Here is a 144,179-nt window from a genome sequence, read left to right as displayed (position 1 = left end):
TAATAAATCCAATAGCAAATTCAGGAGAAACCTCTTTACCCAGAAAGTGGTGAGAATGTGGAACTCACTACCACATGGAGTGGTTGAGGCAAATTTAAGGGGAATCTGGATAAACACATGAGGGAGAAAAGAATAATATAAAATATGTTGATGGAGTGAGATGAAGTAAGGCAAGAGATGGCTCTTGTGGAGCATAAACACCAGCATCGACCAGTTGGGCTGAATTGCCTGTTTCCGTAGTGTAAAATTCGATGTCTTTTTCTTCTTTGGCCCCCTTGTCTTGAGAGACAATGGGTAAGCGCCTGGAGGTGGTCAGTGGCTATAAAGGCCAATTCTAGAGTGACAGACTCTTCCACAGGTGCTGCAGATAAAATTGGTTGTCGGGGCTGTTACACAGTTGGCTCTCTCCTTGGGCTTCTGTCTTTTTTCCTGCCAACTGCTAAGTCTCTTCGACTCTCCACACTTTAGCCCCGCCTTTATGGCTGCCCGCCAGCTCTGGCGATCACTGGCAACTGACTCCCACGACTTGTGATCAATGTCACAGGACTTCATTCCGTGTTTGCAGACTTCTTTAAAGCGGAGACATGGACGGCCGGTGGGTCTGATACCAGTGACGAGCTCGCTGTACAATGTGTCCTTGGGGATCCTGCCATCTTCCATGCGGCTCACATGGCCAAGCCATCTCAAGCGCCGCTGGCTCAGTAGGGTGTATAAGCTGGGGATGTTGGCCGCCTCGAGGACTTCTGCGTTGGAGATACGGTTCTGCCACCTGATGCCAAGGATTCTCCTTAGGCAGCGAAGATGGAATGAATTGAGATGTCGCTCTTGGCTGACATATGTTGTCCAGGCCTCGCTGCCGTATAGCAAGGTACTGAGGACACAGGCTTGATACACTCGGACTTTTGTGTTCCGTGTCAGTGCGCCATTTTCCCACACTCTCTTGGCCAGTCTGGACATAGCAGTGGAAGCCTTTCCCATGCGCTTGTTGATTTCTGCATCGAGAGACTGGTTACTGGTGATAGTTGAGCCTAGGTAGGTGAACTCTTGAACCACTTCCAGAGCGTGGTCGCCGATATTGATGGATGGAGCATTGCTGACGTCCTGTCCCATGATGTTCGTTTTCTTGAGGCTGATGGTTAGGCCAAATTCTATGTAAAAGAACAGTTACCATGTTGAGGTATCAGGCAGATGGCAACATTTTGTTTACCCACCGAAAGAGTTTAAAAAGTCATTAGGAGAGATTCTACATTCTTTGGGGTGAATTGCCCATGCTTCATGTGTTCCTTTATTAGGGACATCAGAATGAACTTACACAAGGAGGAACATTGGTTCCTCGTTACAAACTGAAACTCAAAGACTAAAGCCTAATTCAGCTAATTTTTTTACAGCCATGAAAGACTGCTTCCAGTACAAGCGTGATTCATTTTCCATGCAGTAAAAATGTAGGTACATTTTAGCAGGATATTTCCAGGTTCCCAACAGGGAAAGTTTCCAGTCTCAACAGCTGAGTAGCACAAAGCTCCTCACACCAGCATCCTGGCCATGCTCTCCCACACAACAAAGGAAAAAAAATAAAGGACAGAAACAAAAATAAAGAGCGGTGAAGCTTCTTGCACTTCACTGTTACTTGAAATCACCAAAAAATCCACAGGGGAGGCATTAGAGACAATAAGTATAAACATCAAGTTCAAAGAGAATGCTGTCTCAGCAACTTTGAAATCACCCATAGGCAATCCAACATTGAAAAAAAATTGCACTAGAAAAGCACTCAACAGGACCAAATGTCTGTGGAGTAGTCTTTCCTTGTACAACAGAACATCACAAACAAAACCAAGGGTTGTTAATGACAGAAAACAAATAACTAAAGATGGTGGTTATGGGTGCAAAAAGAGCTCGTATAGCGCTGGAAGCAATCATCATCCTGAAAGGAGATAACAATGCCATGATTATTCATGGCTGGACTGGTAACCTTACCAATGGCACCCAGAGTATAAAATCATAGTAGATGGCTCACGGAAGTAAGTTCTTTAATAATCACTTTCTTAAGCTCAATTATAGAAAAATAATTATCCTTCAACAACTGTCAGGGACGGTAACACATATAGGACACTAATTCTTTGTTCTCCAGAAATGAAGTTTCACTATAATTTCCATTCAGTTCAAATCTTAATTGGCGAAATCAGAGATTATTCTAATTGAGAGCTTCAGTCAATTTACTCTAATTGGCATTGTATAAGATTAATTGTATGCCAGGACAAGAGACCTGTCAATCATAATTATCAAGGCAGCTGTGACAAGCCTCATGAGGAGTATCTAGTTCCTAACTGGGCAAAACCATTCCCAGCTGAAGAGAGGGATTTCCATAAATCAAACACTTATTGAATCTGATCTCCCAAAAATGTATCTTTAAATGAAAACAAAGGAAACTAATCTGTTGTGCTGTAAAACTGGTTGCTTATTCTTAAGATTGGAAAACAATAAACTGAAAGCTACATTGACGAGCAAGTAGTTACTTTTATTTAGTGATTTTTAAAAAGCAGCTATTTGAATGAAAAAATTCATATACTCATTTAGAATTTATACAATGAAAAAAAAATTCAGGGGGAGACAATGCAACATTTACATTCGCATATACACAACCTCCCAAAGCTCCACTGTTAAAACCTACCATTTGCATAACATGATCAATATAAAATTTGAATCAGGAGGTCTGAAAACATTTAATTCCTTCCTTTTTTTTTTTAAGTACTTGGTCTCCCTCCGCTTAACACCAAAATTCTCACCTTGATATTGAATGCCATTCAAATGTATTTTTTGTTTTTTTTCCCTCCTGTCGACTGTTGCTGCACTGTTCCATTGCTATGATATTGAGATGGCAACTCTTCTTCTTCAGTCTCATCTCCCATTGCTGAATGGCCTGTCTTTGTGCTGTAAATTATATGCAATTCTACATGCATTTAAGGGGAAGTCTGATGTCTACATGAGGTAGAAGGGAATAGAGGGGGCAAGGTGGGAAGGAATAATTGGAGTGAGAAGAGGCTCACATAGTGTTTAAACCCTGACAAGTAACAGTTGGGCTGAATGGCCAGTTTCTGTGCTGTAAATTCGATGTAATTTTAAGTCTACTGTCCCTTCACCAGTTTCTTCTTCCCAGCAACATAGCAGCTGGAAGTGTGGCAACTCTGGTTTTCTGGCTGTCCTACTGACTCGGTGCTCACCCTGGCAAATACTCCAGGATACAGCTAATGATGCACATCAACAGCTTTTAGCATTACCTTTGTAAGTGATTACTTACTTAGATATCCTTGCCTCTGGCGCATACTTGGAAAATTTAAACATGTCTGTATTATCTCGCAAAAAAGCAGCAAATTGAATGTTGCTGATTTTATACGATTGTTTCACCTGAATGGATTTGTAAAGGGTAGGTCATGTCTGACTAATCTAGCTGTCTTTTTTGAGGACGTCCCTAGCATGGTGGGTAGGGAAGACAGAATTTCCTGCTATTCTCCAAATAGCACCAAAGGATCTTTAATGTGCACCTGAATAGGCTGACGAGACTTTCCTTAGTGCTACATTGGAATGTCAGCCTAGATTAGAAGTCTAAATCATGATATGGGTTTGAACACACAACCACCTAGAGGCAAAATTCTACCAGATGATACAGGTTGACAGTTACTGGACTATTAATATTATTTTGAGGGAGAAGGGAAGAAACATGAGAACTACAACATCAAGGGAAAGACTATCAAGTTTCATATTGATTGGACAAGTCTACAGCACAAAATATAGTCTGATAATCTTATTTGCATGATGCCTTCAGCTTTAACCATTAGCCTCAAGAGGTAAGCAAGTTGCCTTATAAAATAAATTTGAAGATTCAAGAGGATCTCAGGTTGACACTCATTCACTCATTCTTCTGAAAATACAGGTATTGATTTCCTCCTTCAAGAAATACATACTCACATTTGATACAAAGTACCCTGACAGACTTAGCTAGCTGTGGTGAGAAGTGGATTCCTTTGGTTTCATCATTCTTACCTTTCGAAAAAAGACACCTATAAACGGAACAGAATAAAAATAATTATTCATGATATTCAACAGGGACCACAGCTGCAATGCATATATTGAGAAACTGTTTCCCAGATTGAGTAGTCCAAGGCAGTCAGAAGATAAGGATTTGGATACAAATAAAGATTCTGCTCAAGCCCTGAGGTGAGCTGGCCCCTTGGGCAGTAAGGTCACTGCAACACTCTAGATACTGAGTTTCTGGTACTTGTTGCCTCTTCCACATCACGAGTTGAGAACACTCCATGTGGAATGGTGGGTGACTTTTATCTTATTATGTTCAATGTTTGCAGTGTTCAATATCACTAATTAAAAATGGACACCATCCCAAAATACTTGCTGAGATGTTTCTTTAAACATATTGCAGTGATTCTTGTTCTGTCTCTTGCATTGCTTTGTTACTTCCATCACATCAGTAAATACATTCACAAATAAGTTTTTAATTTTAAAAAATTGTCTTCGGCCTCTAATTTTAATTGTTTCCCCATCAACAAGGCTAGGCTTGACATATACATTAAGCAGAAATTCAATGACTTTTGAAATTACACTATGCACAGTATTTGCCTACAAATGTTTAACAGACGTCATTTTAACAGAGACATCAACCAGTTTATTCTAGACAAATTAATACCTCTGCTAAAGGAACTTGATAATTAACACAATGAGTCCAGTACTGTTAGTTAAGCGAGCGGTGGGTAAAGTTATCACACTGCCCACCCGATAAAGCTTGCTGGAGAGCCAAAATATTTATTTTGTGGTCAGAGCTCAAAAGAATAAGACAGAGATGAGGAGAGATTTTTTCTCTCAGAGGGTCTTTGAATATTATTAAGGCAGAGGTCGATAGATTCTTAGTAAGCAAGCGGGTGAAAGGTTATTGGGGGTAGGTGGGAATGTGGAGTTGAGGATACAATCAGATCAGCCATGATCTTGTTGAATGGTGGAGCGGGCTTGAGGGGTTGAGTGGCCTACTCCTGCTCCTAATTCTAGTATGTTTGTATTTATTGTATTTTTGTTTACCATCTCCCATGTTTCTCAGCATGAACGGGATGGCAGGCAGGCAGGCAGGCAAATAATTTTTTTTTTAATACCCACCTTGTTTCCCGAGGCCACTCTGACTTGATTTTCGACCTGGCATCAAATTAGGCAGCTAATTCTCCCACTGAGAACAGGTGGGAGTCTCATTGAAATTAGGGTCAAATGCTGTATTTAGGACCCTGATGTAATTTTGGTCTTCCATTGGGCAGAGTATGCACTCTGTCCAGTGGCGTTGAGTGTTGAACAGCAGAACTAACTGCCCTTAAAGAGACCCTGCTGCATGCCACTTAGATTAACTTTCCTAATCAGCTTTGCCAATAATTTTTGTTGGGCCAACGGGAAGCATGAATGCTCAGTGTCAAGTAACCACTACTTCCTCATGTAGCTTTCTTTCCCTTCCCCCGACCAGGTAAAAATATTTTCTCTTGCTGCCGGTCCCTCCGTAACCTACCCAGGGATGCCTCCCGTCATTCAACCACCCACTTCTTACTCAACTCCACAGAGGATCTGCTGGATTTCCCACTCCACCCTGCTCCCAGCCCTCATTCAGCAGTAGCTGCTCGCCAATGTTATTCTTTAAAACATATGAATATACAAATTAGGAGCCGGAGTAGGCCACTCGAGCCTGCTCTGCCATTCAATAAGATCATGGCTGATCTGATTGTAACCTCGACTGCACATTACCGCCTACCCCAATAACCATTCACCACCTTGCTTATCAAGAATCTATCTACCGCTGCCTTAAAAATATTTAAAGACTCTGCTTCCACTGCCTTTTGAGGAAGCGAGTTCCAAAGACTCACGACCCTCTGAGAGAAAAAAATTCTCCTCATCTCTGTCTTAAACGGGCGACCCCTTATTTGTAAACAGTGACCCCTAGTTCTAGATTCTCCCACAAGAGGAAACATCCTTTCCATATCCACCCTGTCAAGACCCCTCAGAATCTTATACGTTTCAATCAAGTCACGTCTTACTCTTCTAAACTCCAGCGGATACAAGCCTAGCCTGTCCAACCTTTCCTCATAAGGCAACCCAGGAATTAGTCTAGTAAACCTCCTCTGAACTGCTTCCAACGCATTTACATCCTTCCTTAAATAAAGAGACCAATACTGCACACAGTACTCCAGGTGTGGTCTCACCAATCCCTGTATAACTGAAGCCCAACTTCCCTACTTTGGTATTCAATTCCCCTTGCAATAAAGAATAACATTCTATTAGCTTTCCTAATTACTTGCTGTACCTGCATACTATCTTTTTGCGATTCATGCACTAGGACACCCAGATCCCTCTGCATCTCAGAGCTCTGCAATCTCTCACCATTTAGATCATATGCTTTTTTATTCTTCCTGCCAAAATGGACAATTTCACATTTTCCCACATTATACTCCATTTGCCAGATCTTTGCCCATTTACTTAATCTATCTATATCCCTCTGCATCCTCCACTCATTACATCTTGCCAACCAGAAAATGACCCATTTATGTCTACTCTGTTTCCTGTTAGCTAGCCAACCTTTTACCCATGCCAATATGTTACCCCTACGCCATGAGCTTTTTTCTGCAATAACCTTTGATGTGGCACCTTATTAAATGCCTTCTGGAAATCTAAGCACAGTTCATCCAACGGTTCCCCTTTATCCACAGCACATGTTACTTCTTCAAAGAACTCTAATAAATTGATTAAACATGATTTCCCTTTCACAAAACCATGTTGACTCTACCTGACTCCCTTGAATTTTTCGAAGCGCCCTGCTATAACGTCTTTAATAATAGCTTCTAACATTTTCCCTATGACGGATGTTAAGCTAACTGGCCTGTAGTTTCCTGCTTTATGTCTCCCTCCTTTTTTGAATAAAGGAGCTGCATTTGCTATTTTCCAATCTAACGGAATCTTCCCTGAATCTTGGGAATTTTGGAAAATTAAAACCACGCATCAACTACCTCATTAGACACTTCTTTTAAGATCCTAGGATGAAGCCCATCAGGACACAGGGACTTGTCAGCTCACAGCTCCAACCATTAGCTCAGTACCACTTCCCTGGTGATTGTAATTTTGAGTTCCTCCTTCCGTTCCATTTCCTGACTTAGAGCTATTTCTGGGATGTTACTTGTATCCTCTATGGTGAAGACAGATGCAAAATTCCTGTTCAGTTAATCTGCCATCTCCTTATTTTCCATTGTTAATTCTCCACACTCATTTCTCTAGGACCAATGCTCACTGTTAACTTTTCTTTTTTTAAGTATCTATAGAAACTCTTACTATCTGTTTTTATATTTCTTGCTAGCTTTCTCTCGTACTCTAATTTTTCCCTCCTTATTAATCTTTTAGTCATTCTTTGCTTCTTCTGACCTACTACCTATCTTTGTGCAATTAAACGCTTTTTCTTTAACTTTGTTACTATCTTTAACTTTTTTAGTTAACCACAGATGGTGGGTCCTCCCCTTGGAATTTTTCTTTCTCGTTGGAATGTATCTATTCTGTATATTCTGCAGTATCTCTCTCTGTCTCTAAATGTCTGCCACTGCATCTCTATTGACCTATCTCTTAACCTACGTTGCCAGTTCACTTTTGCTAGCTCTGCTTTCATGCCCTCATAAGTGCCCTTTTAAAAGTTTAAAATACTAGTTTTAGACCCACTCTTCTCTCCCTCAAACTGAATGTAAAATTCAATCATATTATGATCGCTGCTGCCTAAGGGTACCTTCACTATGAGATCATTAATTACTCCTATCTTGTTGCTCAATACCAAGTCTAGCATAGCCTGCTCTCTGATATAATAAAATAGCCTCCTGTAAGCCTTGATGCATAAGATGACAGCACAATTCCAGCATTTTTCGCATCTTACATTGTATTCTAAACCTGGAGAATTTACATGATCACTTTTTGTAGACTGACCTTTGTCCTCATCTCTTTCTTTTTTCTTTAGATTATAATTTTTACCAGAACTAAAGTTTGTGTCAGGGACCAGTCATATGTATTTATTGTTAAATGAACAAGAAACAAATTGCAATGCAGAGCAATCTAGTTGAAATGGAGGTCTTAGTTATGAAATAGAGGTTATTCTCCTATCACCAGCTAGAACAAATCAGATTAATTTTAGATGCTATGAATCCATCTGCTCTGTGGCTAGAATAGGAATGATCTGCTTGGATGATGGTGCTTGTTGATTGAAGATGAGTGTTCGTTATTGTCAACTGTTGAGGCACTTCATAGACTCTGCTCAGATCTACATCAAGAAAGATGCTTTGATCTTCATGGGTCAGGGTGATATAATTGTTTTTAAGTTTAATACTACTGAAGAGTTCTAGACTCATTATAACCAGCAGCATGAAACACTGCTTGTTCTAAATTCACACGAATAATCATGCAGTCACTGTTGTAGAGGTTTTAAGTTCAGCAGCAATTATTAAGAGGCCTACATTATGTAGGTTATATAACCAGTCTGGGGGTCAGTTAGCTCAGTTTTATTATTTTTATTTAGAGATACAGCACTGAAACAGGCCCTTCAGCCCACCAAGTCTGTGCCGACCAACAACCACGCATTTATACTAATCCTACATTAATCCCATATTCGCTACCACATCCCCACCATTCCCCTACCTACCTACACTAGGGGAAATTTACAATGGCCAATTTACCTAACAACCTGCAAGTCTTTGGCTGTGGGAGGAAACCGGAGCACCCGCAGCAACAGCACAGGTTCAATCCCCATACCGGTATTCAAGGAGGCCTGCCTCCTCACCATGCCCCATGCTTTTGGAGAGGTGACCCTCAAGCTATACATCACCAGTTGTCTCCTCCTAATGGAGAGAAATGCCTATGGTCTGACTATGGTTAGAACACGATAACCAGTCTGCATTTCAGATATACAGCTGGTAGCACCACCTACAGGATGAAATTGTACAATTTACAAATCCAATGCACTTGCAATCTTTTCCCAAACATGAACAGCCAAAAGATTAAAAAAAGGCAGTGAGACTCAGCAACATAATTGAAACTCCGTTCCTTTTTTACTGATACATACTGCAACCAATGAAAAAGAACTGAAGTGTATGAACAAATACTCCCCACAATCAAATATGAAGCTGCAGTTCGCAAGGCCATTCAATCTATCTCACCCATACAAAACATCCCTACAGCTTCCTCACCACAATCCCCAAATTGTTTCTTAAATGCTTAGATTGTTTTTGTCTCTACCAACCTAACTAAAGAGCACTGCAACTCTTAATCCCAATTTGTGAAGAGCTTTCTGATATTCCTGATTTGATCATTTTCTTCAATCTCATTATTTATGGTTAGCTCTTATGATCATGTTTATTTTTGCAGTGTGCCACAGACAAGAAACTCGGATACAAATTCCCATCCAAATGATATTCCCATATCTGGTCTACTCCCAAATGATAAATTCCCAATCTTGGCTAGATCAGATGAAAGCACCCACCCTTGACAAGGTGCTTTGCTACTGGGTATAAGAGAAACACTCGGGCATGATCCCGTTAACAATTTAGTTTAAAAATTGATTTATTTTTTAATTCATTCTTGGAATGAGGGCATCACTGGCAAAGCCTGTATTTATTGCCTGTCCCTAAATTCCCTTGAAAAAGTTGTGCTGGTCTGCCTTCTTTAACAGCTATAGTCCATGTGGTGAAGCTACAAAATTATAAGATTTTGACCCAACGACAATGAAGGAATGACACATATATCCAAGTCAGGAGGAAAACTTGGGAACTAGTGGTATTTCCATGCACCTGCTGCCCTTGTCCTTCTAGGTGGTGGAGGTCACTGGTTTGTTTGAAAGGTCTGCCAAAGGAGCCACTGCAGAACAACAGGCTTGGAGCTACTCAGTGCAAGGATACTGAACTGGCATCAAATAAAGCCAATCATTAGCAATAGTATGAAGAAGTTGAACTAATATTAAATGGAGGCATTCATTAACCAAGTGTGCTCAGTGATTGCATCAATTCAAGCAATGTGCATTAATTCTGCTCCTTCACAATCACAACAGTGATTACTTCTTCCAAGGCAGGTCCCAGATAGTGCCATCAACATTCACTATCTAAATAAAATTATCGACAGAAAAGCACAAGACCATTTTATTTTCTCCTGAAAGCCCTTTGCGAACTTTCCTAAGAGGTTTTCTTCACACAAGCCTCGAGTATCTGACACAGGGATAGTGGTATCACAGCTGAGCCTGATCTTACTCTCACCCAGATGGTGAGGAACAAATGCTCAATTCACTATGTGTAGTGAAATTGTAATTCTCCTTGAATGTGTTTTTGATGGTGTCCATTCTTCATTAACAGATCTAACTCAGTTGTAACTGATTTAGAACTGATGTCAAAAGGTCAACTGCAAATAACTTGTATTTATATAACTTCTTTAACATTGAAAAATGTCCCTTAGTGCTGCACAAAGATAGAATCAAAAAATGTGTGCCAAACCAAAGCAGATATTAGGAGAGGTGACTAAAGCTTAGCAAAAGACATGGGCTTTAAGGAGTGGGAGTAGTGAGGCAGAAAGGTTGAGGGAAGAATTCTGGGACTTAGGACGCAGTAGAGACAGTCATCAATGGTGGGGTAACAGAAAGGGTGATGTACAAGAGGCCAGACTCAGAGGAAATAAAAGTCTGGAGAAGGAAGAATTATTGGGCTGAAGGGGTTACAGATTTAGAGAGATGAGGACATCGAGGTATTTTTAAAAACATTATGTGAATTTTACATTTGAGGTGTTGGGGGACCAGGAGCTTATGTCAGTCAGCAAGGACAGGGGTGATAGGCAAGTGCAACTTTTGCGTTTTGGATGAACTGAAGTTTACAGAGGGTGGAGGAAGGAAGATGACCAGCCAAAGGCACATTGGAACAGTCAAGTCAGGAGATAACAAAGGCATAAATGAGGATTTCAACAGCAAGTGGGTTGGAACAGATGGAAGTAGAAGGAAACAGCCTTTGTGGAGAAAAGGTGGTGTCACGAGCTCAGTTCTGAGTCAAATAGGGCACTAAAGGTTATGAAGGGTCTGATTCAGCCTGAGGCAATAGACAGGAGGGATAGAGAGTCGGTAGCAAAAAAAGAAATCAAAGACTTGCCTTTCATGATCTCAGGATGTCGCCAAGCACATTATAGCTAATGGAATACTTCTTGAAGTGTAGTCACTGTTGTATGAAATGTGCCGGCCAATTTGCGCACAGCAAGCTCCCACAAAAAAGCAATGTGATAATGACCAGATAATCTGTCTTTTAGTGATGTCGTTTGAAGGATAAATATTGGTCAGGATACTGGGGAGAACTCTGCTGCTGCTCATCGAAATAGTGCCGCGGAATCTTTTATGTCTACCTAAGTGAGCAGACACAGCCTCAGTTTAACATCTGATCTGAAAGACGACAGCTCCGACAGTGCAGCCCTCCCTGGAGTGTCAGCCTAGCCTATGTACTCAGATTTCTGGTATGGGACTTGAACCCACAACCTTCCAACTCAGTGTTGTCCACTGAGCCACGGCTGATTCTGCAAGTGCCAAAGATACTAGTTACCCAATGTTTACCTGGAGAAAATTGCAATTCATCCAAGACCAGAGCCTACTGAGTTGGACAATGGGAGAGAGGTGCTGAAGGCAGATGGTGTGACAAACCTTATCATAGGCTGCAGAGATATTGAGGAGGATAACAAGATATAACGCACCACAGGCACAGTGACAATGTCATTTGTAATTTTGGTTAGAACCACGTTATTGCCTTGGGAGGAACATAAACCTAATTTGAGAGATTCAAATAGGGAGCTATGGGAACATATTCATGGACTTTGGAGTAGAAAGGGCCTAGAAATGGCCAAAGAAACTTAGCTGAACAACTGTAGGCCTTTTTAAGGTCCTCCAGCCTGGAAGGTCTACCCAAGGAACCCTTCTGCAAGATTTTCTGGGTGTACTGGGAACGTGGCATTCAGCAGACCTACCATCTACAAAATGAAGTGGCACCCTTCTCCATACCCACTTGGCTATCCTAGTGAAGCTCCTGCCTGCTTCGGCTACCCCTGGCCTGATCAGAAATTGTTATGGGGCCAAAATTAGATAGCAATGCAACAAAACTGTTAGTTGATTTCATATGGCATACCAGCCACAAAAAATCCCAATGCCACCACACAGTAACCACATCAATTCTCTCCTCTCACACCACACCTCCCCCATGCAGAATGGATGATTTTACCTTCCCCTAATCCAGGGACACCATGGCCAACTTTAGCACCTCAATTGCTGCCCCAGCTTACATGCCCAAACTCAGCATAGACTGCAATTCGAATATAGGACCTACTTCTGTGGCTTAGTGCGACATAGGTACCTTTATCCACTAGGCCATTGCTGTAGCTTAGGGATCATTCATTCAGAACAATTTGTTTTTTTTTAAAATGGTGAAACACACTCGGCGCAATGAATGTAACTCATTTTTTTAAAATATTGTAGCACAGCACAACTAAAGAATCTCTGAAATGCAAGGGGAAATTGCACCTTTATTTTCTACATAAATCGTCAACGTCTAACTCCTTTAATTAAAAGTTATCAGTCACTCTCAGTGAAATGTAAGAGATATATAGGATTTTCTAAATTACCAGCATCTCCTTGGCATTTGCTGCTTTTGATGGCAGCTGGCTTTTGCAGCTGTGCTATTTTCAGCAGACACACCACCACCGCCCCCCACCCCCTCCACTCAGTCTAGGCAGAGAAAGGAGATGAAATAAAATTGAAAAGAATGTGTAAGAAAGGAGTCCTGTCCTACATTATACCAACCCTGCACTTCCCCGAAGATCTCGTAATCCACGGATTTCAACCCTGTTCTGGAGGAGCTCATCTCTGAAGCCGGCAAACTGGAGAGTGCTGCAATCTGATAGCTGAGCCACTGCTTCTGGCTGCGGTTGCTACAGGATCCTAATGGGAACAAAATCCTATCAGCGAGAGAGAGAGAGGAGGAAATGAATGAACAAGCAAGAGAATAAAGAAGATAGACTGAATTTCTATATTATATTGTGTGGGTTTGCACTGCCTTACGTTGTGCTAGACCTATTTCATTAAAGAAACTTGGATTATTTATAATTCATTCGGGCTTTAATTTGCTCTAATTTATGAGTTTGTGTAACATTAAACACATTGTTTTGTTCACCCATTTAAACGAGTTAACAACTGAGATAAAAGCACATACAAAGGAATTTTACATGAGTACATTAATCAGCATGCTACCAGAGTATACGGAATCCTTTATGGCTTTTTATTTTCAGTTTTTACTATGTGTTCTAAGTACTGAGATTTTGAAATTGTAGTATTCTTCATCTTATTACATACAGATGTTCACCCAAAAGTCCACAGTCTTGCCAATGTGCTGCATTTTCTCAAATTTGCCATGGTACCCAGCTGTTCCCTGTAAGAACTGAGCTGTCTTTGACTTCTTAGAACCTACCTCCTATCTCTCACAAACTCTTTATATCTCATTTGAGAAATAAGGGGATTTAGGGTATCAATTATTTCTGAACAGTTTTGAATAATACAATGTCACAACCCTTATTTTTTTTGGGAAATATTGATATGCAGAACAAAAATACAACATAAAAATAAAACAGCATGCAAGTCAAGTAACATTTCAGATAGCGACTCCAGGTTTGTAATCAAACCCTGTGGTTTAGGTAATTGTTATAAATGACCATATGAAACCTTGATTAGAATACTGCCTTGTAACTTATTTCCGATAGACAGCATTCTGCAGTGTATATTTAGCACAGAAAGCAGTCAATTCATCAACAAAATTCATTCAGAAACAAACATACTTATTAAAAGTCCTATAACTTTTGCTTAGAATATCCCTTTGCCATACATTTTCCATTGCATTTGTTCAGATAAAATACTTAGCGTTGCAAGTATTTTCTAAATGTTTTTTTTACATATGAGCAGTTGGATGCTTTTTATGCCTATTCAATCAATTAGTTTAGCCTGCTTCTAGTTCTCCATCAAACTCCAATCCAGACTAAGATTGGGAGCTCAAGATTTTGGCAATTGCAAGCACACTGCTTCACTGTTACATTAAGGGCCACCCAAAGTGTTCATAAAGTTTTTTTCCAACATTTTCCACTTCAAAGATATCAGTATTTATTCCCTTTCTATCTTTTGCAAGTCACAAACATTACTGGGGAAAAAATCCAAATTTATATTGGTCTGTTGCTATAAACACTCGTAATGTTTCCCAAGGACCTGGAGAAAACGTGCCAGGCCAATGAAAATCCCAGGATAACCTCTGAAGCTTACAGACCGGTAGGATTGTTCAAGACTACCTACTCTGTCAAAATATACTCTTTATAATAATATGAGCTTTCCAAACCCACTGTAGCTCTGCCATGAGCTCCAGGTGCAGTCGCAAAGACATACGGCTACTGCCAGCAACACAGTACTTGCATATTGTTCCATTCCCAAACATCACTCGGAATGGTGTATGCCCCTTGCATAAGTAGTACACAGATTCCACATCTTAAGCGCATCAGTGTAATTTTGACTTGCATTTGTAGGTACCTAGTGTACAGGCATAGATATGGGATTATGCAAAGCTGAGAGACTTATAGACCCCAAGAACATTGAGTGAATAATTCATGCAGAATCAGAGATTGGGTTAAATATTATTTATTTTAATAAAGGGTTTCAAATGATAATTATACATACGTCTAATTGTATTTATCACATAAGTAAACATCTGTCCATGGGCAAGTTTATCAATCTGGACTGATCAGTCCATAAAAGCATAAGGGCAATGGCTTGGAAGCTAAACACATTTCTAATTCGTACGTACTTGTAGTTTCCATGGAAACACTCCTTAGAAACGGAGATTGCTCCAGAGTGCTGCATCAGATGAAAAAAAACTTGTTTAACAATGAGACTGCAATGTATGTCAGTGCATTGAATGGACTGAATGGTCTGTATTTGGTTTTGCATTTTTTGGCAGGGTGGATGGGTTTCTAGTCACTGTTTGATGCAACTTGGTATGCTTTTGTCGAGCATGAGAATTTTTGATCTCCTCAGTCGTCAATGTCAAAACCTGCAGTCTGAATGCCAAATTGCTTCTCTCGACTCAGAGATTTAGCACGCTATCCATCATAGTCAAGATGTGACCCTACGATCAAAAACAAACTGACTGGTATGTATTAAGTACTTAATTCATTTCTCAATAAATGATCATCTAACTAAGAAACTGTCTTTTTATTGCAAAATGTACTGAATTGTAACTACCTATTGAAGTACCAATAGTATATGTTTTTCTTTAATTTTCAGGCATCCATGCTAAAAATGTAGTACTTCATGTTTAAAAAACCTTTTGTTGCAAATGCCTGACTGAATGTTTTTCCTTTAGTACTGTTGTCACAGAAATGTTATAGGCTTACAATGCAGTGCAATGTTGAACTGATTATGGGTGCCATTATGCATTATTTGTTTGAAAATAAATACAGGTGATGAAGTATTTAGGTTCACAACATGCAAATTTTATAGGTTATATTCATAGCTGTATATGTATATATATATATATCAACCTGCAGTACACAACAAGAGCACTGAGAGGGAAATGTACAAGGATAGCATTTAAAAACCATAGAAGAGAATTGCTCTGGTTGCAATGTGCAAAGGCAATGTAAACGTCTTGATGAAATTTTCCTCTCCACCATTTCTAGCAAAATTAATAAATGCATTCTTTGAGAGCAGACTATGTAAATATTTACAGTACTTTCCCATGAAAAGGATGGAAGTGCTGGTCTATTGCTTAATGCAGGAGAGTTCCATTTGATGAATGAAGACTACAAGACTGGTCATTTAACTTTCATATTATAGATAAAACAGCTGGCCAGAACAGATATGCCAAATTATAATTTGATAGGTCAAAGCAATAATGTTTAGTATAGGTATGGATGGAGGATGCTTCCAGTAGCAGCCCTGTAGATGTCTAAAGTGATTCGCTGTTTTAAGATTAGGTTGCAAAGTGGATTCAGATCTAAATGAATTTTCGTTAATCATGCCCAGAGGTTTCTTATCCATTTAAAGAGTGCACCTCACACTACTTTTAGCAGAGTGATATAAGGATATCATGATATGTTTGAATGACAGCTGATGCAGCTAAGAACAGGAGAAGGAAGAGAAGCAGAACATCAAGAATCCTATGCCCTCCTATTTCCTCATCTATGAGACCCTCAACAACCAAACCCCCTTAGAATTTGGATGCTCCTTTTTCATAGGGAGCAACAGGGTGACAGTCTGAGAGTCCACTACCTGTTACCAATCTCTCTCACCTGTAATGGACTTTCTTGTCCTTGAAAAAAGGAAACAAAAAAAGGGCTGTTAGCAAGACATAGTTATATCCAGTTATCAATGTGCCGGTAATTATGGGTGTGCTGACACGTGCAAGCTATAGGCAGCTACTTACCGTGCAAAGCTTTTTATGAGTTGACAGCAGGCGAGGGTGTGCATGAAGAACACTTGGAGGTGACGGGTGTGGATGTTCCATCATGGACAATAGTAGGTAGTTTAGAAGATATCGTCGACTGCTCTTACCTTGACTCACCTGGTACATTAGTAAGCTTTTTCCAGAATTGACAGTTACTGCCTTGGTCACTCATTCCAGTATCCCTTAAGCAGCTCTCCTTGATAAACTACTCCATTCCAAACAAGACCTCCTGCTTTACCTCCTGCAGTGGCCACTTCCATGGATCTATCTGCCCTCTGGCTGATGTCACATTGTTTTGACTAAGAACTTCCTTCGGTGCTCGAAAACCAATGCTGATGATGCTTAGCCTTTTAACTTGCGAAGGATCTTTAAATCTGCAGTAGGCAGCTATTTGCTGTCTCCCATAGGCAAGGTCTCCATCGGTTGCATTTCTCACAACTGAAACTGATCTTAAATATTAAAAAGACGCTGATCCCAGAAATTGCAGTGTGGTCAGCATTCATGAATTCAAGTGGATGAGATTTGCATTCCATCCTATTTCCAGTTGGCAATTTAACTGATCACAAAATTTGGCCTAAAATAAAAGCAAAATACTGCAGATGCTGGAAATCTGAAATAAAAACAGAAAATGCTGGAAAAACTCAGCAGGTCTGGCAGCATCTGTTTAAGGGATACTGGAATGAGTGGCCAAGGCAGTAACTGTCAATTCCGGAAAAAGCTTACTAATGTACCAGGTGAGTCAACCTGTCAGGCCAAATTTTGTAATAAAAACAGGAAGTGCTGGAAAAACTCAGCAAGTCTGGCAGCATCTGTGCAGAGAGAAGCAGAGTTAACGTTTTAGGTCAGTGACCCTTCTTCAGATGAGTTTTTCCAGCACTGTCTGTTTTTATTACAAAATTTGGCCTGACAGTTTCATACCAGGGCAACTATGGCTAAACATTCATTGTTTAAACATTGTTTCCCGTGGCTATGTATTAGGACACTCTGTTTCCAACACACTTTTTCCGAATGGCAGGCAATGACTGGTGGGGTACCGCAGGGGTCGGTGCTAGGACCCCAGCTAGTCACAATATATATTAATGATTTTGATGAGGGAACTAAATGTAATATTTCCAAATTTGCAGATGACACAAAACTGGATGGCAGGGTGAGTTGTGAGGAGGATGCAGAGAGGTTTCAGGGTGATTTGAACAAGTTGAGTGAGTGGGCTAATGCATGGCAGATGCAGTATAATGTGGATAAATGTGAGGTTATCCACTTTGGTAGCAAAAACAGGAAGGCAGACTATTATCTGAACAGCTAAAAACTGAGAGAGGAGAATATGCAGTGAGACCTGGGTGTTCTCGTACACCAGTCACTGAAGGTAAGCATGCAGGTGCAACAGGCAGTAAAAAAGGCAAATGGTATGTTAGCCTTCATAGCGACAGGATTAGAGTACAGGAGCAGGGATATCTTGCTGCAATTATACAGGGCCTTGGTGAGGCCACACCTGGAATATTGTGTGCCGTTTTGGTCTCATTATCTGAGGAAGGATGTTCTTGCTACAGAGGGAGTGCAGCAAAGGTTTACCAGACTGATTCCTGGGATGGCAGGACTGACGTATGAGGAGAGATTGAGTCGGTTGGGATTATATTCGCTGGAGTTCAGAAGAGTGAGGGTGGATCTCATAGAAACCTATAAAATTCTAACAGGACTTGACAGGACAGATGCAGGAAGGATGTTCCCGATGGTGGGGGAGTCCAGAACCAGCGGTCATAGTCTAAGGATACGGGGTAAATCTTTCAGGACTGAGATGAGGAGAAATTTCTTCACCCAGACAGTGGTGAGGCTGTGGAATTCGCTACCACAGAAAGCAGTTGAGGCCAAAACATTGTATGTTTTCAAGAAGGAGTTAGATATAGCTCTTGGGTATAAAGGGATCAAAGGGTATGGGGCGAAAGTGGAAAGAAGTTACTGAGTTGGATGATCAGCCATGGTCATAATGAATGGCGGAGCAGGCTCAAAGGGCCGAATGGCCTACTCCTGCTCCCATTTTCTATGTTGCTAAATATGATTGTTGAAATGATTTAAATTGTTCTATTGAATATTAAATAGTTACAAAGTTGTTAACCTCCTGTCCCTTCCTAATTCACAGAACCGCTGTAGTTCTTTTTCCTGCCTATTCCAGTAGCACTCTTATCCCCCTACCTCATTTCACACTGGTACTTTTGCCACAACTCCCTTCCCTCTTCTTGTTTATAGAGGATTTACTCTTCAGCACTACTCCTGGCTCCCGTTCAATTCAGCAAAGACTCAGTTCTGATGAAAGGTTACAGACCTGAAACGTTAACTCTGCTTCTCTCTCCACAAATGCTGCTGACCTACTGAGTATTTCCAGCACTTCCTGCTTTTATTTTTTGGTTCTGCGCTCTCCTGATCTGGTATATCTATTGCAGCAGAATAGGCAGCAGCCAAGAACAGTAACAAGGTTAAGTTGGGAAGCAGAGCAGGACAATTTTTTTTTACATTGGGTGGTGGGAGGATGGAATTTCTTACCAAGGTGGTATAATACTTATAGATTGTTTTTATCACATTATCATGATTTTCTAGTAGCCCTGGTCAAACCTCATTTAAAATCTAATTTACAAAATCCACTATAAATTCTGATTTACATCATCATTGAAAAGGTTGAATGAAGATTTCCTGGTACAAATGACATTCCAAGATCACCTTAAACAAGGATTTGAGTTGATGCCCGAGAACAGCTCATCATCTGTTTGAATACTCATGCCTGGAGCTTATTGACTTCTTGGTTGAAAAAAGACATTTTAAACTAATTTTCACTCCATTTTAGAGTATGATTTCATTTTCCCAGGAATCTCTGGTACCATGTCCAAGAGGCCCCTATTATTCACCTGAGTTTTGACAGGAAAGGTAGGCAGGCTACTTGACTGTACTTGGATAAACATAGGGGTGATGCTCGATTTGAGTACACTTACAGCATAGGTCATGGCAATCGGGAGCGGGGAATCTTGTGTCTACACTAAATCAAAGGCACTGAGACAAAATGCAATGCCCTAAATGCTGCCTGCCTGACATTAGTTTACTCAGCCTTTAAAGTTACCAAATATTAAACCTGGATCTGTGTGATTGCTGAGGTCTCACAAGAAGAGTAGATCTTTGTGGCACTAGCAGTAAGTGGAGGACTTGTGCTGTGGAAGAAAACTGTGAGATAAGTAAAGGCCTGAATAGTTATTTTATCAAGGTCAACATTGCATTTGTGTAAGCAACCACAGAAAATCTGTGGTACCACTGCCCAATTAAGTTAACTTTGTACAGTTAAGTTAATTCAGAATGAGATATCGTCCACAATGGAAAATTTCCCATAGTAAGAGCTGTAATAGTACAGATATTTTGCTCAGCTACAGAATTTACATTAATGGTCTAAACGTTTTGTGAAAAGGTAAAAGTATAAAGGACAATGGGAGATATTCTTCAGTTAGTTTCTTTACCTCATTACCCTAATGAACATTGAAGGAGATGTATAACATCAAATTAATATACCATATGTTAACTTGCTGTTCAATGCATAATTTCTCAGTAAAATCCTCTGTCCTTGCCATACAGGTAACAAATTCTACACTTTGTATTTCTCTCATGTTATTCCCAAGTGCAATGGTCTCAAAACATATCGTAGTTTATACTATGAAAATATACCTTTGGCCCATCTAGAATTAGAAGGGGCTTGACAAATTGATGCAGGCAAATAATTCTCAATGGAAAAGCCTCAAATACCAGGGGGCGCAAGTTAAAAATTCAGAAGTCAGAAGGCAAATCAAACTGGACTTTTCACCCAAAGGGTAAGAAGTTGTGGACAAGTCATCAAGGAAGGATACTGAAGTAAACAGAATAAATTGCTTCAACAGGTGTTTCTGAACAATTAAGAGATTCAGAAATATTAACAGTTCAGTAAAATAATTTTCTTTACCTATATACACAGGCCTTAAAAAGAAGGCTGTGTGAATATTAACAGTCAAATGCTTAACCTGCTCAGAATTCCTTTTGCTATTTTAACAAAGGCTTCATTTAAAATTTAATATTTGGACAGGTCTAGAGGTAAATTTGGTAACTGGCAGTCAGAAATGAGGATACATTATCAGTTATCATATTTATCTCTACTGCTCTCCTCAAAATATATTTGACTAATAGATATCAATATAAGACTAAATGTCTTGTAATGCTCACAGTGGGAACAATGATAAAATATGAAATGAACTGGAGGAATTATAAAAGATAACTGCTGAACTGGGCAGCACAGTGGCGCAGTGGTTAGCACCGCAGCCTCAGAGCTCCAGCGACCCGGGTTCAATTCTGGGTACTGCCTGTGTGGAGTTTGCAAGTTCTCCCTGTGTCTGCGTGGGTTTTCTCTGGGTGCTCCGGTTTCCTCCCACAAGCCAAAAGACTTGCACGTTGGTAGGTAAATTGGCCATTATAAATTGCCCCTTGTATAGGTAGGTGATAGGGAAATATCGGGACAGGTGGGGATGTGGTAGGAATATGGGATTAGTGTAGGATTAGTATAAATGGGTGGTTGATGGTCGGCACAGACTCGGTGGGCCGAAGGGCCTGTTTCAGTGCTGTATCTCTAAACTAAACTGAACTACAAAAAAGGGAACATTTGTGCTACAGGCAAGATGGAGTAGAGGCCTGGTGATCCCTCCCGTACTGTCAATAAACATGTCTGTCGAAGACAAAACCCATTATCCACATGTGAATTAGCTTTGGGGGAAACATATTGAAATGGAAAACAGCCCATTCCATGCTAAAAACTCCTACCCACAGAAATGGAGCTAACAAAGACTTTTGCAGACAGACTGACTTTGAAGCCAAGGCCGAAATAATAGGTGTGAAATAACACCTATTTATCAAAATAGACCACATTTAGACGCCATCATGTAACAATGCTTTCCAGATTCTGGAACATTGTATATATCACCCCAGGAGAGACAGCCTTTAGTCACCTGGCCGACACCACAACCTGACAAGTTTCTACCTTAAAAGGTATCTTTCTGGAGGGACAGAGAGATGCAGATCAGGCAGAGTAGGTCTTTTCTAGCCAGAACAGCTCTGAGACAGTTCCTGCAAAGCAGCAGCCCTGCTGATAACATCTTTTAACTACTACTGTAGAGAAATTGCAAGGTGACTTTGGAATTCCCCATCTGAGGAAGTGAACCAGTAATTCCACCATTGACTTCGAATTGATGCTTAACCACATGGAGCCTGCGACACTTCATCCCTTTCAAGACAAAGAACATTCAGGCTTGCACCGCTGAAAGATTTCCTCCTGAAAAGCTTCAAAAGGTTTTCTTAAAACAATTAACTCTTTTATAACAATTGGACTCTAATTGCATGCTACCACTCGACTCTCCATCTTTTCTTGTGCTTGTGTGTATGGGTGTGAATGGTGAATGGGTGAAGTCACGAATATTTTTTGGTTACTGGATCAAAATATATATTTATCTTTCTTTTTAACCTGCAAGAAAACATGTAGTTTAGCTATTTATTTGACCCTTAAAACACTCAGGGACTAAAATACTATTTTTTAAAACACTATCTGCGTTTATGGCCTTTATAGCCACTCCAGGCGCTGCTTCACAAACCACTGACCACCTCCAGGCGCGTATCCATTGTCTCTCGAGATAAGGAGGCCCAAAGATCTGCGTTCAGTTGAGAGGTGAAAAGAGGAAAACACCCACACCACTTCCCACTTGTCCGTAATAGTATGTATGAGAACAGAGCACAGAAGAAACTTTTCAAAAAAATAAACAGGATTGTGAAGCTGCGAAATGCACTACCAAAGTTAGTGATAGATAGGTTGGATAGGTGCTTAAAGGAAAGGCAGGTAAAGGGATATGGGATCTGGATAGGCAATGGGATTAGGACTGCTGTTCATGTGGAGAAAAAACATCAATGCAGTGTTTGCCTAATGGCCTACTTTCAAGTTGTATTTTTGACGTGATGGAAAACATGGGATTGATAAAGATTACAAAGAGAAATTACCTACTTTAGATAGGATTTTAAAGAGGTGAATGTGCACCAAGTTGAAGAAGAATGCCAATTTGCACTATAAATTCACAACATGGTAAATATTTGCTCTAACTCATGCCATTGTGGGCAGAGGCTCAGTGAAGCACAGAGAGACTATAATGAAGGGTCAATCATCCTAGGGGTGCTTGTGCAGAGTCAGGAATTCAGAGCAAAAATTAAAACAGAAAATTCTGGAAATACACAGCAAGTTTGCCAGCATCTCAAATGTACACTTCAGATGTACACCTACTGATAGGATTTTGTACACTTAAAACATTAACCCTTTCTTTTTTAAAGTGATAACAGCCCAGCAATTTCTATTTTTAATCTCACATCTGCAGCATTTTCAGATTTTAAAATAAAATCTCTGCCAGAGGCTGTAAAGTGATTTCCAATCAGTTCTTCAGTGGCGATATTATTTATGAGGTGCAAAGAGCTGTTGGACGGGAAAAAAATCAATGAAATGATTGTTAAAAAATGTACAAAACTCAAGATAGAATAACTGCAGGAATAGGTGATGCGTTGTGCAGCAATATCAGGATCCACCATTTTTATTTATGGATTAGTTGTCATGGGTTTTTAACTGCAGGGATTGATTTTATTGGTTAGCTTAGGTTTCCTGCCCTCAGCATGTTGCTTGGTGATATTGGAGTTTCTAAGAACATTTTTATCACTAGTTGCATAATATTCAGTAGTGGGTAGATGAAAAATAAAGCTTTTTCAGTTTCAAGTTATGGCACCTTCTGCGAGAGCCAATAACATTTATGGAGCGAATTTAACATAGTAAAATGTCCCAATACACTTCACGAAAGCATTATCAGACAAAATTCAACACCAAGCCACATAAGGAGATATTGGGAAAGGTGACCAAAAAATTGGTCAAAAAGGTAGGTTTTAAGGAATATCTTAAAAAAGAGATGGAGGGGTGGAAACATTTAGGCATGGAATTCCAGAGCTTAGGGTTTAGACCGCAAGGGCGGCACAGTGGCTAGCACCGCAGCCTCAGAGCTCCAGCGACCCGGGTTCAATTCTGGGTACTGCCTGTGTGGAGTTTGCAAGTTCTCCCTGTGTCTGCGTGGGTTTCCTCCGGGTGCTCCGATTTCCTCCCACAGCCAAAAAGACTTGCAGGTTGATAGGTAAATTGGCCATTATAAATTGCCCCTAGTATAGGTAGGTGGTAGGGGAATATAGGGACAGGTGGGGATGTGGTAAGAATATGGGATTAGTGTAGGATTAGTATAAATGGGTGGTTAATGGTCGGCACAGACTCGGTGGGCCGAAGGGCCTGTTTCAGTGCTGTATCTCTAAATCTAAAATCTAAATCTAGACAACTTAAGGCAAAGCAGACAATGGATGGGTGAAGGAAATCAGGGAGCATAAGAGGCCAGAGGGAGAACAAAAGTTGTTCCATGAAGATTGCACATGATGAGCTATATTTCATGGTACAATTACAGTTTGGGGGAAAAAAAAGACAAGACGCATAACAGTATATATTTTCTGACCGGTACTGTTCCCATGTAAAGATTTAACAGAGTCATATTAAATTCTTCTGTTTGCTCTTTTAATGCAAACATTAACCCTTTTACTTTAAATTGACTTGAGCAGGCACTAACAAGACACACACAGGGGCCTGGTACAAATATATTATGTATTATACCAGAGAATGCTCATCATGAGCTTAATTACTGGAAAATTCAATTCAATAAATGAAAATATAAATTATCAACCGACAAGATTACAATTCTTTACTTAATTCACACTGCGAATGAAAAATTGACTTGCAGACCTGAACATCATTCTAATTTTACTTTAGTTAGTACTGAATACGTACATAACTTTGCTCTGTTTCCTGATACACAATTTGAAAACAAAAAAGCACATCTGTGTGATAATGTATTCAAAATACTAAAGGCTATTCTTCCAAACAGAATTTTGAAACTTCTATTAATAAGAGAAATTTCAATATGAAACGGACAAAAATCTTCAGTACTTGCACTAATAATCCAGTGTGCCAGTATTTTAACTATTACGGGTATTTTAATTACTTGGTGACATCAATAAGTTAATATATTAAAAAACAGCAGACTGTAGAGGAAAAATGTGTAGTGCAATAGGTTAACCCATAATACATAATTGTTTACAATATGGAAAGTTGGCACAGGCTTGATAGAAAGATACAGCGCAAGAGGCAGTCATTCGGCCTATGATGCTATTTAGCTGTCTCACTCAGAACTAATTCGGCATGCTGACCATGGATTGGGTGCTGTGGGAAAATATGGAAAAACTGACATAGGTGTTCTATTCCAGAAAGCTTGTTCTTAAATGATGAAACTGGGTCCATTCTTTACTCAGTCTTATTTTACGGAGTAAAAAGATTACAAACATGTAGCTCCTTACTCAAAAACCTCCACTCAGTTTCAGTAAGTGCCTCCTTATATCTGGTCAAGTAAGACCCTAATTAAATGCAATTGATGTACAATTAACATAGGTGCAGTGTTTAATCCCGACAGGTCGGGGATGCCTTCTGTGTACTTCCAACAAGAATCTTGTTTACTAGGTCTATGGTCAGGAAATCGTGGGCAATGTGCGTACAATTTCCTGATATGTGCAGCTGACAGGCAAGGCTCCCTAATGACCGCACACAGGTGGGTGACTCAGTGAATAAAATACTAGCCTTTCACCTCAAGCACCTAGCCATGGAAAATCAGCATTTAGGTACCCAAGATACAAAACATTCCATTACACCAACACTAAAGTCCCTTACCTTAAGTACACATTTACAGTGTTGCGCTACTGCCTATGATTCATCACACGTTGAGTTCCTACACCTTACGACTGCTGAGCTGCCATAGGTGTCAAGCAGAGATAAGTTGCTTCTTTACAGAAAGGTGAAGAAAAGGATACAGGCTCTGTCACCCTGCCCCGCCTTGACTTGACTCCAAGCAATTGTTCATGGAGCAGCAATAGGAGAGCTCTCAGACCATGCTGCAGTTCATCTCAGTACAAGAATAGCATGCAACATTTGGGAGGGGAAGGAGATTTATGCCGTAAGGTGCAAAAATGTATTTATACAAAAAAAACGATTTGCATCAAAACTTGTAGCTTTACAGTATCCTCAATCCACATAATAAAAGCTGTAATATACTCTTCTCTGATTTCAGGTACCATAATAAATCCGCCAAAAACGCTTTCAGAAACTGCTACCGTTATAAGTAAACTATCTACATTAATGGATATCCAACCATCTTCTATAAAGGAAAAACTCTTCTTCAGTATGAACACAACTCCAGAATGTATTTTTCCTGTGCTCACCAACTGCTCTCCAGGCAAGAATCAAACAGACGTCCAAACAGCAATCCACAGAGCTACGCTGACCACCTGCACCTTGCTGCTCATGCTGGTGTTCTGTCTAGGGTCCTATGGAAATTTAATTGTCTTTTCCTCATTCTTCAATTCAGCTTTCAGAAAATTTAGGACGCATTTTGATTTCATGATCCTGAATCTATCTTTTTGTGACCTCTTCATCTGCCTCATCACAGTCCCCATGTTTGGCTTTGTGATGTTTTTTGACAACGGGAACAGCATGTCAGACACTTTCTGTTTCACATTCCACCTCACTAACACTGGGTTTGTCATAATGTCTTTGAAAACAGTGGCTGTGATTGCTGTCCATCGTCTGCGAATGGTGCTCGGACAGCAAACTAACCACTCCTCCTCATTTGTCTGTACTCTCCTTCTTACTATCGTCTTGTGGATCATCAGTTTCACCCTGGCCACCTTGTCAGCCATTACTAAATACCACAGCTCCAAGATCTGTGTCCCGCTACTCGGGCTCATCAATGAAGATGGCAAGGCCATTTTATATACATATGTAGCGGATTTTACCCTCTGTGTGGGTATTGTTGCAATTTCTTACGCTATGATTGCTCAAACTCTGCACAAGAATGCACAGGTAAGGCGCTGCCCTGTGATTACAGTGGTTGACCCCAAAAAGCCCGACTGCTTTGTCCCTCCAGATGGATCAGGGCCCTCTTTATACAGAAAACAGAATCGGAGCAAAGCACCCCATGTGCAGACACACCTATATACATACAACCAAAGCAAAAATGCTGTCACTTCCAACAAGAAGCTAGAACAGACCGTGAACCTTTCAGCTGTTAAGGACTCCAAAGCAGTAGTGACCTGTATTATGATACTACTATCAGTGGTCTGCTGTCTGCCATTGGGCATAGCTCTGGTGCACGATGTCTTATCATCTGAGAGTAGTTTTATCATCTATCAATTTGAGCTTTGTGGATTAACCTTGGTGTTTTTTAGGTCAGGTCTCAACCCATTTATCTATTCCCGTAACAACTCTGGTCTTCGCAAGAAGGTGGCTTGGTGCATGCAGCTCATAGCCCTGCTGCTCTGCTGCAAGCAGAAAACCAGGTTGAAAGCAGTTGGGGATGGCAGCCTGGTTGTGAACAGGAACAAGTCTTCTCACCATGATACCAATTCGGCCTACATCCTCTCCCCCAAATCACAGAAAAAGCTTGCAGACCAAGCCTGCGGGCCAAGCAATTCAAAGGATGTCTTCACCTCTGTTGAGTACCAGCAAAAAGCACAGAGTGCCTCCACAACTATCAACACCAGGATAGAGCCATACTACAGTATCTACAACAGCAGCATCTCCCAGGAAGACAGCACTCCTACAGGTTTGCAGCCCAAGAGGTATACTCTTGGCTCTGCTCAGTCCTACAGTGGAATGTACTACCACATCTCAAAAACATCAGATTTTATGCAGGACTGTGACAGCACTTCTGCCAAACATATCCCCATTCCATCTGTCTAGACCAATCAGCGAATGGTACTGGACAAAACCTAAAACATCTTCATTACAGTCAGTGGTGTCAAGAATTTCTTGCTTGGAAGCAAACATCCCTTTTGGCAAATATCAGTAATGTAAGGACATTGCTAATTAGAGGGCAACTTACCGGATGTACTGTTAAAGTATCAAATATAACAATGAACACTGGTTAATAGCTAACAATCTGTAAAAGTCTGGTGCAGCATGGCTTATGTATGTGTCCCTTCAGAATCATGTATCCTCCAAATTGTATAATTGTTCACCCAGAAGGTCAAATAACTTGATATTTGAGAGCAGGATGAGATATGACGTGGCACAGAGACTGGTATTCATTAAACTGGCTTACTGAACAGCTGGAAACCACTTAAACAGTTCAATCTCCTATACAACAGTTGTTCAACACTTGCTGTCAGCCTGGTCGTCAACAGGAGAAGCAAAACTGTAATAGCTGGATCTTTTCTTATGCTGCTCAATCGCATCCTTCAACAGGTCAAGCATAAAGCAGTATTAATAATCACTGTTTGGACCAGTCCCTGCCTAACAGAGTAGACATGTGTGCACCCAGGAATGTAATGAACAGCAATAGCGCACTATACGTAATGTTCCACAGGGAGTTTGCACAAAATTTCATCTTTTAGACTGCAACTGTCCATAATATATAAATAAGTCAACACAAGTGAGAGATACCAAAATTATTGTGTTATATCATTTAGGGAAGGAAATAATTTAGCAGATTATGGATTGAGTACATAGCCCAAGTAGTACAGTGCCAGAAACATTACACCTCAGGTGGTACATACAGGGCGAGAGGCCTGTGTAATCACACCAAGCAGTTTTGTTTTCAGCACCACTCCCATCCCTTAACAGAAGACATTCTGAGGGCACCTCATGATTGGGAGAAAGTGGAGGTGGTGGTAGGTTATCCATTTCAGCTGCTGTTGCCTTTGCTACTGGCTGTGGCTGTTTTGCCGGAGATTTGTCAAAAATGGATGAAGGCAGAATGGTATCATTTAATTAGCTGTAAGAGGTCCCGCAATGAAAGGGGGCTCTGTGCAAAGGAAGGGGCCACCCTGCAATGAAGAGCAGAGCAAGAGCCACATGGGAGATGACAAGAATAAGTAAATGCTGTTTCACTTGTGACCTGAACTTAGGAGCAGGCAAGGTGAAACTTGGTGATTTTAACAAGGTGAGTGTGTACTGGAGGGAGTAGGAGAAGAGGGTTGGAACTCTTGCCCCTCCCTCCCAAAGCTCATAACAATCATCCAGTTCTCTTTCACCCTTACTCATACACTCCCTCTCATACAACAGCATGGCCCAGTCGAATGCACTGTCACATGCAACTGTTTCAGAGATGTCTTACTGTTTACAAAGATCTTCTGCCCTTCAGGTTCCCAAATGAAGGCTCCGTTATTGCCCATCGAGACAGAGGCACACAGATAGTGATTGAAGCAAACAGCATGTCAAACATTTAAGAATAGGTTGGGTTGGTAGCTGAAGGAAGTGGATAGCGATTTGGGAACAGAGCACAGGCACATGATACCAGGACTACTTTGATGGGGAAAATGAACAGCAACCAGACTCTACCCCCATTGTAATTTGATAATTGGAAAAAGAGCAAAAGGGGGGAAATTTGCTTTGAACACAGCGAGTTATGATGTAGAATGCACTGCCCGAGAGGGCAGATTCAACAGTAATTTTCAAAAGGAAATTAGATATAGACATGAAAAGGAAAAATGTGTAGGTTGTATGGAAAGGGGGAGAGGAATGGGTCCAACTGAATAGCTTTCAAACGGCCAGTACAGGCACGATGGGACAAATGGCCTCTTGCGCCGGATTATTCTATAATTCTACACACTGACGATGCACTAAAGAAGCTCTGCGACTTCGAGCATTTATCCTTCATCACCACTGGGTCTGTGGCCTGACATTCCCTATCCCAGTGTATCGCCCGCGTCCCAAGAATATCAAAGTACATTAAAACGTCTTGCTATTTTACAGATTTCTTGCCTCCCCGCACAAACCTTCCAACCGTCTCCCTCCAACTCCTGCATCTGGGAGACACTGAGGAGGACATTGGCTGGCGGGGGGGCAGCGCATGCGCGGCAAACGGCCGGCGCGCGCGCCGAAGTTCGTTTTTTTTTAATTGAAATTCTGTTGGCCGCGCGCGGGAATTTCTCAGAAAGAAGTAACTGGGGGAAGGGGGAGTAGGAAAAAGCCCAAAATTAAACTCATGTTTAATGGAGCCAGCAGTCCGTCAGGTAATGGAAGCAGAGTACACGCGTGCTCTGTTCCACAGCCAACTTGGGAAAAGAAAAACATTGAAAGAAAGTGCGTGGAGTTGTAGGGGTCGCCATCCAATAATTCGGATTGTTGAGGGTTTGTCTTTACTCCAAAGCTGAATTGCCAAAAAAGAAATGCTGTGCCGTGTGCTTGGGTTGAAAGCTAAATGAGTCCATTTGCACACATAGTCTTTCAAAGTGAAATGAAAACGTCCACATCCACAGCCTTTACATTTTTTTTCTGACTTTGGAAAAACCTCACCTGTGCTGGTTGCTTCCGACCCCATTTCCCATTATTATCATTGAGGAGACATATAGCAAATTCAACAGGATATATTGGGTGCAATTTTATTAAAGGATTTGAACTGTTCAAACCAGCTCAGCAAGTTTTTCCAATGAATGGTTGAGTCTTGTTGATTTGGAAGATGTCAGGTTTGTCTTCCCTTTGTGCAGAGCAGGCAGTCAGTGTACTATAACTGGATTTTCTTCCTCTAGATAGAGGAGGATGTGCCAGGGTTTCTGCTCATGCACACTGTCTACTGACTCCAAATATATATGGAGGTTGTGTGAGGCTTGCTTGTAGGGCCATTGTGGTTGAATTGCCTGGTAATGCCTCTTGTGTAGGTTTAATACACATGAGGAACAGTCATATTGTGGAAGCACCAAAGGGCAATTACTGCCTGTGAAGTTATAAGGAGACACCAGACTGACCCAGTAACAAAAGTAGTACCAACTGAGCCAAACTGATACCTTAAATTGATTTTGTTTGTTGTATAATACCACCAGGGCCAAGCTAAAGAGAGGGAGAAATTATGTTTTTCTATTACATGCATCTGCTGATCTCCATCAATTGTGCCATTTAAAAAAAACTGCATTGCTTGGCTAGTCTAGATGTGAATCAAAGTTACATGTGTTAAAGACAAAGTGTTCAGCATAAGTCAGTCTTTAATGTTAGTTAATACTCATAGTATCAGTTGGACACGATATATTTTCTTTTCAGATTATACAGTATCTTATTATTCATATTAAAAATGACAACAGAAGATTTAGAAGATCAGCTGAGCTGGAAGGAGATCTGTTTGTATTGGTTAATGCAGTAAACCCCACCTTACGCTTCCACAGAGAATGTCTCTTCTGTGTTATAACAGGTAGCTGCACAATAACATATAAACAGTCACTCAGATGAGTTATAGATTTGTCTTTTAGTCAATATATTAATTTTCTAATGATTCCGATTTAACCAGTTGCTGCTGCTGGACAGTGGATCACCAACAATCAAACAGATAATTTTTACAAAGGTAAGGACTTTGATCAATAAATTTAATTTCTCCCAAACCTCCTTAGTTCCACTGCTGTCCACATTACTTTTAAGGCCCCAGGTTTCTGCTGGTATGGATGCAAAACTGCCCCAAAGTGACTGGGTGCTCCAATTTTCTCTCCTCTTCATGGAAAAATGTTCTTCCCTTTGTGATAGGTGTAGTAGAATTGTAAATAAGTTATTTATAAACCGACTTGCAATTTCCATACACCTTGTACACAGAGAAAATCTCGCCCCCGCCCCCCAAGTAAAAAGCAGCTGGCCTTGACTCAGTGCTTCCCAAAAACAGGTCAATATAGATTAGTAATTCTTAATGGGAGGGGGAGGGTGGTGGGGGGGCTTTCTTCTGGTCAACATCCAACTTACTGCAAAGTATTGGACCTCAGACATTATACCAATGTGTTTTTTTTTCTGGCAACGTTGCCCTTGTGCTTGATTCAAAGTGAAAACCCCTCCAGATCCTTAAACTGTTGGACCTTATATGTACAATTGTAATTTTATCTTATGTTTGTTCAGTAATTTTAATTTCTTTCATCAGTAATAGAAAAACTGTTACTCCAGCTATCCTTAAGTATGGTGCAACCAGACTCACAGAGTGCTGATTTAAATGAGAAGTTCATCTCTTCAAAACTCAAGCTGACATTTGAGGTACAAACAGTGCAGTCAACCCCCACTAGATACCACAACTGTTGGTTTATTATTTGTATTTGTTATGTTTTTAGGAGGAGGAGGAAGGGCAAGTAGCAAAATGTATTGTCATTCTTATAATTATGTATGGGCTGAATATAAATGGATATATATAATATATATGTAAAATAAAGGCTCTGGATGAATGGCTTAGCTAATTAATGCAGTGAATAGCCGAAACTTTCCTGGTCTGTGTGGCTGAACAATTTTCGTCTTCAACTTGCCAAGCCATTGGGTGAGTTCAATTCTGTTAATTTATGACTGAACCTGAAATATCTGCAGATTATATATAACACTCCTTTATGTCATGGGCCAAATATGTATTTTTGATGCATTTTACATCGTGTTTATTTGTGACTTTACAAAGTATCATAGTAATATTTTTCACTTGAGTCTCAAGAATGTTAGGAAAAGTCTAGATCATGATCTAGGAGCACTGTGCTTAAAAACTTGAGGTTCCATCTACTATGGAACTTGAATTATGAATTATTAGTTAACCCCTTCATCACTGTTTTTTCCTTCCCCCAAATCAATCTTTTTTTCTGTGTTAATTAGATTTCTGAGAGGAGCTGCATTGTGATGACAGATTGCTTAACTATCAAGCATTTCTTACACAGGATCAGTATTGTCCATCCACAGGTATTGAATATGAAGGACATACCGTAGCAACTGGGTGACCTCAGAAAAATAAAACATTAAACCCCTTTTCTATTTTAAAAGCAAAATACTGCAGATGCTGGAAATCTGAATTAAAAACAAGAAATGCTGGAAACACTCAGCAGGTCAGGCAGCATCTGTGGAGAGAGAAGTAGAGTTAACGTTTCAGGTCAGTGTCCTGAAACGTTGACTCTGCTTCCCTTTTCTATTTTTTTTCTTTACACTGAGGCAAATACATTGAGCCTTCAAATAGAAACTATCAGCTGGGTATCAGGAAAGTAGGAACAGGAATAGGTCATTCATCCCCTCAAGCCTGTCACACCATTTAGTGAGATCATAGCTAATCTGTATCTTGACTCCATCCATGTGCCTTGACTCCGTGTGCTGTTTATCCTTGTCTAGCAAAAATCTAACGATCTCAAATTTAAAATTATTAATTATGCTAACATCTACTGCATTTTGTGGGAGAAAGTTTCACACTTCTACCACCCTTATATGAAGAAATGTTGTCTAACTTCTCTCCTGAATGGCCTGACTCTGAATTTAAGGTTATGTTCCTTTGTCCTAACTCCTCCACCAGCAGAAAAAGATTCTCTCTATCTACTCTATTGATTCATTTCAAATTCCTAAAAACCTCAATTAAATCATCCCATAACCTTCTAAATTCCAGGGAATACAATGTTAATGTAATCTCCCCTCATAACATAACCCTTGGAACGCTGGTAACATTCTGGTAAATATGAGCTGAACTCCTAGGCCATTTATTCCTTTCTAAGGTGCAGTACTGTACACAGTACTCCAGGTGCGGTTGTAACCAGGGCTTTGTATAGCTGATGCAAAATATCCTCCCTGTTATATTTTGGCCCTCGAGTTATAAAGGCTAACATTCCTTTAGCTTCTTTGATTATTTTTTATACCTGACTGCTACATTTTAGTGATCCATGTACATGGAATCCTAAATCTTTTTGAACCTCCACTGTTCCTAGCTTTTTACCATTTAAATAATACAGGAGTGGATATATCTGGGGTCCGGGAGGTTCAGAGCACAAGTAGGGTGTGTCTTAGTTTGTAGAAGGGTAGGGAGGAAAGCTGTTGAAGCCAAGTTGAAGGGTGAGCTACTTTTTGTAAATTTTATATATTTGCAATGTGATAAAAATGTAGGTCTATATAAGGAAAGGGTGAGAACCATAGTTGCTGTATCTCAAATAATTTGTTTTTTGCTGGAATATAGTTGTTAGAAGGTGTTTGGGGGCAAATTAAAAATTGAAGGAAGAAGTTTTGAATAATATGATTGGTAAATAAGAAAAATAGAAAGTAACAACCAATTGGAAAGCAGAGAAGTGCAAGAGACTTAACCAATGAAAAAGAAAATATATTAGTCAGTGGGGAGGTTGAAAATTGACATTACAATGGAAAAAAACCGTTTTATTTTAAAAATATACTTTCAAATATAAGTGCTGTGCTTTAAGTTGTATTGGCTTTGCACATTATTCTTAAACATAAATCTCAAGAATGAGTAAGAAAAAAGCTTTCTCTTTTAGGTAAAAATCCAGTTTTATGTCAAAGTAAATGGTGCTCTATCAACTCACATCTTTGGGTAAGAAAATTCACTTACTATCACATCACTAGAGCAGTGTCTGGAATATCACTTTATATTTTTGTTACTATTATCAAATAACTCTTCAAGAGATTGCAGTCTCGCCCTTCCCAAACCTCTCCTAATCCAGAACGCCATGATTCATATCCTCTTCTGCATATAAGCCTAAGCACACTCACCCCATGCTTGTCAGTTCCGCTGGTTCCCTATGCAATGGCTGAAAGATTGGCCTTAGACAATGGAGTGGATGGGGTGCAGGGCCAATAGTAATCTGGAGTTAGAAGAATGGCGAATGTGGACAGGGATATGTGACCAGAGAAGATTCCCTTAAACAGCGTGGGAAACTGAATGATTTGAACGTGAGATGAGGATGTTGATTTGCTGGAACATAGGGAGCTGCAACAGCATTGAGTGATAGGTGTTCAGAACTTAATTGTTGGCATCCTTCCATCTATGTAACAGGATGGCCATGCATCAAATCCATTGGCAATGGGATAGTTTCGCATGGTGCACTTTTTCTGATGGCTGAAGCAACCAATCCATAAGGGGCAGGTTCTGTCACAAGTGCTGCATATAGGGCGGTTATCAGGTGTCATTGTGGGGTGCCAATTTTAGTATTGGCGCCTGCTGTCAAGCTGCTGTAGCCACTGATCGTCATGGTGGCACACACAGGTAATGTTGCCATTTTTCTCTGTTGTTGGCTAGTGTCTCCCACATGTGAAAATCGATGTTTAGGGCCTTCGTATCACTCTTGCAAGCATCCTTAAAGTGGAGCTATTGGTCTTCTGGCTCCAGTTACCTCCCCATACAGAAGATCCCTGGGAATGCAATTTCCATCCTGTGAACATGCCCGAGCCAGCAAAGTCGCCTCTGCTTGATGAGTGCTAGCATACTTGGGAGATTTTCCCTTGAGAGGCTGACACATTTGTGATTTTGTCCTGAGATGCTGAGAACGCACTACAGACATTGAAGATGAAAACTGTTGAGCTTCCTTTCTTGTAAGTCATCCATTCCACACAGCCGTACAACAAGGTGCTAGAACACAGCCCTCACAAACCAGCATCTCGGTCCTAAGGGTCAGCTTGTTTTTCCTTGCACATTTCATGTGTCAGCCAAAAGTGGTAGCTGCTTTCCCTATGCATGTGTCGGGTTCTGCATCAAAAATCAGATTGTCTGTCACCATGGACTCAAGGTAGCAAAATTTGCTAACCACTTCCAATGGAGTGTTGTTTAGTGTGATCGAGGGCGAAGATGTGACATCCTGTCCCATAACCACAGTTTTCTTGATGTTTATAGTAAGGGAAAACAAGTTACAAGCATGGGAGAGACAATCCATGAGTCTTTATAGCTGACTTTCTGTGTGGGTGACTAGCACAACATTATTAAAATACAAGAATTCTCTGATCAAGATGTGCTGTATTTTTGACTTTGTTTTCAATGTGGACAGATTATAGAGCTTGCTGTCTGACGTGTAATCAGGTAAACTCCTTCCTTATCTGCAGGGAAGGCAAAAGTCAGGAGCATGGAGAATAAAATACCAAACAAAGTGGGGGCTAGGACACAGCCCTGTTTCATTCCATTCTTCACCCTGAAACTGTCGGAAGTGGAGCCGACAAACTGTACAGTACTGTGCATGTTGTCATGAAAGGAACAGATAAGACTTTAAAAAAAATTGTTTGTGGGATGTGGGCATCGGTGACTAGGCCAGCATTTATTGCCCATCCCTAATTGCCCCTGAACTGAGTGGCTTGCTAGAGAGCATTTAAGAGTCAACCATATTGCTGTGGGTCTGGAGTCACATGTAGGCCAGACCAGGTAAGGTCAGCAGATTTCCTTCCCTAAAGGACATTAGTGAACTGGATGGGTTTTTACAACAATCGACAATGGTTTCATGGTCGATTTATTACTTGAATTCAAATTTTACCATCTGCCGTGGTGGGATTTGAACCCATGTCCTCAGAGCATTAGCCTGGGCTCTGGATTACTAGTCCAGTGACATTCGCACTACGCCACCGCCTCCCCTTGTCCAAGTGGCTTAGTGGGCAGCCAATTTTCTCCAGAATCATCTTGTGCCCTTCCCTGCTGGTGATGTCGAATGCTTTCATGAGATCTATGAAAGCAAGTTAGAGAAGTATGTCTTGTTCCCTACACTTCTCATAGCTGGCATATGGAGAACATCATATCCACTGTAGATCTGCCAGCACGGAAACAGCACTGCTTCTGAGTACACTCGATCTGCAAAATCTTCATATGGAAGAGGATATGGATATTGCAGTTCTGGATTAGTAGATGCTTGTGAATGGTGAAGACTAATGAGAAATCTAATTCAATAAAAATCATATTTGAAACAGACTGGGATGGGAAATTGGAAAATTTTTGGACGCCATTCATTTTGTTGTGCAATCATTTCCCCTGCTCCACCCCCACCCTCCCCCCACCCCCTGCCACACCCTGCATAGTTTTGCATTCCAAGGTACACAGTCCACCCAGACGTGGAAAGTTAATGCTATTGAGGAAAATAATGCATGATCCTTCTTTTGCAAGAAGTATGGGAAGTAACTTGGTGTCCCTTAAATTAAGTGATCGTCAAGTGGGGAGAGAAGGTCCATGTTAGAATAGCCATACAGACACTGGACGATGTGTATTTGAATGACCAGGTGTCCTTTTTAGGAATGATGTGGGATTGCTAAGTCAACTGGTCAGATTTATGAAAGTAGAAATTCTAATTAAGGAATTCCACATATGAATACTTAATATACACTTGTTGCATTGCTATGTGCTTTAACCGATTTAATTTAAATGGGTTAGTATCTGCATAAAGATAGCACACAAACGAAAGTGATAAAACTATGTTAAGCATTGTACATGAACTTTGCTGATCTAATTTCTAACTTGTGTTCTTGAAAAGAATGGTAGATACTTAGAAGCATTTGAGTATTTAAGCGTGAAATATCAACCACAGTATTACCCAAACAGGCTGCATAAATTAAACAATGTGTATCTTGTGCACAGCATTGGTATTTTTTATGTACTAGATATCGCTGCTGAACAGAACTGAATGGTATTTGCAGTCAAAATCAGCAACTGAATGAAATGAAAATACATAACCTTGATTCAACAGTAACTAAAATACTTTTTTTTAGGGATGAGAAACTGGACAAATCTTGCATTAGCGGACACACTATACTTTCTGACAACACGCACTACATGACGTAAGTGTTAAAATGACGTTTGGAAAAAATCTTTTGTTCTTGAGCTGTGCACAACACTAGCAAGGCCTATCTCTGCTATAGTTGCCCTGAGAAGCTGGTGGTGGGCCCAGTGATTGTTTTATAAGTTAGTGGATAAAAGTTAGAGGGCAAAAATTTCTTCACCCAGAGAGTGGTGAGCCTGTGGAATTTGCTACCACAGAAAGCAGTTGAGGTCAAAACATTGTATGTTTTCAAGAAGGAGTTAGATATAGCTCTTGAGTCTAAAGGGATCAAAGGGTATGGGGCGAAAGCGGGAACAGGCTACTGAGTTGGATGATCAGCCATGATAATGAATGGCAGAGCAGGCTCAAAGGGCCGAATGGCCTACTCCTGCTTCTATTTTCCATGTTTCTATGTTTCTAAAAGAGTCAACCATGTAGTGAAGACCTGGAATCACTTAGATCAGATCGGCTTGGGGTGGCAAATTCCCTTTCCTGAAGGAACTAGTGAACCAGTTGTGTTTTTATGACAATCTGGCAGTTTTCAGATTCATTTTTTTCTCCAGAACCAACCTACAACTTAACCAGATTTGTTGAATTCAACTTCACAAGTTGTCATTGTGGGAACACTGAGGCATGAGTCCACTGTGCGTGTGCTAGTAATTGCTATGCGAACAGATATCCAAATTGTGAATGCAGAGATCAGGACACAATCTGGAGGCCACACGATGATACATCTATTAATCTTAATGAATGAAAAATTGTGTGGGCCATAATCTGGCACAATTAACCTGCCAGCCCAAATTCCTGATGATCACTTGTTTCAAGCAATGTTCTATGCCAGGAATGTTCAATCACAAAATTTACCTTCATTATCCTTCAAGCTCTTCACACTCCAGATATTTACTCCTTGAATATTGTATACCATTCACTTTAATGGCCTTCTCACAATTTCACCAGCACAGTTTTATTTTGATTAAGGAAATTTATCTTTGTAAATATATATTAGTAACTGTTAATTCTTTAACTATATTTTACATTTACTTTATCTTTTTTCTGAGCAGAGACTTTGAGTGTGCAGCTGATTCATGTTGCTGCAGACTCCATCCTATTGCTGGGAAGTCTTTCCGTCTTTCCATTCCTAACAAACTAGCAGAAGATGGAGTGTGTGGAATGCTTGAGATATTATCAATAGCAGCTATTTGCCCTTGCCTTAAGAACTACCCCAACAAACCTACAAGACTTTCCAACGTATCTGTATCCTTAACTGAAAGGGTATACAACATGTGTGGATGTAAACAGGAGATGATTTTTTCTCCGCTAAAGTGCTTGCGTCTTGTGTCATGCTTTCATTGTTGTACAATGTTCACCATATGTTAGGATGGCTATGAGGGTAGATATGATCGAGCATGAGCTTTTGCCCCAGCACTAGGGAATGTTGAAACAATGTTTATTTTCCCTTAATCACTAACCAGAAGATTGCTTTTTTTGAACAGTTTTGACATTCTGGCACTTGAAATGTGCCTTCCTTGTGAGCTTCCACAAAAATATTACTTTCACGCTCTCGCTGAATTGCAAAGGCATGTAAATGAGTACCGTATTAATAAGAAAATTAGGACAGAATGCTGTGAATACCACTGGAGCTATCATTTGTGTGTGTTTTTTTTTATTCGTTCATGGAATGTGGACATTACTGACAAGGCCAAAATTTATTGCTCAATCCCAATTGCCCTTGAGAAGGTGGTGGTGAGCTGCCTTCTTGAGCCACTGTAGTCCATGTGGTGAAGGTACGTCCACAATGCTGTTTGGTAGGAAGTTCCAGCATATTTACCCAGCGACAGTGAAGGAATGGCTGAAGAATATCCAAGTAAGGATGGAGTGTGACTTGGAGGGTAACTTGCAGGTAGTGGGGTTACTATGCGCTTGCTGCCCTTGTCCTTCTAGGCAGTAGAGGTCGCGGGTTTAGAAGGTGCTGTCAAAGGAGGCTTGGCGAGTTGCTGCAGTGCGCTGGTGGTGGAAGAAGTGAATGCTTGTTATGGTGGTGGATGGGGTGCCGATCAAGTGGACTGCTTTGTCCTAGATAATGCCGAGCTTCTTGAGTGTTGTTGGAGCTGCACTCATCCAGACATCAGAGTTTGAACATTTTTACAACTAAGTATGTTTATGGCAGTTAAGGGGCAGGTGAATACCATGTTTGTGATTTAGCCACAATAATGGAGTAGAGGTGGTAAAGGACTATAACCTACTTTTTGGTTCTAGCAAGTAGCTTAAACAGGTCAATGAGAGAGGGAGGTGTATAGACAGATTTGATACTTGCTAATAACAAAACAGCACTCCTTGACTTGACACATATATTTATATATGGACCAGATGATTTACCTATATTGTTCAAGAATAGTAAAAATTCTTTGTCATTCTTCATGGATCCATCCCATTTAGCAGACTGGAAGCAATATGAACAATATCTGACTCAAAATACAGAGCAAAAGATAGTAGAAGGAAAGTTTATATTGTTTACTTGTTTGTTTATCAAAAAGCAATATCTTATGGTGGTTACAGTTTATGAGCTGTGTGATTCTGTGTAATTTCTTTATTTGAGTTATGGTGACTTCCTGTCACAAAACATGCAAAGTGAATAACATGGGTATGAAATCTTTCCCTTCTTCCTGGGTCAGCCGAGGCATTGGGACATGGACACAAACACTAATATTACAGTAATGGGGAGAAGGCAGGGAATGGAACTGAGGGAATTGCTCTTTTGGAGAGCCGGTGTGGATACAATGGGCCAAATGGCCACCTTCTGCACTGTAACGATTCTGTGATTCTGTTATAAAGCTACTTAGAGAACACTTTAAGGGAAGTCTCAAGGTTCATATAGTTGGTTATAAGTACTTATGGACAAAGCAGCTGCCTAGTCATTATATGTTTCCAACTTTATTTTCTATGCCCATCTTTCCACCAGTTTCTCCTCTACCCCTCAAGTCCCCTGAAGGTGGTTTTCCCTAGCTAGGAAATGGCTCCATGGGCACCCCAATCTTGCCTAAGTGGCTATTCATCATCTATAAACTTACAGTGAATGTTGAAGTATTTAACTGTAGGGCTATCAAGTCATAGAATGATCCTGTATGTAGCTACTCTACACATGTTCTCTTCCAGCAGGGAGTGATTAGAGGCAGAAATATGGGTAATCCTCCTCCTTTCCCCAGGAGCACTGAGAGCAATTGTAGCACCTCAATTGTTGCCATGGCTTATATCAACTGACTGTGCAGACCAGGCATCAAACTTGGGATCTGCCTGTTTTGTATAGCTCAGCTAGTCAACTAGCTAAGACAGTGAGGGTGTTTTAAGAAAAAATCTATGGAGTTTTAAACATAAGGCATGCATCATGTCACTTTTTTAAAATTCATTCATGGAATATGGGTGTCGCTGACTAGGCCAGCATTTATTGCCCATCTCTAATTGCCCTTGAGAAGGTGGTGGTGAGATGCCTTCTTGAACCACTGCAGTCCATCTGAGTTAGGTACACCCACAGTGCTGTTAGGAAGGGAGTTCCAGGATTTTAACCCAGTGACAGTGAAGGAACGGCGATATAGTTCCAAGTCAGGATGGTGTGTGACTTGGAGGGGAACTTGCAGTCAGTGGTGTTCCCATGCACTTGCTGTCCTTGTCCTTCTAGCTGGTAGAGGGTTTGGAAGGTGCTATCTAAGGAGCCTTGTTGCGTTGCTGCGGTACATCTTGTAGACGGTATACACTGCTGCCACTGTGCATCGGTGGTGGAGGGGGTGAATGTTTGTGGATGGAGTGCCAATCAAGAGGGCTGCTTTATCCTGGATGGTGTCGAGCTTCTTGAGTGTTGTTGGAGCTGCACCCATCCAGGCAAGTGGAGAGTATTCCATCACACTCCTGACTTGTGCCTTGTAGATGGTGGACAGGCTTTGGGGAGTCAGAAGGTGAGTTTCCTAGCCTCTAACCTGCTTTTGTAGCCATGGTATTTATATGGCTACTCCAGTTCAGTTTCTGGTCAATGGTAGCCCCGAGGATGTTGATAGTGGGGGATTCAGTGATGGGAATGCCATTAAATGTCAAGGGGAGATGGTTAGATTCTCTCTTGTTGGAGATGGTCATTGCTGGGCACTTGTGTGGCGTGAATGTTACTTGCCACTTATCAGCCCAAGCCTGGATATTGTCCAGGTCTTGCTGCATTTCTACACTGACTGCTTCAGTATCTGAGGAGTCACAAATGGTGCTGATGGTGCAGTCATCAGCGAACATCTCCACTTCTGACCTTATGATTGAAGGAAGATCATTGATGAACATGCATTGCACTGAGAATTTATGGTTTATCTGGGGTGTAATTGTGAGTAAGATGTTGTTTTTCTCAGTCTTCACTGAACTTTTGCAAATACTTAGGGACAAGTAAAAACTCACGAGGAGGCGCTATGAGTATTTGACAATAACAGTGGTCATTCATTGCGTTACCTCCATTAATATCAGCAAAGTAGTAAAAAGTCCAGTAAATCTGTCTTAGCTATAAATTGCATTTGTGACTCTTTTTTCTCATTGTATAAAGTCCTTGAAATACCAGCCTCATTTTGTAGGGACAGAAGTAATTTACAGTGTAAAATACACCAGGCTTAATTATAATTACTGTTTTTAGTATTAAAGCCTTTGCCCTGCAGCTACATTCATGGCCTCTTAATGGGCTTGTTGTTCAGCTCTATAATTAAAGATTTCAATTGGTAGTTTAAAACAAAAGTCACTGGTAATCCAACACAGACAAAACTTCCTGAACTTCTTAAAAAAATTAAACAAACACCACAAGAAGTAAAAATATTGACTACAGATGCCAAAGAAAGTAACCTTTTCAAATACCTTATGCTCCTTCAAGAGATTTTCACCTTGAATACTCAGTGGATTAATTAATAATAGACAAGGGTGTATCAGTATGAGTTTCAACCCAAAGGTCATGATTATTTGAACACTTTAGACAGAAAAGCCACAACGATTGTAACTCCATGTGATTTAGACTACATTAGTGCTAATTTTTGGTTCAACATTTACAGGAAGAATTTTTAAACCCCTTTTTAAATAAAAGTTTTGCTAAAAAAGATAAAGACCAAATTTGGCCACAATGCAAAAGAAAAATTGTAACACATGCTTGAAAGGTCAAGGTGGTATCAAGTTTGAACCCCAGTATTTTATATTTTGCTGCAATAGCTATCCCATATTTTATACAGGAAATCTCTCGTATTGTTGCTCATAATTAGTGAGGGTAAGAAGAGGCTAGTGGATGGATGATGACAAATGTAGGGGTTGGCAATGGGATACAGGAGAGATTCGAGAGTAGGTGAGTAGCACAATAGGTGGCACGCAGGAGAGGCTGACAAAACAGCCCTAAGACCTCTGGAGCAAGTAAGAATGACTGTTACCAATATAGGGTTCGCCATTGATTTCAAAGTACTGGGGGAATTACAGTGTTAATTCAAAGATTTTAATTATATACCCTGGGTTTATTCAAATCTGGTTGCAGTTCATGTCATACTTATTTTAATACAGATTCCAATCATGCTGTGTTATATTAGAGTGTTAGCCATGGTTCAGTTGCCTCTGAGTTAGAAGATTGTGGTTTCAAGTCAAACTGCGGGATTTGAGCACAGAAATTGAGGCTGATAATCCAGTGCAATACTGAGGGAGTGCTGCACTGTTGGAGGTACTTTTTTTTGGATGAGACATAAAAACCAAAACCTTCTACTCTCTCGATACCATGGCACTTTTTTAACGAAGTGCAGGGGACCTCTCCCCAGTGTCCTGCCCAATATTTATCCCTCAATCAACATCACTAAATCAGATTATTATCAGGTCATTATCACATTGCTGTTTGTTGGAGCTTGCTATGCACAAATTGGCTGCCGCGTTTCCTGCATTACAACAGTACTACATTTCAAAAGTACTTCATTGGCTATAAAGCACTTTGGGATGTCCTGAGGTTATGAAAAGCAAGTCTTTTTATACATATTATGATGCGGTGTTATGCTGTCTGAACTAGAGGCCTGCTACCCGACCCGAACCCGATGGGACCCGACGACATGTTTCAGGTTCGGGTCAGGTTGGGCCCATTTTCCGGGGCCGGCTTTCAGGCTCAGGTTGGGTCAGGCCAGACACACACGGTAAGTGCTCTGCCAGTAAGTATTGAAATTTTAAAAACTTACCTGAGCTGGGAGTCTGGGACGAAACTGCGTCTGCACAGTGAGCGAGTGACGTCACTTTGACATCGCGCATGCGCTGCAGCTCGGTGGAGCTTCCCAGTGGGAAGGTAAGTAAAGTGATGGTCGGGTCGGGTTGAGTAGTGGCGGGTTCGGGTCGGGTAGGGTCGGGCTCGGGGCAAAATTGGAGGGACTTGGGCCGGGTCAGGCTCGGGTCCGCTGTGATTCGGTCGGGTTCGGGTTGGGTTCTTTTTCCTGACCTAAAGCAGGCCTCTAGTCTGAAGCATATTGTGTGCATATGTATAAGTTTACCTTGTCTGTATGAACTGGATAGATTTGTATACTCTTGCAAGTAAAGAGTTTCCCTGATGGCTTACTGGATAAGTTTGCCACATGTATGGTGTTAAGCCACAGGATAGAAGGTCCAAGATTCAATTCCAGACTGCGTTGGCATACCAAAATTGCTGTCAATGCCCCTGGTCAATGGAGGAGAACACACAGCCAAGATTCCCACTCCTAATTGCTACCTAATAACTTATGCTGGCATGTGTGTGATTTGTGAGGATAGGGTCCAGCTCAAGTGTGATGTGCTGTTTGGTCAAAATTGTGCTGATGGTCACGGGACCACACATGAAAAATGGCCACTTCAGTGACATATGAAGGGCTGGTGGCACCACTGGAACTGTAGCTAAATAAAAGTCAACACCTGCTGGAGAGGGGAAAGAAATCTGAAAACAAATTTTAAAAGCCAATTACACTGTGTATATATGATTTGTGTTACAGGATTAGCTTGCCCGGATATCAGTTACACTCTTCAATCAACACTGGAAGACGACTTGTCTGAATTTGGTGAAGTCCAAGAGCAGATGGTGCTTCTCTTCCTTTTTATTAAATACTGGGATGATTTTCACTTGGAGCTGTTGGATGTCATAGGTACTTTCACAAAGTCTAGTCTTTGAGCGTCTTTTGGGTTCAGATGTATATATTTATATTATTGCCATGCTTGTTTGTCAGGATACACAATTGGATCCTTTCTGTATTGCAATTGAGAGCTGATTATCCCATTGGTTCTCTTAATACTGTGACTAAAATCCCTGATTGGGTGTACTTATAGAAGTGCAGGTCCTAGTTTTGGAGGGGACGGACGTTTGGAGTTCTATTTCTAAGTGGACCGTTGCCTGGGGGCTCAATTATCCCTTTTTAATATGCCTTATGGCTTTTTGAGGTTATTAGTCAAGCCAGCTTTGTACTTCAATTTTCTTTCTTGTGCAATTTTGTTGATTCTTTTCCTTACATTTGAAAATATAAAAAAAGGAAGTCATATTGATAGTGAAACTCTGGCTTCGGTTTTGCATTCATAATACTGATGGCATCCCATTTGGATTGTCAGTGGCATAATAATCATGAAACCTAGGCCTCTTTAAAAGAGCTGCTCATGATGAGACTCTTTAATGTACTTCTTTTGTTGATAGGAGGACAACAAAATGTTGTTGAACATCTGGACCAGATTCTTCATTATAACCATGATGTTGTTACGAAATCGATTCAGCCTGTACTTCACCAAGTCCTGGATGAATACTTGCATTTCAAAAAGGTATCAGTGGCTAACTATAAACATATAGGACAAGTGATGAGCAGTAGAATATGATTTATATTCTAATAGTGGGTTAACCTGATACTTTACAAACAATATGGACGATGGGATGTAGATCTCATCTCAAAGTTCCGAGTAATGCACTCTGTCAATATCACATTACATTAGAAATAATAATGGTTGAATAGCCGAACCATTAATACCAGGAAGATCTGAGATATAGTTTTCAATCAGTGCTGAGTTAGTTGCTCTCAGACAGGTAAGCAATCCTTCCAGGTTAGGGAGGGGAAAGTCACACAGAGATCCCTGTTGCTAATTGCTTTGCAATGGCCTCTGCTGTAAAGTGTATTTGTGTAGATATCTGGTAAGCACAGGATTAGGCTCAGTTGTGATGCCCCCCCCCCCCCCCAGTGGTTAATTAGCCTGTCATAGAGTTATACAACACAGAAACAGGCCCTTCGGCCCATCATATCTGTGCTAGCCTTCAAGCACCTATCTATTCTAATCCCATTTTCCAGCACTTGGCCCGTAGCCTTGTATGCTTATGTTATTATATTTAAATATGCTTATATTTCCTTCTATGTCAATGTTCACTGTCTAAATTGTCATGTGAATCATGGCCACTTGGGTAGGTACAGCTTAGAACTGTGACCCATTAAAAATCAGCATCTTTAGGAGAAGAGGGAAGAAAATAGAATTTGTTAAAAATACCTGAATTTTATCTGGAACACTCAGGAAATGTACCTGCTCCTTATGGACATTAATTAAATAAACCTGGTCATTCATGGGCTAGCACCAGAAAAATAACCATGAAAGCTGTTGAATTGTTATAGAGACCGAATTGATTCACTGATATCCTGAAGAGAACTTAAGATTCTATTTGATTTAGCCTGCATGTGACTCCAGTCCTACGCCAGGTGGATGATTCTTAATGCCATCAGGCTTATTAGGGATGGCCATTAAATACAGCTTGTGTCATCCCACTATCCCAAAAAATTGTAAAATAATTGAGACACCTCCTTGCAAGTTAAAATGATTTTACTGATGTGATTGAGAGCAGGATGGCATTTTGTAGTTACTGTGAACCAGTGTTGACTGAGCTTCTTTCTCTGTAGAATCAAAGAAGAATGCAGACTGCAACTGTTGTCATCTGTGATGCCATACAAAGTATATTGTCAAGCAGCACAAACCATGATTTTAGAACCAAGTCTCTACAACTCTTGAAGGTATGCATAGAATGCTGTCCTGTGGTTGGCAAACAACACGTGGAATTTTAAGCAGACAAAGGTGGTACTGGGACAGACACAAACTGCACTGTATCAAATCTGAAGGTATCAAAGCATCATACCATTTTCTACAAAACATAGTATCCCAGTGGTTGGCAGGAAAAGACACTGCTCATTACAGCAGTAGACACACAGACAGTTTTAATTCTTGGCACAGTCCTGATGGGCCACATATGCTGTTTCTGTTCTGTAATCTAATATTCTGTCATCTGTGTTGAGTAAACTGATCTCAATCAAGGCAGCAGTGAGGTGCTGCAACTATTGCAAGGCATTGCAGTTTCAATATACTGCTCCATTTCACTGCTTGTTTTCACTATTTCTTTTCACTACCAAGTTTGCTTAGAAAATTGAAAACCTAAATTATTACTGATGTAATTTAATTTACAAGATACTTGCTATTGACTTTCTAGGTCTCAAACTCCCAAGAAATGAAGACATCACTTCAGAATACTCTACAAAATGTAATCCAGAATAGGTTTCTCCTGAGCAGAGTCTGTGACACAAAGCGAGTATGTTCTTAAATAACGCAAGTGTAATTCTGAAGACTTGCTTTGCTGGTTTGCTTCCTAGATATGGTTAACTTCAATGTGGTGAATTTTCAGTATTTCATGATTCTTGATGATCTGGTTATACTATTCTAAAGTGATATTATGTAACATTTTGTGTATTATGTGAATAAACTGAAGGGACAATGCATGATCCTGAGAAAACCAACAGCTTCTGTAACATTATTTGTATATTCTATTCAATGTTCACACTTTATATCCTTCAAGAAAAAGTGCTTGAGACACCCATTATTCCCCACAAGGTAAATGCTCAATCTGGCTTGGGCCATTAGGATTGATATTGTGATTGAAGTCAAGTAAGTGAGTTTAGCTGCACAGAATTAACATTGGTTGTCTTTTGATTGAAGGTTCATTCAGCAGATGGTGGCCATGTGCAGTCTAACACTGAATCAGCTACCCCAGAGACCAGCCAAGAGAATCTGTATGACATAGACGACTTCCAGAGAATCCATTCTGGGCTTGACAGTTCTAAGTCAGGTACAAGAAAATCTAGAATAAACAGTTTGATCCACTATGTGCCCACCCCACCTCCCTACACCATCTTTGTGTCTCCAAATACTCCTAGTCTCTGTTTCAGATCTTCCATATGTCTTATGTTTCTCAGATATCTCCATTTCCGCGTCTCTGAGTCAGCCCCAGTAACATGTAGACTCTGAGCTTAAATATACAGCCTATCGATGCATTATCCAGATATATAATATACCTTCAGGAAGTCTATAGTTTTTCTTTTTGTGTCCTATTACCTACCTCTCCTACAATGGCTTCTCTTTCTATCCCTGGACCATTAGCTCTGGAGGTCCCTGAGGATCTATCCTTGGCCTATTTTTTATCTACATGCTGCCTCTCGGTGAAATCACCCAAAAACATGTCAGGTTTCACATGTATGTTGGTGACACTTAGCTCTATGGCCTCACCACTGCCTTTGTGTTGTCAGACATCCAGCCCTGGATAAACCAAAATATCCTGCAACTAAACTCCCAGACAACAATTCCCTCTCTCTCCCTGGCCATTGTCTCAGGCAAAACCAAAGATTTTGCAACTTCGCTGGCTTATTTGACCCTGAGCCTGAGCTTCTGATGCCATATCCTATCCATCACCAAGATCACCTACTTCTCCCTCTGTAGTATCACCTGTCTCCACCCCTGCCTCAGCCTACCTGTTGCTGAAACCCTCATCCATGCTATTGCTGCCTCCAAACTTGACTATTCCAATACTCCCCTGTCCAGCTTCCCATCTACTACCCACCATAAACTTAGGCTCAACCAAAACTTCACTGACTGTATCCTATGTAACTGGGATGTGGGCATAAACAGGGTGGCAAGTAATCCAACACTGTTTTCAGGCTGCAACTGCCTCATTTATACTAAGCAGAGGCCTTAAAATCGGCTCTACTGTGTGGAATATCACAGTGCCAGATCGTTCCTACCAGCAGGAGAGCAGGGTTGAACAGTGGAGAGGTGAAAATGAATCAATGTTTTGGAGATTTGCTTTCTAACCTTTCAATAACTTAGGCTCAGGAGATTATATAGGTGAGATAAATAAGTACAACATGGGGAATGTAATTGATATGCTTTGCAGGGCTTATGGGAGACTTGATAAGTTGCTATTGGAATGCAAGTTAATTTTTATATGTAATATCGTATTTTGCAGACCAATCATTCACATCCGTAGATTCAGACAGTCTTCGTTGGAGTGATGAATCAGCACAAGTAATGCCAAAAATTGATTCCCGTTACAGCAGTGTTGAACAAACAATAGGCACGAGGAAAAGACGGCTGGAAGCATGCAGCATGAAGCCCTGTACAGATCTGTACAATAGACCTTTCAAAAAACCAATAAATGGAACATACAACCGGCCAAGGATGGAATATGGTAGCGCAGACCATGTCTCCTTGCTGAAAGAAGATGCACAGGTCACAGCACCCATCCCTACAAAATTAACATCTGAGGCAACTGGCTACCTTGGGGTGCAGTGCAGTATAATGAGCACTAAGCAAACAATCAGTGGAAAACCAACTGAAGATCAGGTTTGTGACTGTATCTAGCATTGGTACCCTAGTTTATTTTTGTAGAAATTCTTTTTTTTTGCTCAATCAAGTGTTGATAAACTAGACTAGTAACCCAGGGATGGGCTCAAATTCCATCATAGCCTGTTGTAAAATTGAATTCAATATACTGGTAATTTGTGGGTCAACACCAGAAAAACAAAGACTATGAAAGTTGTCACATTGTTATAAAAGTACAATTGATTCATTAACATTCTGCAGAGAAAGGAACTTGTCATCCCTGCGTGTGAGGTGCCTATCGTTGTCTCTTAATAATGACCTCTAAAATGGCCTAGTTGTAACAATAGTTGCTATGAAGGCCCAATACCTTCTTGAGACAACTAGGAATGGACAATAAAGGTGGCTCTACCAGCGTCACCCGTATTTTGCAAACAAGCAACAAAGACGTAACCACAGATTTTAGGCACAAGGTTGATGAGCCAAGATTTAGAAACCCTGCTGAAATTTAATTGGCAAATCTTGCACAGCTAACAAGCAAAGACCACCTTACCCATTGAGGCACCAGTTTATTGAATTATCTGAACTCAAACGGGAAAGCTCCCCACCACCCCAGTAACAGGTTTATGAAAGTAATCTTACAATGTTTTATGAACTGTTCCACTGGTGGTGATATGGCTTGAACAACTAATAGAATGAGCATGGCCTAACTTTATTCTATAGCATCATCAGGGAAGCAAAATAGTAAATATTTGCTGTTGGTTATTTGTAGAGTGTGGATTGGCCTCTTTGATAACAGGAATATTTTCATGTTCCATTCTGTGCAGGAGGAATACTTGTGGCTTCAGGAAGTTTCCAACTTGTCTGATTGGACACACTGATCTCTACCTGATGAGGATGGGCTGAATGCATCCCCAAAGCCATCAGCTCAAATAAGATAGAAACAATGAATTTTACCAAATGTATAATAAAGCAAATGGGAAAATTATAAAATAAAGTTGATTCTGTGTAACTGGATTTTTTTTTAACTTTTAGAATGTGTGAGACATTCCCAGGGAGCTCGGGGTGATGTGAACAGCATTCATAGCACACTGTTTCTCTCCAACATGCACTGATCTAATATCAAATCTGACTGCAGTTTAGGTCAAGCGTCACAGTGGCGGTTGAGTCTGGATATTTTTTTTTATTCTTTCATGGGATGTGGGCGTCGCTGGCAACACCAGCATTTGTTACCCATCCCTAATTGCCCTTGACAACTGAATGGCTTGCTAGGCCATTTCAGAGGGCAGTTAAGAGTCAAACACATTGCTGTGGGTCTGGAGTCACATGTAGGCCAGACCAGGTAAGGACAGTAGCTTTTTCCTAAAGGACATTAGTGAACCAGATGGGTTTTAATCATATGGTACAAAAACCAGTACAGATTACATCATTTAGTTACAGAGACTGCTGTCATTTGGCATGCCATGCCATCACAAAAAAGCTATCTGAATAGGGAATAAAACTCCCCATAAAAGCCAAAATAAAAGCAAAATACTGCGGATGCTGGAAATCTGAAATAAAAACAAGAAATGCTGGAACCACTCAGCAGGTCTGGCAGCATCTGTGGAAAGAGAAGCAGAGTTCAACACCTCCATGCCCCACCAGGATGGTTTGAGGGCTCTCCGCTTCTTCCTTGAACAGAGGCCCAACCAGTCCCCATCCACCACCACCCTCCTCTGCCTGGCTGAACTTTGTTCTCACATTGAACAACTTCTCCTTCAACTCTGCTCACTTCCTTCAAGTAAAAGGTGTCGCTATGGGTACCTGCATGGGTGCTAGTTATGCCTGTCTTTTTGTGGGATATGTTGAGCATTCTTTGTTCCAGTCCTACTCAGGCCCCCTCCCCCAACTCTTTTTCCGGTACATTGATGACTGTATCGGTGCCGTTTCCTGCTCCCGCCCTGAACTGGAAAACTTTATCAACTTTGCTTCCAATTTCCACCCTTCTCTCACCTTTACATGGTCCATCTCTGACACTTCCCTTCCCTTCCTCGCCTTCTCTGTCTCCATCTCTGGGGATAGGTTGTCTACTAATATCCATTATAAGCCCACCGACTCCCACAGCGACCTGGACTACACTTCTTCACACCCTACCTCCTGTAAGGACTCCATTCCATTCTCCCAGTTTCTCCGTCTCCGACACATCTGCTCTGATGATGCCACCTTCCATGATGGTGCTTCTGATATGACCTTTTTCCTCAACCGATGATTCCCCCCCACTGTTGTTGACAGGGCCCTCAACCGTGTCCGGCCCATTTCCCACGCCTCTACCCTCATCCCTTCCCCTCCTTCCCAGAACCGTGACAGGGTTCCCCTTGTCCTCACTTTCCACCCCATCAGCCTCCATATCCAAAGGATCATCCTCCGCCATTTCCGCCACCTCCAGCGTGATGCCACTACCAAACGCATCTTCCCCTCCCTTCCCCTGTCAGCATTCCGCAGGGATCACCCCCTTCGCGACACCCTGGTCCACTTCTCCATTACCCCCACCACCCCGTCCCCGTCCCATGGCACCTTCCCCTCCAATCGCAGGAGGTGTAATACCTGCCCATTTACCTCCTCTCTCCTCACTATCCCAGGCTCCAAACACACCTTTCAGGTGAAGCAGCGATTTACTTGTACTTTCAATGTAGTATACTGTATTCGCTGCTCACAATGTGGTCTCCTCTACATTGGGGAGACCAAACGCAGACTGGGTGACCGCTTTGTGGAACACCTCCGCTCAGTCCGCAAGCAGGACCCTGAGCTTCCGGTTGCTTGCCATTTCAACACTCCCCCCTGCTCTCATGCTCACATCTCTATCCTGGGCTTGCTGCAGTGTTCCAGTGAACATCAATGCAAGCCCGAGGAACAGCATCTCATTTTCCGATTAGGCACACTACAGCCTGCCGGACTGAACATTGAGTTCAATAATTTCAGAGCATGACAGGCCCCCCATTTTACTTTTATTTTTAGTTATTTTTTCTTTTTTACATTTTTTACAATTTTTTTTCTTTTGTTTATTTCATTTCATTGTAGTTTGTTCAGTTTGCTTACCCACTGTTTTTTTTCATGTTTGTACTTGCTGCTGTTCAATCTTCAGTTCGTTAACACCCTATCTGTATTAGTGCTTTGTCTTTCAACACTCCATTAACATATTGTTTGCCTTTACTCCATGACCTCTTGGTCAGCTATGTGGCCTTGTCCAATCTACACCTTCTCCTTTGTTATCTCTTGCCCCACCCCCGGCTCACTTGCTTATAACCTTTGACATTTCTAATATTTGCTCGTTCCGAAGAAAGGTCACTGATCCGAAACGTTGTAAAGAATAACATAGGCTGCAGCTTGTTTCAAAGATATACTGTATTGAAGGGCTGCGCAGAACTTTAGCTCTGTTGCCATCTTACACATTCCAGCTTATACCTCTTGCAGGTTCGTTGCTGTTGTTTTCACAATCTCGCTCATTGTTAATCAAAATATAATCACTAACATGCAATTGGAATCTACCCCACAATGTGATACCATCAGAAGTTCCTTCTCAATAAAGAAGTTCCTGAATTGTGATCCACACCTAATCCTGGCAAACCCACTGAAACCTGAACCATTCTTGTGGGGAAATCATGGCTGTGAATCTGCATCTTAGCAGTTCCCAGCACACTGTAGGTAAAGATTTCCTCCATGCATTAAGTGCAATGGAATCAAAAGCCCATTATTTATACATGTGTTTAATTCTGCTACACCTGGGCGGCGCAGTGGTTAGCACCGCAGCCTCACAGCTCCAGCGACCCGGGTTCAATTCTGGGTACTGCCTGTGTGGAGTTTGCAAGTTCTCTCTGTGTCTGCGTGGGTTTCCTCCGGGTGCTCCGGTTTCTTCCCACAGCCAAAAGACTTGCAGGTTGATAGGTAAATTGGCCATTATAAATTTCCCCTAGTATAGGTAGGTGGTAGGGGAATATAGGGACAGGTGAGGATGTGGTAGGAATATGGGATTAGTGTAAGATTAGTATAAATGGGTGTTTAATGGTCGGCACAGACTCGGTGGGCCGAAGGGCCTGTTTCAGTGCTGTATATCTAAATCTAAAATCTAAAAACCTCATGCAGGGAGGAATTTTTTTCTCAGGTGGGTTATTAACCTGGCAGCTTGTTGACCCTGCACTAAGAATCTTAGTTTTAAAAATGTGGAACAAGTCCTCTCATTTGGGCAGCGCAGTGGTTAGCACCGCAACCTCACAGCTCCAGGGACCTGGGTTCATTTCTGGGTACTGCCTGTGTGGAGTTTGCAAGTTCTCCCTGTGACCGCGTGGGTTTTCGCCGGGTGCTCCGGTTTCCTCCCACAGCCAAAGACTTGCAGGTGATAGGTAAATTGGCCATTGTAAATTGCCCCTAGTGTAGGTAGGTGGTAGTGAATATGGAATTACTGTAGGGTTAGTATAAAATGGTTGGTTGTTGGTCGGCACAGACTTGAAGGGCCTGTTTCAGTGCTGTATCTCTAAATAAATAAATTTCGTATGTAATGCAAGCTCATTTCTCATGCATTGCTTTTTGTTTCTCTTTAGAGGTGTTTTGGTACCAGCTTGGAATTCCCACAGCTGGGATTTATTTCTAAGCTATGTTCTTGAGTGTGAAGGCTTGTGTTTTATTCATATTTTTGATATTTTGGTTACGCTAATAAAGATGATTACAAACATGTAAAAAGAGAAGCAAGACTACTCACTTGTGAATTATGCCCCATCTGGTCAACAATACAACCATTCATTTGGCCCCAAGCATCACTACCTCCCAGGAGAGACAAAAAAAACTATCAATTTAGGGGGAACTCTGCAGACTCCCCAAGACAAACTAGTAAGCTCCAGAAGATCTCAGTTGCTCACCACAACTCATGATCACAGTTAACTAGTAACTCATCCACTATAATTGGAAAATGTGAGATTCTGTTTTAGAAGACTGTAGCAGCTCTGTACTTACCACATACTTGCATTTTTCTAAATATATGTGTTGATTATTTTGACATACTTCTTTTGAATCTCTACAAAAGTAAGTCAGGATCACTTACTGATAGAAATTACTCAGCAAATTGGAGAAGTTGTCCTATATCAGCATAGTGTGTCACTGCTTTAATCAAGCAGCTTAACACCTTTATTGAAATAAAATCCATTTGGGCAGTTTCACTCCATAGCTTTGCTGTTTGAACTTTTTGTGTGTCAGAATGAGGAGTTTGGTGTTGCTTTTCTTGAGCAACTCATCTATATATGTCCTTAAAAGTTCTACATAGTGCAAGCATTTCCCGACCTCAAACCTTACTTCCCTTGTCACAATTTTTGGTCACGCTTTTCTGCCAACGTTTACCAGTGTCAATTGTTGTGTTAACACCATGTTGTTATGCCAACAGTCACATGATAGTTTCAGGATATGGCCATTAGGTTACTCCATAGACTGAGTCCCAATTCCATTACCATGTATAAATAAAAAGGGACTTTTTTATGATCTCACATCATACAATATCACAGCAATTTGTCGTGGAAATTAATTTCCTGAACTTGTTGACTTTGGATTAGTTTGTCTTCCTTCCGCAACCATGTTATTGTAATGCCTGGAAAACATAGTGGATGAGCTGTTTGTTCACCATTGTGAAACAACCCTCAAGATTTTGCTCTTCTTGGGTGAGACACGTTCATTTTGGATATAAAAATCTAAAGGGCTTTATAATCTTTTCTACTTTAAGTAATCTTGCCCCACTCTGTGCAATCTTTTCAAGTCATTCATCTCTACATGCACCCTCCATTACCTCTGCTCTTCCATCAGAGGCCAATCCGTCAGTCCTCCAACTTTTTAATTGCACCCTCAAGAAAGCATTGAGTTGCTGCAGTGTCATCAACCCAAAGAAAAGAAACAAAAATGCTCTCATACTCTGCCCTCTAAGGTTTCCTCTGAACCACTTTCCATTTCTTTTTCAAAGTGAAGTGTTTTTATTCGCCATTATCACAGAATTTCTTTCTTTGGGCCTCCTTATCTCGAGAGACAATGGATATGCGCCTGGAGGTGGTCAGTGGTTTGTGAAGCAGTGCCCGGAGTGGCTATAAAGGCCAATTCTGGAGTGACAGGCTCTTCCACAGGTGCTGCAGAGAAATTTGTTTGTCGGGGCTGTTGCACAGTTGGCTCTCCCCTTGCGCCTCTGTCTTTTTTCCTGCCAACTACTAAGTCTCTTCGACTCGCCACAATTTAGCCCTGTCTTTATGGCTGCCCGCCAGCTCTGGCGAATGCTGGCAACTGACTCCCACGACTTGTGATCAATGTCACACGATTTCATGTCGCGTTTGCAGACGTCTTTATAGCGGAGACATGGACGGCCGGTGGGTCTGATACCAGTGGCGAGCTCGCTGTACAATGTGTCTTTGGGGATCCTGCCATCTTCCATGCGGCTCACATGGCCATCACAGAATTTAAATAACTAATATCATGCAAGCTAATCACAATTTCTGAATTACATAACTCCACTACAGCTAACCATGCCTGTAATTTCCACCCCTCCCTCTAGTAGCCCTTCTCTTTGACTATCTTTGATATCCTCTTCACCAAATTAATCCTTTTCCTGTGATTGTTCTCATTCAGCCTTCAACAAAAATTTAAGTACAATTTTAGAGCACAGAAACAGGCCATTCATTCAGCCCAATTGGTTTGTGCTTGTATTTATGTTCCACAGGACCCTACTTCATTCATCTCACCCTGTCAGCACATCTTTCTACTTTCATCCTCATGTATTTATCTAGCTTCCCCTTAAATGTATCTATGCTATTTGCCTCAATCACTCCCTATGCTAGCAAGTTCTACATTCTCACCACAGAAACATTTCTGTTACGTGAGGACCTCCACATAGATGTGCATGTTGCTATTTTAAAACTCACTCCTAAAATTTCTCTGTTGTTGATGGCTCTGCAGAAAAGCTGCTACTATTATCACTACCCACGGAGATGTCGATAGCAGGAAGTGAGATTTATGAAACCTGACAGATCACAAATACAGTTAAGCTGGTTTTGAATCAGGCAATCTGGTTTCAGAGATAGCCCCGGTAACCCTGAGAATGGAAAATTGGACAATAAGTCAAGTTTTCTTATATTGGAATCATAGAATGATGCACAGGAGGCCATTCAACCCATCATGCCTGTGTCAGCTCTTTGGTACATCTATCTAATCAGTCGCACTCACACCTTGCTCTTTCCCCAATCAACTGTAATTTTTTTCCCTTCAAGTATTTTTCCAATTCCCTTTTGAAAGTTACCACTGAATCAGTTTCCTCCACCCTTTCAGGCAGTGGACTCCAGATCATAACTTGTCTTTTTTTTTGTCAATCACCTTAAATTTGTGTCCTCTGGTTACCAACTGTTCTGCCACCAGAAACAGTTTCTCTTTCTTTACTCTTTCATTTGATGTCACTTGTACGGGAGCGCAACAGAAGTGTCTCCTTAGGCTTTAAAATCTGATTGGATTGGTAGAACGGATGTGCAGATACACAAAAACAGTTTGGAAGCTTCATGTGAATCTGGTCCATTCCCAGTATTCACTGATTTTTTTTTTTGGAAGAAATATCATATCTGCTTATAACTCCAGACTGAAGAGGAGGTATCACTCTGAATTAGATGGAGCTTTATGCATGAGTGACTGGTTGCTTCAGATCAAAGCAATCACTTCTGATGTGAAATTTTGTGAATGAGCCCCAAACGGGGGCTTTAAACTGCCCTCTAAGCTTCCACTCTCATGCAGAAGTGCATGGGCAGATATGCCATCCTTGGTTTGAGGTGCCAAACAGGAGTCCATTTGCCTGTTACATAGAACTAACAGTACAGAAATGCTCCACTCAAGCTTCCTCTCACCCTACTTCATTCATCTCATCCTATCAACATATCCTTCTTTTCGGGTCACTGACCCGAAACGTTAACTCTGCTTCTCTTTCCACAGATGCTGCCAGACCTGCTGAGTGAATCCAGCATTTCTTGTTTTTGTTCCTTCTTTTCCTTTCTCCCTTATGTACTTAACTAGCTCCCCCTTAAATGCGTCAACCACACCATGTGGTAGTGAGTTCCACTTCTAACCATTATCTGTTTCTAAGATAATTCCTTATTGGGTTTATTGGTATCTTAGCATAGAAATAGCCCATACGCCAGTGTTTATGCTTCACATGAAATTCCTCCCACTCTATTAATCTTACCCTATCCATATCCTTCCTTTCCGCATTGGGGTGAACGCTAAAGATGCTAATAAGTGAAGAAGCACAGGGAGTTTTCCAGGAATCCTGGGCAACATTCCTCCCTCTCAACCATCCCCTCCAAAACAGTTCAATTGTTTTTTCTCATCCCAAATTGCTGATGTTCAATAAAAGCAAAATACTGTGGATGCTGGAAATCTGAAATAAAAACAAGAAATGCTGGAAATACTCAGCAGGTCTGGCAGCATCTGTGGTGAGAGAAACAGAGTCAACGTTTCAGGTCAGTGACCCTTCTTCAGAACTGGCAAATATTAGAAATGTACAAGGTTATAAGCAAGTAAAGCGGGGGTGGGGCAAGAGATAACAAAGGAGGTGTAGATAGGACAAGGTCACTGAATAGCTGACCAGAAGGTCAGGAGGTGGAATACCTGCCCATTTACCTCCTCTCTCCTCACTATCCCAGGCTCCAAACACTCCTTTCAGGTGAAGCAGCGATTTACTTGTACTTCTTTCAATGTAGTATACTGTATTCGCTGCTCACAATGTGGTCTCCTCTACATTGGGGAGACCAAACGCAGACTGGGTGACCACTTTGCGGAACACCTCTGCTCAGTCCGCAAGCAGGACCCCGAGCTTCCGGTTGCTTGCCATTTCAACACTCCCCCCTGCTCACATCTCTGTCCTGGGATTGCTGCAGTGTTCCAGTGAACATCAACGCAAGCTCGAGGAACAGCATCTCATTTTCCGATTAGCACACTACAGCCTGCTGGACTGAACATTGAGTTCAATAATTTCAGAGCATGACGGGCCCCCCAGTTTACTTTTATTTTTAGTTATTTTTTTCTTTTTCCTTTTTTTTGGTGTTTAGTTTATTTTATTTCATGTTAGTTTGTTCAGTTTGCTTACCCACTGTTTTTTACATGTTTGTACTTGCTGCTGTTCAATTTTCAGTCCATTAACACCCTATCTGTACCAATGCTTTGTCTCTCAACACACTATTAACATATTGTTTGCCTTTGCTCCACGACCTTCTGGTCAGCTATTTTGTGACCTTGTCCTATTTACACCTTCTCCTTTGTTATCTCTTGCCCACCCCCACTTTACTTGCTTATAACCTTTTACATTTCTAATATTTGCCAGTTCTGAACAAGGGTCACTGACCCGAAACGTTACCTCTGCTTCTCTCTCCACAGATGCTGCCAGACCTGCTGAGTATTTCCAGCATTTCTTGTTTTTAATTCAGATTTCCAGCATCCGCAGTATTTTGCTTTTAATTAAGTTTGTTTATAATTTGGTGTCGATGACACTGGGGAGGGTGGGACGGGAAGGGGGCAGCCCAAGATCTCCTCACTAATTCCAATAAACTGCACAGTGACTGTAAATCAAGATGCGCCGCTGTGCTGCATGGAATTTGTGAATGGAGCGGTTTCGCTTGTGTGGGCGGGTCGCCGATGACGTATTATACCTGCGCCAGGGGTCTGGTGGTTCCTTGAGGGCTCCACCTGCGCCGGAAGTGCTGGCATGTCGATGATGGCGGATCACAGCGGCGGTGGTGGCGCCGAGCTCTGCTCCATCTCCGTGGTCTCCTGCCTGCTGCTGGCTTGCGGCTACGTGGGGAGCCTGTACGTGTGGAGGAGCCAGTTGCACAGGTAACGCCACTGTTTAAAAGCGTCGCCGTGGCAACAGTCTGGGCTGGTCAAAGGGGGACGCTGTGCGAAGGGGACTTGTTGCCAGGACAACGCCGGGTCTCCCCACTGCAGTGCTGTGCAGAGCAGAGCAACATCTGTGCCAACCCTCCTGAGGCAGTTACAGTTAGCTCCTGTTGGTGAAGCAATCCATTAACATCAATGCAAAAGTTGCAAAGTGTTTCAAGTACTCTCCTGATGAAAATTTTGTCAAACTATATGCAAAGAAATGATGGAAAATTGGAATAACCAAATTCCGCAAGTTCACAGCTGATCTGGCAGCATCTGAAGTAACACGTTCCCCGTGACACTCCGTGTGTCAATGGGCCTCAAGAGAATCGCAAGCAACTTCTGGACCAAATTGTGATATCTGTATCTTTATTGAAGCAAGCACTTTTGATGAACACAGAGAAAAAAAGGACTATAAAATGACAGGCAGGACACTGCAATACCTGCAGTGGCTCATGGAATTAATTACTGTTATAGCAGCCCAAATTTAACAACAACTTGCATTTATATATCGAGCTGAATGGTTAATCTATTCCTTCCCAACCACCCTCCTGGTTAGGAAGGCAAATGGGATACTTGCCTTTATTAGTCGAGGCATAGAATATAAGAGCAGGGAGGTTATGATGGAGCTGTATAAAACGCTGGTTAAGCCACAGCTGGAGTACTGTGTACAGTTCTGGGCACCACACTATAGGAAGGATGTGATTACACTGGAGAGGGTGCAGCGAAGATTCACCAGGATGTTGCCTGGGCTGGAGCATTTCAGCTATGAGGAGAGACAGGATCGGCTAGGGTTGTTTTCCTTAGAGTAGAGAAGGCTGAGGGGGGACCTGATTGAGGTATACAAAATTATGAGGGGCATTGATAGGATAGATAGGAAGAAACTTTTTCCCTTAGCAGAGGGATCAATATCCATGGAGGCATGGATTTAAGGTAAGGGCAGGAGGTTTAGTGGGGATTTGAGGAAAAAATGTTTTCATCCAGAGGGTGGTTGGAATCTGGAACATGCTACCTGAAGGGGTTGTAGAGGCAGAAACCCTTACAACATTTAAGAAATATTTAGATGTGCACTTGAAATGCCATAGCATAGAAAGCTATGGGCCAAGTGCTGGTAAATGGGATTAGGATAGGTGCTTGATGGCTAGCACAAATACGATGGGCCGAAGGGACTGTTTGTGTTCTGTATGACGCTATGACTCCCCCCCCCACCCCTTTTCAGACGTTATTACTTCTACTGTTTTATTTTATGTTGCTTTTGTCTGTATTTTCAATCTTCCAGTTCCTCCAAGTTCATTGTGTTGTAAAAAGTTTTGGAGTTTGTCTCTGACTTATAAACGGTGACTGGATACTGAGAGTTGGATTGCTCACAAGTTTGTTAGAATGTCAAGGCGTGGTTCATTTTCAAAGGATGGTGCAAAGAGGGGTTGTTCCCCCACCCCGAACAATTATGAATTGCAAGCCCTGTTGCAATACAAAGCAGAGCACAAAGGCATGTGGTGGTTAAGTTAGTTCATGTGAAAATGAATTAATTATCCAAATAGCACCAATGTAGACTTGCAAAGTGAGTTCCACCCTCTTTCTGCCAGAGTTTTGCAAAACAAAAACTCTGTCTGTCGATGTTCCTGGCTTTTGTAATTGAGACAGAAATATCTAGACAATGCAAAGATTTTGCAATCTGCCTCTGACCTTCAAACCTGTCAATGTAATTGACATTTGGTTTATCACAGATCTGCCTGCGATATAGTGGAATCTTCCATTTTCAGTGTGGGATATAGAAGCTGGGTTATTTTCCTCTATTCAAAAATGTGAAACTTTATAGATATGCATTTGTGATGTTGGCGCCTTCCTCTTTTTTCAACGTGTGCTATTTTGAGTCCATGTCTGTGTCATCACTAAGACCATATAATGGTGACAGTACACTATAAATTTGCACATGCCAGTATATTTCACGCATTGACATTTTGTGCACAGCTAGATCTCTCAAAAAAAACAATGAAATTAATGACTGACCGTTTTGGTTGGTTGAGGGCAAAATGTTGGTCAGGCCACTAGGGAAGTTCCTGCTCTTTTTGGTATAGTTTAAAACTTTAATTGAAATTGATCTCCCAAATCCTTTGGCTTGGAAACCCTCGTCACCCAGCGTTGGATGCTCACACCCAGCTTAATTTTGTAGATTAAGTCTGACGTTGGTTATCACTTTTATCCATTTTAAGATGAAGTTTAAACTGTCTTCTCTTCCCCTCCCATCTATCGTATCCACTATTGTACTCCACCTCCGCTCTCCTTTTAAGATGCTTCTTTAAACCTAACTCCGTAACCAAGCTTCTTGTCCTAATATCTCCTTATGTGCCTGATAACATTTCTGTGAAGCACCTTGGGCTGTTTCACTACATTATAGGTGTTATATAAATGCAAGCTGTTGTTAAATTTGGGCTGCTATAACAGTAATTAGTTCCATGAGCCACTGCAGGTATTGCACTGTCCTGCTTGTCATTTTATAGTCCTTATTTTTTTCTCTCTGTGTTTGTAAAAAGTGCTTGCTTCAGTAAAGATCAGATATCTCAATTTGGTCCAGAAGTTGCTTGTGATTCTCTCAAGGCCCATTGACCCATCGAGCATGATTTACAACTCTTTCGGTTACAGCATGTTGCCAGAGCTGGAAATCTAGCATTGATTTTTCTCCCCTCATCTTGCTGCCAGTGAGAGAGACAAAAGAATGCGAATGGATGGTGGGGTGCGGGGCGGGTGCGGAGTGGAGAGCAAGGCTATCCCAGCATTCATCGGGCAGGTGGAAGTGCTCCATAAGAACTATAGGGCCCTGCAGTTTCAATAGAACCATAAGTTCCATTTTTTTTTTATTCTCCCCTTTCCTCGGAGAGAGGCTCCAGCCTCCATGTGGCAAATTTGAAATGTGGAATTTTCCATCTTTGATTTAACAGAATCAGGCTCACATTAGATTACTTTGTTGTGCAGTGTCTTGGCGCATTCCAGAGAGTGCTCTGTGATTTAAGGAGTTAGTAAGTGTCACTGGTGCATTGCGCACATTTCGAAACTTTCTGCCCTAAGGAATTGTGAGGCATCAAGCAAGTAACCCCATAGTGTGGGTGCAGAAATGGAGACCCCACGCTGGACGCAGAGAGATGAGAGCTGTCAATTAGCAGAATGGAATCCATTTCAAATCAGTAATCCAGTCAAGGAGAGTTGGGAGGGATGACTTGAGGATCAAGTGTTCATTAACAATTTTTCCCCTCTGAAGGCTTTGATGCCTTCGTTAGGGTACAGTTCCATTCATGCCAGATGCCACCCTCCACCTCACCCAAATGGGTACATATAGTGAAGGGCATCATAGCTGAATGGAGTTCTCCTCTGATGTTCATAGATAAGCATGGCACAGCAAATTTATTTTCAAAGTGACTCCCGACAATGCAGCCCAACGCTGACGTCATCAGAGCACTCCCAGCTTCGCACATGCTTCTGCTCCCTGCACCCAGAATGGACTCTTGATGTCAGTATGGTGCTGCGCATGCGCAGCCTACGTCAGCACCTGGCTTGCCAGGACTAATTCGCGCATGCGCGCGAAAACATCATCCCATTCAACAATATCTGCTTGCCGCTCGCTCCCCGCCCTGCCACTTCTCCCCCACGCCCCCCCCCCCCCCCCGCTCTGCCTCTGATCCCCGCTCCCTCCCAAGATTGCTGTCTCTCTTCCCCGCACGGAGGAAGCAGGGGAGAGGGAGAGTGACAAGATAGGGAGGGGAGGGAGACTGGTTGCAGGGAGCAGAAGCAGGCGGGAGGGTGTGGGGAGCAGAGGGGAAGAAGTGGCAAGGCAAGTGGCCGAGAGGAGGAGAGAAGTGGTGAGGCGGGGAGCAAGCGGCAAGCAGATGGGCGTGGGAGACGGCAGCGAAGAGAAGCGCGGGAGCAGGGTAATGTTGAGGGTGGGATGGAGGCGACGTTCGCAGCCACTGGGGATTTGAGTTTCATTTGTTTTTGTGTTAAATTGAGCAATGCCATCTTTACCACTGGCAGCTGCCAAAAACGTTGCAGACAGTGACGATTCAGTGCATGAGGCTATATTTGCACATGTGCAAGTACTGCGCCACCTAGTGGTTGCATTGTCAGCAAACACAGCCTTTAATTTTCCCCCCTTCCTTCACTAGCCCAGGTGCAGTTGCTGAGATTAGCTAACTCAGTATTGATCAAACCCGGCAGGTTTTGGTCTGCATGGAGTGGCAATATGTCTGGCATTGCCTCCTCCCACTTCCCCTTTTTAAAAGAAAATCAAGCCATTTGCACGATTTGTTTGTTGACCTTTAGTGTTCTTTGGAATATTTTTGAGTACTGGGTAGGGGGCTGGAGAAATTCATGCTTCCTGTTTGAATCTCTCGTTGAGTTTCCACCCCTGCCCTGACACCAAAACGGCCATAACCAAGGTCACAAATGACATCCTCTGTGATTGTGCTGTATCATCCCTCCTGGATCTCTTCAGCCTTTGACGTGGTCGGCCACAGCTTCCTTATCCAGCATCTCTCCTCCAATGTCCAGATCAGTAAGGTTATCCTCGCTTGGTTCCACTATTAACCATTCAATCATAGCCAGAACATCTCCAGCAATGGCTTCTCTTCCTGCCTCTGCACCTCCAAAATCCCCCAAGATCTAATGTCAGTCCCTCTCCTTTTCCTCATCTACATGCTGCTCCTTGTCAAAAGAATCCACAGACATGGGGTCAATATTCCATAAGTACATGGACAATCCCCAACTCTAATTCTCCACCTCTCGTGACCCCTTTACTGTCTCTGTGTTGTCAGCCTGCTTGTCCAACACAAGTCTTGGATGAGTCGCAGTTTCCTTCATTTAATTCTGGGGAAGTAACCTACTCCGTCCTCCAACTTGGAGTCCAGTGGTCGTCAAACTCCAGGAACAGAGACAGAGAGAGACAGACCACCTAATTGGAGGCTTACAGTTACTGCTTCAGTGCACTTTTGAGGGAATGCTGTACTGTTGGAGGTGCCATCTTTTGGATGAGATGTTGAACCGAGGTCCCACTTGCCTCCTCAGGTGAGAGGCAGAAGATCATGTGCTTTCATTACCTAACTGCTATGTACCTTGTCTTTGGTAACTGCAATGTAGGGCCCTCCACAAAGCTTCTGTTTGAAAGAATTACTCTTATTTTTTTTGTGTGAAACAGGGATCACCCCACTGTGATCAAACGTCGGTTCACCAGCGTCCTGATCGTCTCAATGCTTTCTCCATTATGGCTCTGGATGTGGCGGCAATACACAGGTTTCAAGGTACGTCAGCGCACTTGTCAACCTCTGTGGGTCTGTACTGCAACAACAGGCTACTGTGAGTGATTTGGAATTGGGCCTGGTGGATCAAATGCTGTTGAGATATCTGCGGCTCTTCCAATTCCAGCTTCTTAAGCATCCCTGATTTCCATCGCTCCACCACTGTTGGCTGTGCCTTCAGCTGCCTGGACACCTAAGCTCTGGAATCCCCTCACTAAACCTCTCTACCTCACTCTCTTCCATTCCAACACTTCTTAATACCTACTTCTTTGACCAAGCTTTTGGTCACCTGCCCCAGTATCTCCTTATGTGGCTTAGTTTCAAATTTTGTTTGATAATGCTTCTGTGAAGCAACTTGAGACTTTTTTTTAACGTTAAAGCCACTATATAAATCCAAATAGTTGTTGATACTGTATAGTTACTGATTTGAATTGAGCACCTTACAAGACTTGAACCAAAAACCAGACGTGGTGACTCTGGTTGTTCAATTTGGATCGCTGACTTTTATTTGCAGTTGCCGGGTTCTCAGTAATGACGAAGGTAATTTAGTGATCCTGCTCTTACAAGGAATATGGGTCAGAGAGAATCAGAGCTAGAAGTTTTGTGGGCCAATGTGCAACATGCTGTTTTTCATTGAGAGTGTTTGAACAGGGAGTTGCCCTTAAATACCCAACATTACTGTTAAATCCAAATTATTATCAAGGAGACCGTACAGACGTCAAAAGTCCAGATTTTATCAGTCCAATATTTAGATTCTAAAGAGGCAAAGTTAACATGGTATTATTGTTGATGTTTGTAGATAGATGACACCTAGTGCTCCACCAACCTTTGTGCTATTACACTTGCTTTATCCTGCCTGGTTGGCTTGCCAAACATCTATAGACAGTTAAAGATACACTTAACATTCAGTGCTGTGACTTGGCATCAATAAAGATCCAGGAGAAAACGCACTTGAATTAATACTCTCTTTTTTTTAATGTTGTGCATTATCTCAGAATTATACTTTACCCAGTTCAAAATGCTGTATCCAGACACACAACCCAGTTTGAACGGCTGCTTTTCACTGATCAAGCGAATGTGCCCACCTGCTTTATTGCAAATCCTAGTGACGGCACAGCACTGTTACCATTGAAGTGCAGAGCTGACGGATCCGCCCCTGGAACTGTGTTTCAGTATCCCCTCGAGCAGGGCGCTGGTTGGAATGGTGCTGACTTTGAACACTAGGTTAGTGAATAACGTGGCATTAGTTGAAACCACGGTGCTTTGTACGTTCCAGACAAAACCGGCAGATCTGACTTCTTGCGTGTTTTGATTAGACAGGTCCATCGTTGCTGATGCTAATGGGGGTCCATTTGGAGGGGATCTTTGCTGCTGCCTGCCTTCCACTCTTACTGACTATGGTGAGTGCGCAGACGGAGTAAGTAAATTCTGAATGGGATGCAAGTCGACAGGCTTCTCTGCAAAACTAGGAACTAAAAAATGTCTTTTTGAGCACCTTTTGTTCTGCAGAGAAGTTATGTTAAACTTGTATAGAACTTTGGATAGACCACACTTGAGTACTGTGCACAGTTCTCGTCTCCATAGTATAACAAGGATAAAGAGTCACTGGAGAAGGTGCAACAAAAATTTACAAGGACGATAACCAGAACTGAGAGGTTATACTTATCAGGAAAGGTTGAACAGGCTGGGACTCTTTTCTCTAGGAGTGAGCAGGCTGAGGGGGTGACTTGATAGAGGTCTTTAAAATTATGAAGGGGGTTTGATAGGCCAGAGGTAGAGATGTTTCCACTTGTGGGGGAGTCCAAATGAGGGGCTATCGATATAAAATAGTCACTAATCAATCCAACAGGGAATTCAAGAGAAACATCTTAGAATCATAGAAACATTACAGCACAGAAAGAGGCCATTCAGTCCATCGTGTCTGCGCTGGCTGATAAAACTAGCCGCCCAATCTACTCCCACCTTCCAGCACCTGGTCTGTAGCCTTGCAGGTTACAGCACTTCAGGTGCAGGTCCAGGTACTTTTAAATGAGTTGAGGGTTTCTGTCTCCACCACCGATCTTGGCTGTGAATTCCAGACACCCACCACCCTCTGGTTGAAAAGTTTTTTCCTCATGTCCCCTCTAATCTTTCTGCTAATCACCTTAAATCTGTGCTCCCTGGTAATTTACCTCTACACAAGGGGAAACAGCTCCTTCCCATCTACTCTATCTAGGCCTATACAATCTTTCCTCAGAGCTGCAACTTTCAAGCCTGGCAACATTCTTGTAAATCTGCTCTACTCTCTCCAGAGCAATCATATCCTTCCTGTAAAGTGGTAACCAGAGTGTGGTGAGAATGTGGAACTCTCTACTGCAGGGAGTGGTTGAGGCTCATGTGGAGCATAGTGTACCCTCATAGAATTAAAAATATTTCTCTCTGGCAGGTGCTGTTCCTCGGGCCACTGATTCAGCTGGTCATGGACTATCCGTGGGATCTCCTCGATGGCATAAAGATGTTTCTAGGTGAGCCTGTGCCTTTGGTGCCTGGCTAAGGCAAGATTGTAGGAGCTTAGAGCATTGTAATAGGAATGAATCTGGTTTAAAGCACAATAACTAGTGTTGTATAGATTTTCAGCTTTGGGTTGCTGAATGCCTGCCTGAACCACAGGCAAAAGCAGGTGGAAGGGTGTGTGATTGGTTTATGCTCCTCTGACAGTGCAGCGTTCCTCCCCATCCCCTTGTACTGTACTAGGTGCTATAGTCCTGTAGTGGGACGCAAATACAAACTATTTTGACAATTCAGAAGAAGCACTGACAGAAACCCAAGAGTAAAGTGACTTTTCATTTCTCTGCTGAGGGCTAGTGGACAGAATCATAGAGGCTGGAAGAGAAATATAGACTCTAAATAAAGGCAAATGGTTGATTTTTATTTGTTAGATTATGGCTTTTTATTTCTAGAACCTGCTATCAAATCCATCTCAGACTGATTGGATGGAAGTCTCCTCTGTCAGCTAATGGCCTGATCAACATTCCTCCCTCAACCAACCCCAGCAAAAACAAAATCAACTACTCATTTGCCTTATTGTTGTATGAGGGAATCTTGCTGTGCGTAAAATGGTTGTTTTTTTTACAAACAGGACAAGTGGACTTGGGGTTGCTAACTGTGGTGGACATATTCCACATTCAGATCATGTCATGCTGCCTCCATCCACCCATCATTGGTCGTTCCACCTTCCCACAGCCAATCGGGAAACAAACAAACTCTTTGTTACTTGACTCACTCAAGCAGACTTCTTTTTCTCATCTCCAATGTTTTTATTATTAATTGACATAAATATTCAAATAAATTTTTTTTTAAACTTTTTTTTTTTACTGGCCCTGTGGTTTTCTCCTGGGTTTTGGTCACAGCAATATCCTGGAGGTGAATCTTGAATTCTTGAGGACTGCAGGATAATCCTGGAGGGTTGACTACCCTCAGTATGTCAAAGCATTTCATGTGCACTAGGTTCCATAACATTCATGTAGATGTGTTAAGATACTATATAAATTCAGGTCCTACTTTCACCTACCTGCTGCTTCTAGGTTTACCTTGTCTCCTCCTCTACTTTTCTCCAGCTTAATGATGTCCTGGACTGTAGGTCAACTCTTCTCTTCATGTTACTTTTTCAATATTGGAATAAAAAAGTGTAAAATTAGTCTGGGTTGGCTGACCCTTTCATCCTAGAGCAAGGAGGTGCCATGGTTGTGCTCATTTACTTGCACAGGATTCCAGTTGAGGAAGGCCATGGGGCACCTGCAGCATCCAAGCATTCCCTAAATGATAGGCATGGATAAAGGGCTGGGAAAAAGGATTAAGCTCTTTCAGACAGTCGACACGGTCACCATAAGCCATCTGGCCTCCTTCTGTGCTATTAAACTTCTGTGATTCTAAGGTTTTCCCTCTACTTTCCTAACATGGGTCCATTCAAGTTATGAATCGTCTGTATGTAAAGAACATCTGCAGTCACAAATTTGCCTTTTGCTAGACACACCCTGTGTCCACTTTTCTACTCTTACTGTTTAACATCTTACATGGAAGATCTAAAACCCCAACCAACACCTAAAACACAATCACATTGCTGTTTGTTGGATCTTGGTGTGCACAAATTGACTGCTGCGTTTCCTACATTGCAACAATGACTACACTTCAAAAATAGTTACTTGACTGTAAAGCACTTTGGGATGTCCTAAGGTAATGAAGGGTGTGATTATAAATGCAAGTTTTTTTTTTTTGCATGCCTTGGGTGGCGTCCTGTTCATCACCTTCATTCAAGGATGAAAAGTTTAAGTTTCTTCAGACTTTTGTCCTACCCCATCTGTCTTCCAGAGCGCTTCTCTGCACTTCCTCCAGGGCACAAATGTCTCCCTTGTGTTTCAACAGCTACGGCAGTCAAGGGCACCCTTCCAGGATAAAGTAGCTCACCTGTTTAGGCAGCACATCCACCACCTTAAACATTCACTCCCTCTGCCACCTGCGTAGAGTGGCAGCAGTCTGCACCATTTACAGGATGCACTGGCGCAACTCACCAAGACATCTTCAACAACGCCTCCTAAATCTGCATCTTCTACCATCTAGAAAGACAAGGGCAGCAGACACATGGGAGCACCACCACCTGAAAGTTTCCCTCCAAGTCACACACCATCCTGACTTGAAAATGTATCAGATGTTCCTTCATCATCACAGGGTCTGCTCCTGTTCAAGAAGGCAGCTCACCATTACCTTCTCAAGGGCAATTGGGTATGGGCAATAAATGCTGGGCATGCCAGTGATGCCACAGCCCGTGAATGAATACTTAAAGTTGTACCTTATCTAGTGCTTTGCGGACCTTTCACCCATTGAATGAAAGAATCTGAAAAGGGGAATGTGCTCATCCGTCCCTGGCAATTGAACATATTTCTTCTGTCCAAGTTCGCTGTGTGAGATGAACCTCGAGTAATCCTGCTGTTGTCTCTTTCTCAGACCCACAATTTTGGGTGCAGTGCCTGGCGGACATGCGTTGGATGAGGAATCAGGTAGTGGCTCCCCTGACAGAAGAGCTGGTGTTCCGGGCTTGTATGCTACCTATGCTGGTACCCTGCACTGGCCTTAGCCGTGCCATCGTAACCTGCCCACTTTTCTTTGGAGTTGGTGAGTGCGGTGTTACGTACGGGGTTGGGAAGGATTGTATAAAATGCACATGTCCACACTTGAAGATTTCTGAAATGTTGTGCTTGCTAATTCTTGGATTAAACCTCCAGTCAAAAGGTAGTACAGTTTGCTCTTTGTTCTTTCCCCAGTCTCCTGTTGTTTACGACTGGAGGGATGTAAACATCGATTGAGACTGTATCGGAACAACCATCGGTCACTTTCTTCATGTTGGGTACCTCTTAGCTTCTGACAGCTCTGCAGGTTGTATTTTGAAACAAATGGTTCTGTTATGCAGAGGAATGTTGTAGCATTGCCTGAGGAAGTAGTTGAGGTGGAGACCGCTTAAGAGAAAAAAAAGTGAACAAATATCTGAAGGAGGAAGATCGTGGAAGTGGGATAGGAATTGGTCTGGTAAAATGGCCTGGACTGAATGGACCAAATGGCTGCCTCCGTACTGTAAATACCTATGCTTCTATTACTTGGAGCTTGCTGTGCAGGATGTTAGATGTACAGCCTTAGGTCTGCATTGCTTTTTAACTTTTTGCATGACTTGTCACTTCACTGGACAAGAAAACATTTGATTATTTAGAATACAACAACCTGCATTTGTATAGTGTATTTAATGTAGGAAACATCCCAAGGTGCTTCACAGGATCATTATCGGACGATAATTGACCAAGCTAAAGAAGGAAATATTGGGGAGGGTGATTAAAGGTTTGGAGGCATGTTTTAAGGAGCCTCTTAAATGAGGAGAGAGAGAGAGATGGAGGGGTTCAGGGAGGAAATTCCAGAGCTTGGCACCTAGACAGCTAAAGGCACGGTGCAAACAGTATGATGAAGGGTGTGGGGATGCACAAGAGGCCCGAGCTGGAGGAATGCAGAATTTTTGGAGGGTTGTAGAGCTGGAGGAGGTTACAGGGATTTTAACTTGGATGAGAATTTTAAAATTGGATCAGGAACCACTGTAGGTCAGCAAGCATAGGAGTGATAGGTGAACGGGACTTGGTGGAGGTTAGAATAAAATGGAAAGCCCAGCTTCAAATCACCCTCCACCACACAACAGCTCAGCTGGTTAAGGTAGTGAATAGCTGAGTCATATAGAGCAAGAAAATCCCAGGTTCAACTAACCAGTCTGAGTTTGCAGTTCTCAGTCAGAGAAGCAATCAGGGTCTCAATGCCTCTGGGGAGGAGTAAACTAGCCCTCCAGCAGGGTGCCTACTCCTGATCATTATCCAGTAGCTACTGCTGGAAAGGGCTTTGGTGTGAACACTGACCTGTAATGTCTTCATCCTTCCAAACTCCCTAATTGAATGGCCTGCCAACACTCACTAAATAGACTGGCATGAGAAGAATAGCCCTTTGGTCAAAGGTCTTGGACAGCGACTATGGAACTGTAGCCCAGCAAGATTCACTCTTGTCAAGAGGGGAGGAGAGAACATTTCTTGACATTTTCTGGCTCCTTTCTCCCCCAGCTCATTTTCACCATGTGATCGAGCTCCTGAAGTTCAGGCAAGGAACAGTCGCAGGGATCTTCCTCTCTGCAGGTATGAAGCATGTGGCACAGTAAGTGGGAGGGAGAAGGATTTGGATCAAAAATTGGATAAGAGTGGGCTGGGAGTGTGTACATATCGCCAGTATGTACAATGGGGGTGGGCATGCATTGGGGGTAACCATTACTTTAGACAATCGTGTAATGCGGGTGATACTGAATCAGTCACCCATTATACAACTCTCCCGCTGAGGTTTGCTGTTGATGAAAATTCATTGGAAGCCTCACTGGATAAAATCACAGTGTGTGAAATTCCATTGGGTTATTTTTTAATGGATGCCAGCCCACTATTTTAAATTGATTAACAGATCGAACAAATTGTGGGAAAAGTGAGTTTCATGTGAACGAACAATAATATTGCCAAACAATTTCAGCCCAATTAATAATTAACATATTCACATCTTGAGAGACTAATCATTTGGGGTGGAAAAACTGGCTTTAATTTTAAAAAACAGAATTTTGATGTCTGGTTCTAAATTTCCATTTAACAATTACACTGCTTCGAAGCAGTATGGCTCCCTTCCCTATGTCATTGAACTGCTAGTTTCTGCCATCCTGCTGCTGGGAGGTGCCAAGCAGGAACCTATTTACCAGCAAGGGATGGACCTGGAGAGAAAGCTAGTCCTGGGTTGTACTTTGTTTCATGGCAGCAACTGTGATTAGCATTTTGTTGGGTGATGCTGAGAGCAGGCTACCTGTCTGTAGCATGTGCTTGACTGGGGGAAGGAGGGGCTGAGTGAAAACAGAGGTCATACCCTGCCCTCCAACCCCACCTGACAGCTGGTGCATTCACCCACTTATACTGGGTGGAACTAAGCCATACAGAGCAGGAAGGTGCCGGGTCTGAGCCCCAGTTTGTGCAAAGTTAGCTGCAAGAAGCAATGCTACTTGTAGATGGTCCGGTATCTATGTGTGTGGTACATTTGCATTTGTGTACACGTCATATAATTGGTGTTCATCCCCAGGCTGAGGAGGGAAAATTCAGTCGGCCTGGGTTCCGGTTGCTGATTGCTGAAAACAGCAGGTATGTAGACATTGAGTAAGAACTGGTTCGGCACCGACACCACACCACAACTCACGCCCCCCCCACTGCCCCCAACCCCTGTTCATGGTGAAACAGTCTGCTGACATGTCACGGGAAGAACAGTCACTTGGATGAGGGATCTGTCACACCAAAGCCCAGTATGAGTTGGGAAGAAGATTAGATCACAAAATGTTCTGCAGAGCAATGAGAATTCCCTCCATAATCTTAGATCCTTGTGATCCCTTCGGACCAGATTTGATGCTCGATAAATTTGCAACATGGATAAGGCAGTTATAGTAAGATCTGGCTTTAATGTTTGTTGTACTTGGGTTAATCCAGTTCTCTTTCTTCCCAGTTTTCCAGTTTTCCTACACTGCAGTGTTCGGAGCATACACAGCATTTATTTTCATCAGGACAGGTCAGTGTGTGTTTACTGTTGCACCTTTCACATGCCACTGCCTCCTCACCTTGTGTTTGAAACAAACTCATCCCACTGCCTCCAACACCAACTCACTCCTTCTTAGGGTCTCAGAATTGTGGAGCTCCTCACTTCCCTCAGTTTCCTTTTCTTCCTGCAAACATCAGTCTAGGTGTTTCCTCAAGGTTATTTTCCACCTGCATTTTTCTCTCCGTGGGATTAATGTATATGTTTTTTTTTAAAGAAATTGAACAGCAGGATTCAGTACAAGCAGCTTCTTACAGAATCTGCACTGCCAGAGAAAGATACCCCACAATCACTGCTGCTCAATTTTTATTTTGCCTTTTTACCATCCTGTACTTTGATGAAAGGAAAGAATTTGCATTTCTATAGCGTCTTTGATGACCTTTGAATATCACAAAGCGCTTTACAGTCAATTAATTACTTCTGAAGTGTCACTGTTGTAATCTAGGGAAGTGCAGCAATCAGATTGTGCACTGCAAACTCACAGCAATGAGATTATCTATTTTAGTGATTTTATTTTTGGTGGAGAGAAGTATTGGCCAAGACACTTGGGAGAACTCCTTCTGCTCTTCTTCCAATAGTGGTCTTGGACCTTTTACACCCACCTGAGAGGGCAGATGGAGCTTTGATTTGACGCCTCACCCAAAAGGCGACACCTCAGGACTGCAATTGGAGTGTCAGCCTGGATTACATGTCACCCCAATCCCACAATCTTTTACCTTTGCCCCTTAAGTAATTTTTTTTTCCTGATTCAGCATATTGTTTGCAGAGTTTCAGACTTCACATGTTGATAGATATTTGTAGGGGCGAATATAAATTGGAAACAAAAGTGAAAGAATATTCAGTGGGTCTATCAGCACCTTAAAAAGTGCAAAGATGGGTAAATATTTCAGGTGGAGAGGTATTCTCGCTGAAAAGTGAATCCACCATTCCTCCTTTACTTGTAGCCCCTTTCTGCCTGCTATTCTAATGGCACTTTTGACCTTTCAGCATGGGGAAATCTCCAGTTCATTTCAACATCCACAGAAGAGAAGAGGATGTGATGTACGCAGATGGGTCAGGGACAAGTGAGGAATAACTATAGGGTAAATTCAACCAGGAACAGTTCCTGGCATGGAGCTAGCACTGTTCATTGGGAGGTTAGGACAGAGGTTTCCTGGGGGTAATGGGATTGTCAGCAGGAGATCCTGGGAGTATGTCAGTATTTGCATGGGATCTCTGGGAGTGTCAGTATTTACAGAGAGAACTCGGGAGTGTCGGTGTTTTCTTGTGGCCCCTGTGAGTGTCGGTGTTTCTGGGGGTTCCTGAGAAGTGTTAATAATTGTTAGTTGGATAGTTTGAGAACTACTTGCTTGGTAATGTTGAGGCTCCTTGGTGAACAAGTCACTTTTCTGTCATGTGACATGCTGTTTATTTTCTAGGTCACTTGATTGGTCCAGTGCTGTGCCACTCATTTTGCAACTACATGGGATTCCCAGCGATTGGGGCTGCCTTGGATCACCCTCAGAAACTCACCATTTTCTTCTTCTATCTACTGGGAGTCATCCTCTTCTTCCTGCTTCTGTTTCCCATGTCGGATCCCACTTTCTACGGGAGTCTGGCCATTTGCCACTTGACCAAGCCAGACACCAGCACTTCAGTCTGTACCTGACCCCAGTCGCAGATTTGCTTGTTATGTTCTCTCTAATATTCAGGGAACTCTCCATCTGGGAATTGCCGATTGGATTGGGAAACGTCTCAGGAATTGGGAGTCTTGTTTGCGAATCTGTGATGGCGCAGAGGAAAAAATAATCCCAATCAGGATCGGTACGTGAAACTTGAGGAATTTCCTTTTTTTGGCTGTAAGAAGGAAGAACAGAAAAGTCCTCCATTTGCAACACTTAATCCCACTCCACCCCCATGGGACAAACTGTTTATATAGAGGCTTGACCGCCCCTCCTTGAAATCACCCCCATCCTCACCAGGGCCACATCACAGCTAAGAACTCCAAGCTTCCAACCAGCGTTGTGTGTGCATTCTTGTTTCTAAATCATGTTTGTTTTCCAGCCATTTCTTGATGCACCATTGACAAAAGCCCCACTGCGATGCTTAATTTGCTCCTGCCCTTCTCCCACCCCCATCCCTATAACTCTACAAGGCCAAGACACAAGGCATCAAGATTCTTCCTTGCTCCCTCCTCTCCCCCCACTGTATATATCATATAGAAAGTTACAATGTTCCGGAATCTGGGACTGCTTCCTATACGGAGTCCAAACCCTGGATTCTGACGAATGGGTTGTGATGTACAGTGGCAGGCCTGTTTTTGGCACTGTGTCCCCCACCCAACATCCATTTTTGCAGTGTGGTTTGTGCTGGGTTTTTGCCCAACTGTTACCCTGAGGCCTGCAGTCTGGCCTGATTGGCAGGATGTTGCCTCCCCATCTGCCCCTTGAGGCAGATGGAGTGCAAGAGGGGACTCTTTTCAATGGAGTGGTTACAAAAAACATTGGAATTGCATTCAGATATACTGAATCAATACCCACACCCGCCCCTCCCAAATGTTGAAGAGTTTGGGATATCACTGAGCGTGCCTCTCTGAATTCTATCTATCATCATATCCCCTTGTTCATTCTCTCCAGTTGTCAAGAGTGCAACAGCTTTTGTTTTTGTCTCTGGGCCATGTAGGTTTGTACCAGGGAGCCTCAGTGATGGTGGGGCAGGGGGGAGGGGGCCTCATAACATTTAAATTCATGTTCCTATTAATTTGTGAGTTGGTGACATTAACCAATCATGTTCTGATTTGAATTTAGCCATCAGTCAGACAGCAGGGCTGAGAACAGCCCTTTCTCAAACTTCCTGGTCAAGGGAAATTTAAACAGGTCAAACCAGGCTGCAGGAAATACAAGTGCAACTAGAGACTGTGTTGGCTGGATTTTGAGGGCCACAAGTGACCCACAGGGCTGCAGGTTAGGCACCTCAGGTTAGTTCACACAGCAATTCCAACCCCTCCTCCTCCAATTGACTTTGGCTGCTACAAAGCTTTGGAGAACTGAGCGTTGATTTTTTTCAAAAACCACCACACCTGCAGCTTTGTATCCAAACTGAAAACTTGTGCACATGCTCACAGTCACGAACCTACCCATAAGGTGACTGTTCAGCAGCCGAGATCCATGTGCGAGAGAGGGGGAGGAATTGTTGCACAAGGGTGCAGAGCAGCCAGGTGGGAGAGTGGCCTGTGTTTCCTTCCCTGAAAACTGCCTGAAGAGTGTGAGCTAGTTTCCAGAATCAGCAAGTACATAAGAAGTAGGAGTAGGCCATTCAACCCCTCGAGCCTGCTCTGGTGATGAAAGACAAATTAAAAGAGCGATTCTTACGCGACTAAATCAATTCCTGAACCGGTGGCGCTTATACTGGTATTACCATAGTCTGATAAGCTCATTGACTGATTTGTTCCTTTGGAATGGCAGACCGTTAGCAAGCACATGGGGCCTGATGCAGTGAAACATCACTTCAGTTATATGTTTTTTTAGTCACTTCTGGGATGTTGACTGTGTGTGAAGGGGGTGGAATTGTCTGTTACAGCTTTACAGTTTATTTGTTAAACACTTTTTTGATTGAGTCACAAAGGCATATGGGATGAGGAAGGCCTTTTGGCCCATCCTAATTCCAGTGGAGGAAAGTCTAAACACCCCACCACTGTCATAGTATTCAGCTGTTTCTTAAATAACTCCAGGGTTTATGTGCATATATAAAAGACTCACTGCCTCGCTAAGCTAAATTTCAATATAGTGGGACTGTTCCAGTTACCTGCATTGTTTTCTTTTTGTGGTTCACTTTTTTGGGCCGCTGATCAGCCCATTCAAATTTGCCAGGACTAGTGGTCTGGGGCGCACAGTTCCCAGCTGTTCCTCCCTCGCTGGTCAGCTTAGGATCTTTCCCCACCACTGAGGGAGCAGCGATGTGAAATGTGCCATTCCAAACCATGAAAGAGGAAGGAATCAGCTGGCACGGAAAATGTCCGGGTGCAGCGCTCTGTAGGAGGGGTGAGACACGAGGTCTCGCAGGCAGGCAGGCCACAGTTTGTGATTTAAAGCAAGTTGCAGCAGTGCTTTCTTCCTGGGTGTTGCCCTAAAGCCTGACTACATGTGTCGGATTCGGGTCGGTTGGGCTAGACACTGCTTCCGGGAAGTCATGGGATCAGGCTTACCTATGATTCCCCACAACTCCAGCTGCAGGAATCGCCTGCTGCCCGAACGGATGAAGCATATTCATGTCGGTTCGGGTCGGGTCAGGCACAAAAAAATATTAAAGTGCTCGGGTTTGGGTTGGCTGTGGTCGGGTTGGGCCCAGGTCGGGTTTTAATTTTATATTAGAGCCAGGCTTTATATTACCCCACTTCCCCCACCCCATAGTTTTCCTCCAAGCATCGTTGAATGGCAAACATGAGCAGTAAGTGTATTGCCTGCTTTGAACTGAGCAGAGCCCATCTGTAATGCCCTGCACAGCCGCACCAACTCAAGCCGAGTATCTCAGCACGGGACAGGAATGAATCTTGAAATAAGAACCACTGGAGATGCTGTCCGACCTACTGAGTGTTTCCAGTACTTTCTGTTCTCATTTCAGAGTTCCAGCATCTGCATTTTCTGCATTTTGTTCTTATTAACAGGAATGAACCTTGACCTGTACAGTTTATTGCCCCACCACAAAGATGGAGGGGAGGGGAGGGGCTAGCATTTCATCCAGTGAACCGAGAGCAGGCTGATCACTGGAGTTTTCTCCATAGTTAAAGGTGACAAGTGAACATCACTTTGATTCTCTCACAGAAAATTGTACGATTGGGGGGGTGGGGGGGGGTTGGGGGAAGAAAATATAATGTTTATTTCTATCTGTAGCCTAAGTCACTAAAGTAAGTGCACTGAAAGCATTCCCTGTTTTAACTTGGGAGAATAGAGCAGAATGGCTGACCACTGGTCATCCTACTGGGCAGAAAGTTTTACTCCACATCGCTCCCAGTTCTGCATTTGAAGTTCCTCCCTTTTCTATTTTTGAATGTTTGGAGGCATTTCTCAAACATTCTGTCGACAGTGACCTCTCAGATTCATTTTAACTTGTGTACTTGTCACCTTTTGAATACAAAGAAAGTTGCAAAAAAGACTGGCCTACCCACAGCTCACTGGATAAAATGCCCTGTGTGGTGTGGCACTGAGCCACGTGAACCAGTGTCGTCCTCATGTCAATGCCAAGTTTCCAAGGAAAAGGCTGCGCAGCTCAATAATCTCTGTCCCCAAAGTTATATATCCAAGGTATAGTACTGGAACCTTGATGGTGCTCAATTTGTCACCAGCGAGTTAACATTTAGAATTCTGTTGACAGTGACCTCTCTTTGACTCCTTTTTCAGTAATGAGGTCAATCTCCTGTTGACAAGGAATCAGTCCTCTCATCTATCCAGAAGTAAATATTTTTTCTAACATAAAACCACAGAAATGTTTGTAAATCAAGCAATATATATTTTCTAAAAGTAACTATTTTCCTGACGAGAGATTGTATTACAAGAAACCGAGGTTTTAAGAGTTTTACTTGAAATGCAAAATGGAACTGACAATCTTGTACTGTATTATGTAGAATTTAAATTTCTGATTTTAAAGAAAACAGTAAAATAAAATAGAGACCGTGTTCACCGAGCCAAGCCTCAGCTTTACCATGGGAATAAGTAAGTCTGGATTTGTATGGGTGAGTTCTCATGAAGCTACATAAGAACAGGAGGAGCCCCCTTGAGCCTGTTCTGCCCTTCACTGAGTTCATGACTGATCTGTATCTTAACTCTATCCACTCATCTTTGCTCTGTATCCCTTTAATACTATTCGCTATCAAAAATCTTATCAATCACAGATCTAAAATGATTAATTGAGCTAGCATCTGCTACTTTTTGTGAGAGAGTTCCACAATACGACCATACTTTGCATGAAGAAGTGTTTCCCAGCTTCTCTCCGAGATGGCCTGACTCTGAATTTGAAGCTTTGTCCCCTTGTTCTTGACTCCCCAGTTAGTGGAAAATGTTTTTCTCTACCCTGCCAATTTCTTTCAAAATTCTAAAAAATCTCAATCAAATCACTTTCTGTATTCCCTGGAATACAAGTTTAGTTTATGTAATCTTGCCTGATAATTTAACCCTTGAAAGCCTGGTAACATCCTGGTGAATCTGTACTACACGCCTTCATTTCTAAAGTGTGGTGCCCAGAACTGTACAGTTGCTGCAGATGCGGTCTAACCGGGGCTATGTACCTGTGACATGGGCTTTGTTGCCTGACAAATCCAGGAAAAATGTCGAGAACAACACCAGGAACTCGTCATTGCATTTATCGACCTGGCCGAAGCATTTGACTTAGCAAATCACAAAGCCCTGTGCATTGCGCTTCAAAGATTTGGATGTCCAAGAAACTTCTTCGTAACCCTGCAATTGCTCCATGATGATATGACTGCAACGGTCTTGAGCGGGAGATCTGAAACAGACACCTTCAAAATCCGGACTGGGGTCAAGCAAGGCCGTATAATAGCCCCCATACTATTTACAATCTACCTGACAGTGGCTATTCACCTCATGAAAGATTAGATGCTCTCCAGTGTATTAAATACCGCCTAAATGGAAAACTGCTTAACCTCAGTCGCCTTTGTGCTAAAACTAAACTGACCACCATAGGCATACATGATCTACAGTTTGCGGATGACTGCAGTGTTGCCCATTCTGCAGCAGATTTGCAAGCCACTCTCGATCTCTTCAATTCAGCCTGTCCTCTTGAATGTTGCCAAAACAAAACTCATATCAACCCCCACCTGGTCAGCCAAATATTCCACCTCCCAGTTCTGATGAAAGATCACTGACCTGAAACGTTAACATTGCTTCTCTCCCCACAGATGCTGCCAGACCTACTGAGTATTTTCCAGCACTTTTTGTTTTTATTCCACCTCCCATGCATGTTGTAGGAGAGACTTTGAAATATGTTGAGCACGTCCCATGTCTTGGCAGCCAGCTCTCTCAAAAGGCCACCATTGACGAGGAGATCCAACACCGGATCAGATAAGCTAGCTCAGTCTTCTACAAACTACGGCAGCAAGTGTTTGACAACAAAGACCTCCAAGTCAACAAAAGTCCCACTGTACAGAGCAGTTGTTGTCACCACACTCCTGTACTGCAGAGAGACCTGGGCTGTGTATCAGTGATATATAAGAGCGCTAGAGAAATTCCATCAGCAATGCTTTGCCGAATCCTCCTGATTCAATGGGAGGACCGTCGAACAAACGCTAGTGTCCTTCTTGAAGCCAGTTCCACAAGCCTTCAGGCAAATCTCCTGCAAAACCAACTCGATGGATACTGTGTCCGGGTGGCCGAAAACTGTTTCCCCCGCCAGGTTCTGTTTTCTCAGCTCTCAAATGGCCAGTGTTCCAGGGGAGGACAAAGAAAACGCTTCAAAGACACTCTGAAGCTCTCTCTGAAGTGCAGCAGCATTGACGTTGATGACTGGGAGAAGCTTGCTCCCAATTGTTCAAAATGGCGACTATTTGTCCATCAAGCTGCATCATGCTTTGAGTCCATCGCCTTAATAATGAGGCAGAGCAGCGGTAGAGAAGGAAGCAAATCTTGCACTCCGGATCCCACTACCTCATGGGATGTCCTGCCCCATGTGCTCAAAAGATCTGCGGGTCGAGAATCGGCCTGTTCAGTCATCTGAAATCCATGGCAGAAACTAGCGACCTTGAGTGGACGTCATCCTCGAACCAAGGGACAGCCGACGACAGCTAGAGCTGCAGCAAAGCATCCTTTTATATTCGAAAATCCTCTGGTTATAAGGGCTAAATTTCTGTTAACCTTTTTGATTTTTTTTTGGTCTCTGACTACATTTTTGTGATTGGTATACGTGGACTCAAATCTCTTTGGACTTTAAAAAAAATATTTGGATCTATCTGTTTTTGGTCCAAAAGTCACCAGCTGATTGATGCACACGCTTTCTCTTCCAGTTATCTCCCCTCTTCTGGAGGTGCTAATGACCTTGGCTCCAGTATGTACTAGCTACACTGTGCACTCCAGCAACACATGAAGGCTTCCTCAACAGTACTTCCAAACACGCGACTGCCACCAGCTGAAAGGACAGGGCAGCAGATGCATGGTAAAGCCATCAACTCAGTTTCTCCTTCAAGTGGCACACCATCCAAACTTGGACATACATCAACATTACTCTTTCATCGCTGGGTCAATCTAACATCAGTGGTTGGGAAAATATTGGAAAAAAATTCTGAGGGACAGGATGAATCTCCACTTGGAGAGGCAGGGATTAATCAGGGATAGTCAGCATAGCTTTGTCAGGGGAGATCATGTCTAACTAACTTGACTGAATTTTTCAAGGTGGTGACTAGCTGTGCAGATGAGGGTAAAGAAGTTGATGTAGTCTACATAGACTTCAGTAAGGCTTTTGATAAGGTCCCGCATGGGAGATTGCTTAAGAAGGTAACAGCCCATGGATCCAGGGCAATTTGGATCCAAAATTGGCTTAGTGGTAGGAGGCAGAGGGTGATGGTCGAGGGTTGTTTTTGTGAGTGGAAACCTGTGACCAGTGGTGTACTGCAGGGATCGGTGCTGGGACCCTTGCTGTTTGTAGTGTACATTAATGAATGTAGGAGGTATGATAAGTAAGTTCGCAGATGACACGAAAATTGGTGGTGTCGTAAATAGTGAGGAGGAAAGCCTTAGATTACAGGACGATATAGAGGGGCTGGTAAGATGGGCGGAGCAGTGGCAAATAGAATTTAATCCTGAGAAGTGTGAGGTGATGCATTTTGGCAGGACTAACAAGGCAAGGGAATATACAATGGACGGTAGGACCCTAGGAAGTACAGAAGGTCTGAGGGATCTTGGTGTACTTGTCCATAGATCACTGAAGGCAACAGCACGGGTAGATAAGGTGGTTAGGAAGGCATGTAGGATACTTGCCTTTATCAGCCAAGGCATAGAATATAAGAGCAGGGATGTTATGATGGAGCTGTATAAAATGCTAGTTAAGCCACAGCTGGAGTACTGTGTACGGTTCTGGGCACCACATTATGGGAAGGATGTGATTGCACTGGAGAGGGTACAGAGGGGATTCACCAGGATGTTGCCTGGGCTGGAGCATTTCAGCTATGAAGAGAGACTGAAAAGGCTAGGGTTGTTTTCCTTAGAGCAGAGAAGGCTGAGGGGGGACATGATTGAGGTATGCACAATTATGAGGAGCATTGATAGGTTAGATAGGAAGAAACATTTTCCCTTAGCGGAGGTGTCAATAACCAGGGGGCATAGATTTAAGGTAAGGGGCAGGAGGTTTAGAGGGGATTTGAGGAAAAATTCTTTCACCCAGAGGGTGGTTGGAATCTGGAACACACTGCCTGAAGAGGTGGTAGAGGCAGGAACCCTCACAACATTTAAGAAGTATTTAGATGAGCACTTGAAACGCCATAGCATACAAGGCTACGGGCCAAATGCTGGAAAATGGGATTAGAATAGTTAGGTGCTTGATGGCTGGCACGGACACGAAGGGCCTGTTTCTGTGCTGTATAACTCTATGACTCTAATATCCTGGAATTCCCTATCTAATAATATTGTGGATGCAACACCACATAGAATTACAGCATAATACAGCACAGAAGGAGGCCATTCATCCCATCAAGCCTGTGCTGGCTTTTTGGTAGAGCTATCCAATTACTTCCATTCCCCTACTCTTTCCCCAGAGCTCTTATCTTTTTTTTCACCTTTGAGTAATTACCCACTAGCCTTTTGAAAGTTACTATTAAAAGTGCTTCCACCACCCTATCATACTGCATTCCAGATCGTAACAACTCCGTAAACAAATGTTTCACCATGTCACCTCATAGACTGTGGTGGTTCAAGAAGAAGGCGCGTTGCCATCTTCTCAAGGGAAACTAAGGTTGGGCAATAAATGATGACCTTGTGACACCCATATCCCAGGATTGAATGGAAAAAAGTTGAGTGCACAACTGCAAACATGCTGATGAATGTAAAATGCTTTACAGATATTAGATGCTTCCTGCAGCAGGATTGAAATTTGATGCTTGACTCTTGTTATACAGTGGTATAGTCCACTCCTGATAACTCAAAAGAAGGTTTGGAGCTAAAAGAAATAATTTGAATAGGGATTGCATCACGAGTAACACAGCAAAATACAGATTTAATGGTAAAAGGAAATAGAATTATCTGATGATATGAATTAAAGAACTGTAGATGCCTGGCAATGTGGCTGAAGGGTTCCAGTTCCACTCCAGAGACTTTGTCACAAAACCTATGCTGATCCTCCAAGCGCAATACTGAGGGAGTGTTGCACTATCAGAGGTGCTGTCTTTTGAATGAGACATGAATCTGAGGCCCTCAGATGGATGTAAAAGATCCAATGCACTATTTTGAAGAAGTGCAGGGGAGGTTCCACTGGTGTCCTGACCAATATTTTTTCCATCAACACATCACTGAAGCAGATTATCTGATTATTATCTCATTGCTGTTTGTAGGACTTTGCTGAGCGCAAATGGGCTACTGCCTTTCCTACCTTTCATTTGTGACTACACTTCAAAAGCATTTCATTGGCTGTAAAGAGCTTTGGGACATCCTGAGATTATGAAAGGCACTGTCTAAATTTGTGTTTATTTAATGGCTCCCCTCAGCAAGGGAATGGGGTATGATGTGGGGGCATGTTCCGTGCGGAGAACAACTCAGCACGCTGTCTGGAAGATGAGGGTGAGTATGATGGGGAAGTGAAAGGATTGAATCAACATCCTTTTGGCTCAATAGATGGAAAGAAAAGCAAACGCATGCATCTAGAATAGATTGCAGCAATCTTCTTCCTTAAATAGGTGACAGGTCAGCATTACATGCTTAGTTTATTTTAAGAAAGCTACTCTTTAGTTCCCTATCCTCATCATTGATCCTTCTGTGCAGTCAAGGGCTATGCCTGTTGAAAAATAGGTCTCAGGCAGCACTTCCTGCTTTGCATCAATGATTCAGACAAAACTGTTGAAAACATCGTCCACCGTTGTTCCTGTTTCGCTAGTCCAAGACATAAGAAGCAATCAGCAGAATTATGGACACACCTGCCCACAGTCCTGAGACTACCAGCCAGGGGCTGTGAATGGCTCAGTAACTCCTGAGCTGGCAGGTGAAGGAAGAAAGAAAGGAGAGCATGACGCCAATTACAGTAGCCTACGTACTCTGCTTGACTGAGATCAGCTAACTTGATGAGAATCAAACCTGGGACCCTCTAGTCCAAGTGGCTCAGTAGCAGGAGGTGCATTTCTATTCCAATGCTTCCACCTTCCATAAACTTGAACTGATCCAAAACACTGCTGCCGATATCCAACGCACCAAGTCCCATTCACATCATGCCCCCATGTTCTTGCTGACCTATGTGACTCCAGTCCAGAAATGCCTTGATTTTAAATTCTCATGCTTGTTTTCAAATCCCTCCATGGAGCACCACCCCACCCCCCCAAACCATTCTTAATTGTATTTACTTGTATGCAGGATATGATAACCAGATCATGACGGAAAAGGTGAAAAATTATGACGTGGGAACGTAACCAGGGTCAACAAAACAATAACAGAAACTTGTATTTATATAGCACCTTTAACATAGTAAAACAACCCAAGGCACATCAAGGGGGGGTGGGCATTATAAAACAAAATATGATACCCAGCCACATAAGGAGATGTTAGGGCAGGTAACTAAAAGCTTGGTCATAGAGGTAGGCTTTAAGAAGCATCTTAAAGGAGGAACATATAAATTAGGAGCAGGAGTAGGCCATTCAGCCTCTTGAGCCTGCTCTGCCATTTAATAAGAACATGGCTGATCTGATTGTAACCTCAATTCCACATTCCTGCATACCCCCAATACCTTTTGCGATTCATGCACGAGGCCACCCAGATCCCTCTGTGTCTCAGAGCTCTGCAATCGCTCACCATTTAAATAATATGCTTTTTTATTCTTCCTGCCAAAATGGACAATTTCACATTTTCCTACACTATACTCCATTTGCCAGATCTTTGCCCGCTCACTTAACCTATCTATATCCCTTTGTACCCTCATGTCCTCTTCTCAATTTATTTTCCTACCTATCATTATGTTATCAGCAAATTTAGCAACCATACCTTTGTTCCCTTCATCCAAGTCATTTATATAAATTGTAAAAGGTTGAGCCCTGCAGCACACCACTTGTTCCATCTTGCCAACCACAAAATGATCCATTTATGCCTACTCTCTGTTTCCTGTTAGCTAGCCAATCTTCTATCCATGCCAATATGTTAACCCATACACCACAAGCTTTTATTTTCTGCAATAACCTGTGAGGTGGCACCTTATCAAATGCCTTCTGGAAATCTGGAAGTACATTCTTTCAAAGCTTTTTGTTTTTTTTGTATTAAAAAACTTAGAATTCTGTATGTGTTAAAAACTGAAACAGGATTTTAGTGGACATGGAGACACCCGCAAATAGTGGAACTTTATGAATGTTTGAAATGAAGTTCATACAAAAGCTCAAGCTTGGGCGGCACAGTGGCGCAGTGGTTAGCACTGCAGCCTCACAGCTCCAGGGACCCGGGTTCGATTCTGGGCACTGCCTGTGTGGAGTTTGCAAGTTCTCCCTGTGTCTGCGTGGGTTTTCTCCGGGTGCTCCGGTTTCCTCCCACAAGCCAAAAGACTTGCAGGTTGGTAGGTAAATTGGCCATTATAAATTGTCACTAGTATAGGTAGGTGGTAGGGAAATATAGGGACAGATGGGGATGTTTGGTAGGAATATGGGATTAGGATTAGTATAAATGGGTGGTTGCTGGTCGGCACAGACTCGGTGGGCCGAAGGGCCTGTTTCAGTGCTGTATCTCTAATCTAATCTAATCTAATCTCAACTTTATGGGTGTTTTGAAAGGAAGCTGAACTTGTACACAAGAACAGGAAAGCAGGTAATTTCAAGGAAAGCAGCAAAGGGTTTGACCTCTTGGCTACTATTTGAGTGGCAAGACAGACTTTATGTCTGGGCATGTGACTTAGTTCTGGAAGTTTCAGTTTCACTTTGGACCTTTTAAAAAGCCAGTGAGTTGGACAAAGAGCAGGCATTTGAAATTTGGCTTTGACCTGCCTGGAGATCAGAGAGGAAGACCCAGAAAAAGTGTTACCTCTCTCTGTAAAGGAATCCTGCATCTCTTGAGAAGAAACCCCGTATTTTAAAGGTGACAGATTCCTATTGCCTCCTGTCTTTGAAGAATCCCTGCATCAAGTATGGTTCCTGTTGCCTCCTGCGTTTTAAGGAATCCTGAAATCTGAAGAAATTTTCTACTGCTATACTGCTGCTGAAAAACCTAAGAAGACTTGTTGCTGCACACCTAATGGAAGACCTATGTGAAGCCTTCTGCAGTTGAATTTCCTTGAACGCCTACCGATCACAGACTGTTCATCAACCAACCTCACCTGGAAAGACTTTGAGCGGCATCCAACTATTCGACTTTGAGACACCTCACCAAACTGAAGAATTTCCTGCCAGAACATGATAAACAAAGTTATTTATTTATTCATTTCATTCCTATGAAAACGCTGTAAACCAAAATCCTTTTTCCCCAGTTAACCATTTTTTTTGAATGTATGTGTGTGTGCATGAGGGCTAGGGAAATAAAGAGCTTCTCATATATAGATTTACTTCATTATTGGTTAAAACTTGTTTTTATAATAAATAGTGAATATTGTTGTTGATTAAAGAAACCTGGTTGGTGTGCTTTATTCTAGGAGATAAATAAAGAATGTAATTGGCTGTGTTTCGGTAGGTGGGAAAATTTATTGATATGCTGTGATCCGTGGAGAAGTGGGACTGAATTAACAGTGCACTTCTCCCGCCTCAGTCGTAACAATATCCACCGGTTCCCCTGTATCCACAGGAGAAACAGGTGGTGAGGTTAGGGAGGGAATTCCAGAGTTTAGGGCCCAGGCAGCTGAGGGCACAGCAAACAATGGTGGAGCAATTAAAATCAGAGACGTTCAAGAGGCCAGAATTAAAGGAGCTGCTTGTTTATATTGGCCAAAGAACTAAACAGCATGAAATGAGCTTAACCCTCAAAAACTACCTATAGTCAGTTATCAGTCAGGAATCTCATCATATTAAATGACAGGAAATCCTCCCATTTAGGCAATCAGCTTGTACTTCAAAGTATTTAAATGCATTGGTTTTCTCATCTGTTTGGAAACAAATTGTGCATTGGTTTACATCTCAGGGCAGTTGCGGAATGCTCTATCACACAGCATGCACAGAGGCAGTCCCTCTATGGGCCAGCCAGTTAAGACAGTGGGGATTTGAGCCATACAGACCCAGATGGTTCATGGTTCCATCTCCACTCGCGGTGCTTCAGCTGACTACAGCAGCCATAGGTTAGGGAAAGGAAAAATCAGACACCAGTTCTGGCAACTGTATCAGCTTTGGCTCAGTTAGTATCACTGTTGCCTGAGTCAGAATTGGATGGATTCAAGTCTCACTCCACAGATACTTAAGCATATAATCCAGACTGACATATGAATACTGAGGGAGTGCTGTGCTCTCTTTCAGAGGAGACATTAAATCAAGGCCCCATCTGTCCTCTCAAATGGACGCAAAGATCCTGCAGCACTATTTCAAAGAAGAGGAGCAGGGAAGTTCTCCCCATTTTCCTAGGCCCAATATTTATCCTTCAACTAACATCCCTAAGAATGCTGTTTGTGGGACCTTGCTGTGTGCAAATTGGCTGCTTGTTTACAACAGTGACTACTCTCCAAAACTACTTGATTAGCTGTAAAACACTTTGGGAGATTGTGAAAGGCACTATAGAAAATGCAACTTATTTTTTTCTATTTGTGCATGAGCCCAGGGACTGATTATCAGCGAACTGCTTAACCTTGGAAGGCATCACGACCCAGCCCGAACCTGACTCGCACAAACATACACTTTCCATTCGGGGGTCAATAGATGGCGATTAGGTTTTGTTTTAATTTTTATTAGACTGCACTCAAGTGCACTGGGATGGGGTTACAAAACCAGAACCTTCCGACTCAGAGGCAAGACTGTTACCATTGCGCCATAGGAAAGAATTTGCAGAAACAGTAATTTTTTAAAAACTGCTCTTATAAATGAAAATCCCAATTGTATACAGTAATTTCCCTTCTCTTTTTTTCTGTTGATGTTGGCTTTTCAGTCTCCACGCCTCCTTCTGGCACTGAATGATATCTGATCTCTGTCAGTAAAATTAGAATGTGATTCACTCTCTTAACACACACCCAAAGTGCAGCCTGAGTGAAAGCAGCCTCAGATTCTCTCAGCCATGGCTCTGCCAGATCCTCTGCACCTTTTCTGCCTGATGTGGTCTGTCTTACAGTCTGTGAATCCAGCAACAGATCACCATCTGAATGAAGGTAAGGAGCTGAGCTGACCTCTTTCTGACCTATCTTGTTTGGTGTCAGGCCAAAGGTGAATTTATAATAAGATTTATGGAGGATGCAAAGATTAATAGCTTTACTTGTATTTCCATTTAACTTTCAATACTGACTGATCATTGCAGGGAAGTGTCAGCTATGGCTCAGTTAGCAGCACTCTCTCGCCTCTGAGTCAGAAGGTCCAAGTTCCACTCCAAGGACTTGAGCACAAACTCTTGGCTGAATTGCCAAGTGCCAAGTGAGGGACTGTTGGATGTGCCCTCTTTCAGATGAAATGTTAAAACCAAGGCTCCATCCACCCTCTTGGATCCACTACTCTGAAGAGCCAGGGACTTCCCCACCCCACCCTCGTGTCCTGGCTAATATCTATTTTTCAACCAACACCTAAAAGATACATTATCTGGTTATACCTCATTTGTGGGATCTTGCTGTATGCAAATTTGTTAACGTGTTTCTGACATTACACCAGTGTCTACGCTTCAAAAGTCATTGCCGTAAGGAACTTTGGGAGTTTGTGAAAGGTGCAAGTGGAGGTCCTGTAGGGCCCTTTCGGTCCCTGTGTAATTTATGGGCTATTGTACAGCCATCCTCCATTCACAGATGTTGCAGAAAATGATAAGTAGAAGGGAGAAGGCACTACCACCCCTGTTTGGTATCTTGCACCCACTGCCCTGACTGCCAAATCTCTGTCTCATTGTGGGCAGCTGCAGCACAGAAGGCAGAAGTTTCCCCTCTGAGAGGAGGGGAAAAAGGATGAGGGCAAAAGTTGGGTTTTTATGACAATCCAGCAGTTATGGGTTAGGGAGGGGAAGAAATAGCCAAGGTTCCTGGTCATCAGATAGCAATTTCAGTTTGAAAGTGAATGACTGCAGGCATTGAAGACAGGAGTGAGGGTTGGGCACTGAAGCCTCCCCAGAGTTGAACAGCCAATCGACACTCCACATCTGGGTTTGTATATGAAGCTCAGCTACCTGCGAGAGGTACCAGGCAGCGGCCTATACCCCAGCAAAAGGTGGGAAAAGAGGGGAGGAACTTTTGCAGGTCTCAATATCTTTATTGGGTTTTGTGCCAAATTAATTTTACTATCTATGACCTGTGTCACTTGCACACAGAAGTCCATGTACAGGCACACACATTACACATTTGCAGTAACACACTGACATACACAAGTACTCCCACACACTCTCTGACACAATGACACACGTAGAGAGCCAACAGACAAAAGACACTGGGAAAGATTATCTTTCATGGTTGGCGCTGTTCTTATGGAACTCTCTTTTTGCAGTGATCGTGTTTGACTCTTGGAGCAACATCAAACTGTTGAAAAGTAATGCCAAGGTAAGCAATGAGTAACTCCCCTGCCCCTATCTCTCCCTCTTTCCATCCCGTGCTTCAGACAATTTTTCATCGTATTCACTATGAAAATAGTTACAACAACTTGCATTTGTACATCACACCTCATCTAAAATAATATTTGGGTATTTAACAAGGGAGGGTAGGGTGGTGGTGGGAAGAGATCAAACTCCTGCCCTGGGAGTGTTTGATGGGAACAGTGTAGCGGGCAGGTACAGTATGGGGTTAGATACAGAGTAAAGCTTCCTCTACACTGTCCCCATCAAACACTCCCAGGACAGGTAAAAGGGGGGGGGAAAAACAGGGTTAGATACAGAGTAAAGCTCCCTCTACACTGTCCCCCATCAAACACTCCCAGGGCAGGTACTTTACTTTCTTTCCCTGGATAACAGGAAAAAGGGAGACAACAGCATTGAGTCCGAACTCTGCCAACATCCTGGAGGCCCAGTGATACATTGAGTGAGGGTCACAGGTGATTGGGTTGTGCATTCCCTTAAAAAAATTTTTTTTTTAAGGGGTTAAATACAGAGTAAACCTCCCTCTATATGGTCACAGCAATATGTCTTAGCTCCATTTCCAGCCATCCTGTGGGATCTCTGAATGAGATTGTTGATTCTCACAGCTGCCCTGTAATTTGTATCCACAGTGGTCAGACAGCAGGTTTGCCCTGGAGAGCAATTCATCCCACGTGGTGTATCAAAGCTGCCCGGTGGACACCAGTGTTCAGAACCAGTCTCAGGTCTTGTGGACCAAACAAATCCCCATCAGGAATGCTCACCACCTCTTCTTGGACCTGAAGTTTGCTCTCCAGAGCTGTCTGGATGACTGCAGGGAGAGCTTCAGTGTGTACTACTTCCAATCGGACAACGATTATGCCAGACCTAGAGTCCAACAATCCGTCAGGGTCCTGCTCAAAGGAGAGAAGCACTTTCCCAAAGAGTACCTGGAAGGGCCCATCAACTGGAATAAGCTAAGCAAGACACTAAACACTGTCACAGGGGAGAGCCTGGGTCCTGTGCGCCAGTCAGTGTTTCAACTGGGCTTTGATTATATCGGCCCCTGCCTTCTCCTCAGCTCCTTCAGGGTGTATTACAAGAAATGCCCGAAGAACCTTCACAGCCTGGCTGTGTTCCCTGAGGTTACAGGTAGTGGTGAGCTGGTCCGTGGCCAGTGTGTGAACAACTCAATACAAGAGGAGGTCCTGCAGAGGCGTTGTGGCACGGATGGTGTGTGGGGACCCCCTTCTGGTCGGTGCATCTGCAGAGAGGGTCACCAAGTCGAGGGGGATACCTGTGAAGGTAAGGGCTACTTTAACTACACTTTGGTTCCCTCACCACCTGGGGCTTACATATATATTTTACAATAGCCCAAGTGGCTATTCTTCGCCTGCCAGTCTATTTAATGATTGTTGACAGACTATTCAACTGCGGCAGGGAGGGTGGTGGGGAGGAAGGCATTACAACAACCCCGTTGTTGATATGAGCATGTTTTCCAGCAGAAGCCACTGGATAGTGGATCAGAAGCAGGAACATTGGCTCCTTTTGATCCCCTTTCCATTGAAATCCCACCTGCCTCTCTAACTGATATAAGCAAATTCATACTGGTGTTTGAAGCTGCGTTTTCCTGCTTTATAATCACTCAGCTATTCTTTACTTTAACCAGCTGAGCTACCATTGTGTGGGGGCAGGGAGAGAACCATTCTCTCCATTTTATATTACCTTGCACCAAGCCCTGGTCACCCACCACCCACTATGCTCGCCGACCTACAATGGCTCCTGAATAGGAAATGCCTTGATTTTAAAATCCACATTCTTGATTTCAAAGCCCTCCATGGCCTCAACCCTCCCTGTATCTGTAACCTCCTCCAGCCCTACAACCCTCCAAGATACCTGCATTTCTCCAACTCTGGCCTCTTGCACACCCGCACTTCCTTCACCCCACCATGGCAGCCATGCCTTTAGCTGTCCAGGTCCTAAGTTCTGGAGTTCCCTGCTGAAACTTCCCTGCCTCCTTTAAGATGCTCCTTAAAACCTATCTTAATATCTCCTTATGTGATCTAGTTATGTGATTCAGTGTCAAATTTTATTTAATTTACGCTCCCAGGAAGTGCCTTGGGATGTTTTGCTACATTAAGACTGCTAATTAAGTGAAAGTTGTTGTTGATTTGCAAGTTTTCTTTCCTCCTATCCTGAAGGCGTTGAGGCTTGCTGGAGTGAGGGCTCCACGGATGTCACCGACGACCCACCTATATGGCCTTTCAATGATATGAGTATAGGCAGTGAGTATGAGCAGACTACTCAACCTTGGGAGGCATCACGGCCAAGCCCAACCCTGTCTTCACCCAACAAGCGTACTTTCCAGCAGTAATAGGTATCAATATCGGGAACTATTTTTTACCCTCTTTTCCAGGGGTTTACCGAGGCTAACTTCAGACTCCTATCTTTAACCAAGCTGAGATCATCTAACTCAGATTGGGGATGGAACCTGGAGCCACCAGCCTGGCCAGTGTCAATACCCTAATGTGCCTCAATCTAACCTCAGAAGACTGCCATTCACTGCAGCACTAAGTAAGGATGTCATTTTATTTCCAATTAGGCGTGTCAGCCTCAGCTCAGTGGTAGTGCTCTTGCCTCTGAGACAGAAGGATATGAGTTCAAGTTCTACTTCATGCCTTGGGCACACAGAGGGAACGCTGCACTGCTGGAGGTGCGGTTTTTCAGATGAGACGTTAAACCAAGGCCCCATCAAGCCTCAAGTCATTAAAAAAATCCATGGTGCTATTCGGAGAAGAGCAGGGGAGTTCTCCCCTCAACCAACATCAGTAAAAACAGATTATCTAGCCATTTATCACAGTGCTGTTCTGGGATCTTGCTGTGCACAAATTGGCTGCCACGTGTATTACAAAAAGCAACTACACTTCAATAGTACTTCATTGGCTGTGAAGCACTTCAGGACATTCTGAGGTCCTTCTTATTGAGCCACATCTACGCGCACCAGTAGCTGGTTGAATAATTGTCTGAAACTCACTGCACACCAATGTTTTTGATGAGAGGCGTCTCTTGAAAGCAGTGCAATTTTTCCAGTGAAATGAATTTATTTTAAAGAAACATGTTTTGAAACAGTTGAGTCATTGCTCCAGATCTGTGGAAATTCAGGGACAAATGATTCCTACTCACTGAAGCCGAAAAGGCAATGGAATGACACAGAACACAAAACTCCCCCTCCTACCCTGAGGTTAGCATCCCATTCCTGGCCAATATACTCAGTGATTGTGGCAATTTTAATTTAAACAATACGAGTCACACAGTTGAAATGACCCTGTCACTGCAAGAGACTTAACAGCTCCAGTGCAAGGGGATTGTTCACGCACGAGTCTGTAACCACAGCATAGAACAAGAAGGGAGCTGGGGCGGGGGAAGGGGCGCGTTCTCCCTTCTTAGTTTAGCCCTTCGGCCCACCGAGTCTGTGCCGACCATCAACCACCCATTTATACTAATCCTACACTAATTCCATATTCCCCTACCACCTACCTATACTAGGGGCAATTGCTAATGGCCAATTTACCTATCAACCTGCAAGTCTTTGGCATGTGGGAGGAAACCAGAGCACCCGGAGGAAACCCACGCAGACACAGGGAGAACTTGCAAACTCCACACAGGCAGTACCCAGAATTGAACCTGGGTCACTGGAGCTGTGAGGCTGCGGTGCTAACCACTGCGCCACTGTGCCGCCCCTTCTGCTGAGGCTGTTGTCTTTTTACTTCGAAACAAGCCCCCTCCAATTTATTTTGGTTCTGGTTGATTGGGTACGCTGATATGGATCCAGTCCTAACAACCAATTCTGAAGTGCTCAATTTGTAAACACTGACATAGCTGAGTCACATTTGCCATTGCTTGAATATGGAAAGTTGCAGACCATATTAGACCCTGGCCTTTCACAACAGAGGCTTGGATGCAATCCAACCGAATGAAATTAAAACCTCTTTTGTCAGCTGGCTGCTAAAGGCCAATGTTTGTGATGCAATTTCCAGGGAACATGGGCCTTTCTCTAATTCAGCACCAACAATCTCACTCAGAAAGGCCACAGGGCAGGAGTGGGAAATGGAAAATGTCATTGGGGATGTATGTCTGAGACTTTGGCAGTGTAGATAGAGCTTTATTCGCTATCTAACACTGTGCTGTGCCTGCCTTTGGAACGTTTGATGGGACAGTGTAGAGGGAGTTTTACTCTTTATCGAACCCGTTTTTTTTGGGGGGTTTTTGTGGCCTTTATACCCCAGGCCCCTTTTATATATTTTATGTCGAGGGGGCCTTTATTCCTCAGGCCCCCTTTATATACACACTTATATTTTTAAAATAACTTTATTAAAAACAGAAATAAACAAAAACTCAAATTAAAATACCATTTTCGGCGTCAACAATGCACTCCAGTCCCTGCGGTGCCCACCGGTCACGGAAGGCCTCAAGCGTACCGGCGGACACCGCATGCTCCTTCTCCAGGGACACCCGGGCGCGAACGTAACCGCGGAAGAGGGGCAGGCAATCGGGGAGGACGGAACCCCCGACGGCCCGCAACCTGGACCTGTGAATTGCCACCTTGGCCAGGCCCAGGAGCAGACTGACGAGGAGATCCTCCTCCCGGCCCAAGCCCCTCCGCACCGGGTGCCCAAAGATCAGGAGCGTGGGACTGAAGTGCAGCCAGAATGAGGAGCAGCCCCTTCAGATACTCAAAGAGGGGCTGCAACCTCGCACACTCCGTATAAACGTGGAACACGGACTCGTCCAGGCCGCAGAAAGTACAGGCGGCCTGGGAGTCCGTGAACCTACTTAAAAATCTATTGCACGGGACTGCTCTGTGCAGCACCCTCCACCCCAGGTCCCCGATGTAAAGGGGGAAGACTCCCGCGTAGAGAGACCTCCATCGGGGTGTCCCCTCGCCGCCAGATGGCAGCGCGGACCGGCAGGGCATGTCCGGCCGGCTGACGAGGGCGAGGAAGTGGAGAGTGTGCAGGAGCAGCCCGGACAGGAAACCCCTCTGCGCCGATTGGGATGGCACGGAGGGCATTTCCGAGAGGCGGCTCGGGTTGTGCGGGACCGGCTCCCGAGGAGGGTTTCGGGGCCTGGGTCCGATGAGCAGTTCCGGCCGAGCAGGGGTCAGCTCCGCCGGGATCGCTCCACACTCCCGAGCCCCCTCGCCACCCGCAGTGAGGGGCGTCCCGGGGATTTCGGCCACTCCTCCGCCCGCCGGACCGTCCCCAGAGTCAGCCGCCCGGAGAGCCAAGGCGGGGGAGCGCCCTGACTGGAGGCGACCATGTTCCAGACTCGGAATAGATCCCGGTAAAAGACAGGCAACTCCCTCAGAGAGGCTTGGCTAACGGACTCCACCGGGAGCTGCGTGTCGTCTTGAAGGCAGTGACACTGGCGGAAAAAATACGTCGCCAGCGCACACCATCTGGGAGGACCCTCCTCCTCCAGACCTCCACGTGAAGGCGCTGGAGTCGGGATGGAGATTCCGCCAGACGTCCACCAAGTTAAGGGAGCTGATCAGTCCCCTCAACTTCTCCACCGACGCTTGGCCGCGCTGGGGAGCGGAGCGATTCCCCCACCTCGAGGGTGCAGTTAAAATCCACCCCCCCCACCGAGGATGATGCACTCGCCGATATCGATGGAGCTCAAGAGAGCGGACACTTCTTCAAAGAAGCGCGCTTGCAACGCGCCGGGCCTGGGCGCGTACACGTTCACAAAGTGGAGCGGCACGCTACCCAGGCGAACGGCGAGGTGGAGCAAGCGGCCCGGCACTAGCTCCTTGACCCCCAAGATCTCCGGCTTAAAAGTCGGGGCCAACAAGATAGCCACCGCACTAGAAATAGGGGTGAGGTGACTCATGTAGACCCCACCCTGCCACTCCAGGAGCCAGGTGGCTTCGTCTCCCGGAACGGTGTGGGTTTCCTGCAGAAAGCTCACCACGTATCTCCCTTCCCTCAGGACTGAGAGATTGTGAAATCTGCGGTGAGACCCCCTGCTGCCGTTGATGTTGAGGCTAGCTATGGTTATCTTCATGTCAAAGGTACTTATAACCCGTCACCAACAGCTCACTGTGAGGAGGGAGTGGAAGTGCACCTGGCCTTCCACTCCCCCAGCAACCCATTGAGGAACACATTAAAACGGCGCCTCTCAACCAGTTTCACGCCCGCGCGCTTGCCCGTTATCTTCAGGGCAGCACGGACGGACTGGATGATCAGCGCCAGATTCGACCAGCGGTCGAGGGCCAGCTGAACTTTATTGCGGCAGCCCCTGCAAACTGCGAGGAAATTCCGGAGTTCCACCTTGGGGATGAGAGGAGATTCGGTGGGAGGCACGAGGGACTCCACCACCTCACTGGCGATGGGATCAAGATCATCCTCCGTGCCCCCCACCGAATCCCCATCCTCCTCCGGGTTGTCAACGCCAGCGGCCAACACATCCACCACACACTGTGGGACGGACGTCCCGGCCGCGCCAGCTGGTCCCGCCTCCGTCACGATCCCACCCCCAGGATCGATGGCGGAGGAGTCCTCTCTGGGTTCTATTGTGAAACTGGAGCCTGTGGGTACCAGCAGCGCAGGACCCCCCTCCACCTCCGTCCCCAGGCCAATGAGTGGTCCAGGGGAGACATAAGATCCCAACTCCGGAAATCCAGCCGGAGCCGAGACCGGAGGCGGAGAGAGGAGACCATCTCCCGCTCCGCCAGCACTCACAGGTCCAGCAGATGGGGCAGCATTCTCAGTTTTCACCAGGTCGGGTGTCTCCTGGTTGGTGGTGGACTCCGGCTGGGAGGGCTGACCCTCTGGGGCGTCGCCCTCCCCTTCATTTCGGGCACCCGACCCAGTAGCAGTGGCGGAATGGGCGGCGTCCCCAGGCTTCCCCACCACAAGCAGGGCCCCACTTACTCCTTCAGGAGGGGCCTCATGTACCGGGGCCTTCCCCTCCCCTCCATCCTGAGGAATAGGGAGCTCCTGCCCGGACTTTGTAGCCTTGGTGGTGGCGGTAGGGGGAACCTGAGGACCCGAAACAGGAGACAGCTCCCCTCCAACTGATGGGCCCTGCACCTCAGGGCCCTGTGTTATTTCTGTGGAGGGGTGCCTGCTCCTCTTTTTCGCACTAGGGCGCGGAGACTCAGAGACCTGCATGTCATCAGAGGCCTCCGCCTCTGCACCCTTTTTTTCCTTTTTAGTCACCCTGGGCCTGAGCCCAGCCCTGGGACAGGTGGATTCCATGGGAATGGACTTTGGGCTGAGCTCAGGCTCGGGTTGTGTCAAAGTGTCCAGGGGACGCGCCTCATGACGTTTCTTTTTTCCCCGCGTCTTCCTTCCACTCGGACGGACGCTCCCCTCCCCGCCGGAGGCTGTGGTTTTCACAGCCTCCGGAACCGACTGAGCGGTGTCTATTGGATGTGTGGGGGGAGTGGGAGGAGGTGCTGTGGAACCACTCTGGGCCGCCGAGGTGGAGCTGGCGGCCGGGAGGTTGGGACAGTTCTTACGACCATACCCCACCCCCTTGCAGACATGGCACCGCGCCCCGTCCGAGGTCCAGAAGACGCGGTAGGCCGTCCCCTGGAACTGCACATCAAACTGGCCTTCCGAGTCCTCCTCCCGCGCCAGCTGCATAAATAACTGGCGGCGGAAGGAGTAGACATGTTGGAGGCTGTGCTCCCGAAGACCAAGCCGGACTGGGGTGATCCCCGACCTCACCTCCCCCATGTGGTGCAGGTGGGGAAGGAGGAGCTCACTGGGAATAAAGGGCGGGACGTTTGATAACATTAACCGCTGCGCAGTGGCCCCTAGAGGGTCCACCGGCAGGAAAGTCCCACCCACAGTGAGCCCTTCATTCAGGGCCAGGGACACGGCCTGCTCGGTCTTCAGGAAAAACACAGCCTTCCCGTACATTTTTGAGGCTGCCACAATGGCCGAGGGGCCGACAACCTCGGCCATTGCCTTTACACAGGCCTCTATAGACATATTGGGGTGGGGATAACTCTTTACCCCATGGTTTGAAGTAATTAATTTAAAAGGTGACGGGGTCACACGGGTGGCCACAGAGGCTACAGCCGCATAGGTATGAGAAGGCCCCGCCACCGGTGATGATGGGCTTGCCATGGCTCAAGAGCCAAACCCACCCCCAAATTGCAGGCAAGCAAACAAACAAACAAGCAAATAAACAAAGAAACCAACTTGGAGGTTTGGGGAGAGGCTGAGGGTATACAGGAAAGGGGAAAGACAGGCTGCAAGCGATGACTTTGCTTTTTTTTTCCTCCTTAAAGGGTGGTACTCTGAGCACTGTAAACACTTCTGGTTGGGGGAGGCGTCTTCACCTGAACCAGCTGAAGCTGCCCAGGCACTATTTATCCCCTTCTGTATATTAGTCAGGCAGCTTCAGCTGACTCAGGCTGGGCAATTGGGATGGGGTGGGAGCTTCCCTGCAACTTTAGTGCAACTGCACAGCTCCCTGCAGAATTGTATAGCCCCCACCCCTTGTTCTTCTGGCCTCTTCCACCTCCCACAACAGTCCAAATAAAGTAAGAGTCTGGTGCTCAAAACCCACCTCGAAATACAGGCTTAATCCAAAAGTCTTTCCTCCTCTGCAGCAAAAGTTGTTGAAAAGTTTTTGCAGTATCTCCTCAGCACTCCTTCTCCAGCAACTGACTGCAGCACTGTCAGCTGCACCTCGTTGAGGCACTCAGTATTCCCAATCACAGAGGAGCCAATCCCCGTTTTTTTTTTCTTTTTTTTTCTTTTAGAGGGAGCTTTACTCTGTATCTAACCCCCGTGCTGTACCTGTCCTGGGAGTATTTGATGGGGACAGTGTAGAGGGAGCTTTACTCTGTATCTAACCCCGTTTTTTTTTTTTTTTTCCAGTTTTTTTTTTTTTCCTTTTTTTTTCAAGGTGACCTTTATACCCCAGGCCCCTTTTATATTTTTCACATCGAGGGGGCCTTTATCCCTCAGGCCCCCTTTATGTACATATTTACAGTTTTAAAATAACTTTATTAAAACAGATAAATAAACAAAAAAACTCAAATTAAAATGCCATTCTCGGCGTTGACAATTCACTCCAGTCCCTGCGGTGCCCACCGGTCGCGGAAGGCCTCAAGCGTACCGGCGGACACCGCATGCTCCTTTTCCAGGGACACCCGGGCGCGAACGTAACCGCGGAAGAGGGGCAGGCAATCGGGGAGGACGGACCCCCCGACGGCCCGCAACCTGGACCTGTGAATTGCCACCTTGGCCAGGCCCAGGAGCAGACCGACGAGGAGATCCTCCTCCCGGCCCGAGCCCCTCCGCACCGGGTGCCCAAAGATCAGGAGCGTGGGACTGAAGTGCAGCCAGAATTTGAGGAGCAGCCCCTTCAGATACTCAAATAGGGGCTGCAACCTCGCACACTCCGTATAAATGTGGAACACGGACTCGTCCAGGCCGCAGAAAGTACAGCTGGCCTGGGAGTCCGTGAACCTACTTAAAAGCCTATTGCACGGGACTGCTCTGTGCAGCACCCTCCACCCCAGGTCCCCGATGTAAAGGGGGAAGACTCCCGCGTAGAGAGACCTCCATCGGGGTTTCCCCTCGCCGCCAGATGGCAACGCGGACCGCCAGGGCGTGTCCGGCCGGCTGACGAGGGCGAGGAAGTGGAGAGTGTGCAGGAGCAGCCCGTACAGGAAACCCCTCCGCGCCGATTGGAATGGCACGGAGGGCATTTCCGAGAGGCGGCTCGGGTTGTGCGGGACCGGCTCCCGAGGAGGGTTTCGGGGCCTGGGTCCGATGAGCAGTTCCGGCCCAGCGGGGGTCAGCTCGGCCGGGATCGCTCCGCACTCCCGAGCCCCCTCGCCACCCGCAGTGAGGGGCGTCCCGGGGGTTTCGGCTACTCCTCCGCCCGCCGGACCGTCCCCGGAGTCGGCCGCCCGGACAGCCGAGGCGCTCTCCTCCGCCGGCGGGGGAGCGCCCTGACTGGAGGCGACCATGTTCCAGACTCGGAAAAGATCCCGGTAAAAGACAGGCAACTCCCTCAGAGAGGCGCGGCTAACGGACTCCACCGGGAGCTGCGTGTCGTCTTGAAGGCAGTGACACTGGCGGAAAAAATACGTCGCCAGTGCACACCATCTGGGAGGACGCTCGACGTACAGGTATCTCTGCAGGGTCCGAAGGCGGAGAGTCGCAGCCTGGGTGCGGACGCACACCAGCGACTGACCGCCCTCCTCGATCGGGAGACTCAGGACCGCGGCAGAGACCCAGTGTTTCCTCTTGCCCCAGAAGAAATCGACGAGTTTCTTCTGGATCTTGGTGGCAAATACAGGGGGCGGGGCCAAAGTGACCAACCGGTACCACAGCATGGAGGCCACCAGTTGGTTTATGACCAACGCTCGGCCCCTGTAGGAAAGCACTCGGAGCAGTCCTGTCCAGCGCCCCAGCCGAGCGGTGACTTTTGCCTCCAACTCCTGCCAGTTTGCCGGCCAGGCTTCCTCAGCGGGGCTAAGGTGGACTCCCAGATAGAGGAGGTGCGTGGTGCTCCACGCAAAAGGTGTCATCTCCTCCGGCAGGGAGTCCACCCGCCACTGACCAACCAGGAGTCCGGAACATTTCTCCCAATTGATCCTCGCGGAGGACGCGGCAGAAAAGGTCTGCTGGTAGTCGCGCATCCTCCGCAAGTCAACGGGATCTGTGATTGCGAGGAGCACGTCGTCGGCGTAAGCCGAGAGGACGACCCGCATGGCCGGCTCGCGCAGAGCCAATCCCGTCAACCTCCTGCGAAGCAGGCACAGGAAGGGCTCCACGCAGATGGTATACAATTGGCCGGACATGGGGCACCCCTGACGCACTCCTCTCCCAAATCGAAGGGGCGCCGTCAAGGACCCGTTAACTTTGACTAGACACTCTGCGGCGGCGTATAAAAGTCGGACCCGGGCCACGAAATGCGGCCCGAGTCCGAAAGCGCGCAGAGTCCCGAAAAGGTAATCGTGATCCACCCTGTCGAACGCCTTCTCCTGATCGAGGGAGAGAAAGGCGACCGACTGACCAGTCCTCTGGGAAAGATGGATCAGGTCCCGGACCAGGTGGATGTTGTCCTGGATGGACCGGCCCGGGACCGTGTAGGACTGGTCGGGGTGGATCATGTGGGCCAGCACGGAGCCCAGGCGGGTAGACATAGCCCGGGCAAAGATCTTAAAATCCGTGCTGAGGAGGGAGACTGGACGCCAGTTTTTAAGCAGGCGGAGATCGCCCCTCTTCGGCAGCAGGACAATGACCGCCCTGCGCCACGAGAGGGGCATCTCCCCGGTCGCCAGGCTTTCCCCCAGGACCCGCGCGTAATCGTCCCCCAGGACGTCCCAGAACGCCCTGAGGAACTCCACGGTCAACCCATCCAGCCCTGGGGATTTGCCCCTCGAGAGCTGGTGGAGGGCGCCAGTCAGCTCCGCCAACGTGAGCGGAGCCTCCAATCCTTCAGCGCCCTCCGGGCTGACCTGCGGCAGGTCCTCCCACAAAACTCTGCGCGCATCCTCACTGGACGGATCCGGAGAGAACAACGCACTGTAATACGTCCGGACCAGGAGGCCCATTCCCTCCGGATCCGTGATGGAGGATCCGTCGTCGGCCAGCAGCTCGATGAGCTGCTTACGGACCCCCCGCCATTTTTCCAGCGAGTAGAAGAAGGGTGAGGCGCGGTCCAAATCTTCCAGGATCTGGATCCGCGACCTCACGTACGCGCCTCGGGACCCTATGAGCTGCAGGTTCCTCAGCGCGCCCTTCTTCTCTTTGTACGCCTGCCACAGGGCCGGGTCCGCGACGGCATGACCGAGGCGGGATTCCAAGTCGAGCACCTCCCTCTCAAGGCGCCCGATCTCGGCTTCCCGCCTTTTGGTCGACCCCTTCGCGTACTCCTGACAGAAGACGCGGATGTGAGTCTTGCCCACATCCCACCATAGCCTCAAGGAGGGGAAGCCCCCCTGCTTCCTTCTCCAGTCGGCCCAGAATCGACAGAACGAGTCCCGAAATCGCACGTCCTCCAGCAGCCGGTTGTTAAAGTGCCAGTACGCGGACCCCGCCCGCGTGCGGAGCGGAGTGAACTCCGCCCACACCAGGCGGTGGTCCGAGCACGGCACCAGCCGCATGGAGGCCGCCGAAACGCGGGAGACGTACGCCTGCGAAATGTAGAGGCGGTCGATTCGCGACCCCCCTCCTCCAGACCTCCACGTGAAGGCGCTGGAGTCGGGATGGAGATTCCGCCAGACGTCCACCAAGTTAAGGGAGCTGATCAGTCCCCTCAACTTCTCCACCGACGCTTGGCCGCGCTGGGGACCGGAGCGATCCCCCACCTCGAGGGTGCAGTTAAAATCCCCCCCGAGGATGATGCACTCGCCGCTATCGATGGAGCTCAAGAGAGCGGACACTTCTTCAAAGAAGCGCGCCTGCAAAGCGCCGGGCCTGGGCGCGTACACGTTCACAAAGTGGAGCGGCACGCTACCCAGGCGAACGGCGAGGTGGAGCAAGCGGCCCGGCACTAGCTCCTTGACCCCCAAGATCTCCGGCTGAAAAGTCGGGGCCAACAAGATAGCCACCCCACTAGAAATAGGGGTGAGGTGACTCATGTAGACCCCACCCTGCCACTCCAGGAGCCAGGTGGCTGCGTCTCCCGGAACGGTGTGGGTTTCCTGCAGAAAGCTCACCGCGTATCTCCCTTCCCTAAGGACTGAGAGATTGTGAAATCTGCGGTGAGCCCCTCTGCTGCCGTTGATGTTGAGGCTGGCTATGGTTATCTTCATGTCAAAGGTACTTAAAACCCGTCATCAACACCTCACTGTGAGGAGGGAGTGGAAGTGCACCTGGCCCTCCACTCCCCCAGCAACCCATTGAGGAACACATTAAAACGGCGCCTCTCAACCAGTTTCACGTCCACGCGCTTGCCCGCTATCTTAAGGGCGGCACGGACGGACTGGATGATCAGCGCCAGATTCGACCAACGGTCGAGGGCCAGCTGAACTTTATTGCGGCAACCCCTGCAAGCCGCGAGGAAATCCCGGAGTTCCGCCGTGGGGATGAGAGGAGATTCGGTGGGAGGCACGAGGGACTCCACCACCTCACTGGCGATGGAATCAAGATCATCCTCCGTGCCCCGCACCGAATCCCCATCCTCCTCCGGGTCGTCACCGCCAGCGGCCAACACATCCACCACACACTGTGGGGCGGACGTCCCGGCCGCGCCAGCTGGTCCCGCCTCCGTCACGATCCCACCCCCAGGATCGATGGCGGAGGAGTCCTCTCTGGGTTCTATTGTGAAACTGGAGCCTGTAGGCACCAGCGGCTCAGGACCCCCCTCCACCTCCGTCCCCAGGGCAATGAGTGGTCCAGGGGAGACAGAAGTTCCCGACTCCGGGAAACCAGCCGGAGCCGAGACTGGAGGCGGAGGGAGGAGGCTATCTCCCGCTCCGCCAGCACCCACAGGCCCAGCAGGTGGGGCAGCATTCTCAGTTATAACTGGGTCGGGTGTCTCCTGGTTGGTGGTGGACTCCGGCTGGGAGGCCCGACCCTCTGGGGCCTCGCCCTCCCCTTCATTCAGGACACCCGACCCAGTAGCAGTGGCAGAATGGGCGGCTTCCCCAGGCTCCCCCACCACAAGCAGGGCCCCACTTACTCCTTCAGGAGGGGCCTCATGTACCGGGGCCATCCCCTCCCCTCCATCCTGAGGAATAGGGAGCACCTGCCCGGACTTTGCAGCCTTGGTGGTGGCGGTAGGGGAAACCTGGGGACCCGAAACAGGAGACAGCTCCCCTCCAACAGATGGGCCCCGCGCCTCAGGGCCCCTTGTTACCTCTGTGGAGGGGTGCCTTCTCCTCTTTTTCCCAGTTGTGTGCGGAGGCTCAGAGACCTCCATATCATCAGAGGCCTCCACCTCCACACTCTCCTTTTTTTTATTCACCCTGGGCCTGAGCCCAGCCCTGGGGCAAGTTGACTTCCCGAGATCGGGCCTTGGGCTGAGCTCAGGCTCGGGTAGTGTCACGATATCCAGGGGACGCGCCTCTCGATGTTTATTTCTCCTCCGCGCCTTCCTTCCACTTGGACGGTCACCCCCCTCCCTGCCGGAGGCCGTGAAAACCACAGCCTCCGGTACCGACTGAATGGTATCTGGTGGTGGTGTAGTGGGGGTGGGAGGAGGTGCAGCGTCGCCACCCTGGGCCGCTGAGTTGGAGTTGGCAGCCGGGAGGTTGGGGCAGTTCTTACGAACATGCCCCACCCCCTTACAGACATGGCACCGCACCCCGTCCAAGGTCCAGAAGACGCGGTAGGCCGTCCCCTGGAATTCTACATTGAAGTGGCCCTCTGTCACCTCCTCCCGCGCCAGCCGCATGAATAACTGGCGGCGGAAGGAGCAGACGTGTCGGAGGCTGTTCTCCCGAAGACCGAGCGGGACTGGGGTGAGCCCCGTCTTTACCTCCCCCAGATGGTGCAGGTGGGGAAGGAGGAGCTCACCAGGGATGAAGGGCGGGACATTGGATAAAATGAGCCTTTGCGCAGTGGCCTCCAGGGGGTCCACTGGCAGAAAGGTCCCGCCCACGGTGAGCCCCTTGCTCAGAGCCAGGGACACCGCCCGCTCGGTCTTCAGGAAAAACACTGCCTTCCCGTACATTTTAGAGGCTGCAACAATGGCCGAAGGGCCGACAACCTCGGCCATTGCTTTCACGCATGCCTCTATAGTCATGTTCGGGTGGACATAGCTCTTGACCCCATGCTTCGTTGTTAATAAAGCAAATGGTGACGGGGCAACAGGTGCAGCTGCAGCAGCCGCAGCAGCATATGAACGGGAAGGCCCCGCCACCGGCGAAGAGGGGCTTGCCATGGGGTCTAAGAGCTACGTCCACCCCCAAGAAACAAAACAAATTTACACAATTTTTTTAAAAAAAGCAAACTTTAAACAAGGTGGAGTGGGAGTAGAGGAGGATGGCGTAGGATGGTAAAGGAAAAGGGGAGGATAGGTGATTGAGGCGACTGAGTGGAGGAAGGGAGAGAAAGGCTGAAAAGGATGTTTGTTTCAACTGCCAGTTGGAGCACCTTTATCACAATTAGTCCAAAACTGTATGTTGTCTTCCAGTTGGGGGAGGCTTCTTCGCCCGGGACAGCTGGAGCCGCCCGGTACTCTCCTCTTCTGATTTTAACAAGACAGTCTTCACCCGGGCAACTCCAGCTGTCCCGAGCAGGCAGTTGGGGTGGGGAGGGAGCTCCCTGTGTGCAAACACCAATACAAACACAGGGGCCCCTACTGGATTTGGCTGCCCCACCCCTGAGTCTTCAGGCCTCTTCTCCCTCCCCCAAACAGTTTAAACTTAATAGTCTTTCAGGTGCCCTGACACCCACCTCTCCAGAAAAATTGCAGCCTTCCTTGATGGTTTCCCTCCACTCTGTATTCACCTTTCTCCAATCTCTCTCTCCAGTTGCTGCAGTTTCCACTCTGTATTCAACTTTCTCCAGTTGCTGCAGTCTCCACTCTGCAGTTGCTGCAACACAGGTGCAGCTGCTCCCCCTGATTGCTGGCAGGAAGTGCTCCAAATTGACCAGCCAATCCCAGTGCTGTACCTGTCCTGGGAGTGTTTGATGGGGACAGTGTAGAGGGAGCTTTACTCTGTATCTAACCCCGTTTTTTTTTTTTTTTTTTTTTTTTTTTATTTTTTTTTTCTTGTTTTTTTTTCAGTGTAGAGGGAGCTTTACTCTGGATCTAACCCCGTTTTTTTTTTTTTTTTTTTTTTTTCTTTTTTTTTATAGAGGGAGCTTTACTCTGTATCTAACCCCCGTTTTTTTTTTTTTTTTTTTTTTTTACAAGGTGACCTTTATACCCCAGGCCCCTTTTATATTTCTCACATCGAGGGGGCCTTTATCCCTCAGGCCCCCTTTATGTACATATTTACAGTTTTAAAATAACTTTATTAAAACAGATAAATAAACAAAAAACTCAAATTAAAATGCCATTCTCGGCGTCGACGATGCACTCCAGTCCCTGCGGTGCCCACCGGTCGCGGAAGGCCTCAAGCGTACCGGCGGACACCGCATGCTCCTTTTCCAGGGACACCCGGGCGCGAACGTAACCGCGGAAGAGGGGCAGGCAATCGGGGAGGACGGAACCCCCGACGGCCCGCAACCTGGACCTGTGAATTGCCACCTTGGCCAGGCCCAGGAGCAGACCGACGAGGAGATCCTCCTCCCGGCCCGAGCCCCTCCGCACCGGGTGCCCAAAGATCAGGAGCGTGGGACTGAAGTGCAGCCAGAATTTGAGGAGCAGCCCCTTCAGATACTCAAATAGGGGCTGCAACCTCGCACACTCCATATAAATGTGGAACACGGACTCGTCCAGGCCGCAGAAAGTACAGGTGGCCTGGGAGTCCGTGAACCGACTTAAAAGCCTATTGCACGGGACTGCTCTGTGCAGCACCCTCCACCCCAGGTCCCCGATGTAAAGGGGGAAGACTCCCGCGTAGAGAGACCTCCATCGGGGTTTCCCCTCGCCGCCAGATGGCAACGCGGACCGCCAGGGCGTGTCCGGCCGGCTGACGAGGGCGAGGAAGTGGAGAGTGTGCAGGAGCAGCCCGTACAGGAAACCCCTCCGCGCCGATTGGAATGGCACGGAGGGCATTTCCGAGAGGCGGCTCGGGTTGTGCGGGACCGGCTCCCGAGGAGGGTTTCGGGGCCTGGGTCCGATGAGCAGTTCCGGCCGAGCGGGGGTCAGCTCGGCCGGGATCGCTCCGCACTCCCGAGCCCCCTCGCCACCCGCAGTGAGGGGCGTCCCGGGGGTTTCGGCTACTCCTCCGCCCGCCGGACCGTCCCCGGAGTCGGCCGCCCGGACAGCCGAGGCGCTCTCCTCCGCCGGCGGGGGAGCGCCCTGACTGGAGGCGACCATGTTCCAGACTCGGAAAAGATCCCGGTAAAAGACAGGCAACTCCCTCAGAGAGGCGCGGCTAACGGACTCCACCGGGAGCTGCGTGTCGTCTTGAAGGCAGTGACACTGGCGGAAAAAATACGTCGCCAGCGCACACCATCTGGGAGGACGCTCGACGTACAGGTATCTCTGCAGGGTCCGAAGGCGGAGAGTCGCAGCCTGGGTGCGGACGCACACCAGCGACTGACCGCCCTCCTCGATCGGGAGACTCAGGACCGCGGCAGAGACCCAGTGTTTCCTCTTGCCCCAGAAGAAATCGACGAGTTTCTTCTGGATCTTGGTGGCAAATACAGGGGGCGGGGCCAAAGTGACCAACCGGTACCACAGCATGGAGGCCACCAGTTGGTTTATGACCAACGCTCGGCCCCTGTAGGAAAGCACTCGGAGCAGTCCTGTCCAGCGCCCCAGCCGAGCGGTGACTTTCGCCTCCAACTCCTGCCAGTTTGCCGGCCAGGCTTCCTCAGCGGGGCTAAGGTGGACTCCCAGATAGAGGAGGTGCGTGGTGCTCCACGCAAAAGGTGTCATCTCCTCCGGGAGGGAGTCCACCCGCCACTGACCAACCAGGAGTCCGGAACATTTCTCCCAATTGATCCTCGCGGAGGACGCGGCAGAAAAGGTCTGCTGGCAGTCGCGCATCCTCCGCAAGTCAACGGGATCTGTGATTGCGAGGAGCACGTCGTCGGCGTAAGCCGAGAGGACGACCCGCATGGCCGGCTCGCGCAGAGCCAATCCCGTCAACCTCCTGCGAAGCAGGCACAGGAAGGGCTCCACGCAGATGGTATACAATTGGCCGGACATGGGGCACCCCTGACGCACTCCTCTCCCAAATCGAAGGGGCGCCGTCAAGGACCCGTTAACTTTGACTAGACACTCTGCGGCGGCGTATAAAAGTCGTACCCGGGCCACGAAATGCGGCCCGAGTCCGAAAGCGCGCAGAGTCCCGAAAAGGTAATCGTGATCCACCCTGTCGAACGCCTTCTCCTGATCGAGGGAGAGAAAGGCGACCGACTGACCAGTCCTCTGGGAAAGATGGATCAGGTCCCGGACCAGGTGGATGTTGTCCTGGATGGACCGGCCCGGGACCGTGTAGGACTGGTCGGGGTGGATCATGTGGGCCAGCACGGAGCCCAGGCGGGTAGACATAGCCCGGGCAAAGATCTTATAATCCGTGCTGAGGAGGGAGACCGGACGCCAGTTTTTAAGCAGGCGGAGATCGCCCCTCTTCGGCAGCAGGACGATGACCGCCCTGCGCCACGAGAGGGGCATCTCCCCGGTCGCCAGGCTTTCCCCCAGGACCCGCGCGTAATCGTCCCCCAGGACGTCCCAGAACGCCCTGAGGAACTCCACGGTCAACCCATCCAGCCCTGGGGATTTGCCCCTCGAGAGCTGGTGGAGGGCGCCAGTCAGCTCCGCCAACGTGAGCGGAGCCTCCAATCCTTCGGCGCCCTCCGGGCTGACCTGCGGCAGGTCCTCCCACAAAACTCTGCGCGCATCCTCGCTGGACGGATCCGGAGAGAACAACGCACTGTAATACGTCCGGACCAGGAGGCCCATTCTCTCCGGATCCGTGATGGAGGATCCGTCGTCGGCCAGCAGCTCGACGAGCTGCTTACGGACCCCCCGCCATTTTTCCAGCGAGTAGAAGAAGGGTGAGGCGCGGTCCAAATCTTCCAGGATCTGGATCCGCGACCTCACGTACGCGCCTCGGGACCCTATGAGCTGCAGGTTCCTCAGCGCGCCCTTCTTCTCTTTGTACGCCTGCCACAGGGCCGGGTCCGCGACGGCATGACCGAGGCGGGATTCCAAGTCGAGCACCTCCCTCTCAAGGCGCCCGACCTCGGCTTCCCGCCTTTTGGTCGACCCCTTCGCGTACTCCTGACAGAAGACGCGGATGTGAGTCTTGCCCACATCCCACCATAGCCTCAAGGAGGGGAAGCCCCCCTGCTTCCTTCTCCAGTCGGCCCAGAATCGACAGAACGAGTCCCGAAATCGCACGTCCTCCAGCAGCCGGTTGTTAAAGTGCCAGTACGCGGACCCCGCCCGCGTGCGGAGCGGAGTGAACTCCGCCCACACCAGGCGGTGGTCCGAGCACGGCACCAGCCGCATGGAGGCCGCCGAGACGCGGGAGACGTACGCCTGCGAAATGTAGAGGCGGTCGATTCGCGACCCCCCTCCTCCAGACCTCCACGTGAAGGCGCTGGAGTCGGGATGGAGATTCCGCCAGACGTCCACCAAGTTAAGGGAGCTGATCAGTCCCCTCAACTTCTCCACCGACGCTTGGCCGCGCTGGGGACCGGAGCGATCCCCCACCTCGAGGGTGCAGTTAAAATCCCCCCCGAGGATGATGCACTCGCCGCTATCGATGGAGCTCAAGAGAGCGGACACTTCTTCAAAGAAGCGCGCTTGCAAAGCGCCGGGCCTGGGCGCGTACACGTTCACAAAGTGGAGCGGCACGCTACCCAGGCGAACGGCGAGGTGGAGCAAGCGGCCCGGCACTAGCTCCTTGACCCCCAAGATCTCCGGCTGAAAAGTCGGGGCCAACAAGATAGCCACCCCACTAGAAATAGGGGTGAGGTGACTCATGTAGACCCCACCCTGCCACTCCAGGAGCCAGGTGGCTTCGTCTCCCGGAACGGTGTGGGTTTCCTGCAGAAAGCTCACCGCGTATCTCCCTTCCCTAAGGACTGAGAGATTGTGAAATCTGCGGTGAGCCCCTCTGCTGCCGTTGATGTTGAGGCTGGCTATGGTTATCTTCATGTCAAAGGTACGTAAAACCCGTCACCAACAGCTCACTGTGAGGAGGGAGTGGAAGTGCACCTGGCCCTCCACTCCCCCAGCAACCCATTGAGGAACACATTAAAACGGCGCCTCTCAACCAGTTTCACGTCCGCGCGCTTGCCCGCTATCTTAAGGGCGGCACGGACGGATTGGATGATCAGCGCCAGATTCGACCAACGGTCGAGGGCCAGCTGAACTTTATTGCGGCAACCTCTGCAAGCCGCGAGGAAATCCCGGAGTTCCGCCGTGGGGATGAGAGGAGATTCGGTGGGAGGCACGAGGGACTCCACCACCTCACTGGCGATGGAATCAAGATCATCCTCCGTGCCCCGCACCGAATCCCCATCCTCCTCCGGGTCGTCACCGCCAGCGGCCGACACATCCACCACACACTGTGGGGCGGACGTCCCGGCCGCGCCAGCTGGTCCCGCCTCCGTCACGATCCCACCCCCAGGATCGATGGCGGAGGAGTCCTCTCTGGGTTCTATTGTGAAACTGGAGCCTGTAGGCACCAGCGGTTCAGGACCCCCCTCCACCTCCATCCCCAGGCCAATGACTGGGCCAGGGGAGACAGAAGTTCCGGACTCCGGGAAACCAGCCGGAGCCGAGACTGGAGGCGGCGAGAGGAGGCCATCTCCCGCTCCGCCAGCACCCACAGGCCCAGCAGATGGGGCAGCATTCTCAGTTATAACTGGGTCGGGTGTCTCCTGGTTGGTGGTGGACTCCGGCTGGGAGGCCCGGCCCTCTGGGGCCTCGCCCTCCCCTTCATTCAGGACACCCGACCCAGTAGCAGTGGCGGAATGGGCGGTTTCCCCAGGCTCCCCCACCACAAGCAGGGCCCCACTTACTCCTTCAGGAGGGGCCTCACGTACCGGGGCCATCCCCTCCCCTCCATCCTGAGGAATAGGGAGCACCTGCCCGGACTTTGCAGCCTTGGTGGTGGCGGTAGGGGGCACCTGAGGACCAGAAACAGGAGGCAGCTCCCCTCCAACAGATGGGCCCTGCACCTCAGGGCCCTGTGTTATTTCTGTGGAGGGGTGCCTTCTCCTCTTTTTCGCACTTGGGCGCGGAGACTCAGAGACCTCCATGTCATCAGAGGCCTCCGCCTCCGCACCCTTTTTTCCTTTTTTAGTCACCCTGGGCCTGAGCCCAGCCCTGGGACAGGTGGATTCCATGGGAATGGGCTTTGGGCTGAGCTCAGGCTCGGGTTGAGTCAAAGTGTCCAGGGGACGCGCCTCACGATGTTTCTTTTTTTCCCGCGTCTTCCTTCCGCTCGGACGGACGCTCCCCTCCCCGCCAGAGGCTGTGAAAACCACAGCCTCCGGAACCGACTGAGCGGTGTCTGTTGGATGTGCGGGGGGAGTGGGAGGAGGTGCTGTGGAACCACTCTGGGCCGCCGAGGTGGAGCTGGCGGCCGGGAGGTTGGGGCAGTTCTTCCGAACATGCCCCACCCCTTTGCAGACGTGGCACCGCGCCCCGTCCGAGGTCCAAAAGACGCGGTAGGCCGTCCCCTGGAACTCCACATTAAATTGGCCCTCCGTGTCCTCCTCCCGCGCCAGCTGCATAAATAACTGGCGGCGGAAGGAGTAGACATGTTGGAGGCTGTGCTCCCGAAGACCAAGCCGGACTGGGGTGATCCCCGACCTCACCTCCCCCAGATGGTGCAGGTGGGGGAGGAGGAGCTCACTGGGAATGAAGGGTGGGACGTTGGACAACATTATCCGATGCGCAGTGGCCCCCAGAGGGTCCACTGGCAGGAAGGTCCCCCCCACAGTGAGCCCTTTACTCAGGGCCAGGGACACCGCCCGCTCGGTCTTCAAAAAGAACACAGCCTTCCCATACATCTTTGAGGCCGCAACAATGGCCGAGGGGCCGACAACCACGGCCATTGCCTTAACGCAGGCCTCAATAGACATGTTGGGGTGGGGATAGCTCTTCACCCCATGGCTGCATGTCAATAATTTAAAGGGTGACGGGGCCACGTGGGCAGCCACAGAAGCTGCAGCTGCGTAGGTAGTAGAGGGCCCCGCCACCGGTGATGAAGGGCTTGCCATGGGTCCAAGAGCTAAACCCACCCCAAATTGTGGACTTGCACACTAAATAACAGATTCACAGAAAAATTTGAAAAGACAAACAAACAAACAACAGGTTAGTGGAGAGGCTGAGGTAAGAGAGGAGAGGCAAAGGCAGGCTGGAAGGGATGACTTGCTTTCTGGAGGTGGTGCTCACAGTACACTTAAAACAAACAGTCTTTGAAGTTGGTCTTCCGGTCTTCTGGTTGGGGGAGTCGTCTTCACCTGGGTCAGCTGAAGCTGCCCAGGCACTATCTATCCCCTTCCGTCTGTTTAGCTGGGCAGCTTCAGCTGACCCAGGTTTGGCAATTGGGGTGGGGAGGGAGCTTCCCTGTGTGCTTTTGCAGCAGCACAGACTCCTGTTGAATTGGCAGCCCCACCCCTTGTTGTTCCAGCCACTTGTTCCTCCCCCAACAGTCCAAAGTAAATTACTGGTGTTCAGCACCCACCTCCAGACAAAGCCTTGTTTCCACAAAATGTCCCTTTCTTCTCTTTAATGGAGACTGTTGTTGGAGTTTTCCTCTGCTTGTTGGTAGCTGCTCTCCCTTGCTCAGTGTAGCTCCTCTCTCCACCTCTGCAACCTCCAACTGCCACCAGCACTCTCAGCTGCACCTCGTTGATGCACTCAGGCTCCCAAATCAGTGGGCAGCCAATCCCAGTGCTGTATCTGTCCTGGGAGTGTTTGATGGGGACAGTGTAGAGGGAGCTTTACTCTGTATCTAACCCCCGTACTGTACCTGTCCTGGGAGTGTTTGATGGGGACAGTGTAGAGGGAGCTTTACTCTGTATCTAACCCCGTGCTGTACCTGTCCTGGGAGTGTTTGATAGGGGCAGTGTAGAGGGCTTGAGCTGTACCTTCCCTGGGAGCATTTGATGGGACAGTGTAGAGGCAGCATTACTCTGTATATAACCCATGCAGTGCAGTACCTGCCCTGGGAGTGTTTGATACTGTCAAGAGTGTTGGAAATGGAAACTTCTCCCATCCCCAGTATTAACATTCGATACCATGATAGAATGTTCTACAAATGCCTCAAAGCCAAAGTTAGGGTGTGTCTTGTACACCCACTCTTGCTGCTCTAAACTTCTTTCTGTCTGCTGTCTCTGATAAGCACAAGGGAAGAATGCAAAATGCAGTCTTTCTGGTGCCTGGTGTTTGATTCAGTGGTGTGTCTGAAACTCTGGGCTTTTATGTGTAGATTAAGTGGTGGGTGTTTGAAATAGTGTTGCAATAAATGACATTTTTAAATGAAGATGTATGCTGACAAATAGCATGCGGGAGCTCTCCCTCAAAATGTCCGAATGAGACCACATTTAATTGTCTTTGTATGCACTGTTCCTCCTCACTGTGCTGAATTCAACACTCACCCACACCGACTCATTACTTACCAGGGCCTAAAACTGTGAAACTCCTCCCCTCCTTTTATCTCTACTATCTACTAGGTTTTCAAATCTAAGTTGGTGTCATGTAATCACTGTAAAATTTGTAAGGGTAGACATTTGTCTTCATGGCTTGGGCAGGGTGGATCACGGACACTTTAAAATGTCAGTAGGTGGGTAGCTTTCTCTCTCAGCTCTGAGTTAGAAGGTTGTGGGTACAAGCCCCACTCCAGAAAGTGAAGTCCTTAATCTAGGCTGACACTTCAGTGCATAACGAGGGAATGCTAAACTGTTGGGTGTGTCTTTTGGATGAGATGCTAAACCGAGTCCCCCACCAGTCCTCTCAGATGGTTGTAAAAGATCCCATGGCCGCTATTTTGAAGTCCCGTCCTGGATGAGGTAGACTTGGGGACCTGCCTCTTTGCCCTGCCTCTATTAGCGATATGGATGTTAGCCTGTGATGCCAACACAACCGAAGTAGAAAAAGAGAAAGGGAATCCTCCCATTGTCCTGGCCAGCATTTATCCCTCAACCTGCACCTAAAACAGATTTTTTTTCATTCATTCATGGGATGTGGGTGTCACTGGCCAGGCCAGCATTTATTGCCCATCCCTAATTGCCCTTGAGAAGGTGGTGGTGAGCTGCCTTCTTGAACCGCTGCAGTCCATGTGGGGTAGGTACACCCACAGTGCTGTTAGGAAGGGAGTTCCAGGATTTTGACCCAGCGACAGTGAAGGAACGGCGATATAGTTCAAAGTCAGGTTGGTGTGTGACTTGGAGCAGACCTTACAGGTGGTGGTGTTCCCATGCATTTGCTGCCCTTGTCCTTCTAGTTGGTAGTGGTCGCGGGTTTGGAAGGTGCTGTCTAAGGAGCCTCATTATCTGGTCATTTGTTGCATTGCTGTTTATGGGATCTTGCTGTGCATATTACAACAGTGACTGTACTCCAAAAAAAGTATTTAATTGGCTGTAAAGCACTTTGGGACATCCCGAGGCCATTAAAGATGCTATATAAATGTAAGTCTTTCTTAATTATTCTATACAAATCAGTGAAGACAAACATCTACACCATGTTGCTTTCAACATCAGTGACGTCATCCACTCTGGAACATATCCCATCACTGAGGTTACTCAACACAAAGAAACGCAGTATAGTGCCTTGGTGAGACCACACCTGGAGTACTGTGTACACTTTTGGTCTTGGCACCTAAGAATGGATATACTTGCCTTAGAGGGAGTACAACAAAAGTTCACTGGACTTATTCCTGGGATAAGTGTTTTGTCCTATGAGATATTGAGCAGACTCGGCATATATTCTCTAGTTTAGAAGAACGAGAGGTGATTCAATTGAAACATATAAAATTCTTAAGGGACTTGTCAGAATAGACACTAGGAGGATGATTCTCTGCCTGAGGAGTCTAGAACTAGGGCTCACAGTCTCTGAATAGGGAGTCAGTCATTTCGGGCTGAGAAGAGGAGCAATTTCTTCCCTCAAAGGGTTGCGAACCTTGTGAACCAGAGAGCTGAGGATGCTCAGCCTTTGAGCACATTCAAGTCAGAGACTGATAGATTTTTGGTTACTAAGGAATTCAAGGGATATGGGGATAGTGCAGGAAGGTGTAGCTGAGTAGAAGATTGGCCATGATCTAAGTGAATGGCGAAGTAGGCGTGAAGGGCCGAATGACCTAAGCCTGCTCCAATTTCTTATGTTCTTTTATTTAAAACATTTAAAACACTTGGGAATCTACTAGAAGGAGATTACTTAATCTTCCTTGAAAATAATGGGATGTGTTGATCTCTTTACAAAAAGTCTCATTGCGCACAGTGCGGTCGGGATATGTAACACAGAGCTTGTGCAAACTTTACCAATCTCAATTATCGACAGTAGGAGGTTGTTTTTGACATTATCTTCATAGTGAATACTGTATTTCAACACATAGTGGTTACAAGTCTAAACATGTTCTCATTCAGAAGCTGTAACTGGCGGTAATGTGGAATAGTTATGCAATTCTTGGAAAGACGTCGTTAACTGGAGTCTGGCTTTCAACTTCAATTTAAAAACTCTCAAATCTTCATACAGTCCAATTCTGTCTAAGACTTTAAACCTACCATTATATGTGAAGAGGTCTTTGCAACTTATTTCTCTCACTCTTGGACAGGGTACAAGAAAAGGATTCTCATCTCTCCTTACATCTCCAACCTCTTCCCTCTGGAACCTTTATTGCCCTTGTCCTATTGATGCTACCATCCTTTCTCCTTTGAAATGTCCTTTCTTGTTCCTAAGCTCCAGATACCTTGTTCTGCACATTTTTCTCCCTCACTGTATTGAAATAAGATGCATGCTATCATTTTCCATTCTGACTCACTGTTTTACAAGACTTTGATCTTCCTTCCTTCTTCCTGCAATCAATAGACATTTAAAACTCAACCTTGGCATCAAATGATATCTACTCTTGATTTACCTCGTATACCTACCAGGAAAAATTGAACAGGCTAGAAAGTAGAAGACTGGGGGCTGACCTGATGGAGGTCTTCAAGATTATGAAAGGGTTCACAGGGTAGATGCAGAGATGATGTTTCCAGTTGCAGGGGAGATCTGACCTAGTGGTCATAAATATAAGATAGTCACCAATAAATCCAATAAGGAAATCAGGAGAAATTTCTTTACACAGAGAGTGGGGAGAATGTGGATCTCACCAGCACAGGGTGTAATTGAGGCAAATAGCACAGATGCATTCAAGGGGAAGCTGGATAAACACATGAGGGAGAAAGGAATATAAGAATATGCTAACAGAGTGAGATTAAGAAATATGGGAGGAAACTCCTGTACAGCCGAAACACCAGTATAGACCAGATGGGCCGGATGGCCTGTACATTCTATGTACCTTGCCTTCTTTTTCACTCTTTTCAACCTTGGTAGTCTTCATGAATCTCTCCACACATTTTCCAGCATTTATTATTTTATATACTTCTATATGGTCACCTCTCAGTCACCACCTTTTGATGATGAAAAGCCCAAGTTTCTCCAGTCTTTCCTCATAATTCATACCTCCGACATTGGGAGTCATTCTTGTGGTCTTCTCTGCAGTTTCTCATACTTCATTGTCTTCCCTGTGTACTGGTAACCCTTTGGGTAAGACATTAAACTAAGGCCCTATCTGCCTGTTCAGGTGTAGGTTAGAGAGACAATATTGTCACCCATAACTCAGCTGTTAGCACTCTTGGCTCTGAGCCAAAAGGTTGTGGTTTCAAGTCCCACACTAGGGATTTTAATACATAATCTAGGCTAACACTTCCAGTGCCAGTACTGAGGGACTGCTGTATTGTCAAGGTGTTGTCTTTTGGATGCAATGTTAAACTGAGGCCCCTTCTGCCCTCTCAGGTGGACGTAAAAGATCCCATGGCAATATTTCAAAGAAGAGAATGGGAATTCTGCCTGGTGTCCTAGCCAATATTTACTCCTCACAAAAACAGATTGACTGGTCATTATCACATTGCTGTTTGTGGGAGTTTGCCATGCAAATTGGCTGCTGCATTTCCTGCATTACAACAGTGACTACACTTCAAAAGTACTTAATTGGCTGTAAAGTGCTTTTGGACGTTCTGAGGTTGTGAAAGGCACTGTATAAATAAAAGTCTTTTTTTTTTAACAATCTTTCCTGAATTTGGTTTAATGCTTACAGTTTATCCATTTGTTCTGTCCCTCGCACAGCCTGTAAAATAGGATACTACAAAGACATAACAGGGCCTGGAATGTGCATGAAATGCCCCACAAATAGTCACTCTGATGCTGAGGCCTCTGACTCCTGCCCATGTTTGAGTGGTTACAAGAGGACTGAGACACACCGTCCTTCGGCTCCTTGCATTGCCATTGGTAAGATGCATTATGCTAGGAATTGTCTATGTCTTCAGTGTGGGATATGCACGCATGAGATATATGCCTGAGGTACTTTCTCGTGGTGAGAATGTAGAAGTGGGTAAATGTTGGAAGCTGGATGTATTACACGGGTGGGGAGAAATTGCCTGTTTGTGCTTCAGTGCAAATTTACTGTCCTGGTACTACTGATATAGCTTCTCCAAGTCATTAATGCTAAACCACCATCTTCTGGTCACCAAAGGGCCTGTCAGCCAGGGCTCAATGGGTAGCCCTCTCATCTTTTGAGCCAAAAGGTTGAGGGTTCAAGTCTCACTCCAGAAACTTGATAGCAAAATCTAAGCTGACACTAGTAAAGTACTAAGGGAGTGCTGGACAGGTGAAAGTGCTCTTCTTCAGATCAGATATCAAACCATGGCCCTATCTACCCTCTCAGGTGAATGTAAAACATCCCATGACCCTATTCAAAGAAGAACAGAGCTCTGTGTCTTAGTCAATATTTATCTCTCAACCAACATCACTAAAAAGAGATTATCTGGTCATTATCATATTGCTGTTTGTGGGAGCTTACTGTGTGCAATTTGGCTGCCACGTTTCCTACATTTCAACATTGACTACATTGGCTGTAAAGCACTTTAAGGAGTCCTGAGGCACTAAATAGGTGCAAATCTTTACTTTATCTTCCTGTCAGGGAACACCAGGAGAGATGATATGATTCTGGGGCTGACTGATTTTTCTTTGCAGTTTCCCTAGGCCAGAGGTGTTGGGTTCAATTGTAACGACCCTGACACTGTGTTGAATGAGATTAACTAACTCAGCACTGTTCTGGAAGTGAATCTGGGATCTTCCTGAATGATGTGACTCAGTATCATAGCAGACAATACTTCTACTCACTGAATTCTTAGAATCATTGGACCTTACAGCAAGAAGGAGGCCATTTGGCCCATCTTGCCTGTGCCAGCTCTTTGAAAAAGCTTTCCAATTAGTCTTGCTCCCCTGCTCTTTCTCCATAATCCGACAATTTTCTCCCTTCAATTATATATCACAGAATCACAGAATAATACAGTGCTGAAGAGGCCCTTCGGCCCATTGAGTCTGCACTGATGCATTAAAACACCTGACCTGTCTACCTAATCCCATTTGCCAGCACTTGGCCCATAGCCTTGAATGTTATGACATGCCAAGTGCTCATCCAGGTACTTTATAAAGGATGTGAGGCAACCTGCCTCTACCACCCTCCCAGGCAGGGCATTCCAGACCGTCACCACCCTCTGGGTAAAAAAGTTCTTCCTCAAATCCCCCTTAAACCTCCTGCCCCTCACCTTAAACTTGTGACCTCTCGTAACTGACCCTTCAACTAAGGGGAACAGCTGCTCCTTCTCCACCCTGTCCATGCCCCTCATAATCTTGTACACCTCAATCAGGTCACCCCTCAGTCTTCTCTGCTCCAGTGAAAACAACCCAAGCCTATCCAACCTCTCTTCATAGCTTAAATGTTCCATCCCAGGCACCATCCTGGTGAATTGCCTCTGCACCCCCTCCAATGCAATCACATCCTTCCTATAATGTGGCGACCAGAATGGCACACAGTACTCAAGCTGTGGCCTTACCAAAGTTCTGTACAACTCCAACATGACCTCCCTGCTTTTGTAATTTATGCCTCGATTGATAAAAGCAAGTGTCCCATATGCCTTTTTCACCACCCTATTAATCTGCCCTTCTGCCTTCAGAGATCTATGGACAAACACGCCAAGGTCCCTTTGTTCCTCGGAACTTCACAGTGTCAGGCCATTCATTGAATACTTCCGTGTCACATTACTCCTTCCAAAGTGTATCACCTCACACTTTTCAGCGTTAAATTCCATCTGCCACTTTTCTGCCCATTTGACCATGCCGTCTATATCTTCCTGTAGCCTAAGACACTCCACCTCACTATTAACCACTCGGCCAATCTTTGTGTCATCCGCGAACTTACTGATCCTACCCCCCACATAGTCATCTATGTCGTTTATATAAATGACAAATAGGGGACCCAGCACAGATCCCTGTGGTACGCCACTGGACACTGGCTACCAGTCACTAAAACAGCCGTCTGTCATCACTCTCTGTCTCCTACAGCTAAGCCAATTTTGAATCCACCTTATCAAGCTACCTTGTATCCCATGTGCATTTGCTTTCTTGATAAGTCTCCCATGTGGGACCTTGTCAAAGGCTTTGCTGAAATCCATGTAAACTACATCAACTGCACTATCCTCACCTACATACCTGGTCACATGCTCAAAAAATTCAATCAAATTTGTTAGGCATGACCTCCCTCTGACAAAGCCATGCTGACTATTCCTAATCAAATTTTGCCTCTCCAAGTGGTGATAGATTCTCTCCTTCAGAATTTTCTCCAATAGTTTCCCTACCACTGATGTGAGACTCACTGGTCTGTAGTTCCCTGGCTTATCTCTACAACCTTTCTTAAATAGTGGGACCACATTAGCTGTTCTCCAGTCCTCTGGCACCTCCCCCGTGGCCAAAGAGGAATTAAAAATTAGGGTCAGAGCCCCTGCAATCTCCAGCCTCGCCTCCCACAGCATCCTGGGACACAAATTGTCCGGACCTGGAGATTTGTCCACTTTTAAGCCTTCCAAAACCTCCAATACCTTGTCACTCCCAGGACAATTTGCTCAAGAACCTCACAGTCTCTCTCACTAAGTTCCATATCTACATCCTCTTTCTCTTGGGTGAAGACAGATGTGAAGCATTCATTCAACACCCTACCAATGTCCTCTGGCTCCACCCACAAATGTCCCACTCGGTCCCTACTGGGTCCTACTCTTTCCCTGGTTATCCTCTTCCCATTGATATACTTATAGAATATCTTGGGATTTTCCCTACTTTTACCAGCCAGAGCTTTCTCATATCCCCTCTTTGCTCTCCTAATTGCTTTCTTAAGCTCCATCCTACACTTTCTGTACTCCACTAATGCTTCCGTTGATTTGCTCTCCTTGTATTTGCTAAAAGCCTCTCTTTTCCTTCTCATCGTACCCTTATCCAATTCACTTCTAAAAGTTATGATTGAATCTCCTTCCACCACTCTTTCAGGCAGTGCATTCCAGATCACAACAACCAGCTGCATAAAAGAATTCTGATCATCTCCCCCTCTGGTACTTTTACCAATTATCTTAAATCTGTGTTGTCTGATTACTGACCCTTCTGCCACTGGAACTAGTTCCTCTTTATTTAATGTATCAAAACTCCTCATAATTTTGAATGCCTCTATTAAATCTTCCCTTAACCTTCTCTGCTGTAAAGAGAACAATCTCTGATTTCTCCACGTAAGAGTAATAAGTCTCTTATTCCTTGTGGGAGTTTTTCTATTTAAAATTTTAAATACACCCTTGGATTGGTAGCCAGTTAATTGGAATAAGTGAAAGACACAGTCCGTGCACTACTATAAGCACTTATGTGGCTCATTACCCACCCTCCTCTAATCGGTTTGTATTGATATCCTACAGAGACTGAGAATCGGTTCCTCACCACCAGAAATTTTGTGCCAGGAGAGGATGACAGTGGAGCTCTACACAATGGGGTGATGCTGGCAGTGTTTGGAGGTGTGCTGCTTGTGGTAGTGCTGGTCATTGGCCTGATTGTCATTTGGAGAAAGAAAACAAGGGACAAGTAAGAATTAAATTCTGTCTGGGGGAGCCGACAGAGCAAGGGCACAAACCTGACTACAGGAGAAATGCAAGGGAGGTGTCAAACCCCTCATTGTAACACTCGGATATACCCACACCTCTCAAAGTAACACTGATATTCTGTACATGCCTCACTAACACTCCAATATACCATACGCTCCTCACTGTAACACACTGGCATACCCCCCACTGTAACACTCTGACATATCCCGCACTGTAACACCCTCTGAAACACCCAACACCCCTCATTGTCACACTCACTGATATACCTCACACTGTAACAATCAGATATATCCCCCCCACACTCACTGCAACACCCGCTGATATATTCCACACTGTAACACCCAGATATACCCCACGCACCTCGCTAACACAGCCTGACTTTATTTTTCTTTCTAAGTGTGATTGTACAGTTAGTCTGAGGTAACAGTCAAATTAAGTCCTGCGACAATTTACATTCCAAGCTACGGGCTTTCTTTGATCTTATTGATGTGTGACACAGAAATGTGCATTTGTGACGCCTGAAGTGAGATGGTCACAATTGTTTATGGAGTGTATTGTTTCAATAATGTATTAACTGGCACATAGTGTTGCACAGAAGGGGCTGAAATCTATACTCCTGCAGCCGAAATTGGCAGTGGGTGAAAACAATGGCGGCCCACTCGTACAAGCCACATGTCATGGAGCTGTTGTGATATTAACCGCAGCGGCTCATTTAAATAGCCGAGGCGGACCGCACCCAACCCCTCTCCTCCCCGCCAAGTGACGTGGAGGAGTGGGCTGTCTGTCCCGGGCAATGGCGTCAGCTGCCTGTACGCAGGCTTCGACTCCTGCCGTTCAATTTAAATATTGACAGATACATTGATGTAAAAAAATTAAATCAATTTATCTTTCCCCTCTCTCACCCCACCAATAACCACAGAATTAATTACTTGGCCTCTCCCCCTGCCAAAACACTAACCTTGTCGTCCTGCCCTTCCCCCACCCAAAGTGCATAGACTTTACTCTATAACCCCTCCCACCATCCCCTACACCAGTGATATAACTTTGACCCTGCTCCCCCGCAACAACACTGAGAAACTCACCTCCTCCCCCCTCCCCACCAGTGTTCCACCTCGGTTGCCTGGACGGGGATCCGAAGGTGCGGGAGTGCTGGCCAGCGGCATGAAGATAGCACTGGGACAGACGGCGGTAGTGTAAGGGTAATTAATTCATGGATTTTAATTGTTTTACATATTTAAATGGGGCACCCATCGCCGAGCAGCATCGGGGTGCATGGCGGCCCTCTCCCAGAGGCATTTTACGGCCCCCCCCCTGCCACGACCCCCGACATTGGGGGGAATCTGTAAAATTCAACTGGAGTCAGGATTAAATATAGTCTCCAGGTGAAGCAAGGTTAGAAGGTGATCAGGACATACTGGCTTAATTTAGTCACCATTTTAAGATCAAACATTCAGCCTTTTTTAAAATATATTTTGCTTTACTTATAAATCATTGTTTCAAATTAAATTGTAAATCTAATGACATTTTAAGAAGGAGAATTGTTTGGAGCATATAAGCAGAGTAGCTCGGTGATGCTGAACTGAAGGGCTACAGCACCATGACTGGCAGGAGGGTGCAAATACAGTGTGACAAGTTTCCAAAACCAGACATCATCAATATATTATAGAGTCATAGAGAGATACAGCACTGAAACAGGCCCTTCGGCCCATCGAGTCTGTGCCGACCAACAACCACCCATTTATATTAATCCTACATAGTCACTAATAAATTCAATAGGGAATTCGGGAGAAATCTCTTTACCCAAAGAATGGTGAGAATGTGAAACTCACTACCACATGAAGTAGTTGAGGTAAATAGCATAGATGCAATTAAAGGGAAGCTAGATAAATACATGAGGCAGAAAGGATTAGAAGGAAACTATTATAGGGTTAGATGAAGATGGGTGGGAGGAGATGAGGAAGCTCATGTGGAGCATAAACACCAGCATGTACCAGTTGGGTCAAATGGCCTGTTTCTGTGCTGTGTAACTCAATGTAATTATATGTAACATCGGCAATTTCCATTATAAATATGGACAATATGGAATTTATAATGGAAAAATCTGGCTCAAATATGTGACAGACACGACAGCAGCAATTATGTTCTTGTAGAAGTTTATATAAATATAAACATAAGATTTTAACATGTCATAAATACATCTTTCAATAAATCAGTGTTCATTTCCCAGGTATAATACAGAGAACAGATTGCAGCTAGTACCACTCAATACAGGAAGGTCCTATCGGAAGAAAACTGAAGAGGTCCAATGTAAGTAGCCTGACACACTGTCTGATTGGCCCTGGTTTAGTCAGACTGTGAACAATTTGAGTGGTTGCTTCAATTGAAACGATTTCCAATTTAATTTGTAAAAAAAGTATTTTCGATATGTAAAGTTTTACATTTCTCTTTTTAATTTCCACTGTCTCTCACATGCATGTTCATTTTCACCATTTTTTTTCACTGTCACTCTCATTTTTCTCTGTCCATTACTCTCCTGCTTCTCTGCCTCATCTGTCACTGATTTCTCTACTGTGTGTCACTCTTGCTCCTTTCCCTCGCTCAATAATTTTTTCTTCTTTCCTTCCTTTCTCTCACTTGTCTCAATCCTTCTCTGCTGCTCCTCTCCTTTTTGCTCCCCCTGCTGCTCTTTCTCTCTAACATGCTCATTATTCTGTATCTCCTCTTATTGTCGTTTGCTGTATCCTGTGATTGTATTTTGCTATCCTTCTAGTGCAGCATCTAGGAATCAGTAACTCTCTGAAGCTGAACCTGAAAAAGGTGATGGTGGATCGGAATTTGCTGTCCCTGGGTCAAACCCTTGGTGAAGGTATGTAAAATAAGGAAGAAAAACTTGAATTTATATAGCGCCTTTCACAACCTCAGGACATCCCAAAGCGCACTGCAGCCAATTAAGTACTTCTGAAGCGCAGTCACTGTTGTAACCTTGGAAACATAATAGCTAATTTCTGCACTTCAAGCTCCCACAAACAGCAATGATATAACAATCAGATAAACTGCTTTAGTGATGTTGGTTGACGGATAAATATTGACCAGGATACCAAGGAGAACTCCCCTTAATCTTCTAAGAATCTTCTATGTCCACCTCAGAAGGCAGACTGGACGTCAGTTTAGAGGTGCGGGGAAATTATTTCTCTCAGAGGGTCGTGAGTCTTTGGAACTCTCTTCCTCAAAAGGCGGTGGAAGCAGAGTCTTTGAATATTTTTAAGGCAGATATAAATAGATTCTTGATAAGCAAGGGGGTGAAAGGTTGTCGGGGGTAGGCAGGAATGTGGAATTGAGGTTACAATCAGATCAGCCATGATCTTGTTGAATGGCGGAGCAGGCTCGAGGGGTCAAGTGGCCTACTCCTGCTCCTAATTCGTATGTTACCATCCCAAAAGACAGCAACTCCAATACGGCATGGATTGGAAGTGAGACTTGAACCCACGACCTTCTGACCCACGCACTGAGCTACAGCTGACATCTAAGATGATGTGTGCTCGTACTATGTTCAGATTACAACGATTGTACTGTAGTGATGGGCAGCATAAATGTGGTGATGGCCCAATGAGTAAGTTTTGTATCTTTGCTGTGCTTAGATATATAAGGGTCCTTATATAAAGATTCCTGTTCTTGAAATGCTAGCTGGGCCTGGATAGAGTGGAGGTGAAGGGCCTATTTACCTTAGTAGAGAGGTCAGTGACTGGGGGCCATAGATTTAAAGTGATTGATAGAAAAATTAGAGGGTAGTTGAGGAAAAATCTTTTCACCCAGAGGGTGGTGGGGGTCTGGAACTCATTGCCTGAAAGGGTAGTTGAGGCAGAAACCCTCAACTCATTCAAAAGGAGCAAAAGGAGTCTGGATATGCACCTCAAGTACCGTAATCTGCAGGGCTACAGACCAAACGCTGGAAGATGGGATTACAATGGGTGGATCGTTTTTCAGCCGGCACAGACACGATGGGCCAAGTGGCCTCTTTCTGTGCTGTAAACTTTCTATGATTCTATGATTCTGACGTCCATTCATTGCCTTCTTTCTTGCTTCATGGGCTTCACCTGTGTGTCTTTCATTCATCCTATGATTTCTTTTTCCTCCCGTTCCTTCCTGCTGGCACTGACTTTTGCCAGGCTACAGCTTGTCAGGCGCCAATATCCTTCCATGATCTCTCCGTCTGAGCCTCCATCAATTGCAGGGGTCTCCACAGCCAAGCCTGATTCTGTCCCTACCTGACCAGTGCATTTGTAGCTGAAGTTACTGGGAAATAATCAAGTGCAGGAACTCTGTTTCTTCCCCCCCACCTCTGCCTCTCCACTCCCTATCCAACAAATGACTATATAGCCTTCAAGCACAGTCTCACCTGACATTGACTACTTTTGCATAGCCCATCCAGGTGTGTATGGCTCAGTACCATGCCAAGCAGAGCTATCAGCAGTGGCCAACAAACTTTCACAATTGAATTCAGTGAGTGAGGTATCTAATGTTTGCTGGAACAGTATTGGTGGACTGACATCACTGTCTCTTATCCCTGATATTTAGGAGAGTTTGGCTCAGTGTACCAGGGAACACTTGCACAAACCAATGGCTTTGTCCAGAACGTTGCTGTTAAGACAATGAAACGTAAGTTTGAACTCTGTGGAGTCAGATCTTAATGAATTGAGACAGTTTTAATTTTAAAAAATGTAGTGGGATTAAGATAACAACAGATTTAAAATATTTGGTCATAAAAACTTTGAACCATAGGACATTTGGTCTGTTGGGGTTCTATACATGGGAGTGAATTAAAAAAGATTTGATCCATTAGAATTGATAGAATATGAAAAATAGAAAATGATTTGGATTCTATGCAATGGCAGTGAATGGGAAGGAATTTGTCCATTAGGATTCTATACAATGGAAGTGAATGGGAAGGGGTTTGGTCCATTAGGATTCTGTACAGTGCGAGTGAATAGGAAGGGGTTTGGTGATGGGAGCAATTTGAGCTGAGGGTTTAAGAATATCACACAAGAAATGTATCACATATAAATGTAGTTGGTTAGGGTGGGATATTTTTTCTAATAGTGTACTGTACTAAGACAAAAAATTCTCTCGTTCCAATATTGCTGCTTCTTTTGTCATAATACTGCTGTATACATTACACAAGCATACTGTTCTAATTCTAATTCTAATTCTAAAATACTGTTTGGTTGAGGAATTAATTGTACGTATCTCGGAAGAGTGCTGAAGGAGTTGTTTATTGATGGTGCTTTTTTTTATTTCTTCACTTTCCTTTCCTTTACTCTGCTCCTGAAGATGTTGCCTGTTGCTTTGGTATGATCCCTTAGGTACAGGCAGCTCTCCAGTACCTCACCCAAGTGGTCATTCATCACTGGGCAGTGAGGGTTGGCAGGGTATTCAGCCAAAGAAGACATTGCAACGAAGTCCAGTCCTGTCCTCACCCAACTTTACAAGCAGAAATTAATGGATAGCAATCTGGCTTATTCTTCCTCTCCCCTACCCAGAGGAGCCAAGGCAATTTGGCACCTAAGACGCCACCAGGCTAAGATCAGCTAATTCAGCATTGGCTGGGAATGGAAATGGAAACGTTCTTGGTCCTATGTGACTCATAATCACATTGGGTAGTACATTTTCCAACAGAGCCACTGGGGTACTAAATTACTGATAACAATGCTCATGTACCAACCTGGCCCAACAGTGGCTCAGGACCACAAATTGTACTGGGACATCCATTACTATGTATCTATCACAGGCTTACACAGGTTTAAAACCTCTTTGCCTTCTAGAGGGATTTGATTCAAAACCAGAGCTGGAGTCATTCCTGAGGGAAGCAGAATTGATGCAAGGCTTCGACCATCCAAACGTCCTCGGACTTATAGGTATGAAACTGGAGTTTTTCGATTGCGTGTGCTTTCATTTGCAAAGCTGAGATAATCCTGCCTCCTAATAACATCCCTCTGCCTTATTTTGCTGGTGAGCAAGAAGGGGAGGCGGAACGGCACTGAATCCCAGTTCAGGCAACAGTTGGGAAGGGCCTGAATTGAGGCCCAGAGCCACATAAATCAGCAAACCTACCACAGTCACAGGTGAGAGATGGACCAGAGATGACCCATAGGCCATACATTGAGTAGAATTGTTCCACCAGATAGGATACTTTTACACACAAATTCCTTTGCTTGTCTGGCTGGATGAATAACTTGTGTAGAAATTACTCCTGTTATGAAAGTACTTCCATTTTTTAATATTTTATGAGGACTCATGTTTTAAAATTGTGGAAATCGATTCCTTTGAAGGACTGAAGAGATTACATAGATGCTGGATTTTGTTTTTTTTAAAAAAGGTCACTGGAAGGACTTGAGCTTTCTGTTTAAAACAACTCTTACTGGATGTCACATGTTTTAAGCTAAATAAACATCAGCAGCCTGGGTGATTGGGGGAGTTGTTTACAGAGACGTGACATGTCAAGATTTATGGTGGTCAAGAGTTGATTTTGTTTTGGATTGTTTTGAGTCAGTTGGGGGTCAGCCTGCTAAGAGAGAAGACACTAGTTCATCCTTTCTCCACCTCTCTGAGAAACCCTGAGAATCCAGTGTGTGATAGCTGAGACCCCTGATGCCAAATTTCTCCTGGAAAGCCTGCCAGACTAAGCCCCAACGTAACCTGAAGAGAACTGCTCCAAGAAGATCCCAGTGACTGCCATCTACGCGTATTTGGATGCCAGAATAAAGGGACAACTGATATCATTCAATGGTGTCTTCCTTCAAGAATTAACAAGTATTTGGCCCCAAAGTTTTTTTGTCTTTTTTTGTAAAGAGATCTCAGCAGAGAAAACCTTTTTATTTTTTCTTTAACTGGTGTGTGTGTGTGTGTTGGGCTAAATTAGCAGGGAACTTTCATATTTCAATCTGTGTGTTAATGCTTTGCATCTTTACTGAATACTCTTGCTTTAAAATAAATTGATAATTTTGTTGTTATTAAAGAATCCTGGTTGGTGGATTTTATTATGAAATAAAAATAGAGCATATAATTGGCCATATCGGTAACTGGGTAAACATTTAAATATATGTTGTGACCTGTGGAACTACAGAAAGACAGTACACTCCTCCTGCCTCGATCGTAACACTCCCTCTACATTTAAATATAAAGTGTCTTTTTTTAAATTCTTGTGATATGGGCGTCACTAACAAGGCCTGAATTTTATTGCCTATTCCTAGTTGCCCTTGAAAAGATGCTAGGGTGTCTTCTTGAAGTGCTGTAGTCTGTGTGGTGAAGATACTGCCACGTTGCTGTTAGGTAGGGAGTTCCACTACTTTGACCCGGTGATGATGAAGGATGTGTCCTAGTCGGGATGGGGTGTGTATGACTTGAAGGTGATGGTGTTCCCTTGCATCTGCTGCCCTTGACCTTCTACCTGGCCACGGGTTTGGGAGGTGCTGCCATAGAACCCTATTTTTGGTCTCGAATGAAAACATCTTCTCTACATCTATCATATTTCAACACATTGACAATATGTAGAGAAGGAACAGTGCGTAAGATAGGATATTTGAAGTTTAAGATGAGAGGAAAGTTGTAATTGAAGATTAGAGAAAAAGAGGTTGGTGGTTAGAGGTGAGATAGGATCACTAGCTTTCCCTTGTCTACTAACATGGGAGAGGTGTTCAAGATGCAGAGGCAAGATTCAAATCTTAGGCAGAATTTTTATAGACTGAGTGTGTAGGTGTGTGTGAAGCTGAGAAAGAAAAAGAAAAATATTTTGTGATTTTAGAATCTTAGAATGGTTCAGCAGGGAAGGCGTCCATTTGGCACCCAATGTGCCTGTACCAAATCTATAAAAGAGCTAAACATTAGCCCTACTTCCCTGCCCCCTCCCCATAGCCTTGCAACATTTTCCCTCTTAAGATCTATCCAATTCCCTTTTGAAAATTAGTATGAATCTGCCTACGGCATCCTTTCAGACAATTAAATTCTAGATCATTTTAACACGTTGCATTCAAAAAATTCTCTTCATCTTGAATCGGGTTCTTTTGCCAAGTACCTTAAATCTGAGTCCCAATCCTACTGCCAGTGAAAGCAGTTTCTCCTTGTTTACTCTAATCAAAACCGTTCATGATTAAATCTCTACTTAAACTTCTCTGCTCTAAGGATAACAATCCCAGCTTCTCCAGTGTCTCCATGTAATTGAAGTCTTTCAATACTGGTACCATTCTAATAAATCTCCTCTGGACTCTTTCTAAAGCCTTAATGTTCTTCTTAAAGTGTGATGCCCAGAATTGGACACAATACTCCAGCTGGGGCCAAACCAGTGATTTATGAAGGTTTACCAAAACTTCCTTGCTTTTGTACTCTATGCCTCCGTTTATAAAGCCAGGGATTTCCCACTCCTGCTGGGAATGCTTGGTGGTTACTGGCTGATATTGGTGTTTGGAGATAGATCGGTTATTTCTGTTGTTATTTCTGTAGGGGTATCGTTCGAAGTTTGCTCTGACGAACAAGTACCAATGCCAATGGTCATCCTCCCCTTCATGCCACATGGAGACCTCCGCAGCTTCCTCCTCAACTCAAAGCACAGAAACAATGCCGTAGTAAGCATATATTAATCGTGTTAATCCATTGGAACTCGTATTAATAGCGCAGGGGGACACTGCTCCCCATTACGTTACCCATGGCTTACTACTCCATGTGCTTCCAGGCCCCGTCTGACTGCAGGGTGTAAGCGATCTGCTGTTTTCTCACTGTTTCTTGCTGAAAAAGAAGAATGTTGCTAGGAAACAGGGTTATCCCAGCTACCATATAGTGCAGGGCCCATATTACAATAGAACTACTGCACCTGTAATTCTTTTTTCTCTCTTCCTGTGGTAAAATGCCCAGTTTCCAACAACATTGTCTTGCATTTGTATAGCACTTTTAACTTAGTAAAACGTCCCAAGTTGCTTCAAAGGAAACCATGTGAAACAAACTTTGACATTGAGCCACATAAGGAGATATTGGGGCAGGTGACCAAAAGCTTGATCAAAGAGGTAGGTTTCAAGGAGCACCTTAAAGGAGCAAAGAGAGGTGGAGAGGTTGTGAGAGGGTACTCCTGAGCTTAGGGCCCAGGCAGCTGAAGGTCCATAGTGACATTATTGCTATGAGGAGTTCAGTGTATGAAGGGATTGCAGACATAGATCTGCACTCCACAGTCACCATTTCAAAATATCATTGGCTGTGGATCACTTTGGTTTGTACAAAGGACGTGAAAGGTGCTATATAAATGCAAGATTTTGCTTCAGTTACTCTGACCCTGCTCTTTTAGATATGTCTTCCCAAAGCTACTCATCCCACTTACTCTCATTCATGAAGTCCCTTCAATAATCTATCCCTTCGATGGTGCATTTAGTCCCCTCCTTTAATCTTTCACATCTCCTGCTCATCATATGCACAGCTCTGAGATATCTTTCTAAAGGAGTGATGCTATGTGAATACAAGTTAAAATGGGTTAGTGATCATTGTGCAGGGCGAGTATAGAAATTGAATGGAATTGGTAAACCTCTATACAGTCAAAGGAAAAGAAAGTCTTGCATTTATATTCTTGCATTTATATTCTTTCACAACGTCAGGACATCCCAAAGAGCTTTACATCCAATTACTTTGAAATGTAGTCACTGTTGTGATGGAGGAAACACAGCAGCCAATTTGCACCCAGCAAGGTCCCACAAACAGCAATGTAATAATGATGAGATTATCTATTTTGGTGATATTGGTTGAGGGATAAATATTGATCAGGACACCAGCTCTTCTTCAAATAGTGCCATTGGATCTTTTACGTTCACTTGAGGAGGCAGATAGAAACTTGGCTTAACAGTTCAACTGAAAGACGGCACCTCCAACAGTGTAGCATGCCCACAGTACTGCACTGGGAGCATTGGCCTGGATTTGAGCTCAAGTTCCTGGAGTGGCACCTGAACCCATAACTTTCTGACTCAAAGGTGAGAGGGTGCTGCCAACTGAGCTACAGCTGATATTAAATAATGCAGGGAGATGGCCAGTTATTGGAAGCAGTTATATGTATTTGATATTAAGGCCATATCTTTCTCTTTTCTTAGCAAGTACCTCTGCAGATCTTTCTGAAGTTCATGATTGACATTGCCTCTGGGATGGAGTATCTGAGTAACCAAGGCTTCCTACACAGAGACCTGGCAGCTCGGAACTGCATGTGAGTAATGTTCAGCGAGGAGGTAGCTTGAGTTATCATACAGGATTTGTGAATAGTTCCTCTGGTGGCCCAGTATGAACTTTGAACAAGTATTTCACAGTATATGACACAAAATGCATCCCAAGAATAGCAGAAAATCAAGAGGCAAAAAGGAGGGAGGAACTTAAAACAATCACCATCACTAGAGAAAACTAATGGGACTAAAGGTTGACAAGCCTCCTGGACCTGATGGCCTGCTTCCTAGGGTCTTAAAAGAAATGGCTGCAAAGATAGTGGATGCATTGGTTGTAATCTTCCAAAAATTTCCTAGATTCTGGAAAGGTCCCAGTGGATTGGAAAACCACAAATGTAACACCTCTATTCAAGAAAGGTGGGGGGGGGGGGGCAACAGAAAGTAGGAAACTATAGGCCAGTTAGCCTAACATCTGTCATTGGGAAAATGCTAGAATCCATTATTAAGGAAGTAATAGCAGAACATTTAGAGAATCATAATGCAATTAGGTAGAGTCAACATGGTTTTATGAAAGGGAAATGGTATTTGACAAATTTATGAGAGTTCTTTGAGTAGGTAACAAGCAGGCTGAATAAAGGGGAACCAGTAGATGTAGTGTATTTGGATTTCCAAAAGGCATTCGATAAGGTGCCACATAAAAGGTTACTACACAAGATAAGAGCTCATGGCGTTGAGGGTAATGTATTGGCATGGGTAGAGGATTGGCTACTTAACAGGAAATAGAGAATCGGGATAAATGGAGCATTTTCAGTTTGGCAAACTATAACTAGTGGAATGCCACAGGGATCAGTGCTGGGGCATCAACTATTTATAATCTATATTAATGACCTGGATGAAGGAACTGAGTGTATTGTAGCCAAATTTGCAGACAATACAAAAATAGGTAGGAAACAAACTGTGAGGAGAACACAAAGTGTTTGCAAAGTAATATAGAAAGGTTAAGTGATTGGGCAAAAGTTTGGTAGACGGAATATAATGTGGAAAAATGCGAGGTTGTCCACTTTGGCAGGAAGAATAGAAAAGCAGAATATTATTTACATGGAGAGAGACTGTGAATGCTACTGGGTGTCCTTGTACAAGAATCACAAAATGTTAGCATACAGGTACATAAGTAATTAGGAAGGCAAATGGAATGTTGACATTTATTGCAATGGAGATGAAGTATAAAAGTAAGGAAGTCTTACTACAACTGTGCAGGGCATTGATGAAACCGCACCTAGAGTACTGCACACAGTTTTGGTCTCCTTAATTAAGGAGGGATATACTTGCATTGGAGGCAGTTCAGAGAAGGTTCACTAGGCTGATTCCTGGGATGAAGGGTTTGTCTTATGAGGAAAGGTTGAGCAGGTTGGGCCTATACTTACTGAAGTTTAGAAGAATGAGGTGATCTTACTGAAACATATAAGATTCTGAGGGGGCTTGACAGGGTAGATGGGGGAATCTAGACATGGGGGTGCACTTTCAAAATAAGAAGTCTCCCTTTTAAGATGGAGATGAGGAGGAATTTCTTCTCTCAGAGGGTCAGTAATCTTTGTAATTTTCTTCCCCAGAGAACAGTGGGGGCTGGGTCATTGAGTATATTTAAGGCTGAGTTAGACAGATTTTCGATCTACAAGGGAGTAAAGGGTTATGGGGAGGGCAGGCAAGAAAGTGGGGTTAAAGCCACAATCAGATCAGCCATGCTCTTATTGAATGGCAGAGAAGGCTCGAGAGGCTGAATGGTCTACCCCTGTTCCGATTTCTTATGTTCTTATGTAGTTAGTTATTGCGTTACCCAAGGTAGAACTAAGCTATAAAGACCATGACAGCCCTTCATTCTATTCTTGTTCTGTGCTGAATCAACTGGTCATAGTAAAGACACTGATAGAAGAACTAAAGTGGTCTCAGCACATGAATTGGGTCAGGAAAGGGAAAAAGAATCCCAAGGGTTTCTGCTTTAGTTCACTATCCAGTGACTCCTATTGGAAAGTGTGTGGATGTTGGGTGAACACAGGGTCAGGCCAAACAGGATACAGAGTAAAGCTCAGTCTACACTGCCCCACCAAATATTCCCAGGACAGGTACAGCACAGGTTAGATATGGAGTAAAGCTCCCTCTACACTGTCCCATCAAACACTCCCAGCCAAGTATAGCACGACTTAGATACAGAGTAAAGTTCCTTTGAATCTGCTCAAACAGCAGCCTTAGACAAGTATATGGGTACCCGCATGGGTCCTAGTTATGCCTGTCTTTTTGTGGGAAATGTCGAGCATTCTTTGTTCCAGTCCTACTCAGACCCCCTCCCCCAACTCTTTTTCTGGTACATTGATGACTGTATCGGTGCCGTTTCCTGCTCCCGCCCCGAACTGGAAAACTTTATCAACTTTGCTTCCAATTTCCACCCTTCTCTCGCCTTTACATGATCCATCTCTGACACTTCCCTTCCCCTCCTCGACTTCTCTGTCTCCATCTCTGGGGATAGGTTGTCCACTAATATCCATTATAAGCCCACCGACTCCCACAGCTACCTCGACTACACTTCTTCACATCCTACCTCCCGTAAGGACTCCATTCCATTCTCCCAGTTTCTCCTTCTCCGACGCATCTGCTCTGATGATGCTACCTTCCATGACGGTGCTTCTGATATGACCTCCTTTTTCCTCAACCGAGGATTTCCCCCCACTGTGGTTGACAGGGCCTTCAACCATGTCCGACCCATTCCCCGCACCTCTACCCTCACCCCTTCCCCTCCCTCCCAGAACCGTGACAGGGTTCCCCTTGTCCTCACTTTTCACCCCACCAGCCTCCATATCCAAAGGATCATCCTCCGCCATTTCCGCCACCTCCAGCGTGATGCCACTACCAGTCGCATCTTCCCCTCCCTTCCCCTATCAGCATTCCGAAGGGATCGTTCCCTCCGCGACACCCTGGTCCACTCTTCCATTACCCCGACCACCTCGTCCCCATCCCAGGGCACCTTCCCCTGCAATCGCAGGAGGTGTAATACCTGCCCATTTACCTCCTCTCTCCTCACTATCCCAGGCCCCAAACACTCCTTTCAGGTGAAGCAGCGATTTACTTTTACTTCTTTCAATGTAGTATACTGTATTCGCTGCTCACAGTGTGGTCTCTTCTACATTGGGGAGACCAAGCGCAGACTGGGTGACCGCTTTGCGGACATCTCCACTCAGTCCGCAAGCAGGACCCTGAGCTTCCGGTTGCTTGCCATTTCAACACTCCCCCCTGCCCTCATGCTCACATTTCTGTCCTGGGATTACTGCAGTGTTCCAGTGAACATCAACGCAAGCTCGAGGAACAGCATCTCATTTACTGATTAGGCACACTACAGCCTGCCGGACTGGACATTGAGTTCAATCATTTCAGAGCATGACAGCCCCCCATTTTACTTTCATTTTTAGTTATTTTTTCTTCCCTTTTTTTTATTTTCCATTCTTTTTTTACATTTTTTACAATTTTTTTTTTGCATTTATTTCATTTCATCTTAGTTTGTTGTTTGCTTACCCACTGTTTTTTTCAGGTTTGCACTTGCTGCTGTTCAATATTCAGTGTATTTACACCTAATCTGTACTAATGCTTTGTCTTTCAACACACCATGAACATATTGTTTGCCTTTGCTCCGTGACCTTTTGGTCAGCTATGTGGCCTGGTCCAATCTAGACCTCCTTTGTTATCTCTTGCCCCACCCCCACCTCACTTGCTTATAACCTGTGACTTTTCTAATATTTGTCAGTTCCGATGAAGGGTCACTGACCCAAAAAGTTAAATCTGCTTCTCTTTCCACAGATGCTGCCAGACCTGCTGAGTGGCTCCAGCATTTCTTGTTTTTATTTCAGATTTCCAGCATCCGCAGTATTTTGCTTTTATTATAGCCTTAGACAAGTGCTTCCTGCACTGTCCCAGTGTGACATGTTTCTCATTTTTGCACCGACTATTCTGTGACCTTTCCGAGTGCAATTGCTTGTGCTGAATTAGGGCCGGTTTTGACTGCTGGGTTTGTACTCAGCAGGAACTAGACTGAGACTTTAATTGACCGAGATACTATAGAGAACAGAGAGCAGACTGGGTAGAGTTGGAGCTGGGAGGTGGTAACATTCTGACTGACTACATTAACGGACCCCTCTCTCTAACATCTATTCCTCCCATGCAGGTTGTGTGACAGTATGCGGGTGTGCGTTGCTGATTTTGGTTTGTCTAGAAAGATCTACACCAGTAATTACTATCGGCAGAAGGTGGTCTCAAAGGTGCCGGTGAAATGGATGGCAATTGAGAGCATGGCAGAGTTGATCTACACTACTAAAAGTGATGTGGTATGCAGTTTTTTCATATACTTTGCAGGCGAAAGCAACAGTGAAGAGAGACCAGGAGTCGCGCAAGGCACTTCCAGGAGTGAGAGGGAGTAAGCATTGCTTCTGATCCCATTCCTGCCTCTTGCTGCTCCAGGGTTGAAATAATTTTGCCAAGCTATGGGCACAAGGAAGAGCGGTGTGGAAGGGAAAGAGTGGCAGCAGGAACTGAAATAGTGGATATACTTTGGTGTGAACCCAATAAGCGTCATGAAATGGAGGAAGTCACAGCCAAATCCCGTCCAGTCTTCTCTTCACCAGGTGTCTCAAATCAGACACTTTCCAATACAGTCACTGGATAGTGATCAAGAATAGAAACCCTGACTGACTTGTTTCTGTTCCTTAGTCCATGGAGTCTGTGAGCCATTATAGCACCTCTGGTACCACCCTGCGAGAGAACACCAAACTCCACACATACCAGGGAATGAACCACCAACCTCCTATGATCTGTATGTCTTCATGTGCGTTTCCATTTTCAGTCATAGTGGGAGGGATTGGGTGCTAATCTCTATCCTTTTTGTCGATAACCTTGAATAGTGAATGATTGTCATACAGAAATTGGTAACAACTTGCATTTATATAGTACCTTTAAGGTAGTAAAACATCCCAAGGTGCTTCACAGGAGTGTAAATCAAAAAAAAATTGACACCGAACCACATAATATATTAGGGCAGATGACTAGCTGCTTGGTCAAAGAGGTATATTTTAAGAAGCGTCTTAAAGGAAGAGAGGTAGAGCCTCAGAGATTATTCGGGAGAGAATTCCAGAGCTTAGATGACTGAAGGTGCAGCTGCCAATGGTGGGGCAAAGGAAATCAGGGATACATAAGAGGGCACAACGGGAGAAATGTAGAGTTCTCAGAGGGCTAAAGGGCCAGAAAAGGATACAGAATTAGAAACGTGGGCGGTCATGGAGGGATTTGAATGTATGAATGATAATTTTATATTTGATGCATTCTCGAACTGGAAGCCAATGTGGGTCAGTGAGCACAGGAATGATGGGTGAACAGGACTTGGGGCGAGTTTGGATAAGGAGGGAGCAGAGATTCAGATGAGTTGAAGTTGAGGGTGGGAGGACAGCCAGGAGAACTTTGGATTGGTCGAGTCTGAAGGCCACTCCAATGATGGACTACAAAGGCATTAAAGCCAGAAATGAGCAAGGCCACCTCTTTAACCTGCATCTCCTCCCTGTTCCCAGTGGTCCTTCGGAGTGACGATGTGGGAGATTGTGACTCGGGGGAGGACGCCGTATCCCGGCTTACAGAATCATGAGATTTACGACTTCCTACACCGGGGGAACCGGCTGAAGCAACCGTCTGATTGTCTCGACAAACTGTGAGTGCCAAGATCTCTCCTTCCCCAATTCATCATGATTCCCTGCTCTGAATCATAAAAGCAACAAAGGATGATACCAGGGATGAAGGCGTTCGGTTAAGCAAAGAGACTACAGAAACTGTGGTTGTTCACCGTAGAGCAGAGAAGGTTAAGGGGAGATTTAATAGAGGCGTTCAAAATTTGATACAGTAAATAAAGAGGAACTGGTTTAATATCTCTTCCAAAAGACAGCATCTCTGACTGTGCAGAATTCCTTCAGTACTGCACTGGAGAATCAGCCTAGATTATCTGCACAAAGTCCTGGAAGGAGGGATTCAGAGATTAGAGGCTACCAACTGAGCCCAGCTGGCCCACAGGAATGTAAGAATGTGCAGATGATTGGCCTTTGCAGCCTGTCTCAAAATGTGTGCTAGCTTTGCCTAGTAGTAGCACTTTTGAAACCCACTCTAGAATGTACTTATAGAATCTAGGCTAACACTTGAGTGAAGCACTGAGGGAGTGCTGCACAGTTGGAGGTGTCATCTTTCAGATGTGACGTTAAGTCTTTGAGGTGGACGTTAAAGATCCCATGTCATTAACTGAAGATCAAGAGTTTTTCTGGCGTCCTGTCCTCAAACAACACCATGAATATACAGATTGACCAGTGATCAATCTGATGGCTGTTTGTGGTAAGTTGTTGTATGCAGACATGTACATAGGAGGAGGCCATTCAGCCCCTTCAGCCTGTTCTACCATTCAATTAAATCATAGCTGATCTGTATCTCAACTCCATTTACCTACCTACCTTGGATTCAGATCCCTAATACCCTTACCCAATGTTCATCTCAGTTTTAACATTTTCAATTGAATTCCAGCCTCAAGAGCTTTTTGTCGGAATGAGTTCCAAATTTACACCACCCTTTATGTGAAGAAGTGCTTTGGTAGGAAGAATAAAAAGGCAGATTATCATTTAGATGGAGAAAGACTACAAAATACTCCAGTACAGAGGGATCTGTGTGTTCTTGTACATGAAACACAAAATGTTAGCATGCAGGTGCAGCAAGTAATTAGGAAGGCAAACGGAATTTTGGCCTTTATTGCTAGGGTGTTAGAGGTTAAAAATAGGAAAGTCTTACTACAACTGTACAGGGTGTTGGTGAGGCCGCACCTGGAGTACTGCGTACAGTTTTGGTCCCTGTATTTAAGGTAGGATGTACTAGCATTGGAAGCAGTTCAGAAAAGGTTCACTAGGCTGATTCCTGGGATGAAGGGGTTGCTTATCAAGAACGGCTAAACAGAAGAATGAGAGGTGATCTTATTGAAACATATAAGATTCTAAGGGGGTTTGACAGGGTAGATGTTGAGAATACGTTTCCACTGGTAGGGGAATCTCAAACTAGGGGACATAGTTACAGAATAAGGGGTCACACATTTAAAACTGAGATGTGAAGAAATTTCTTCTCTCAGAGGGTGGTGAATCTCTGGAATTCTCTACCTCAGAGAGTTGTGAAGGCTAGGTCACTAAATGTATTTAAGGAGGAGAGAGATAGATTTTTGAAATCTCAGGGAGTCACGGGTTAAGCAGAGCAGGCTCGAAAGAAGAGTTGAGGCCTGGGACCGATCAGCCATGATCTTATTGTATGGCAGGGCAGGCTTGAGGGGCTGAATGGCCTCCTCCTGCTCCTATTTCTTATGTTCTTATGTTCCTGACATTAGGGGTAATAAAAGTCACTGCACGCCAATGGAAGTATGGTAGACACTACTGGCTTCAGGGTGCTGGTTGCATTGAGTGCCCTCTTGGCTGATTACTGTCTTCTCTTCCCAGGTACCATGTCATGTTCAGCTGCTGGTTCCTGAACCCAGAGCAGCGGCCGACCTTCACCAAGCTCAGATCACAGCTCCAGGAGCTGCTCTCCACCTTGCCCATTCTCGAAGATCAGGGTGAGGTCTACTACATTAATACTGGGGCACAAGGAGCAGTGGCCAAAGCAATGGATGGGGAAGAGGACCAGGAAGATGGGATGGGGAATTTCTACGTAGTGGAGCTGGGTGATGAAATGGACACTGGCAGTGACTGTGAAAGGACTGTAGGACTTGGAGAGAAGGTTTGATCATCGGATGAGAACACAACGTTGAATAGATTGTGGAAGGCAATGACGAAGCGGCCTTGCCCCGTGTGTTCTTGAACAAATCTAACAAAACTTGATTTAATTATGTGAACCTTCAGTGCATCAATTGGACAAAATCACCTCACAATTACTTGTGTTACTTGTTCCCTGTGATGTCAATTCCTTTAAAGTTATGCACTAGGTATCAGAAAGACTGCTGACAGTGAAAGCGCAAGGAGAGATAACTATGAGCACCATATCTGAATGGGCGCGAACTCTCCTGATATATTCAGCCACTCGCCTGCATGACCAGCCAGGCTGTCTGAAGACGGATGCTTGTACTTGACAAAGCAGGAAGCAGTGCCTCAGTGAGTTTGCACTATGTGGCTTCCACCTTTATATACATGGCAGCTTTTCTTCTCTCCTCAGTGATCCATTCAGCAACAAGGCAGTACTTAGTTTGTAAACACATTTTAAGCTCCACTATCCCTTGTTTAAAAAGAGAGGAAGGGATAATCTGAGCAATGAAAGGCTAGTTAGCTTAACTTCGGTTGTGGGCAAATTTTTGGAATCAATTCTGAGCGACAGTATAAACCTTAATTTAGACAGGCTTACATTAATCAAAGAAAGTCAGCATGGATATGCTAAGGGAAGGTAATTTCTTAATTGAATTTTTTGAAGAAGTGACAAGTAGGGTTGATGAGGGCAGTGCAGCGGATGTGGTCTACATGGATTTTAGCAGTAAAAGCCCTTGGAGGTCAAAGGAAAGAGAGGCAAATTAGATCCAAAATAGGCTTCATAGCAGGAAGCAAAGGATAATGGTTGACAGGTGTTTTTGCGACTGGAAGACTGTTACCAGTGGGGTCCCGCAGGGCTCAGTAGTTTACATTTATGATTTAGACTCAAATGATAAAGAAGATTGAAGATGATACAAAAATTGGCAATGTAGTTGACAGTGAGGATGAAAGTTTTAGACTGCAGGAGAATATGGATGGTCTGGTCAGTTGGGCAGAACAGTGGAAAATGGAATTCAATCTGGAGAACTGTGAGGTGATGCATTTTGGTGCAACAAGGCAAGGGAATAAACAATACATGGGAGAATACTGAGCAGTGTGGAGGAACAGAGGGTCCTTGGAATATATGTCCACAGATCCTTAAAGGTAGCAGGAGGAGGGTGATGAGGTGGTTAAGAAGGCATAGGGCATGCTTTCCTTTATTAGCTGAGGCACAGAATATAAGAACAGGGAGGTTATGTTAGAGCTGTATATAACACCAGTTAGACCACAGCTTGAATACTGTGTACAGTTCTGTCACCACGTTACAGGGAAGATGTGATTGCACTAGAGAGGGTGCAGAGGAGATTTAAGAGGATGTTGCCAGGACTGGAAAATTTTAGCTATAAGGAAAGATTGGATAGACTGGAGATGTTTTCCTTGTAACAGAGGAAGCTGAGGAATGATTTAATTGAGGTGTATAAAATTATGAGAGGCCTAGATAGAGTAAGTAGGGGTGACTTATTTACCTTAGCAGAAAGGGTCAAAAACTAGGGGGCATAGATTTAAAGTAATAGGTAGAAGAATTAGAGCCGAGTTTAGGAAACATTTTTTCACCCAGAGGGTGGTAGGGACCTGGAACTCACTGCCTGAAAGGGTGATAGAGGCAGAAACCCTTGCCACATTGAAGAAGTACTTGGGTGTCTACTTGAAGAGCCGTGACCTGCAGGACTATGGACCAACAGCAAGAAGATGGGATTAGGCTGGATAGCTCTTCGTCAACAGGCAGGGACATGATGGGCTGAATGGCCTCTTTCTGTGTCTTAAATTTTCTATGATTTCTATAATTTTTATGATCAGCTTTTCCGTTTCTGACTGGACTAGCCAACTGAAGCGGGAACGTGTACATGGCCTGTGGGAGGAGATTAATTGGGTGGGTAGAGTGCCTGATAGGGTAGGGTGTAAACCCGACAGCCAGACAAAAGCACGTTACAGCAGGAGTCATTGGACGGTGATCTGGAGCAAGATCCCTGGCTGCATTTACTCCTCTCCTGAGCTTGGAAAAACTGAGGCTAATTGAGGCTCCATTATTGTTGCTTGAGCCAAGATCGTCTAACTGAGCAGAGTCTGGGAGAGCTAAACTCAGCTGTCCTGCTGTGTATTTCTCTCTTCCTCTAATCCCATGCAAGTTTCCCTGGATGGGAAGGTAAACTGCTCCCAGGATTCTTGCCAAGGTGGTTACACAAATTACAGCTCAGGTGAGCTCTGGGGGGGAAAAAATACAAAAAGCAAAATACTGCAGCTGCTAGAAATGGCAACAGAAAATGCAAGAAACATTCAGCTGGCCAGGCAGCATTTGTGGATGGAGTGATTGTTTCCGGTTTATGGCCTTTCATTCAGTGATGTAAATGTGTCACTGTTATACTATATCAATGTCACTAAGTGGTGCTGTTGCAGTAGCAATGCACAGAGCCTGATCATAAAATCATTCAGCACAGAAAGAAGGCAATTGGCCCATCGAACCTGTGTTGGCTCTTTGAAAGAACTATCCATTTAGCCCCAAACCCCTGTTCTTTCCCCAGAGCCTGGAAAATTTTTCCTTTTCGAGTACATATCCACTTCCCTTTTGAAAATTACCACTGAATCTGCCTCTGACACCCTTTCAGGCAGCGCATTCCAGATCATAACAACTCCAATTGGCTGCAAAAAAAACAAAGGGCAGGATTTTCACAGCCCTAGCATGGCAGGCTGGGATGTTTCCCTGCAGTGGGACCAGCTACGAATCAACTTCCCACCGAACAGAAGCGGGCAGCCTGTTTGAATAATCGAAGGCCCTATTAAGGGCAATTTTTCTGGGCTGCCGGCATTTTGCCGGAGGCAGCGGACCCCCCTCCACCACATGGGGAGACTGTCAGCTTCATGAAGGCGGCCTCCCGGCGGCCATTGGAGCTGGAGGTTTTATGCACCAAAGACGGGGCCTTGGGCAGGGAAGGTCGCCCCTGCAGCCCCAATGGGCCATCTGGAGGGGCCAGCCTGCTTTGACCCTCATGATTTTTATTTTTATACTTCCCTCTCTGAGCCTCTTGATCCCCGAGCTGCCTCTGCTCTCCCAATGGGGCTGCTGAGGCTCTACATCCCACCCACTGTCCTTATTTGGACAGCGAGCCCGGAGGCGACCAATTAGGAGGCCCACCTGGGAAAATAGCTCAGCTGGTCCTGCTACCAGCAAGTGTGGGCTCAGGATCCCCATTTCATCCCAACGTTGTGATCCTGCAGCCCATGGTAAAATCCTGCCTCAATTCTCCTAATCCCACCTCTGATTCTTTTGCCAATTACCTTAATTCTGTGTCCTCTGGTTACTGACCCTCCAACTACTGGAAACATTTTCTCCTTACTTACTCTATCAAAACCACCATGGCAGCTGGGGAATTTAAATTTAGTTAATTAAATACATTTGGTATAAAAAGCTACTATCAGTAATGGTGTCCATGAAACTACCAGACTGTTGTTAAAAACCTAGGGAATGAAATCTGCCATCCTTAACCATTCTGGCCTACATGTGACTTCAGACCTACGGCGATGTGGTTGGCCTAAACTGCCTTCTGAAATGGCCTAGCAATCCACTCAGTTCTATCAAACTTCTGAAAAAGTCTAAAAGCTGTGTCTCTTGACAACGCCGATCAATGGCCTATGCAGATAGTGATGTTTCAGTCAACTGTGCATGTGGCAGTAGTGCACCACCTGGTGGTGGTGTTGTCAGCAAATGCGTCCTAATTTTAATGATGGTTGGTTGTTCTGTTGATTTTCTATGGAGCAGGTGCTGGAATACTCAGCACGGGTTTCCTTTTGTGTTCTCCCATCCTATGCATGCCTGCGCGTGGCTATCCTATGCAGGAAACTTGGCTGCATCTCGGTAGCACCAGCGGGTTCAGCTTTCAAATGAGCCTTCCTGTCCAGCCCTTGGCATTTCAAGCCCAGCTCTCCCCTGGCACTGCACAGCTAGCCAGATAATCATGCTGGGCTAGAGATTACTGTTGGTACTAATGGTGGACAGGTAGGTATTTACATATTAATATATAAATTACTTTAGATTATTTCAAAACAGAAATGCTGGAAATACTCAGCAGATCAGGCAGCAGCTGTGGAGAGGGAAACAAAGTAAATTTTTCAGGCTGATGAGCATCCATTGGAGCACAGTGGCCATGAGATTTCTTTACGTTCACCTGAGAGGGCAAGTCATCAACTCAAATATTATCAAATATCGTCTCTCAGATGAGACCTTAAATCAAGGACCCCGATTACCCTCTCAGGTGGATGTAAAAAAAAATCTCAAGGCACTATTTTGAAGAAGAGCAGGGGAGTTCCCTCTGGTGTCTTGGGGCCAAGATTTATCCTTCGACCAACATCGCTAAAAAAATTATTTGGTCATTAACACATTGCTGTTTGTGGGATCATGCTGTGCGTCAATTGCCTGCAATGTTTTCTACATTATAATAGTGATTATACTTGAAAGGCACTGGCTGTAAAGTGCTTTGGACCGAGGTCACAAAAAGTGTTATATAAATGCAAGTCTTTCTTTCTTTAAACATTGGTTCACTAATATCGCCAAGAGCAACTTCTAGCCTGTAATTTTATTATGTTAATTCTCAGAGGAGTATTAGTAATTACTCTTGATCTGTCAGGCCAAATGTTTGCCTGGTACTTCCTTAAAAATCTTTTGGTTGAGCCTTGCCCTTGTGGTTCCTGAGCACCCCCAGTGGCAGGTTCAGCGATGACACTGCAGGTCAAGCTAATGTGACCTAACAAAGTAAAACCAAATACTCCAGCTCTCATAAGAACAATTCTCCTTTGCAATCCCATCCAGTCTGACCTATCTATGTGTGTGCAGTCACAGGTGGGCAGCCCATAAGGGCTGTGGCGACCCACCTGGCCATCCCACCTGGAATTGTGCAGCCTACCAACCATCCAGAAGATTAAAATGCAGTAAAACTGGGTCTGGGTATAAGGAGAAATGGCGTATGACTTCATACAAAGGAGGAAGACAAGGGGTTACAGTGTTGGCTTGCTGATGTACCGTCCACAAAAAGTTACAGCCATTTATTCAATGTTTCTCATATTATGCAAACAATAAAGATATTACAAAAAACATCCTCTGATGATAACTGTCCATTTATACAGGCCATAATCTGTTATGTTATATCTGTTTGAGTAGAAAAATTTAAAGACTTTTCCCTTAACAACAGGAAGTGCTATATCAATGGCACTATTTTAAAGATGAGCAGGGAAGTTCTCCCTGGTGTCCTGGACCAGTATTTATCCCTACATCAAGAAAACACAGACAATCTGGTCATTATCACATTGCTCTTTGTGTGCAAATTGGCTGCGATGTTACCTACATTTCAACAGTGACTATACTTCAAAAAGTACTTAATTGGCTGTAAAGCAAATTGGGACATCCTGAGCTTCTGAAGGGCGCTGTAGAGATGCTTTGACTGTATCAATCTAATTGTCAACCTAGCAACTACCTCTGCAGAGACTAGGATGGAACCCTGGGACCTTCCTCGGCCTGTATAGGCTCAGTTCCACTCCAGGAACTGTGCCTTTTCCAAATTAACTACCAGAGAGGTCTTGAACATCTTTTTAAGCAACAGGCATGTTGTAGTTTATAACCAGCCTCTCAGTCAACACAATCCATTTAACAAACCAGTCGAGTAATAACAACTATGATTTCCTCTCGATAGACGACTGCAGTAATAGCCATCAGAATTAATAGTACACCAAGGAACATTACCCCAATGTTAAACATTCATTAGCTTCTGGTAGTTACTGTTTGTTGGCTTCAATCCAGATTCTCTCAACTGGAGCTGTCAGGTGCCATGACTGTAAGTCTTCACTTCAATTTCCCTCTGTGTGTATCACTGCATCAGAGGATGTATTTGTATATGCCCATCGGTACGTCTGTGCGAATGTACATGTGCGAGTGGTTGTACATACGAGTTTGTGTACAAGTATTGCAGGGAGACAGGAAGTAAAACTAATCTGATGTAAAACCAAATAAATTTATTGAGATCTGCTGAAGTTGCTCCCTCCTTTTCCTCCTATTGCTGGGGTACAGGCCACCCCCGGTTATTCTTGCAGGTACATAGAATTTACAGCACAGTAACAGGCCATGCGAGCCTCCTTCCACCCCTAGTTTACAGTCTAGATACTTGAAGGCGGGAAACGGGAGTCAGGACTGTTTTTGGGTCCCAAGCCCACACACCCCCCGTCCCCCCCCCGTCCCCCCACCTCACCTTTCTGGTGGGAAACTAATAAAGTCAAGATTTTCATGTGAGTGAGCCCTTAGTTGGCATGGAGACAGGTTTCCTGTCCAATTAAGGGCGGTAGACGGATCTCGAAGCTGGACACCTTCCAGCTTCAGAGAAGTGCCCAGC

General features: G+C 45.0%; 5 protein-coding genes across 12 annotated transcripts in view; 4 read left to right on the top strand and 1 right to left on the bottom strand.

The window, feature by feature from the left end:
- The window catches only part of LOC137356033 (acylphosphatase-2-like), a 68,108-nt gene extending 14,500 nt beyond the window's left edge, over positions 1-53,608 (bottom strand). The window contains exons 1-3 of one of the 2 annotated variants that reach the window (XM_068021750.1): positions 53,575-53,608; positions 12,872-13,026; positions 4,039-4,055 (exon numbers count right to left, since the gene is read on the bottom strand). In XM_068021750.1, the coding sequence (XP_067877851.1) occupies positions 4,039-4,055; positions 12,872-12,932 (78 nt within the window). In that variant the 5' untranslated portion in view covers positions 12,933-13,026; positions 53,575-53,608. Of the gene's footprint in view, positions 1-4,038; positions 4,056-12,871; positions 13,027-42,062; positions 42,078-53,574 lie in introns of those variants that run through there. The other variant, XM_068021749.1, reaches the window with a different exon arrangement.
- LOC137355934 (probable G-protein coupled receptor 75) lies at positions 25,846-27,447 on the top strand. Its single transcript, XM_068021606.1, has one exon. It carries the CDS (start codon positions 25,846-25,848, stop codon positions 27,445-27,447), a length of 1,602 nt encoding a protein of 533 aa, XP_067877707.1.
- Positions 41,481-49,838, top strand: zgc:195212 (DUF4554 domain-containing protein). Of its 2 annotated transcripts, XM_068021747.1 has the most exons (8): positions 41,481-41,547; positions 44,177-44,326; positions 44,866-44,987; positions 46,103-46,213; positions 46,684-46,782; positions 47,187-47,316; positions 48,490-48,866; positions 49,670-49,838. In XM_068021747.1, exons 2-8 carry the CDS (start codon positions 44,260-44,262, stop codon positions 49,721-49,723), a joined length of 960 nt encoding a protein of 319 aa, XP_067877848.1. In that variant the 5' UTR covers positions 41,481-41,547; positions 44,177-44,259; the 3' UTR covers positions 49,724-49,838. The 2 variants fall into 2 exon arrangements, with proteins under 2 accessions (XP_067877848.1, XP_067877849.1); XM_068021748.1 differs by lacking the exon at positions 46,684-46,782.
- Positions 53,609-58,578: 4,970 nt separating the features above from the next.
- Positions 58,579-77,926, top strand: rce1a (Ras converting CAAX endopeptidase 1a). Of its 5 annotated transcripts, none has more exons than XM_068021827.1 (8): positions 58,579-58,709; positions 63,940-64,042; positions 65,356-65,439; positions 66,465-66,543; positions 69,020-69,187; positions 70,660-70,731; positions 72,116-72,178; positions 73,624-77,926. In XM_068021827.1, the coding sequence occupies exons 1-8, from the start codon at positions 58,582-58,584 to the stop codon at positions 73,851-73,853; spliced, it is 927 nt and encodes a 308-aa protein (XP_067877928.1). In that variant the 5' UTR covers positions 58,579-58,581; the 3' UTR covers positions 73,854-77,926. The 5 variants fall into 5 exon arrangements, with proteins under 5 accessions (XP_067877928.1, XP_067877930.1, XP_067877929.1 ...); XM_068021831.1 differs by having other exon boundaries at positions 58,630-58,709; positions 65,360-65,439; positions 73,624-77,925; XM_068021829.1 differs by lacking the exon at positions 65,356-65,439.
- A 9,593-nt stretch (positions 77,927-87,519) lies between these two features.
- Positions 87,520-142,865, top strand: LOC137356064 (tyrosine-protein kinase receptor TYRO3-like). 2 transcript variants are annotated; one of them, XM_068021824.1, is made up of 15 exons: positions 87,520-87,637; positions 88,944-88,996; positions 89,658-90,309; positions 91,206-91,289; positions 115,900-116,061; positions 119,568-119,730; positions 121,978-122,057; positions 122,521-122,616; positions 124,326-124,406; positions 125,570-125,662; positions 128,244-128,365; positions 129,866-129,975; positions 134,136-134,295; positions 135,529-135,665; positions 137,470-142,865. In XM_068021824.1, the coding sequence occupies exons 1-15, from the start codon at positions 87,547-87,549 to the stop codon at positions 137,753-137,755; spliced, it is 2,370 nt and encodes a 789-aa protein (XP_067877925.1). In that variant the 5' UTR covers positions 87,520-87,546; the 3' UTR covers positions 137,756-142,865. The 2 variants fall into 2 exon arrangements, with proteins under 2 accessions (XP_067877925.1, XP_067877926.1); XM_068021825.1 differs by lacking the exon at positions 91,206-91,289.
- Positions 142,866-144,179: the final 1,314 nt, after the last annotated feature.

This window comes from Heterodontus francisci, chromosome 44 (genome assembly GCF_036365525.1).
Source record: "Heterodontus francisci isolate sHetFra1 chromosome 44, sHetFra1.hap1, whole genome shotgun sequence".
NCBI classification, from domain to species: Eukaryota; Metazoa; Chordata; class Chondrichthyes; order Heterodontiformes; family Heterodontidae; genus Heterodontus; species Heterodontus francisci.
The sequence above is the reverse complement of the archived record's forward strand: the minus strand, read 5'-3'. Positions and strand labels throughout refer to the sequence as shown.

Bases quoted from the DNA above. Each gene is read 5' to 3' on its own strand.
- rce1a (XM_068021827.1), top strand. From the start codon at position 58,582: ATGTCGATGATGGCGGATCACAGCGGCGGTGGTGGCGCCGAGCTCTGC. The intron at 65,440-66,464 runs GTGAGTGCGCAG...TCTCTCTGGCAG, and splicing joins TTCCACTCTTACTGACTATG to GTGCTGTTCCTCGGGCCACT. The intron at 66,544-69,019 runs GTGAGCCTGTGC...TCTCTTTCTCAG, and splicing joins TGGCATAAAGATGTTTCTAG to ACCCACAATTTTGGGTGCAG.
- LOC137356064 (XM_068021824.1), top strand. From the start codon at position 87,547: ATGGCTCTGCCAGATCCTCTGCACCTTTTCTGCCTGATGTGGTCTGTC. The intron at 87,638-88,943 runs GTAAGGAGCTGA...CTCTTTTTGCAG, and splicing joins AGATCACCATCTGAATGAAG to TGATCGTGTTTGACTCTTGG. The intron at 91,290-115,899 runs GTGAGTATGAGC...TCCCTCGCACAG, and splicing joins CAATGATATGAGTATAGGCA to CCTGTAAAATAGGATACTAC.
- LOC137355934 (XM_068021606.1), top strand. From the start codon at position 25,846: ATGGATATCCAACCATCTTCTATAAAGGAAAAACTCTTCTTCAGTATG.
- zgc:195212 (XM_068021747.1), top strand. From the start codon at position 44,260: ATGGTGCTTCTCTTCCTTTTTATTAAATACTGGGATGATTTTCACTTG. The intron at 46,214-46,683 runs GTATGCATAGAA...TTGACTTTCTAG, and splicing joins AGTCTCTACAACTCTTGAAG to GTCTCAAACTCCCAAGAAAT. The intron at 47,317-48,489 runs GTACAAGAAAAT...CGTATTTTGCAG, and splicing joins GCTTGACAGTTCTAAGTCAG to ACCAATCATTCACATCCGTA.